This window comes from Phocoena sinus, chromosome 16, assembly GCF_008692025.1.
Source record: "Phocoena sinus isolate mPhoSin1 chromosome 16, mPhoSin1.pri, whole genome shotgun sequence".
Classification (NCBI taxonomy): domain Eukaryota; kingdom Metazoa; phylum Chordata; class Mammalia; order Artiodactyla; family Phocoenidae; genus Phocoena; species Phocoena sinus.
In genome coordinates, this window is record NC_045778.1 from 12,964,860 (window position 1) to 13,109,038 (window position 144,179).

The window sequence follows — 144,179 nt, forward strand, 5'->3', positions numbered from 1 at the left end:
AAGAACAAACGTGTACGGCATATTAGATCTATTCCTTTAGCTCTAAACCCCTGTGCTCTGTGGCCTGTACTCAGTTGTGCTGGCTCTGCACCTCTGGAAAAGAATGTTGCCCACAGCCTGAAATACACAGGAGGACTCTCAAGGCTCTGACCTTCAGAGATGCAAAGTTGCAGAACAGAGAATAACATCTGTCTGGTTGGAGGTGCATAGGGAACACAGTGGCCAGATCTATGTGGACCGCTGTAAGAACAAAGCATCCCGGCGCCACAAAGCCTGCACCAACCAACCTCCATCCCGCCCACCCCCCCCGTCCCTTTTTAGTATAAAAGAAGCCTGAATTCTATCCCTGGTAAGATGGTACTTTGGGACACTAGTCCACCATCTTCTCAGTTGGCTGGCTTTCCAAATAAAGTCGCTGTTCCTTGCTCCAACTCATCTCTCGATGTACCGGCCTGTCACCTGGTGAGCAGTACGAGCTTGGACTCGGTAACACATTCTCATTCTTATCTTGTAGGTGAGGAAACCAAAGCCCAGAAAACTGGACTTAGGTCAGACCTGAACCCACAGGACACTTTCTACTGTACCTGGGTACCTTAAATCTGAGGCTTCGTGCCCAACATTAAAGTAACAAATAGCAGTAGTCAGTCAGTTCCCCAGGTTAATGATTTCCCAATAGCATTTCACCAGGACCCAGACAAAGCTATCCCTGGGGAGATGCGGTGGGAGAAAAGTAGGTTAAGGGGGCTTAAGTTGAATTTCAGCAGTTGCCTTTCAAAGGAACATTTAAAGAACACAGATACGAGTCCACAAAAGACTTTTTTGTTGCTTTACGTATTTCATATACTGTATTTTTTGTCTCCAGAAGTTCAACTGGAGGCTTTTTTACGTTTCATTTTCCTTATGCTCATGTATTCTTCTGCCTTCTAGAATGCACGAAGAATGTTTATAATGGCTGTTTTCACATCCTTGTCTACTAATCCTATCATCTTGCTTCACTTCTGAGTCTGGCTTTTCCCCTTCTTGATTTTAAGATGAAAAAATTCAGGTTAATTACTAAGCTCTCTGGGATAATTAGTAATCTTGAAAGTTGCACTCAATCATGAGTAGGGTATCAGAAAATATGATCTTTAGAAAAAGATCTAAATACATTTAGTTCAAAAGGATTCAATGTAATATGGAAATGGGGGTGATGTGAAGGACAGAAAAAAAAAACTTTAAAGGACAGAAATTCAACGTCTCATGTTGACAGAAACATTTGGCACAAACCATATTTACCATGCACTGGCGTCTTCCTGTTTCTAAAGAGAATGTTTAAAAGTTTGGGCCTGAATTAGACATTAGTGAATACAACTGAATTTCCCCAAGTATTTTTTAACTTAAATAGCCCATACGTTAAAAACAGGACCCAGATTTACCTACAGTTTTACGTAAATACAAAAAAAGTTTCTAAACCAACCGTTTCGATCTTAGAAGCACCACGTGGACACACAGCCTCTGAAAGGTGTTAAAAGAAAAAAAGTGTACATACAGCTTAAACTTTATAACTTACATGTTGTTAAAGCACTTTGTTTTGAATCCCATTTTCTTCAAATTCTACATAAAATACGAATGGCTATCTCCACTATATAGATTAGAAAACTGAAGCCGGCAGATGCAGCCAAGTCCTAAATTCAGAGGTCCTGGGTAATTTCTTGGTCAATGTTTTCGTCAAGTTACAACTGAAACCTCGCTGCCATGAGAACAGAGGCATTTTGAGATTTTGGTCAATTCACCAAATGACAAATCAAATTAAAAACTCTTTTCATTAACGAATAGTTAATATTTGAGATCTTGCTTAAGCCAGAGTGAGTCAAGACTCACTCAAGGTTTATTTAGCTCTTTAATATGGAAAAGGACCTAGGTTTAAACAGTTCGCACTCCTAAGACGATATCACAACTGTGTTCTTGAAGACCGTGCTCCTAGGGCAGGATCCTAAGTCTCTGCTTTTCCCCTACAGAACGTGGACTAACTGCCAGGGGCTTCCTAAAATGCAAGGTGTATAAAACATCACCCCAAATATTCATTCTACCTTTCTACCTCAAGGAATGGACACGGAAAGGACTTGTGTCTTATTGTATATGTGAAGGCCTGTACTAGAGGGCTTCGTCTTGATTTTCTCATCTTCGCAAGGCATATAGTATTGTTATTTTACAGGTAAGAAACTTGAGTTCCAGGGAGGTTAAGTAACTGAGCCAGTGAAGGAACTGGTACTCAAACCTAGAACTCATTCTAAAGCCATGCTTCTTATACGTAGGAAGAGAAAACCATAAAAACAGACTTAAAAATTTAAGAATAAGCTAATATACTGAGTGTAATTTCCAAAGCCTGACGATATATGTGCATGTATATACCTATATCTAATTGTTTATACATAACATTTTGGGAATGAGTGTGCTTTTCCTTTCCTTTTCATAATCCCCTAGGTGTATGGTTTTCAAGTGAAATACAACACAGATACGGGACAGTGCGCAGATCATAAACGCACAGCTCAATGAATTTTCAAAAACTCAATACATCCAGGTAACCAGCATCCTGATTAAGAAACAGAGCAGTACCAATCCCTTTTGTGTCCTCATCTTAAGTTCACTTTCTAAGGCAGCCTTTAGTATTCAGAATCTAAGCTGGATATCTATCAGAAATCAAAAGGGAAACAAGGTTCATTTTCCGACTCAAAGACCAGAAAGAAAGAGATAGGGTATAAAGCTCAAAAGATTCATTTTAAAAAATTATCTTTATTTAGGTTTCCGATTCAGCACATGTATCAAAGACTAATCAACATAAAGAAGTAAATAAGACATTAATTGGAAGTCTTACATCTCTCTAAACTCTGACCAAGAATGTCAAGATTGCCACTATTACCAGAACTCCAACCTAGTCAAGTTGTAGACAAGCTATCATGAACGACGTACAGTGTGCACACATACACAGAGGCCAGAGACATGCTAGCACTTGGCTGTCCTCTCTTCCTTGTTGATGTCTTTCCATGGGACAGTCCACTTTTGCTGTCCATGCCTAGTTCCAAATAAAGTCCAAAGAAGGCTCAGGGTCAACCTGATCCAACACTCTGCTGGAGGAATGCACTCTCAAACTGTTGTACCTGCAACTTTGTTTTTGCCAGGATGAAGTTCAGATCGAGATGTACGATACAATCTAGATGACGGTGCGGACTAAGTGAAGAACTAAAGTTGAGCAGTAACCCGAGTTAAGGCATGAATGCACACACATGTGCACACACACAGCACCCACGCTATCATGAACATAGGATTCCTTCCATTGCCTAGCGAGAGGCAACCAGGGCTCGGCAGTTAACCACAACTGCTGAGCATACTGAAGCATGCCCCCCATAATTTTATGCTAACAGCTGTGTGTGTATGTTTTATCACAAAAAAAAAAAAATAAAAAGAGAAAAAGGAAAAAAGAAACTAATAAACAACAAGAAAAAAAAAACAAACCAACCCCAAACCTAAAAACCCCTTAATCTCTTACAATGGCTCTTGAGCATGGAACTCACGTAGCAGCGTCGATGGCTGGATCTTTAGTAATTTGGAAATAAAAGGTTGTTTTACTATGTATTTCTTTGGTAGTCCTCACTACAAAGTTTTCAGTGTTGGTTACCTATAAGACAAGTACTAGATAGAAGATAAAGTTACGCAGAAATATTTCTTCTATACTGATAAGATAAAAATAGTGAGCTCTCCAAGCACAAGTTACTATGCTTTTTCTTGCCTTATTGGGCTTCCTCTACAAGCAAGGCTTCGTGCAGGAAAAGTTCATGTCTACCTAACAAAGGGCGATACATACTCTATCTTCCTACAATTGAACAGTTAACGAAAATTCACATTATTCGTTATTTCTGGTCAAATCAGCTAGAAGCCGATGACAAAGGGGCAGCAAGCACTTGGTGTCAAAGCCATGTTCTGGTCACACATTCACTCCATGGTTGTGGTCAGTCTCTCAGGAGCTCAGAGTTTAAAACTCCTTTCAATTAACAAAGGAGCAAGTTAAATCAAATCTGAAATACTTCCACCATCTGCCAAATCTCTAGAAGTCTGTCTAGAATGCCAGCATGCTGGATGAAAGAGAGAGCAGTTCAGAGCCCAGAGAGGCCTCAGGTGTTAGGGAAAGTAATTTGGTTTTGTATAAAAGGCATGGTCATCTGGCGAAGAGTACTTATCCTACTAGCAGCACAGTGGTAGCCAAGGGTCTCTGTCAGCAAGACAGGAAAATGAAGCTACTGAACCTGCTGTGGCTCCCACCTGCCTTCCAAGGCCTCTGGGGCCTCTGGGAGTCAGTCCGGAGTTGCCCTGGGTGGGTGGGCAACAGGAATAGCAGGAACCAAGTTCAGCCCCCCCCCCCCCCCCCCGAGAAGTGCCCCAGATAAGTCAGCTTCTCGTGGCCTTGGGGTTGGAATCTTCGGGGTCCCTGGGGGCTAAACCATGGCCAAGGAGCTGCCCTAGCAGGTACTGCCCAAGTGTGACAGGCCCCACACGGGGTCATAAAACACTCGAACAGGACATGAAACAGCATCATTTCAAAAGAGTAGTGTTTGTTCTATCAATCCAGAATGTCCACCGGGAGAGGCAACTAGATTTATGGTGAGAAAGTGCTGTTTGAAGGAGCTGTGTTTTATTTTGCAGTGAAACGACTAGTCTAAGGAAACCGGCGCTACATTTCTGTAGAAGTCTGGAGGTCAAGAACCTGTCTCCAAAAGGCATTTATCAGAACTGTCTGCTCACTCCGAGTGCTTTTTTCAGTCACCACAGGGCAATGTACTGACTTTTGTGCTTTCAGGAGGTCACTAAATTGCTAGCAAGTGGAGGGAAGATGATTACATTTTAGACTTTCTTGTTTGAGTGCAAGACACTACTCAACAGCACTGAAATCTATAGTCTCATAGAAGATTCTTGTAAACATATACCATTTCTCCTATAAGAAAAACCGATAACTGTACGATGCAGGCAACATTTGTTCGCCTGCTCTCAGAGTTCCTCAAAACGGCCAGGTGCCAGGAGGGACGGTGAGCCGTTGGTGAAATCCCCGGGTTGGACAGGACCCCATCTGACTGAATTAAAAACCTCAAGCCTCAATAATTAAATGCCGAACTTCTTCCCCATATTTGAAAACTGTACTATGATTAGGTATATTATACATTATAAATAAAATTTATAGAGACCTACGATTTCTTTCAAATGACTGAGGAGTGACACTCTCAGTTTGGAGGTGGAAACCGAAAGAGTCAAAAAAAAAATCCTATTGTTGCTTTTACTCTCAAGTTCTTAAGATGCTCGTCAAACACTATGAGCCAGTGAGACGAGACCTTTTCTCATTCTGTAACTTGTAAATATGCATTCAAAGGCAAAAATGGAGGTTTCTCTACTGTACAATATTAAATATCTACAATGTCATGGTTCCTTATGGTTAGGAGTGTGTTTAATAAAGAGCTAGCTATTAGAGATGGCTGTCACAAAACATGGACTCTTAAAAATTACGGATAAATTAATGTTCAGTTCTCTGATTATATCCAACAGATACACATTCTCGTCATAAAATATACATTCTCTAGTAAGTTATTTTGTCCACAGCATATATAAATATGCAAACACAGGTGGTAAAAATCACTTTACTACCAAAGTACAAATCAGTAACTGCTGAAAAGCCAAAATAAAGGTGTTGCAAGTGTTAAGAAAAGACTGACTCACGGCGTTCCACTTTAGAGTGAAACCAGACGATGTATTTGTGCCAAATGAATGGAAATGACGCATTCAGGATATACTTCTTTGTACACTGCGCTTGCTTTTACTGGGCGAACTAAGCAGTCCTCAATGCTAATGTGCTACTTTCCTCTACGCCTCTTTCCTGCCAGCAATAAAGTATTTTGGCCATTGTGCCAAGATGTTCCTATAATGTTCATTTCACATAGTATTTTCTCATAGTACTCTGCACCTTTAAAATATCTGTTCGAACTCTATTTTAGGGGAACGCGAGTAAAGAACGTAAAGGGAAATGAGCTGTTTCTGTCACCATCACATTGCCTTCTGCAGCAGAAATCACACAGCACGTTCTAATCAGCCATCGCAACCACTGGCGGGTAGGACAACAGTTATCGACTCACGTGGGAGGGCCAGTTTGGGTAGGGTAACATCAAGGATAAAGAAAGACTCACACCCGGATATACGATAATTATCTATCCCATGTATGTGGAAAAGGTACAGCCATGTGATCCAATACTTCAGGAGATCTGTTTTACAAGAGACATGGATGTTGAGATATACTGAAAATGACCCATACAAAGTGTATCCGTAGAAAGCTCTATTAAAACATTGTCTTGGGCACTGATGCATCCAACTTCCCATTCTATAGTGAGAGCTAGATTTTCAAAGGTCTGAATTGTAGTGCTGAATTACTGGTATGCTTGGTAAACACTATTCTAATGGGGGTTGGGGGAGAGGTGGGTAATAACAGCTCAGTTATTTTCTGCAAATTCATGGGAAAAAAAATATAAAAAAGATACCCCTTTTTATTTTACAAACCTAAAAGCCAGGAAAATGAAGCTCTGGGGCCAAGCAACAAAACCGCACACCGCTGCTGAACTACCAAATAGTCGAATAGCCGACGTCCCAACCAGGGAATGGACGCACATGAAGATTCAAGTAGAACACCGATGGAGAAAGTCGTCTGTTTAGTGTTGTAGACCCACAACACTGGCTGCGTTTCCGACACACGTTTACAACACAATGAATAGTGAAGCCTAGATAACCTCAGTGCAAATAAGTCAGATCCGAATATGCCAGGGAAGGAAGCCTGTGGCGTCTTGAGTCGACGGCTCCACTGCACGAACGAGTCCCAGTGTGAGGTTCGGACTGCGCACATGCATTAAGGCTGGGAGGAGGGGTGCACCGAATGTTGCGAGGGGGCGGGCTGCAAGGTGGCTGCCGAGGGGACCGCGGGCTGCATGGGCGGCGGAGGTGGAGGTGGCGGAGGCTGGACGGGGGTCTGTGTGTTGGGAGACGGAGGCGGCGTGGGCCGTTTGAATTTGTCAGGGCTGTTGCTCCTCCGTGGTGAAGGCCTCTGTAGACAGGACAGGAACAGCAGGTCAGAGCAGGCACAGACGGCTCATCCCTAACCCAGTGTGACTCGGAGCCCAGGATGCCCCAAAGCGGACCCACAGAGACCAAACAGCAGCGAGGTCCTTGTCCATCCCTACTGGCTTCTGAACCCGTCAGGAAAACGTCAACAAGGTAGAGTTTACACCGACATCTATGAAAAAGCTATGCAAAATCACTATGAAACGTGCATCGACCGAACGACTGGACTTTCGCCCTTCGATGAGACGGTCCTAAAATTAAAAAAACAGCTGTCACGTCCTCCCCTTAAATCTTTTCTGTTCATTGTATGTCTCCAGCTCCTTCCATCCCTCAAACAAGTTGTCAGTGTCATGAAAGCTACAGCTCAACCAAAAACGTTCCTGCTTTAATGTAAAGCTCATCAAACCAGCAAAACAGATTCAGAAATATCTTACATGCTTTTTTTAGAGAACGGGGTTCTTCTTTTCAAGATTCCCTCATTGGGAATACCCTCAGTTCTACCCTATTCTCAAACCCCTATTAGCGACATTTCTAACCGGTCTATTAGTCAACTAAATAGTCAGCTCTAATGAAAACACTCCCCTGAGTAGCGTCTGAACCGGATACACTTAAGGTTCCTTCTAATTCCAGGAAAGAAAATTCTGGATGAAACTAGAAACAAGTCTAATTCCAGGAAGAATACTGAGGGTCAGTGAACTGTGAAGGTGCGGACAATAAATATTTTAGACATTGTTAGCAACCAACGATAATTTGCTATGGCAAGGAGCTGGCTAGAGTTCAAACGAGGCATAGGCCGGAGGTCAAATTACGTTTCACAAAGGGCAATATTTCATAGAAAATGAAGGTGAAGTTTTGCCTCCTGGGAAGGATTTTAGTTTCAACACCAGAATGTAGCATCAAACTGTTGGGAGGTCTCTAGAAGTTTAAGGTGAACTGAAGGAAGGAAGGAAGAAGAAGGGTAAATGTCCGAGGACATCAACGTTGGCTCCCACGGAGGACCAGTCGCTACCACCACCAGGAGGAAAGCGCTGCTTCCTGCCCGCCCCATGGATACTTACTGTGATACCGTGGGAGGCTCCCATATGCTGCACATGAAGACCTGGGGAATTGTAATAAGACATTCCGGCTCTAGTCAGTGAAGTCGGTGGCGTGAAACCAACTGTGTGACTCGCATACGAGAGACCTGAAATATAACGACAACTTGTAAGTATTATTACAAACTCAACTATCTGGTGTCTTTAAGCATCTAGGAGGCTTTAAAATGCAGAAGCTCTTAGTCACCCACAAAAATGCAAACAGATGAGAGGAGTGGTGGGCTCACCAAGTGGCCTGCTGGATGGATAACAAGGGATATAAAAGTCAAGCCCTGGTACAGACTAGACAGCCCAGAAATAAGTGCACACGTAAATGGTCAGATCACCTTCAGTGAACGTGCCAGGAATATGCAACGCGGAAAGGGTAGTCTCTTCAACAAACGGTGCTGGGAAAACTGGAGATTCATGGGCAAAAAGAATGAAAGTGGAGCCCTATCTTACACCATACACAAAAATCAACTCAAAAGGAATTAAAGACCTAAACATAAGACCTGAAACCATAAAACTCCTAGAAGGAAACACAGGGGGAAAGCTTTATGACATTGGTCTTAGGAATGATTTCTTAGATAGGACACCAAAAGCACGGGCAGTGAAGCACACATAACCACGTGGGACTACAGCATTCTAAAACGCTTCTGTTCAGCAAAGGAAATCATCAACAGAAAGGTCACCTATGGAATGGGAGAAAATATTTACAAACCATAGATCAGATAAGGGGTTAGTATCCAAAATATATAAGGAACTCCTACAACTCAAAAGCAAACAAATAACCTGATTTAAAAATGGGCAAATGACTTGAATAGACATTTTTCCAAAGACAACATACAAATGGCTAATAGGTACATGAAAAGATTCTCAGCTTCACTAATCATCAGGGAAAAGCAAACCAAAACCATAATAGGATATCATGTTACACCTGTTGGGATGGCTATTATAAAAAATAAAAATAAAAAACATTTTTAAAGTGTTGGCAAGGATGTGGAGAAAAGGGAACTGCTAATGGCAATGTAAATTGGTAGAGCCACTATGGAAAGCAGTATGGAGCTACCTCAAAAAATTAACAATAGAACTACCATATGATCCAGCAATCCCACTTCTGGCTATTATCCAAAAGGATTTAAAACAGGATCTTGAAAAGAAATATGTACTCATGTGTTCATTACAACACTATTCACAGTAGCCAAGATGTGGAAACAACCTAAAAGTTCATCAACAGATGAGTGGATAAAGAAAACATGGTATTACATACAATGGAATATTATTTAGCCCTTAAAAAGAAGAAAATTACTTTAAAAAAGAACATGGATGAACCTGCAGGACATTATGCTAATATAAGCCCATAACAGAAGGACAGATACTGCATGATACTACATACATGAGGGATCTAGGTCAAACTCACAGAAGCAGAGAGCACAACAGTGGCTGCCAGGGGCTGGGGGTAAAGGAAATGGGGGACTGTTGTTCGATGGGCACAAAGTTTCAATTTTAGAAAAAGAATACGTTCTAGAGATCTACTGCACAACACTGTGGTTTGTTTTTTTTTTAATTTATTTTATTTTTGTTTGCATTGGGCTTGTGGGCTTTTTCTAGTTGCGGCGAGCGGGCTCTTCATTGTGGTGCATGGCCTTCTCATTGCGGTGGCTTCTCTTGTCACTGAACACGGGCTTTAGGTGTGCGGGCTTCACTAGCTGTGGCATGTGGGCTCTAGAGGGCAGGCTCAGTAATTGAGGTGCACGGGCTTAGTTGCTCCGCGGCATGTGGGATCTTCCCGGAACAGGGCTCGAACCCATGCCCCCTGCATTGGCAGGTGGATTCTTAACCGCTGCGCCACCAGGGAAGCCCCACTGTGCTTTTTAAACAATACTGTACTGTACAGTTAATAATGTGTTAAGAGGGTAGAGCTCATGGAAAGTGTTCTTATGACAACTGAAAAAAACCAAAGTCCAGCCTTGACAGGAGTCCAACTGAGATGTACAAAAGTAGAAGACATGAGAAGAAACAAGAGTAAAGTGGAAAAAATAGAGCAAAGGGGTAAAAATCAGATGCAAGGAAAGGGTAAGTGTCAAAAGATATACCAATAATGACGAGACAAAACCAATGGGTGTGTATAGCAGCCACAAAGCAAACAAAAAATTCACCACTGAGAACTTGGCAACTTCAGGATAGTCAATGAAGAAAACAAAAAGCCCTACATATGCCAATGTTCCCCCCAAAGAAACTGATATTTAAGGAAGAAACACCCCCAGCCCACTATAACCTTCTGCATAGTCTTCATCTAGGACCCCAGAATCAGCTCCAAAGTTTAATGCCCAGATCTTAGTTCCCTGACCAGGGATCGAACCCGTACCCCTGCAGTGCTCGAGCAGTCTTAACGACTGGACCACCAGGGAAGTCCTTAAAGACGCTCTTCTATAGTGTCTTTTGACTTCCACGGTTGAGACATGCAGCCACCACGCCTATCTTTAGTTGTCCTGTCCCAGAATTTGTCTGTGCCCTCAACACCTATTGTTAAGGATTTTATTTCTTGCTGTGACTATGAACTAGTGTGCTGCTTTCTATTTGACGTATTTCCATTTCCAATTGTGGATTTGGTTCACACGTACAAAATGGAGGTCTGGGGTAAAGCACAAGTCTTTGGGAGCTCAGTGGTCATTTACTGTGACTTGTATTTGTATCACAAGAACTTCGTTCAGCTTGGGGAGGGAAGAAGGGGTTTTCTTTAAACAACTTTGGGAAATACAACCCTAATTCCATTTCTTATGAAAGTGATGAAATTTAAGAGAAAAGCTTTGAATGTAGGTCCTTATCCCCAGATAGAGAAGCTCAGGGGGTTCGATTCATAATACAAAATAAATGAATAAGATCAAGCCCATTGCCCAGTATGACGAGGTTAATAACGATGGATATGTTAAACTGCTAATCACGAATCTTCAAAGACCGCCTATTGCCTGCCCAAATTTAAAAAAAAAGTCCCTTCTCTGGCTATTAAAAAGGCCTGCATTTGGCTCCAAACTATCTCCTGATGTTCTAGGTCAGTGGTTCTCAATACCGAGAATCAAAGCCCTCGTCCGACCCCAAATCAAGTGAATCCGAATCTATGGGGAGCAGGGCCCCAGGGCAGCCGGTGACAAGAACCACAGTGACCTGATCACTCTTTTTTTTTTTTTTTTTTTTTTTTTTTTTTTTTTTTTATGCGTTACGCGGGCCTCTCACTGTTGTGGCCTCTCCCGCCGCGGAGGACAGGCGCCGGACGCGCAGGCTCAGCGGCCATGGCTCACGGGCCCAGCCGCTCCGCGGCATGCGGGATCCTCCCAGACCGGGGCACGAACCCGTGTCCCCCGCATCGGCAGGCGGACTCTCAACCACTGCGCCACCAGGGAAGCCCGACCTGATCACTCTTGATTCTGACCTCCACGTCTCAGTTCCCACCATGGCCTTTGCCTGGGATGTCTTCTCTTTACTGCAGGACTTGGTTTCTCCTTCTCCCCTTGTCAATCAGGACCTCACTCAGCCTTTGGAGGGGCAAAGAGCCCAGACTCCAGAGCCGACTGCCATATTATCTGGGGCTCTAGTTCTGCCACTTGGTGCTGAGCGACACTGGACTTGAGATCCCTCGACTGTGAAATGAGATTATCACAGTGACTGCATAAGGCTGTTGTGAGGATGAAATGAGTGCCTGGCACAAAGGAAGGGCTCAGCATGTTTCAGCTCATTAACCTCTCCTGCAGGGCTCTTCTCAAAAGCTCTCTAAGCTGGTAGCTCTCTCTTCTTTGAAACTCTATTTAGTGCTTTTTTTTTTTTATTATTATACCTTTTAATTTTATCCTAACTTTTTATTTTGAAATAGTTTGTGATTCGTAAGAAGTTGCAAAAATACTACAGGGTCCCTGTCTACCCTTCATCCAGCTCCCCCCAGTGATATCTTACATAACCAGAGCACACTGTCAAAACCAGAAAATTGACACTGGTCCTATACAAGTGACTAAGGTACAGACTTTACTTGGATTTCATCAGTTTTTAATGCGTTCTTCGTGTGTGTGTGGGTACAGGTGTAATTTTTATCACCTGTATAGATCCAAGTAATTATCACCACAATCTGGATAAAGAACTGTTACAAAACCACAAACAAGCTTCCTTGTGTTGTCCCTTTATAGTCACCCCTTCCCTCTAATCCTAACCCCTGGCAACGACTGATCTGTGCTCCACCACTGTAATTTTGTCACTTTGAGAATGTTATAGATATGAAATCATATAGTATATAACCCTTTGAGATTAGTTTTTCATTTATCACAATGCCCCTGTGATCCATACAAGTTATTGTGTGTATCAAGTTAATTCCTTTTTAGTTCTGGGTAGTATGTCATTGAGTGGGTGTACCACAACTTAACTTTTGAGGGGATATAAAATACATAAAATGCGGGCTTCCCTGGTGGCGCAGTGGTTAAGAATCCACCTGCCAATGCAGGGAACGTGGGTTCAAGCCCTGGTCTAGGAAGATCCCGCATGCCACGGAGCAACTAAGCCCATGTGCCACAACTACCGAGTCTGCATTCTAGAACTCATGAGCCACAACTACTGAGCCCGTGTGCCACAACTACTGAGCCTGCGCTCTACAGCCCGTGCTCCGCCAACAAGAGAAGCCACCGCAATGAGAAGCCCGCGCCACCGCAATGAAGAGTAGCACCCACCTGCCGCAACTAGACAAAGCCCACGTGCAGCAATGAAGACCCAACACAGCCAAAAATAAATTAAATAAATTTTTAAAAAAACCTATAAAAAAGGCATTGCTTATTAAAAAACAAGCAAACAAAAAAAATATAAAACTCATTATACTTGGCCTTGTATTATCTTATTTCTTGTGTTTTGCCCCCTACTTCCCTAGGCCCTATAAGCTCTTAGAGGCCAGAGACCATGTCTTAGTAGTTTTTGTTTTCCCTTAATCATCATGCATCTGACCCTCTTGCCCAGGAATACAATAAACAATAAGAATCCCAAAAAACCTAGGTAGAAAATATCTCCTAAACAGAATACTGTGGCTTTATAAAGCTACTCCTGGAATAAACTTCTCTTGCTGTGCTATACAAATGCATTAACTAGAGTAAAAATTTTAAGACTTATTTCATTGTCCACAAGCTCAAGACAACAAATTTTAAAAATGACTCATGAAAAGCAATTCATGACCAAAAACCACTGAGCAAAATGCATCAAGATACCAAAGTGTATAATCCATAGAAAACCAACTACCTAAAGGAAAACTGCAAGAGGTCGGGGGGATAGGGAGAGGAGACACTTGAAAACACTAAAATATTAACACTGCCTTCGGATAAAAGGATTCTGGATGATTTTATTTCTGCTTCTTTATACCCTTCCGACTACCCCCAAATTCCCTCTAATAAATCTTTGCTAAAGGAAGAAAAAAAAATAAGCATCGTCGAACCAAACTAAAGGCAGACACCTTCTGTTCCTTTGAAATTTATCTTAGTTCCACAAGTCAGACATGTCTCTGTTAACGTTCATACGCTAGAGATACGACTTCCTCTTTAACGCTCTCTGATCTGGCTCTGTCCCCATCACCCCATCAAGGCTGCTCTCGCCAAGGCCAGCAGTGTTTCCGTGCTGCCAGGTGCACTGCTACTCTCCACCTCTCATTGCACTTGACCTTGGGGCAACGACAGACAAAGCTGACCCCTCCCTTCCTGCTGAAATGCTTTATCTTAACCTCAGTGACATCGGATCCCAGTTTCCCTTCCCCTTCCCTGGCAGCAACTTCCCAATCTCCTTCACCAGGTTTCCTCCTGTACCTGACCTCTAAATATTACATCCTTCAGGATCAGATGGGAGGGTTTTCCTCTTCTCCCTCCATCTTCCACGACCAGGTGATTTCATCTATGTTAGTAGCTTTCTTTAAAATAAATTTTTTTATTTTAGAATAGTTTTAGGTTTACGGAGAAGTGGCAAAAATAGTACAGAGTTCCTGCATCTCACACACTCAGATTCCCCGTTATTATTATTATTATTATTTTTGGGCCGTGCCCCGAGGCTTGTGGAATTTTAGTTCCCCAACCAGGATCGAACCCAGGCCCTCGGGAGTGAAAGTGCAGAGTCCTAACTACTGGACCACTGGGGAATTCTGAAAGATGCCCTATTATTAACTTCTTAAGCCACTGTGGTACCTTCATCACAACTAATAAACCAATGTTGACACATTATTATTAACTCAGGTCCACACGTTATCTGGATTTCCTGAGGTTTTGCCTAATGTCCTCTTCCTGTTTCAGGAACCCATTTAGGATACCACATGCTATTTGGTTTTCATGTCTCCTTAGGCACCTCTTGGCTGAGACAGTTCCTCAAACTTCCTTGTTTTTGATGACCTTGTCAGTTTTAAGGTGTGGTGATCAGGTATTTTATAGACAGACTGTCCCTCTACTGTCTGATGTTTTCCACGTGGTTAGACTGGGGTGATTCGTTTTGAGGAGGAAGACTACAGAGGTAAAGGGCCCTTCTCATCACATCGTATCAAGGGTACGTACTACTGACATGACTGACCACTGTCGATGCTGACCTTGATCTCCCAGATGAGGCAGTGCCTGTCAAGTTTTTCCTCTGTAAAGGTACTTTCTTTTTTTAAATAGCTAAGAAGTTTTTTTAAATTATTATTTATTTAGTTATTTTATTTATTTTTGGCTGTGTGGGGTCTTAGTTGCGGCACGCGAGATCTTCCTTGTGGTGCGTGGGCTTCTCTCTAGTTGTGGCACACAGGCCCCAGGGAGAACGGGCTCTGTAGCTGTGGTGCACGGGTTCCAGAGGGCGTGGACTCTGTAGTTTGCAGCACGTGGGCTCTAGCTGAGGTGCGCGAGCTCAGTAGTTGTGGCACGCAGGCTTGGCTGGCCCCCGGCGTGTGGGATCTTAGTTCCCTGACCAGGTATTGAACTCGCGCTCCCTTCATTGTAAGGTGGATTTTTTTACCACTGGACCACCAGGGAAGTCCCAAGGTACTCTTTTTTCCCCCCTCCCTTTTACACTGTATTCTTTGCAAGGAATTCCCTACCTTTAGCCCACATTTAAAGAGTAGGGAGCTATTTCCACTTCCGTGAAGATGGAGTCTCTATGTCAATTATTTGCAATTCTTCTGTATAGGTGATTTATCTCTTCTCCCGTGTTTATTTACTCAGTCAGTCATTTGTTTATATCAGTGTGAACCAATGCATATTTGTTTTATGTTTGGGTTATAACCTAGTATTACATTATTTATTTCATTGCTCAAATTGTTCCAGTTTGGGCCTTTGGGAGCACTTTCAGTTTCCTCCTGCGTCTCTTGGGCCTATCCTCATCTTTCAGAGATTATAATCTACTTTGATGATATTACAGAACTTAAAATACGATTTTCAGACCTAACTTTCTGGCATTACCAGACTGTCCACGTTCATCTTGTATGTTCCCTGTCCAAGGCCCTAGAAACATCCATTTCTTCCAGGAGCCCTAGTTCTCTTCACTGGAGAATGGAATTAGAAACCAAGATCTGGGTGGTGGGTGTGCCTGTTGCTAGTGGGATGTAGATCCTTTTTACAACTTCAGTATTCCCCATGGCTGATACAGGCATATGAAAATATGTTAACTGGGAATGTCTTTTTCTCAGGCTATATAAAATAGTGAACAACCTGAAAAAAATTGTTGAAAAAATAATACTGTCCCTCTATATAATCCACATATATAAATCCACACATAAGCAAGAAGAAGATTTTTCAGAAGTACTGGGAAATGTACCTTTCAATCAAATTGTGAGATAGCCCTCAAAATATTCCAAGTCAGTGAAAATGCAAGACTGCCAATGTCAATGTTAACCAGAAATGGTAAGGGAAGAAGAAAAGCCAAAATGCTTCAAATGGAAACGAAAACTATACAAACAGCATAATTCCACTAGAGAAGTGATTAGATATTCTTAATACTGAGAAGCACAAATTCTTCCAATAAAAAATAAAGTGAAAAGAAAACTTGAAAATTCAGATTTTGCTAATGTATTATGTACCCAATGGACTAGATCAGAATAGGAGTAATTCTACCGCCAAATAGGAGATTATAATCTACTTTGATGATATTGTAGAACTTAAAATACGATACAAATGTCCTCACTAAGGCTGGCTGAGAGAAAAAAAAAAATCTAGGTGTTACTTATTATGATGTAGTTTAAGGGAAAACCACCTAGCTTGTCTATACAAGCAAGCCCCGCATTACAGGAACAGGGCCAGCGAAAGCCAAAATTCTGTGCATGGAATAAAATCTTCCTGCAGAGTATTTGTTACCATAGAAGTTAATATTCCCAACCAAGGCCTCACTTTTGTTTTTTTCTTTCTTCAATGACCACAACACTATATTTAATGAACTGGAAGTTACACGCCTGTAGGTTTAAATAAATCAAAGAGAACATGAATTTATATTAGCATGAATCAGCATCACGATCAACTATAAAAGCCTCCCTCCTTGCTTCTTCCTAACTCATGACTTCCTTTTACACCAATAAATCAGAAAGCAAAGACAACCTTTATCATGGTAACGAAATCCAAGTGCTATTTGGGGAAAACTGAGAGGCGGCTAGGGAGAGAAGCTTCTGGAGAGACCTCAAGGCCACTGCAGAGCAGGAGAAACAGATTCAGGAACATCCTCTGGGCAAGAACAGCTGAGGACTGTGCTGTGGATCCACAACAGAAAGTCCTTTTGGTTCACACACAGCCCCTCTTCCCCCCGCCCCGTCACATGCCAGAGAGCGTGCCGGCCCCAAGTGGACAAAAGCTGCCACACTTCGTGTTGGACTTTTTAAAAATCACCCCTCTTACAAAAACAAGAAGTCACAGCGGCACAGTGCTTGGGTTGGATCCTAAACTCACAAAACCAGGCCCCTCCTGCCTGCCGCTATCCACGGCCACCTGCGAGGCTGCAGCATTTCCCCTTGGTCAACCTGAAGGGCGTCCCTGGTGTCTAATGATTACAAACAGACAAAATGAGATGTCACCCTAACCTGAAGCTGTTTTACTGTGTGAAGCCACAAAACCTTTATTGCTGCCACCCTTCTAAGCCGTCACGTCACTGTATTCTGTGTGAAAGTGCTCCGCCACCGCCCTTCCCCCCCCACACACACGTTTTTCCCCAACTCTGTTGAAAATCTGTTTACCAGCGCGCACAAGAACGTCAGCCTGGACACTTCAGTCACAAGACACGATCCCTTGGCCGACTACCTTTGCTTTCCTCCCTCCACCCCACTTGCCCACACACCCCCGCTCCGGCCCCCTGCTTCCTCTTTCTTCCCTGCTGGATCATTTACTTGCCCTCCTGGCCCGAAAGCCCCATGCTGTGTGGGTACCGAGCCAGAGACCCTGGGGAGAGAGTTTTTCAGGGTCAGATGAACACAAGCACGCCTTTGAGGGAAAGGCTTCTGAGGGGCAAAGCCAGAGGCAGAAGCGCAACCAGTTCCTTCCTGCACGGCCTGCCTACTAGGGCCGAGGCCCACTCACCCATCAGTGGAAATAGCAGGACGCAGCTCGTGCTCGAAAGAACACAGGCTTTGTGTGAAGCAAGACACGCCCTGCCTGGCCCCGGCCACTTCCTGGCCACGAGACCAGTAACTACAGACCCACCAAATGACTGCTTCCTCAATTTTAACACGACGCCTGCGTTAATTATTCTGAGGATAAAAAGGAGATGAGGTATGTAGACCATAATGAGAGAACCCATAAAAGATATGCTATGGTGCATCTCCGAAATCTGCCCGAGGTTTTTGTCAAACCACCGGCACTTAAAATCATAGTCAAAGATAGTCTTTTTGAAAAGGTTTTTCAGAGTTAAGTTACTTTTTTGGTTCCAGAAAACCACCAGCTGACACTGTTTTAAAATTGCAAGCTAAGACTCAGTTGTGATAGCACTGATCATTTCTGGTGTTTTTGGACAACACGTGACCACCCTCTGTTTACAAGCTTTTCATATGCTAGAAGGGAATGTATTCAGGGATACGTTAAATACAGCAGAAAGAGAGGTAGCTGAGAACACGTACTCACCAGGTGATATCGGCCGGCTAGAACTGGGAGAAGGTGTGTAAGGAATCGGGCTGGACACAGTGCGAGGTCTTAATCCTTGTGCAGACATCTCGTTAAAATACCTAAGAGGAGTGAAGGAGATGGTTAGAGCCACCTGCGTTGCAGTAGTTCCTAAGAAAGCTCCTATGAGAAAATGTTTGGGGTTCACATCTTGAGGTCAAACTCCTGAATGTTTAGAAATCAATGCTGCAGTGGGGAGACATGTATAATATGGACCCCAGAGCCATGCTGTTCCACTGCTTGGCAAAGCTCTCTCCCCAGGGCCACAGGTGAGGGAATCCGGGGTGTTTTCGCTCAGGATGGAGGCCTGGTGACAGAGCTGCGTCATGCAACAGAGAGGACCAGGCTTTTCTCCATCACACTATAGCTATGCAGACATTCACCACCACTGTCCCAAGAATTAGACAAATCCACGTTCTAGTGGCTACCTGTAAACTGTTACTTGAAAGGCAAAACCAAACAAGCCCTCTGAGACGCATATCATCGAATTGGAGACAATGTGATCCCGTGAAATGGATGTCAATTGTCCACAAGGCAGGGCTTGCTTAACTAACAGTCATGTGTTCAAATGCAGAACGTGGAATATAATAAATGACACATGGGCTGAGCACCTCTGCAGGTCACGCCGTGCCGGGTCTGACTCATTACTGGATTCGGGAGTCACATCAGGCCGTACTTTGTGAACAAGCACAGAGAGCTGAGGAGGAGGAATTTCTGCTTGAGAGACTCCCTAATAAGCGATCCTTCCCAGGCCTTCTGGCCAAAGGAAGGAACGGCCACATGTGCAGGCGTTTCTATCCCAGGAAACAACTCAGCCCTTATACGCAACCAGTTCACGTGAGGAACTTTTAACACAGGTATTCCTATGCTAGTTTATTCAACTCGAAGAAAACCAGACTCCCAAGGTTTGTTTTTTTTTTCTTTGCTGTACGCGGGCCTCTCACTGTTGTGGCCTCTCCCGTTGCGGAGCACAGGCTCTGGACGCGCAGGCTCAGCAGCCACGGCTCACGGGCCCAGCTGCTCCGCGGCATGTGGGATCTTCCCGGACCGGGGCACGAACCCGTGTCCCCTGCATCAGCAGGCGGACTCTCAACCACTGCGCCACCAGGGAAGCTAGACTCCCAAGTTTGGCATGCACCTTTCAACGAGCTACCTACCACCAATTCTTCCTACTCTCTTTAGCACGGCCCACCACAGTGCCACCAGGCTGGACCTCTTGTATTCTACAGCCAGTGGGGTGGCTAAGACCGCCTCTTGGTCTTTAAGGAATTAAACACACTTGTAGACGTCTCAAGTGTCTGACTATTTTCTTCCTCCCAAATCTGACATCATCATTCCCAGTAGAGAGAGCAGATGTCTTTATTCAACAGCTGTACTCTACCTGGGATAATCTGACCTAAAAAGGTAAGGCAAACCTTCTGGAGTGAATACCAATCCTTGGGAAAAAAAAAATTTATCTGGAAAGCCTGAAGAAGCTTCAGTGTTGTCACCACAGTCAAAGAAACTGTCCCTCAGAGTATGTCGTAATCAAAATCAAGCACAGGGTACTGTGTGTGTTAATACATGCTCTGCTCCATGTCTTAAGGTAGTTAAAAAAGTAGTTAATAAGTTATCTACTATTGTAGCTTATGTTTTCAATGAAATGGTTTTCAGAGGATAAGAGTTTCAGAAAGAATGAGACACTGTCAGAAGCAGATCAGTGAAATTCAGAGTTAAGGTTGATAGTTTTATGATAGAAACTTCCGAGAAAGAATCCTCTTTATTCTTTTCAAATGAGGAAGATATTTTTTTAAAAAAAACAGTTCTAAGTCTGTTTTTTATAAAGTTTTTTAAATTATAAAAGTAGATCGGGAATTCCCTGGTGGTCCAAATGGTTAGGACTCTGTGCTCTCACTGCTGAGGGCCTGGGTTCCATCCCTGGTCAGGGAACTAAGACCTTGCAAGCTGTGCAGTGCAGCCCAAAAAAAAGACTAGATCTTCATTATAGAAAAATTTACATTTTTCATGAAACGATAATACCACAGCAAATACTGTCCACAGCAAATTAATCAAAAGCCCCTCCCTGGTGGCGCAGTGGTTGAGAGTCCGCCTGCTGATGCAGGGGACACAGGTTCATGTCCCGGTCCGGGAAGATCCCACATGCCGCGGAGCGTCTGGACCTGTGAGCCATGGCTGCTGAGCCTGCGCGTCCGGAGACTGTGCTCCGCAACGGGAGAGGCCACAGCAGTGAGAGGCCCGCGTACCGCAAAAAAAAAAAAAAAAAGCCTTGTTAGCCCTCTGGATCTATTCAATAAGAGAAACAGAGTGCTGATCTGCTAACACTGCCCACATGTGTTCAAACAACATGCTCTGGCATCGACAGCCTGTACTAGTCCTCACAGCCGTTGGCAGACCCTGGTCTGAGGCACTGGCTGCCCAGCACAGGTGGATGTTGCTTATCTTAACGATCACCTCACTCCCAAGCACACAGGAGGAGGGCAGGTGGGGAAGGAAAGGAAAATCTGGGTGAGCAAGGAGAACTGAGCCGTGTCCTCTAGTTAACCAAAGGATACCTCTCTTATGCCGGCCCATTTCCCAGAGGGCCAGGGAGGGGACTTGACATTGCAACCTGAGCAGATAAACGCACTGCGTGAGTTCTGTTTTTGAAAACCAGCTGCAAAAAGATTGAAGTTACCAAGTGTGGTAAACCAAAGCCTCTGGCTTTCAACAACTTCCACCCACCCCGCCGTGGACTCTTTCGCCCCCTGGGTGTATGTGCTTCCTCAGGCTGCACCGCACACCACCTGCTCACCAGTACCTAGGGATTAAGATATGCGCCCATGCTCCAGGATGGGACAATTCAACGACACCTGCAAACGCTGCCTCCCGACACAAAACCCGCCTCCGTGTCTGTCCCACTGAGTAATTCGGGAAAGGCCATTTTTTGTGTGTCTTTCTGTGTTTAAGGAGGACGGTCAAACTTCTTCATTTATCCCATTCTCAGCATCCGCACCGAGGCCACGGTACTCATCATCACAATAAATAAACGTTCCTGCCATCTGCTGCCTCATCTTACAGGAGGTGAAGAGGGGCCGGAGCCTGGGCTGGCTGCTTTCCCGAGGCTCGTGAGACACGCACGCACCTTTCGTCATCCATCTCTAAGCTGGACTCGCTCTCGGAGAGCTGCCGACAGAGGGCCTCTCTTCTCTCCATCTCCCTCTGCAGCTTCCTCTGCAGCCTCAGATTCTCTTCCCTCATGTGGCGTTCCTCCTCCAGATACTGCGCCATTTTCTCGGAATCTGAAAGGCCAGAGTTCTCAATTAAACCAGTGTACACTCTTCAAAAAGACGGTGGTCCAGCTCCTGTGCCACAGACCAAGAAGTGCTGAAAGACAGCCATTCTCACTCTCCCACACACAGATGAGATCTGGATTTCAAGTTTATCCCAGGTACCAAGGTTGACCCACAATATGCATTTAGAAAAACATATGAAAAGCAGTGCTGTCAGATTAGGCATCTTCCATCCTGCTTCCCTGCCTTCTAAAGTGCTTTATGTAGAGGAAGGAATGCTGGAGCTACGTGTGGCCCGAGCAGCTCCCAGAGCTCCCTCTATACTGCTGGAGCAGAGAGGGAACGGGGTCCAGCTGGGGAAACAGACTCAGCCCACGGGGCTCCCCTCCAGGCACCAGTTCTGCTGTCTGTCAACTCCAGACACAGCGGGGTAGGTCACCTATGGGAGCACACCCATGGGTCACACTTGTTAGCACACCCCCCAGCGCACTGGGAGGTGCGGGGGGGGGGGAGCAGTTTGCACACGGAGAACCAGTGTACTCAACGTGCTAGGTAACAGTTATAAATCTTTTTATAAAACTAGAAACTGACGTAACAAGCAACTTTAGATCAATATTTCAAATCAGTCTAGTTTTTGGTGTTTGTGTTACTATTTCCTGACTTACGCACAGTCTTTCGGAGTCAAACAGCAGGTAAAGACATACATGCAGCCAGGATCTTGGGATGGCACCATGCTTATGACAAATACCCCTTCCTTGGGAGCTGCCCCGTATGCGGAGAGGTCTCTGCTACAGCGCCGGCCAGAGCTAACCAGCCCCAGGGCGAGACACTGGACCCAGGCTAAGCCGGCCAGATCATCCTTCCTGTGAATCTGAAATGTGGAACTGATACCCTCCTGGGGCTCTGGAATCTCGTTCTGCTGAGTTGCCTGGACCCACTATAACCCCTGCCCTTCTGAGTGACCCTGTGCAGGACTCTGTGGCGCCCTCTAGTGTCCTTTCAGGCAAAGGGAAAACATGACCCTCCCCGCTGTCCTGTGTTGTCACTAAGTATCTTGAATACTTATCTTGGTTATCTTGAATATCCTTATTTCATAAATTCAAATGGAAATACCAACATTATTAAACACTATATTCCTGGGCCGTTTTCAATCTAACCAGAAACCCTGCTGTCTAATCCAGATGCAAAAATCACTTTAATGGAAGGCATGCTGGGAAAATATTTACAAAGTACACTTTTAATATAAATGATTTAAGTTATTTCATCCCAAATAGGTCAGCAGATGGAATTTTTCACTTGCTCTACAGGCATCGCTACATTGACCTCTTGGAGTATCTACTGTTTCTAGACGAGAGGGACAGTTGTCGGAGGAGGTTGCCTTTCTTTTCCATAAATAGGAAAGCTTCACAGAACTGAGGATTCATGAGGCTTTGAGAATAATTACTTAAGAGGAAACACTGTCTTTCAAAGAAAATGGCAATCCTGTAGCATCTGGGGAAACCAGCAGGGGGATCCTTCAACAATAAGCTACCGACAAGAACATCAGTCACCAGGGGTGATGGCTGAAAAGACCTCCTGGCAGTCTGGCAATTAACCCAGAAGCCGGAGGCACCGAGAAGGCACCAGGCCCACAGCCTCTGGGAGTGAGAGACCCAGGCACAGATGGCTGACCCCGTGGCATTCCTTGGGTGCCCTCTGCTGGCTACCGCACACCTGACTTCAAAGGACCATAGATTTACTCTCAGGAGTCTTCTTTCTCCCACAAAGAGCTCCCTAGGACTCAGGGTCCAGAGGTTATGTTGCCCCAATCTTCAGCCATCTCATAGCAGTTAGTCCAAGATAGTGTCAACTGAGGGTGACTTACGGACAGTCTCCCAAGAGACGAGTCCTACCTGATCCCAAGGTGGCCTGTACCTTTTAAATTCCCTTTCAGGTTTATGGCTAGAAAATACTAGCCGTATTGGATGGGGTGCCCAGACCCCATCCAAACCACTTAAATCAGAATCCCCGAGGATGAAGCCTCTCCACTGGTCTACCGAAAACTCCCCAGGGGACTCTGTCAGTTGAGAGCTACTGGGAGAGCGGTTCAAGTTCAGACACAGCTGGACTTGGGGGAGAGGGACCAAGTGCCCCAGGAGCTTTCAAAGTGGACAAGGTTATCCAACCTAAGGAGGCAGAGGCAGGTGGATGAGGAAAGCCATTAACTCATACTCTACACCCAACCCAAAGCTACTGTGTACAGCTAAGTGCCACAGCCTTCCCTGTCCTCACAGAATCCAAACAGCACTTTGCAGAAGCCTCTGCTGACATCCGCATTCTCTCCAGAGACCGAACAGTACAGTAGGAAGGAAGCAGAGGAAGTAAGATATTCTTCCCAAATTTCTTCTAAAAATGTTGTCTGGGGAACAACAAGGCAAGTCTATACAAGAAAGAAAAATATAAACTGACAGCAGTGGAAAGAGCTCAGAAAGGGGCTCACAAGACCTGTGTCTGTCCAACACGGCAAAAACTCAAAAAATATCCTAACCTAAAGCAACTAATATTTGAGAACCCTGTGGTTTGTTTTCACGGAATACACATCCATTATGGTTCTCAAGCCAGGGTACATTCAGAATCACCTCTACTTAAAAAAATACAGAGGACCAGGCTCCACCCCTGGAGTAAAAAAGCCCAGAACCCTGGATGGGGTTAGACAGGACAGTGGACTCCCAAAGATGTCTGCATCCTAATCCCTGGAGCCCGTGTCCAGGTTGCCTTCCATGGCAAAAGAGACTTGCAGGTGTGATTAAATTAAGGACGTGGAGATGGGAACTCATCCTGGATTATCTGTCTGGGCCCGATGCAATCAAGAGTCCTTACACAGGGAAGGCAGGAGGGTCAGAGGGAAAAGATGTGACAAGAAGCAGAGGTGGGAGTGGTACCAATGCAAAGGAGTCATGAACCAGAGAATGCAGACAACCTCCAGAAGCTGGAACAAGCAAAGACACGGATTCTCCCTTAGAGCCTTTTACAAGGAACCAGCCCTGCTGACACCTTGATTTTAGCCCAGTGAGACCTGTTTTGAACCCAGGCCTCCAAAAAATGTGATATAATAAATTTGTGTTGTTTTAAATCACTAAGTTTGTGCTCATCTGTTAACAGCGGCAACAGGAAACTGACCACACTGTACTTCCTAAAGGCTCCCAGGAGAACCTTGATGCACCCATCCCAGATGCACTACTGCACTAGAACTTGAAATCAACTTCGGAGAAGAAAACATAAAGGTAAGAAGCGCTGAAATTTTAAATGCACATTTCATCTGACTCAGCAAATCCATGCCGTGGAATTTACCCTGAAGGTGTTCGTGCACAGGTTTCAACTGTTTGTACAGAGATGTTCGCTATGGTTGTAGCATCACCACCCAAAGAGGTCTGTTGGTAAGGGATGAGTTAAATAAGTTACAGTGTATCCATACACTCAAATACTACAGAGCCTTTAACAGGGGGAGCGGACTCCCCTGGCGGTCCAGTGGTTAAGACTCCGTGCTTCCAAAGCGGGTTCAATTCCTGGTCGGGGAACTAGGATCCCACGTGCCGCACGGTGCGGCCAAAAGATTCAAAAAAAAAAGGGGCAGGGGGAGTAAGGCAGCTCTGTATATATTGGCAGGGAAAAAACTGTAATACATAGTGAGTGAAAAGAAAAATGCAAAAGGGTATGTTCATTGTGCTACTATTTGTATAAAAGAAGTCTATACAGGGCTTCCCTGGTGGCGCAGTGGTTGAGAGTCCGCCTGCCGATGTAGGGGACACGGGCTTGTGCCCCAGTCTGGGAAGATCCCACATGCCGCGGAGCGGCTGGGCCCGTGAGCCACGGCCACTGAGCCTGTGTGTCTGGAGCCTGTGCTCCGCAATGGGAGAGGCCACAAGAGTGAGAGGCCCGCGTACCACAAAAAAAAAAAAAAAAAAAAAAAAAAGAAGCCCATACACACACACCCCTGAAGAATATATTAAAAATGTGTTAATTGTGAGAACTGGGCGGCTGGGGATCAGGGGTGAAAGGGAGACATTTTCCCCTGCATACCTTTCACTGTATTATCTATTCAAATAAGTTGAACGGCCTAAAAACCAAAACAGAAGAAACCCAAGTGAATGCAAAGTGACGTAATCAAGTGTCCAGAAATTAGTTCCTTTGATTTCCAAAAATAAAAAGGAGAAATTTCAAAAGCATTTATTCCTCAACCACCACGAGCAATCGTTAGCTGAGGCCAAATTTCGGTAGTAAAGAAGATAAATACTATTCTCTGCCTAATGCCCCCAAAGTACACTGAGGTCTCCTGCATTGCTTCTCTTAGCACCATCCGAGAGGTGAACACCAGGGAGAAGGTTAGAAATAGTACCTCTGATATAAAATAGATAACTAATGGGGACCTACTGTATATAGCACAGGGAACTCTACTCAATATTATTTAACGACCTTATACAGGAAAAGAATCCAAAAAAAAAAGAGTGGATATATGTATATGAATAACTGCTTCACTTTGCTGTACCACAGAAACTAACACAACACTGTACATCAACTATACTCCAATAAAAATTTATTAAAAAAAAAGAAAGAAATAGTACCTCTGATTCTGGACCATCCTGAAATTATGTGATTTTCTAGAAGTATTCTAAACTATTTGCCCTGCCCTACTGTAATTTTTTTTTAAATAATCTATTCCAGGATGACAGACATATAAATATGTACTAGCAATGAAACACAATATGAATTTGATTTATACAAATTCAATAGTAAATATAGGTAAAACTCTATACTTGGTAAGTGGATTAATTCTGTGGACAGATGACCAGTGACACCAAGGCTACGTACGCTGTAACTGGGCAGCTCTCAGTTGCTTCTTCAGCCTCTCCACTTCATTCTTTAAAAACCTGATGTGTCGCATCATGTTTTCTGGAGAGTCGATCTCCATGGAGATGTCTCTAGGCGATGGGGGAGCGGACACCGGCTGGTCTAATTTCTCCTGCAGGATTCTTCATTGAAAAGAAAATTCCAACAATGAAAAACAGTTTGCCTTTAAAACACAAAACGTTGATTTGATGCTCACCATCGTCTATTTAAAAAATACATGAATAAGTTCTCAGCAATTAGAAAAATGAATAAAGACAAAAACAACAAATTCTAGCCGGGAGGTTCATTAACAGCATGCCCATGTGAATCGCCAAAATCCACTGAATTGTTTGACTCCTGTGCCCATTTTCCATCAACTTCTGGTCACCCTTACCTGACAGTCAAGTCAGAGGGCAGAGCTGAAGGAGCCACCTTCCTTTTTCTCCTTTCAAACGGCCACTGGTAATTAAGCCTTAATGAAAAACAAGTCTGTAACCCTGGCTTCTCATTATCATGCCGGAATACACTGGGCAATCAGAATGATCCGCTGACTAAATGGTCCACATGCTTGGGTTGGAGGGAACAGCGACACGGGAGGAATTTCCGTTCAAGGCTTTCAGTTGAAACTTACAGACTATGACTCTCCTTGGAGAGTGACATCATGTAAAGAGACTGACTTCTCAACTCCCCTCCTGAAAAACCAATCCTGAAGGTATGGCAAACTGGACTGAAGGCCCTTTGCTTCAGGCCACAGCAAAGGTAAAAAGGTAAAAAACAAAAACAAAATGTACTGGGTTAATAACTGGTGGTGCCACCTTCTCTACCAATTATCATTATTTTGAAGCACATAAAACATGAATATTCTACAAAGTGACAATTTCATAATGTTCGATGCAATAATTTGGTACTTATATATATAAAACCTCCCACTGCTTTTTAAAAAGGAAGACAGACTGGCAACAGACCTCTCTGCCCCTTTTTATAAGCTGCTGGGAAGTTTCTGGTTTAGTTTGGTTTTCACCTTTTTACCTTTTTTTTTTTTTTTTAAACATGTTGGGGGTAGGAGTTTATTAATTAATTAATTAATTTATTTTGCTGTATTGGGTCTTCGTTTCTGTGCGAGGGCTTTCTCTAGTTGTGGCAAGTGGGGGCTACTCTTCATCGCATTGCGCGGGCCTCTCACTATCGCGGCCTCTCTTTTTGCGGGGCACAGGCTCCAGACGCACAGGCTCAGTAGTTGTGGCTCACGGGCCTAGTTGCTCCACGGCATGTGGGATCTTCCCAGACCAGGGCTCAAACCCGTGTCCCTGCATCAGCAGGCAGGCTCTCAACCACTGCGCCACCAGGGAAGCCCACCTTTTTACCTTTGAGTTTACCCAAGTGCAAACTGTGAATTACCTTCAGGCCTTGTTGAGAAAACTAGTAGGTTAAATATTGTAATGGTCCCTCTATCTATTATATGAAATAATTTTTCAAGCTTCAATTTATTAACACTACTGTAATAAGGCAAAACACAGCTGATTCGACTACTGCTTGCATAATTCCGTATAGATATACCTCAGATTGTCAGTTTTCTTAAGCCTGTGGTATGGCTCTATGTTGCAAATCTTGAGATGAACTCAATTTATGGAAGTCTATCCAAACCAAGTACTTATGGCAAATGTCTCTGGTTAGCAAACAGAAGATCGTGGTGAAGTAGATGAATATTTTCAAGGAGCTCCCTTTCTACACCCAGACACACGTCCCACCCACAGAACCTCCTGCCATTATTCAAGCTCCGCTCCACCCACCCCAAAGCACATGGTACTTAAATCTAAGGGCCCAACCGGATCTTGCACACAGGGGTTCAAGAGATATGTGCGGCTGAGTATTCCATATCCATGTATATACATTTAACACCAAGAACCCTAACCTTAAATATGTACCGGTATTTCTTTACAGCAAGTCTTAAAACACACAGATGATCATTTTTCTATCAAAATCCCAGCCTTCCTCATGAAGTACCTTCTAGAAATGTGTGATAATTCACAGTACCCAGCACATATCCGAAGCACTTCAGAAAATGAATGGGGAAGCCAGTTCAATTAGGTAAAAAGCTGGAACTGCAACCATCCTCTAGAACAACAGAGGTGAACAACGGCTCCTTAATGAATTTCTTCACAGGCTTTAATACCAAATGAAAAGAAATTCTACCGGGTCAGTGAGGGAGAGGTATAAAGAAGTGACCAACAGGACAGGCTATCAACATTTTTTTCCACTTGTCAAATTAAAATGATGTGCGTCAATCAAGGAATTAAAATGTCCCATTGTCAGTCCTCGGTCACACCCAGCAAGCTACCCCACTCCTCCAACACACACATACGTACAGAACACCGAACAGCAAGACTAAACGAACCGCTTTTCAGCTTCAAGTTTATCCATCCTTTTCCAGAGACGATTCACTAGTGCTTCCTGTTCTTGTTCCAAAGTATTTTCAAGGTCAATCTTCTCTCGTCTCAGCTGAAGGAAGGAAAACAGTTTTGCTGAGAATTGCAGACCACTTAAACTTGGTTAATTAGATTCTTTTTGATTGGACCATTAGGACCCCTTTTCATGGAGAAAACTGCAAAGGAATGGCCAATTTTCTGGCACAGATACATTAAGCGCATCTAGTTCTTAAACTTTAATTGAGAACATCGAGACAGGTTCATTCTCTGATGTTAAAGCTTAATTGCTATCTGGTACGTGAATCACAGTGGTTGCTTCAGCATTTATTCAAGGCACATGAAAAGTCTTCCTTAAAGAGGGTTTGAGGAGTTCTGCTTACTAGTTGTCCCAGGACTTAACTGGGTTTGTCCCCCCAGTCCTGCATGTAGTTCAACATTAAACCAGAAAGGTTACAGTACTATTTACATAAATAACTCAAATACCTGAAGACAATTCTACGTAGTGGTTAATTGGTACACATAAATATGTCCTAAGATATAAAAAGCATAGGCAAAGAGGATAAACGCCGAATTCACAATACAGGTTACCTGTGGTGAGGTAGGGAAGAAGGAAAATTTGATTTGGTGGTGGGGGGGTGGGCGGTTGCAGAGGGAACCCCGAACTGCATTCTACTTCATAAAAAGAAGCAATACGTGGAAGCAGTTAATTTAATCCACTAATGTAAAGCAATATGCAAATATAGAGAACAATGTCAGACACTGGTTAATAGGGATGATATAACAGGGAACTAAGGAGTCAGAAATGTCTGCCCTCAGGGGCCTTACATTGTAGTGGGGGCCAAGACAGTAAACGAAACAAATTATAGACTTTGGTAGAGGGTGAGAGAGAGAGGAAGAAAAAAGAGGGCTAGTGAGGGGGGTAGAAAGTGCCACGATGAACAGACTTCACAGAGCCGGGTAGAGGGAAGGTGTGATATCATTCTTTGTATTTGTCTATATGCTTGAGATGTTAAGTAATTTTAACAGGAATCTTTTTTAAAAGGGGGAAAAGGTGGTGTTACTGCCCCATGCTGTCTCTTCAACCAATAGCAATTTACCTTTTCAATCACAGGCTCAACAAATTATTTTTGATTGCACAGCTGTAAAGACGTCGAAGTAGCAGAGTTCGTATCTTTTTAGCAGGTTAGTTCTCTTTGATCAAAGATCCCTATATATACAGTAAAGTGAGACCAGTTCCATGGACAAAAGGTAGTCTTTTAAAGCAACCAAAGCAGACAGACCTTACTGCACAAGCGAATGAGCCAAGATCACACAGAGTCAGCTGGAAACATAGCTTCGGTACACTTTCTTTGCATGGGAAAAGGCAGAGGAGTCACACTGAGTCGGAAGCATTCTGTGGTGAAGCCTGGAGCCGCCTAATGCACAAATGCTCTTCAAGATACTAAACAGTTCCTACCCGCAGTGAAGGGGAGAAACCCAGGAACACCTCGCAGAACTCCTAAGAACCTTGGCGATCCTCTGACCACATTCTGGGCCAAGCTCTGAAGTACAATTCACAGCCATTCACTTAAAGAAACAAAATGCCATGGCATTTACCCTTTAAGGACTCTACTCCCAGGTTTAACTAAGACACGATAGGGGGTACTTGGTAGGTGAGAAAAAAATTCAAGCGAGGCATCGTTTCGTAGTAGAGATGCCTGGTGGAAACTTATGCCCAACGACTTTTAATTTTAGAGTAATCATGCACCCTGCTCATCAGTAACTCTGAAAAGCCAAGTCAAGACAAAGCTCTCTTTGCCCACGTATAACTGACTTGGCGTGTGGCTTTGAGTAGGTACTCACCTGCCCTCATCTACGCTGGCCTTGATGACGGCCGACGTCCCTTCCAGGGCCACCCACTCTATCATTCTCTGTCAATCTCAAGAGGACAGCTGTCTTCAGTCTGAACTAGCTCCGTAAGAGATTTTTAGAGCCAGAAACAGCAAGAGAAATGATCTAAATCCACCCTTTCATTTAAGAGCTGAGGAAACCACTGGCCTGGGAGACGGTGTGACTCAGGAAAAGTGATGGATGCTGCCAGGAGAGGAATGGGTAGCAGTCATCATGGTGACCAAAAGAGTTGGGTCCCACCCAACCAGTGAGTTCAGAGCATCTTGAGGGGCAAGTAGGATTTGGGGTAAATTATCCAATAATACTGGGGAGTAGCCGAGTAGGGGTAGCTTAGTGAGTCCGAGAGTATGCAGAAGCAAAAAAAGAGAGCAGGAAAAACAGGAGCTGAAAACAAACATGAATCTCAGCTTCTTTTTGGTATCTATTGGTAGAGCTACCAGCTATCAATTTGCTGCCCACTTCAGTGAACCAAGGCCTCCTGGGGGTGCAACTTGGGTTTGCTGTACCAGTTTGCTCTACTAATTTGTTTCCATGAAGCAGGCAACACAGGAAGCCCAGCGCAGCAGCTTGGATTTGGGTGTTTCATTACACAGGCTGGCAGTGCTATGGGAGTCCATATTCTCTCTGGCCTTAGAAAGAACAGGGCTTCCAGTCTTGTTTTTTCAGCTAAAAAAATCTTAACTTTTCAGCATTGCTGAGGAGCTCTTACACTAAAGACCAGAGAAGTTAGAGGAAACGGTACTAATTATGATCATGATTAATTCCCCCTGAAGTTCTTTATCAGAGCTGCCCTTCCATCTCCTGTCCACCTAATCCCACAGCCTAAAAAGAGTCCACACCAGTGCTGTCAATTCGGACAGAAGTAGATTTTCAGTGCTTGCATTGCCCTGAGATCAAACAACCCTCAAATCTGACAGTATACGTTAAATTTACAGCGTGCAAAGTCAGAAATTCTTGCTAGAATGGAAACAGCAGCCCAGCGCTGCATTCCTTGCCTGGGCAGATGATCTTTTCTATGCTGGTCTCCATCTGTAATACTCTCCCCCATCTCCTTCCTCATAATAGCTAATGGGCTTTTTAACTCAGTGTTCGCGCAACAGGCACCTACTCTCTTCCATTGCCAGACATCAAATTCTCAGGCTAACCCAAGCCCCTTCTGACTGCATAGTCTGTGAGCACACGGCAGCAGCGGATAGAGACGATTCGTAGAATATTTATTTGAAAGGCTGCTTTGTAATTAAGTCAGGTCAGTGGCCTCCCAGCCAAACTCTTTACTCCTCTTCAGTAGCCCTTCCTCCCGCTGAAAGTTAATTAACGTGGCACCAAGAGTTGTTATTATATTCCCCAAATAAATACACAACTTCTTTAATGGATAAACTTAGAGTGTAAAAAGAGAGCTGGCTGTCTGAATTCACAGCCCACCCTAGCTGTGTCTTTGCAGTCGGCAGACACTCACCATTAAAAAGGCAGAAAAAGGGGGCAGCCAAGAGACGGCTCCCAACACCATAGCACTTCTCTCTCAGCGCAGCATTTTCCCATTTAAAGAGAGCCATGATGCTGGGCTGGGGGGAGAGGTAGCGGAAGGGAGTACTTGGCCAAAAAAAAAGCCTGATGAGAACTTTACCATGACCACTGCGCTCAACGACAGAATTTTGAAAGGTTTTAGTGCACCTTTTCAAGCTACTTGGTTTAGCCTAACTGCCATATTATCATCATTTCTATGGGAAAATATATGTTGAACCCCAAACATCTGACTGAAAAAATGAATTCTGGAAGGCAGCCCATGACAACTAATCCACGTAAGGGCTACCATATACACGGAACAGAGACACAAAGTTTGTTACAACGTACAGCAAAAAGTACTTAGAATGATGGTGATACAAGAGGTGTATACCAGATGTAAGAAATAGCAGAGTACTCTAAGACCTACGTTGACCAAACTCTTATTAGTTGGCTAATTGTTTTTTTAAAGAGATTTGGGTAAATCCTAAGAAAACAAATGGGTGTGGGGATTAACACAATCCCCCCAAACTTTCCAAGTTAGGTAGCATCTGAGAGCCATTAACAGTTCAGCCCGATTTCCCATCAATTTATTACATAATACCATAGATGTTCAAAGTGGGGACCTTGGAGGTATATCAGAATCACCTGGGAAAATAAAAATACAATATTCAAAACATGACTAAATCAAAGTCAGAAAAATGAATGCAGTTTCTGTAATGGACTGAATGTTTGTGTCCAAAATTCACATGGTGAAGCCTAAATCCCCAGTGTGATGGTATTTGGAGGTGAGGCCTTTGGGAGGTGATTGGGTTTAGCTGAGGTCAGGAGGGTGGGACTCCCATGACGGGATTAGTGTCCTTTCTAGTCATGAGCGACCCTGCAGCTTGCTGATCTCTGCTCTCTACCAATCGAGGACACACACAGTCAGCAGTCGGCAGAACTCCATCAAGCTAGCACCCTGATCCTCGACCTCCAGCCTCCAGAACTGTGAGAAATAAATTTCTGTTGTTTATAAGCCAGTCTGTGTTGTTAAAACAGCCCAAATGGGCTAAGACAGTTTTGTTTATACTGCAAGAGTAGAGACAGTAAAAGATATTACCTCATTCCATCCTACTTTGCCAATACATCGGAGTTAATCATAGTTTTACTTATATATAGGAAAGAAGTGACTAATAGGATTCATGAAGGGGCTATTAAAACATACCACGTGCAAATGATGTGAAAAGCACTGACATCATGCACAATGGTCCTTGCTCTGTGGTAAAGGTCCCTCACAAATTAACGCAACAGAGACAAGTAAAGTAAAACTCAAACACTGACTCTGCTGCTGTAGCAATCAGCGGAATTTTACTTAGCCCTGGCAGTTTTCCTAGGCTGCAAGACATCTGACCTTTGCCTTCTGGAAAACATATATATATCTTTTAGAAATCAAGCAGCCAATTTGTGTTATAGATGAGACAGGTGTTCACAGACTACAGAGCTCACAAGGTACCTATTTGATCAATCAAGTGCATATGGTTTCAGAATGAAAAACAAGTTCTAGTTCATCGCCACTGGCTTGTGTAATGTTGAGCCCAGAAAGAGCCAATGGAAGTTCATCAGTAAGGAGCAAGAGAAAAGGAGAGAAAGGATGATCACTTTCAAGTCTAGGTGGTCAGAAATTACAGTTCAAAAGAAATTTATCTATGTGCATCAGAAATATACTGACAGGGGGACTTCCCTGGTGGCACAGCAGATAAGATTCTGAGCTCCCAGTGCAGGGGTCCGGGTTCAAGCCCTGGTCAGGGAACTAGATCCCACATGCATGCCGCAACTAAGAGTTCACATGCCACAATTAAGGAGCCAGCCTGCTGCAACTAAGAAGGCTGTGGGCCACAACTAAGGAGCCTGCCTGCCGCAACTAAGACCCAGCGCAACCAAATAAATAATTTTTTTTTTTTTGCGGTACGTGGGCCTCTCACTGTTGTGGCCTCCCTCTCCCGTCGTGGAGCACAGGCTCTGGACGCACAGGCTCAGCGGCCATGGCTCGTGGGCCCAGCCGCTCCGTGGCCATGTGGGATCTTCCCGGACCGGGGCACGAACCCGTGTCCCCTGCATCGGCAGGTGGACTCTCAACCACTGCGCCACCAGGGAAGCCCATAAATATTTTTTAAAAAGAAAAAGAAATATATACTGATAGAAGGAATTCCCTGGTGGCCCAGTGGTTAGGACTCCACACTTTCACTGCTGAGGGCCCAGGTTCCATCCCTGCTCTGGGAACTAAGATCCCAGATCCCACAGCCACATGGCACGGCCAAAAAATGAAAAAAAAAAAAAAAAATACTGACAGAGAACAGAAAAATATGCAAAAAAAAAAAATCATGAAGAACTATATAGCAAGATAAATAGGGTCGGCCCTTGGGTGAAAGTAATGTTGGTGGTAATTTATCTTCCTACCTTTTCCAGCTCCCACCCAATTTTTTTTTTTTTTTTTTTTTTTTTGCGGTATGCGGGCCTCTCACTGTTGTGGCCTCTCCCATTGCGGTGCACAGGCTCCGGACGTGCAGGCTCAGCGGCCATGGCTCACGGGCCCAGCTGCTCCGTGGCATGTGGGATCCTCCCGGACCAGGGCACGAACCCGTGTCCCCTGCATCGGCAGGCGGACTCTCAACCACTGCGCCACCAGGGAAGCCCTCCCACCCAATTTTTTAATGAACATTTACTATTTTTATAACAAAAAAATTTAAAGACATCTAATCTTAAAAATTAACTATTTCCTAATAGTACATCCATTAATTTAGGATATTAATTCACATATCTAAAATACAGAGTGAACCAATAAACTCTCAGAGGAGAAATGATAGTGAAGGCTTAGCTATCTGGAAGACAGAATTTTCCAGATAGCCAAGAGTTAACTTTCTTTACCATAGCTTATAACTTTTTTCTTCTCAAACACTGTGTTCCCATAAAAATTAGATTTGTTCTTTGAAATGGACAGAACTTCAGGATAATATTAAAACCTCGTTAATATTTAATATGTGAAAACAACACTTTCATAGTTTACCAGCTCAGTAAATTTTGCTTTTGTTCAATGACACTGAAAATGAAGGTCTTTTATGCAATAGATACATATATAATTAGTCAGATTTATATGGTTTCCGAGCTCAAGTTTTTATCACTTTGACATCAGCACAGTATTATACAAATGTGCATAATGGGTTCATAATTCCAGGGGACTCTTTTACCAAATAATTACCATTGGTGGAAAGCAGGTTTCAAAGTCTGGGGTATAAACTCTTTTGCTACATCAAGAGCACAGTGGAGAAATCCTGGGGAAAGAACACATACCATAGTGCATGCTGCAAATACACTATCACATCAAGAAAAAATATCAACAGCCGTTGTTTGGGGAGGATTGTAGTCTAGGTAATTTTTTTTTCATGTTTGTACTTCTGTGTTTACATTTACCACATTTTCTTGAAAGAGCAATGGATTACTTTTACAATGCAAATGCTTGATTGAAAAGGTTTTCAAGGGCTTCCCTGGTGGCGCAGTGGTTGAGAGTCCGCCTGCCGATGCAGGGGACACGGGTTCGTGCCCCGATCCGGGAAGATCACACGTGCTGCGGAGCGGCTGGGCCCGTGAGCCATGGCCGCTGAGCCTGCGCGGCCGGAGCCTGTGCTCTGCAACGGGAGAGGCCACAACAGTGAGAGGCCCGTGTACCGCAAAAAGAAAAAAAAAAAAGACTAGCTTATGTCCTCAAAGACACCGCACATGCAGACTGCCAAAATTCCTACTGTTTTCCTTCCCAGTAACAAAGAAGAGGGATTCCACTGCACATCTTCTGCAGGAACTCTCTTCTGTGTTCTCGGCATCTCTACTTCATGCAACCTGTATCTACATTTTACTGCATTATTTTCTCCCCCATTTCTGTTTCCTCTCACATCCCTGCTTCCCTGCAACAAGGCTCGATTTAGATTTATCCGGCCCATGTGTGTTAATTAACAAACAATTGAACCAAATGCCAAGGAGCTTCAGGTCCTTCTCAGTTGGTTACGCGGGAGGGGGGAATCCTGCTGCAGCAGTAATGCTGTTCCCCTAAGCACAGCTCGGCACAGGGCATCCCTCGTCACTGTCCACAGGTCCACTGGCCTCCCTGGACCAGGCTCCACGAGGCCAGGGACCCGACGTCATCTTTCTTAGCAGAGTTTGTGGCAGACAACAGGCATGTTAATAAAGGTGTGTTGAATTAACGCAGAATGTGTGCCACACAAGTGCAGCATGGACAAAAAAGACAGTCACACAGATCCATGAATTAAAGAGATGGATAACCAGATCAAGGAAGGTGGTGAGACGTTTGAGGCTCAAATAAGATGTATGCTCATTTTCCTGGAAAATGGGGAGGGCAAAGTACCACAGAAATTAGATGAACACTTTGATTACTAAGGGCAGCACATACAATTTTTGGAGTGCTTACTATATGTGAGTCACCAGGGATACAGGGGTGAGGTTAACATCGTACCTTCCCTCCTTCACCTTATGAGGAGCTCACAGAAACGAAATGGTTTAATTGTTAACTGCTGGTTGTGTACCAAGTGGTACAGGAAAAGGACTGAACGTCATGGAAACACTTTGGAGCACAGACCCCAAAGTGACTAGAGGAGCAAACTGGGTAACAGTTAAGTAGGGATGGGGCAGGGGAGGGAGAAAATGGGCCAGGCAGAGGACACAGATCCATGGAAACCTGGGGGCAGGAAAGCACTGGGCACATCAGAGCATGATTTTTAAACTGCAGGTTGTGACCCACTATTGGATTAGGAAATTAGTTCAAGTCAGTTGTCACCTACATTTTGCTAAAAACAAAATAGGATTGAACAGAAAATCAGTGCAAAGCACATAAGCAAGTGTTTCACAGAACTTGTCCCAGTCATAAATACAGTTACAAAAACATCAGTGTACTGGGTCACCACGTAAACTTATTTACTGGTGTGCAATCCACATGGGAACAATTCTGTGCAGGGGAACAAAACTTGCCACCCAAAATAGGTCTATTTGGCACAAGGATTAATTTAGGCTGATTGTGACATAGAGAACAGACTGCGGGGGTTGCCAAGGTGGCGGAGGGGTGGAGAGGGATGGGCTGGGAGTCTGGGATGAGCAGATGCAAACTGGTATATACAGAACGGATAAACAACCAGGTCCTACTGCATAGCACAGGGAACTGTATTCAATATCCTGTGACAAACTATAATGGAAAAGAACATGAAAAAGAGTGTATATATATGTATAACTGAGTCACTTTGCTGCACAGAAGTAATTAATACAACATTGTAAATCAGCTATACTTCAATTTTTAAATAAATAAACAAATAAATGATTTAGGCTGATTCTTTTTAAGGCCCCAAAGAATCAGGAGGAATCTTTGACCTTCCCCCTAACTGCCTAAAAGAATGTAGGTAGAGGACCTGTTCCAGAAAGGGAGCTATCACCATGATAACGGTAGCATGACCTAGGTATGTAGAGTGGGAGGAATCCAGCAAAGCCTGTTTGCTGAAATTCCTCTCTGTGTCCCACTGTCTCTGCCTAGCAAACATTTGTTTGCCCAGTGTTTGCTTTTCCCTCTGCCTGTCAACTGCCTTCCTCTCCTCCTCTGAAGTTCCAAACCTCTGCCCACAACATCCTCTTTTGTCTTTAGTGCTGAAGACAGTGTTAAAGTGAGGGCTTCGACAATTTTGACGAATTTTCTCTCCCACGTATACATGTCATTAAACTTCTGTTGATTTTCTCTGCCAGAAAAACCTAGAAGGGAAGAGGATAATTTCTCCTTCCCCGACAAGACAAATGAAAGAACTTCAATAGGGATGGAGCGCGAGGAGAGGCAGAATGGAAGATTTATTCCCCCAACAAACCTACAAGTTAGAGAGTACGTCTGTTCACAGAAGAGATCAAATCGCTGGCCTGACGTCACACAGCTTATTCAGGTGAAAGGGAGATATGAACCCAAGAGCGTCCCGAAACTACAGCGGCTAAGATACTGTCATTACACGTAGATGCCAATAAATAAAATGACCATTCCAGTCCTAAAGCCAAACTTTAGAAATGGGTGTCTGTGCTTTGGGAAGAAAGGGCATCTCCGATAAGAAAATACACCCCAAATTCTAGAAATAACTGAGAAAACTTTACTGGGCCAACCACAGGAGAAAAGAGTAAGAGGTCTAGTACATGACAGGCATCCCTGTTCGTCATTAAGTGTTAGCTGAATTACATGACTAATTCTCCAACTAATTTATTCCAGATTTTTCTACTGTACTAGCTGATAATAGTTAAGTGTCAAATCCTCCCGTTTATGGCTGTTTTCTTTTTTCCTATAATTTTCTGTGCAAAGTGCACAGAAGGTCCTCACATGTGCTGAGCTGAACTTCCCTTAATAAATAAGCTAATTTGTGTCCTTTCATGCTAGTTATCCTCCGGAGAAGGAAAATCCTTCCTAGTTGACAGAACACATTCTGATGAAGAGTTCTTGACGCTTAGAGAATATTTTAAGTTCGAATGTTCTTATCACCTAAATGTAACAGTGACCACATGTCGGAATAGGCAGTGCCCACCAATGTGTGTTAAAAAGAGCCCTGGGCTTCCCTGGTGGCGCAATGGTTGAGAGTCCACCTGCCGATGCAGGGGACACGGGTTCGTGCCCTGGTCTGGGAAAATCCCACATGCCGCGGAGCAGCTGGGCCTGTGAGCCATGGCCGCTGGGCCTGTGCGTCCGGAGCCTGTGCTCCCGCAATGGCAGAGGCCACAGCAGTGGGAGGCCCACGTACCGCAAAAAAAAAAAAAAGAGCCCTTAAGAGTACTGAAGTCATATTGACTAAAGTAATCCAGTTTATTAGACTAATACTAATTATTAGTGCTGCAAAGACCTACTAATGTTACATTTTTCTGAACATGCTTTTTTACATCTGCTTATAAAGTATCTTTTGGAGTTAAACATTCAGAATGCTAAGTTGTGTGACTTGAAGAAAGCCTCTTGATCTCCCTCTGGGTTTCCTTCTCTGAAAAAGTGCGAGCAGGTATGAGCAGGCTGGGCCACCTACAGGCCAAGCTGGTCCATTTTCCTCGCAAGCCTGCTTCCTAGGCAGCAAGTTCTGGAGGAAGAGGAAGCAGGTGCAGGTAGCTGTGGTTCCAAAGCCTGGGCAGATCTGATGCCCCTGCCCCTGGAGTTCCTTGTGATTTCCCCACTTTCTAACATCCCCACGAGGGGCTGGGGACAAAGTAATGACAGAGTAGCCCTCCCCCGCAATGTGGCCTTCCAGCTCTACAATTCTATGAATTCTCATCCTGCAAAACACCGACAGAACCATTGACAGCCCAGAGCCCTTGATGATCAAGCTGGTAACATTCTCTTCTTAAAGAATGAAAAGATCTCAGATTCTAAGAGAAGAACAAATGCTATCTGACTAATTCGAGGGTCCATGCCGAAGGCCTGACTTTTGGTGAGATTAACTTAAAATTAGGCCTCCAGCACGTGAGTCAATTGGCACCCACCTTGCAAGGAGTCTAAGACTTAGTCCCAAACCCAGATAAGTTCTGCTTTACAGAGAATAGGCAGGTGCCTTCTTTTTCTTTCTTTCTTTTCTTTTTTAATTAATTAATTCATTCATTTATTTTTGGCTGCGTTGGGTCTTCGTTGCTGTGTGCGGGCTTTCTCTAGTTGCAGAGAGCAGGGGCTACTCTTCGTAGCAGTGTGCGGGCTTCTCATTGTGGTGGCTTCTCTTGTCACGGAGCGCGGGCTCTAGGCACGCAGGCTTCAGTAGTTGTGGCACAACGGGCTCAGTAGTTGTGGCTCAGGGGCTTAGTTGCTCCACGGCACGTGGGATCTTCCCAGATCAGGGCTCGAACCCGTGTCCCCTGCATTGGCAGGTGGATTCTTAACCACTGCGCCACCAGGGAAGTCCCCAGGTGCCCTCTTAAAAACCGTTACAACCTAAGCTACACCTTCAAAACAAACATGTATGGCCAACACGAATCCCTGGCAGAGACCTTCCAATACCCCTTCTGCAGGTTCAACCCATTAGGTTCAAAATATAGATGATTTTTTTTTTAGTTTCTTTTTATTTTGAATTGGAGCATAGTTAATTAAAGATGTGTTTGTTTCAAGTGTACAGCAAAGTGATTCAGTTACACACACATATATAGATGCTTATTTAAAAATTAACAGCAGCAGCTACCTTATGTTGAGTGCTTATGTAGCAGGCATTATGCAAATCACCTTACACTCTCATTCACTGTACCTGACACAGGTTTGCTATTATTGCCATTTTACAGATAAGGAAACTGAGGCTCAGAAACAGACTGGTTGAGACAACTAGATGCAAAAGAATGAATTTGGACCCTATTTTACACCACATATAAAAATTAACTCAAAAGGAATCAAAGACCTAAATGTAAGCACCCAAAGAAGACAACAGGGGTAAATCTTCGTGACTTTGCATTCTAAGATATGATACCAAAACGCAGCAACCAAAGAAAAAAATTAATAATTGGACTTCACCAGAATTAAAAAAGCTCTATGCTTCAAAGGACACGCTCAAGACAGTGCACAGAACACCCACAGAAAATGAGAAAATATTTGCAATGATGTATCTCATAAGGGACTTGTATCTTATAAAATACAAGTACTATATGTATAAGACTATATAAGGAACTCTTAGAATTCCATAATAAAAAGACCTTGAATAGACATTTCTCCAAAGAAGATACACAAATGGCCAAGAAGCACCTGAAAATACACTCGACATCATTCGCCTCGGGGAAATACAAAACCACAATGTGATGCTGCTTCACATCCACCGGCATGGCTGCAATGACATGGTGCAGCCACTTTGAAAACTGTCTGGCATTTCCTCGAAAAGATAAACAGAGAGTTGGCATGTGACCCTGCAATTCCATTCTAATTTCCAAGAAAGATTCAAACCCATGTCCACGCAAAAAATCGTACATGCATGTTCACAGCAGCATTACTCATAATAACCAAAAGGCTGAAACAACCTAAATGTCCAGCAAAGGATGAATGGATAAACAAAATGTGGTACATCCATATAATGGATTATTACTTAGCCAGGAAAAGGAATGAAGTACTGATATGTGCTACACCGTGGATAAAAATATCATGCTAAGTGAAAGAAGGCAGTCACACAAGACCACACACTATATGATTCCGTTTATAGGATGTGTCCAGAATAAGCAAATACACAGAGACAGAAAGTAGAGTTAGTGGTTGCTTAAGGGGATTAGGGGATTGAGTGACAAGGTTTCTTTTGAGGTGATGAAAATGTTCTAAAATTGATTTTGGTTATGGTTACACAACACGAAATATACTTTAAATGGATGATTTGTAAATGCTTTAAATGGATGATTTGTAATGGTATGTGAATTATAACTCAATAAAGCTGCTACCAAAAAAATAAACAAATTAAGATATTTAGCAGAGGAAAGAGGTTCACATCTGGTTCCATTCAAGTCCAATACCCAGACCCTGAACCTACCCTACACCGCCTTTCAAAGTACAAGTGACAGCTCTTCAGGCACCTGTCTAAATCCACACTTTATTTAAACTCTTCCAACAAAGCAGCGGCAAGGCACGGGACACATAGGATAATTGCCTTCAAATAGCTTTTAGTTTTAAAAATATGTTTATTGTCAGATAGAAAAGCAAAGGCATGTACCACACACATATATCATTATAATGCATAGTACAGCACGTGCCTTGGCTCTTCTGATAATAATTTCAGTATAGGATATATTATATTATACAGACTACGACATACCGTAAATATTATAATACAGATGATAATCCCAAGTGATGGCCACAAGAGAGGATCAGATCACATCCATGGAAACATGGAAGACATTTATTTCTACAGTAGAAAAAAAAAAACATTCCCCCCTAAACACCGACTAAAACTACTTGTAGTTAAATAAATTCCCCAACATATAATCATCCTAGATATACCCAAAAGAAAGGGGGGAAAGTTTTAGTATGGTGTTACTTTTCTCCATCTTAATTAAAATGAGGACTTGTAATGGTCTATATGGGAAAAGAATCCAAAAAAAGAGTGGACATATGTACATGTGTAACTGATTCACTTCGCTGTACACCTGCAACTAACAACATTGTAAATCAACTATACTCCAATAAAAATTTTTAAAAATTAAAATTAAAAAAATAAAATAAAATAAGGACTTGATATCCCAGATCTGAAGATAATTTCTAGTTTAGGGCTTTGCAATGCACACATTCCATTGTGGAAATCCATTTCTTTGGTGCTGAGGTCTGAAAGAAGCCTTACAGTGGACTAAATCATTAACTTTGGGAGAATGTATGCCTTTGGGCCTCATTTTAAAAGCATTTAGTCACTAAAGTTTCTAAAGAGCCTTAAGACCATGCAGCCATCCATCCTCTCTCCCAGGGACAGTAGGATCAGTCAACCCTTCTCTTTCTGACTCTAGGCCACTACCTCCACCTTGTGGCCACAACTAAACCGTGGGGGTCAGAGCTCAAAGTCTCCTCAAGGAGCCTGTAAACAAATACAAGATAGAAGCTACTTCCGTTATTGACAGCCATCACAGGGAAGGTGTTGACCAAGTGAAGTTCTCACAATACCAACCACTGTGAAAATTTCACCTGGCCACTTGGTTAACTCTTGATTAACGGGTACCAGTAACGAGTTCTTGTTATATCAGGGACTTAAACAAGAATCTTCAAAACTTTAATTGGAAAGAACTGGCTATTGCCTACCCTGGAAATTAAACAGGTGAACTTTGGAACAAAATGCTTTAAGCTGGAGGCAGGGTCGGGGGGAGGGTGGGGGACGTGGGGGAGTTTTCTAATTCTAGAAATTGCATCTAAATTCCAAAGAGGACGGGTAAGAATCGATTACTCTGGATATGTGTAAAACAGCCAACCCTTGGAAATGAAGCTTTTTTGTTCTTTAACCTAGAAGGAATGGAAAAATTTCCAAGGCCATTATTCATAGTCTTAGAAAACCCAGTGACGTTCCACCCTTTGATATAGGTAGATACAAGAATAACACAAAAACCAAAAGTCAGTCCAATTAGTTTAAAACAAACCCTGGCTTCCTCTCAAGCCTGACATTCCCGTCACGGTTTCAGTCTCAAGTACAATGATGAAATGAGAATGGTCCTGAGGGTGATTCAAGAACCAGTCAGCATGGAGTAAGACGCACAGAAAGATCCTAAAAGTGGGATAAATCAGACAACTCTGCATGAAGAGCTTGGCCAAATCATCAAAGTGGTAAGTGGGATCCACATCGCAAAGAACTAGAAAATGTGAATACACTGAATTTGACATGGAAACCAGGTGGCAGTAGACTACGGTCAGCCTCTTCTAACTTTGGGAAAAGAGCGTGGGGAAAAGCGCTAGGAGCTTCTGTCTGACACCCGAACTTGGAAGGACTGATAATGGTGGCCCATGATTCTGTGAGTTGGCAAATAAGGACCAGTCTGGCCTCCTAAGGCAAGACCTGTGCTCAAATACCAACGTCTACCAAGGGCAATGGCCAAAGAAACTGTGCGCTATCACCTTCCGCCTTCTGTACCTTTTTAAGCTTGCCACACCTGACTTTAGTTTGTGCTTCTCTGTTTGCAAATGGAAAACCTAGGCCCAGAGAAGTTAATGAAGTTAATGGAAGGTCACAAAACTCATCAGTGGCTGAACCAGGACGTGCAACTAAGTCTAGGGCTCCATACCCGTATCAACAAATCTAGGTGGGAAAAGACAGGGTTCATATAAGATTGCTAATAATTCAAAGACAGAAAATGCTAATTGTTCTGAAGAACGCTTGAAAGAAAAGTTTTAGTTCCATAGCCACACTGTCTCAGGAAATTTCACAGAAACGATCCTGTGGTTAAAAACATATTCTTCCCCCTTTGGCAAAAGGAACCTAACACTTCCTGCCTATAAATCAGTACATCACAACATATCTCCTGAAACTTTATTAGTTGTGGTTAAGAAAAGCACAAGTGCGTGAAAGAGTGAGCAGGTGCTATGCAGATCTGCCAATGTGTACTTCAGAGAGGAAGCCGCCACTGTGGGAAGAAAAAGTTGAAAAACATTTTTTCACTGATATTCCTCAGGACCTCTTAAAGCTTGAAAGAACAGTGATGATATAAGAAATACATATATATATATAACTATAACGATCCTAAAAAGGGTACAGAGAGAACTATACATTTTTACCTGTTTCTAACGTAAGCTGCTTAGAAATGGTATCATTCTCCAGTTTCTTAATTTTCTTCATCAGCTTGTTGACCTGGAATTCCTGTTCCTGCTCGAGGTGCTGTTCTAGCTCAGCTTTCTCATGCTGCAAACTGGAAAATGAAAAAACACAGATGTGGAAAGCAAGGACACTCAAAAGCCATGGGAAACAACGGCTCCGATAGCTAGTTAAACCGAGTATTATCATAAAAGTACATTAGTCATTTCTGCTCATATGTCCAAGCGTACACCTAGTAACTTGCTCCTGATTCCTCTAACTTATAACCAAAAATTATAGTGCACAGTCAGAGGCACTTGATCTTAGTGAAAAGGCCGAGAAATGATTAGGGCAAATACATCAGAGCATCAAACCATGATTAACACCGATTTCCATTTTTAAGAACATGTAAGTGGTTATCTCTGTAGGGAACAACTGGGGATGAGGAAAGGAAGAAAACTTACTTTCCAGCATATATATAACCCTTTGGTACTCTTAAATTTTTATACCATGAGCATAAAAATTATTAAAAATATAGAAATTTTGCAACTGTCGGTTTTATTGAATGAATTACAGTTACTTGCATTTATACAATGTGTGGAGAGAGGGAAGAGATGCTACAATCACAAAAATACTTAGTAAATTATTCTGAATGCTGTTTCCCAATGTACTAAGTAAGCATGCTTGGCAAAAATAAGTACAAATAATTAACTTTCTGTAATGAGACCAAACATCACACCTCCTACATCTTTCCTAAAAAACCAAAAGGCAAGGCCTCTTATTTATGAAATTAAAAGATATGGTTATGGTGTTGCTGCAAAGAATTAAAAAAAAATGTACTCCAACCTTCAAAACCAAAAGAGAATAAAAGAAATTCAGTGGACACACAACGACTGGGGTTCTCATGAATCACTGTGCATTATTCTAATGTTCTCAGCTGGGAGGGGCTGTTGATTCATGGTAGGGGGTGAAGGGAATGAGAGCCCACAGGGCCTGGTATTTTCAGAACCATGGACAGATTAAGCAAAAACTACTAAAAACAATGAAGCACACCTAGTTGGATTGCGGGGTCTAAGATGACACCACTCCCTAATTCTACCTTCAAAACCATTTCCTCAGGCAGGCAGTGTGTACCAGGCTCATCACATGCGTTAGGCAGGCATGATCACCCCCAATTCATATGTGACGAAACAGGTAACTGGATCAAGGTAATTCATCTGGAAGGCGGCAGAGCTTGGCGCCCAAACCCTGCTCTGAACGCTAAACCAGAGTTCTCCCACCAGATCCTGAGCAAACCTCAGAGGGGCTGGCTTCACACTCCTCCATCCACAAGTTGCCTAGTGCGCCCTTGGCATTCGGAAGGTCAAATGACTAAATGTAGAAAACAGTGAGCCATATACGCTCGCCCAGTGGATGCTATGTTTCTTTGTAAACTCTGCACAGGGTGAGATGGACAACAGAGAGCTCAGTGGGCCTGACGGACCTCAAAAGGCTACACCTAACCATCTCCACATTTGAAACAATTTCCATTGCTCTGAAAGCACCATACTTGGTGTTTAAAAAGAAAACAAAAAAAGTTAAAAATCTGACATCTTCTTCCAACACTGGAAATGTTGACTAAACAGATGCTGTTTTCCCTCCAACTGTTTTTTGATGCACAACTCCAAAAAAACTGGTCAACCTCGCAGGGACCGAGAAAGAAAGCAGATGTGAAGAAGGTGCTTACAGCGATGAGTCTATTTTTAGCTAACCCTTTAAAACTCAGTTTCTGCAAGACCAAGCAGTAATTAAAAGAACTAAGAGGAACGCACAGAGAATGAGAAGAGTTTCCAGCATTTTGGACACAAAGACCTGAGTGGGAAAAGCATCACTTACGAGGAAAAAATAGCAAAACATGTACATCTTCAACTAACACCTGTATCTATAAACATTACCTGTGTGGCATGTCTTCTACCTGAATGTATTATGTTAGAGGCAGCACAATCTATGGTTAAGACATTATCCTTGCCCTAAAATAGTTTATGAACACTAAGCTTAAGTGATACCTACTGGTTTTAGAAAAATGAACTGTAGTCTTAAAATCTTTAAACCATTTGCATAGCTTTTTTAAAATATTAGCTGTGTTTTCCTCTAATATGTTTTCAATTGCTGTCTTTTTTACTTGAAAGAGCCCCCTTCCGCCTTTTTTTTAGCGTTATGCTTCTGCCTTGAAGTAAATTAAAACAATAAAGGATGCAATCTAATGTTGAAAATCTCTTGCCCCCAAGCAGCAGTTGTCACAGAATATCAATCTGAGCAAAGGTAAGGTTTCTCACTGGCTTAGAGGAAAATACTCATATACAGACAGATGGCCTAACACCGTCAATATCTGATTAGGTATTTCCTATAAGAATACAGATTCAACTAGTAATGAAATCTATAAAAAGCTCTCAATTTGAAAAGGCTTTTTCCTCTCAAGAGCCATACCCTAAGAAAAATTGACGGTTAAGCTGTCGTTACCAGGACTCAAACGAGGGTCCCTGGGGTTATGCTAACCCACTGGGAAAATGTCAAGCCATCCCTGAGCTCTAACTCTGCCAAAGACTCACAGTTTTCATCATCCCCCAAAGACAGACCTGGAACAAATGGTTCTGCTGCCTGCTTTGCTCTGCCATCTCTCGGGCGACAGGCAATCTAGGGGCAGGGCATGGAGTTTCTGAACAGAATACCAGAAATAGAAATCTGGTTCTTCCTTGGAACAAAGACACTGCCAATAAGAAAAACACAGAGAAAAATACAGAAACAACCCCCGCCAAAGCAATTATGAGATGAGAATTAACATGGGCAAGGAGAAGCGGGGCAGAGCAGGGAAAGAGAACTTGAGGAACTAACAGCCATAGAGTTTGCCTCATAACAGGTTGCCTGAGAAAAATTCAGAAACCGTTTCTGTATATTCAAGCCATGTGGCCCCAAGAGGACTGGAACCAACACCCTGAATCCCCCTGCCTATTTTATTTTATTATTATTTTATTATTTTCTGCATTTTGCCGCGCCTCTACAGCATGCGGGATCTTAGTTCCCTGACCAGGGATCCAACCGTGCCCCCGTCAGTGGAAGCACGGCGTTCCGAACTACTGGACCGCCAGGGAATTCCCTCCACCTGCCTATTTTAAAGCTGTAGCCCATGACACCATAAACAAAAACCCTAAAAGGAAGCCTGGTTTAGGCTGACCTAGGACCTATCAAAAGAACCAAACTCCGGTTTCATCTCTGAGTAGCATCTTCAACGTGGGCATAAAATTCAAGCCATGATTTTAAATTTCTTACCAAAGGTCTTAACACTTTATGAACGATTTTTAATCTTTCAATTAGGTCAGAGATCCTGAGCTAGAACAAAAGTCATTCAGCCTAAGAAGTAAATAGTCAAGCAAATTCTATTCATGTGTTTGAAAAAAATGCATGTGTTTACCTTCAAAATATCTAAAGCAAAATGCTTAAGTAGATTAAAATTTATTTCCAAAATCAGGATTTTCTGTAAATATACTTCCTATAAAGTCAATCTCAAAGATTATGGAAAACTTTTGGAACTCTTACCTGTGCAATACATTTTTTAACATTAACAACAAAAACCTTACAGAATGGAAATTATGTTATATAACTGATGATCCACTGGCAGCACATTTTCAATGGAATTAGGGTATATAAATAAAGATTTGTTCCTTAGGATTCAGCATGAAAAATATATTAACATAAGTGAAAAAGCTATAAGCAAAATACAACTATAAACCTGTAAAATTCTAAGTACTCAAACACGAGCATTTTTTGACTGTATCCACTCACATATGGAGTCCCAAAGCCAATTTCCAGCCCATTAAAAAGCACAAGTATAGCATTAAGTTGATCTAAAAACAGGCAAGCCTTAAGCATCAGTGAATTACCAATAATTGTTGTCTTTCTCATAATTTACAAAAGCTTTCTGGAGCCACTTCAGTAAACCAGGCTTCTTATATCGGAGATTCAAGAACTCTTCACTGAATGGCTTTTCTTCTGGGCAAAAATTCTCTCCACCAGGTAAAGGCACCACCGCAGGTGCACATGGATGCGTCAGGCCACCCACTCAGCACACAGCAGGTGTGCCAAACCCCAGGCTGGGCGAAGTGTGTTTGCAAGTGTGTCTGGGCTTCTTGTCAATCCAGCCAGTGCCAAATGAGGCATGCCTTCCGGCCACCAGCCCCGGGACCCACCCTTCTCAGTGCAACTTGAGGATAAACCCAAGATGCCCCCACCTCTGTTTTCACTAGTCAACACTAATCATTCTCTCTGTGTACCACCCACAGTTCTGCAACCAACGTGCCTGGTTTATTGACAACCACCAAGGACTAGGGCCACTTGCACTGGACCAAGTAAAGCCCACCATAGGACAGTGACCACATTAAGTCATTGGACTGTCAAAAACAATTACAGTAAATCCCCTACACACGAAACTTCAAGTTGCAAGCTTTCAAAGATGCGAACGTGCGTTCGACACATCCAATCACGTAAGTTAGTTCACGTGTCTGGCGTAGGTTGTCATGTACGCACGTCCTCCGCGAGTGGTTGTGCTTTTGTGTACTTTATTTTAAGTACTGTATAGAGTACAGTGGTACAGTATCTTTATTTCAAGCCCAGGATGTCCGGAAGCAAGTGTAAAAGCAGCAGTGATAGGGCTTCCCTGGTGGCGCAGTGGTTGAGAGTCCGCCTGCCGATGCAGGGGACAAGGGTTCATGACCCGGTCCGGGAAGATCCCACATGCTGCGGAGCGGCTGGGCCCGTGAGCCATGGCCGCTGAGCCTGCGCTTCCGGAGCCTGTGCTCCGCAACGGGAGAGGCCACAACAGTGAGAGGCCCACGTATCGCGAAAAAAAAAAAAAAAGCAGCAGTGATATAGCTAGTACTACTGTAGTTTTCAAGGTACTGAAGTGTAAGATTAAAAATGTTTTCTTTTCTGTGTTTGTTTGTTTTTTATGTATTAACATTATTTGTGTGACAGTACTATATAGATGATTGTGTTAGTGGGGTACCTGGGCTAACTCTGTTGGACTAACGAACAAATTGGACTTACGGACGCGCTCTCGGAACAGAACTCGTTTGCATGTGGAGGACCTACTGTATCATGCAGTTAACATGGCCTTTGAGAAAAAAGTTCAGAAGTCTCTCACAACACTGAGTCTCTTAACCAACTCTAAACCGTTCTGCTGAGCAGAAGAAAGCCTGCCTCCCACCTCAAACTCAGTGCCTCACCACTAAATGCCTCCTGGGCCCACACTTATGCCCACCTCCCTTCCTCCTTCTGTCACTGGTACTATTATTTCTCATTCAACACACACCTCATCAGTTACCAAATGGCATTAAGTCAGCCCCCAGAACGGCTGTCAAATATACCCTGTGCTTTCTGTGCTCTAGTTCAAGTCTTTTATTCCTTTTCACCGGGCCACTGCCAAAGCCTCCTAATGGATGCCCCCAGGTCCAGTGTAGATCATGCTAGACTAAACTAATAGAGTGTTCTATTCATTCAACACCCTGCTCAAAACCTTGCAATGGCTCCCTACCACCTGCAGAGTAAGTCCAAACTCACTGGTATGACGTTCAACTCCTCCCATGATCCACTCCTCATGCAAGTTTCCCATGGTTTCCTCATGCTACTTTCACACTCAACCCAAGTGACAGTCTAAGGTTTATAAACATTAATGCCTTCAGGGTCCAGGCACCTGGCAAACAAAGAATGATGGGTCTCAGCACAGAGAGTGGTAGTAACTGCGGTTAGAGGCACAGCTCGTGTCTTCTTCTAAAGACTCTTTCCCTGAAAAAAACACATATTAAAAAATGAAGCCTATGGGCTTCCCTGGTGGCACAGTGGTTGAGAGTCCGCCTGCCGATGCAGGAGATACGGGTTCATGCCCCGGTCCGGGAAGATCCCACATGCTGCGGAGCAGCTGGGCCCGTGAGCCATGGCCGTTGAGCCTGCGCGTCTGGAGCCTGTGCTCCGCAACAGGAGAGGCCACAACAGTGAGAGGCCCGCGTACCGCAAAAAAAAAAAAAAAAAAAAAAGGCCTATGATCCCAGGCAAACGTTGTCTACAGACCACTCCAGCCCAGGGGCTTCCAGACCACAAGCCCTGCCGGTCACACAGGACTACGCTAACACAAGCTGCTGCACCCCGAGCCCACAGCCCTGGTCACACTGCCCTCTGCCTAGGGTACCTGGACCCCTCCCTCCAACTTTCTGAAACTCCCACAGGTCCTTCCCATACGCCCTCAGCATCATGTATACTCCCCGCTCTTCAGGCTGGGATGTGCGCAGTGTGCTTCCGGTGCATCTCCACATCTTGTTCATGGTGTTTTCATATCCTTTCTATGAGCTACATTCACGGTGCTTTCATATCCTTTCTCTGAGTTACTTCAAAAAGCAGCTAATACTTCAAGGCACTAGTTACTGTGGAGCAAGCACTTTACGCACATCAATGCACTTAACATTCCTAACTCTGTGGTAGACACTACCATCTGCACTTTGCACATTATGAAGCCACAGCTTCGAGAAATGAGGTAAGCTGCCCAGAGTCACACAGCTGGTAACAGGTAGATCCTGGCTTAAATACAGGCTTCTGGCTTCAAAGCCTTTATTCTCATCCCTGACATGTGCTGCCACCATTGAGCACCCTGGGTGCACTCTCAATCACCCCTGACAGCACTGTGAGCTCTATGAACAGCAGTGACCAGGATTTGCTCAACTCTACCCCAGAGCATCTAGAAAAATGTCTTATCTATGCAAATGATGACTGGATGAATGGTAATGACCTCACTTCCTACAGACTCTTTCCCCCTAGATTAAGCCTCCGGATGAGCAAAATAACAGGCAAGTAGAAAGGATACACTGGCTTGTATATATATGGCCCCCAAATCAAGAAATATAACATCGCCAGCACCCCAAAGCCCAGTGCATCCCTTCCAGATCACACCCTCTATCCCCTAGAGGTAACTGCTCTCCTGATTCTTATCGTATTCACTTCTTTGCACCTTTTTTTTTTTTTTGCAGTACGTGGGCCTCTCACTGTTGTGGCCTCCCCCCTTGCGGAGCACAGGCTCTGGACGCGCAGGGCTCAGCGGCCATGGCTCACGGGCCCAGCCGCTCCGCGGCATGTGGGATCTTCCCGGACCGGGGCACAAACCCGTGTCCCCTGCATCGGCAGGCGGACTCTCAACCACTGCGCCACCAGGGAAGCCCTCTTTGCACCTTTTATCTTAAAAGATTTTACTTTATTCCTAAACATTAGTTTTTCCTTGATTTTATATTCTTTTTTGTCTAGCACCTTCTGCTAAATGAAATTGTGATTTCATTCACCCCTGTTATTGAGTATAGCTGAGGTGTGTATTTTTATTGCCTGCTAATATCCCATTGGATGAGTATATCAAAATTTATCCACTCTACAGATGATGGGTATTTAGGTCATTTCTAGTTTTTCACTATTATGAGCAATGTCACAAAGAACATTCTTCTACACATCTGGTGCACACGTTGCGAACATTATAAGATATACCTAGGGTGGAACTGCTGGGTTTAAAGACAATGAATATTTCCAACTTCATTAGGTAATGCCAAATTATTTTTAAAATGGTTGAAACTATTTCCATTCTCTGACAGTATGCATGGGGATTCTCTAGCAATATCTTTCTTTCTGTGGTTTATTTCACCTTTCCTGATTACGAATTGGGTTGTGTACCCTTCCATATGGTTACTGGCCGTTTAGCTACCTGTTTATATGAAGAGCCAGTTCAAGTCTCTAGCCATTTCTCTTTGGGGCTGTCTGTTTTTCTTGCTGATCTGTAGTTTTGTGTTGGTTACATATGTTGAAAATACCTTCCTCCACTCTGTGGCTTGTCCTTGCAGTCTCTCTACGTGATCTCCTGTGTCTTTGGCCTTCTTCTCCAGGCATTAATTAATTAATAAAAACATCCCCAAATTTGTATCTTTAGCCCAGACTTCTCTTGTTGAGAGAACCTGCCTATCTGTTACTTACATTTGGATGTCTAGACATCTCAACTGCACTTCTGACCTTGCCACTCCAGGTCTACTCCGCTTGCCATCTTTTCCACCTTAAATGGTGGGAAAGAACTCTATTCTTCCAGTCATTGAGGCCAAAACCAAAGTCTTCCATGATCCTGTCTTTGACTCACACCCACTTCTAATCTCTCCTAAAGTCCTGTAAGGATAGTCCCTCAAAATGCACCCAAAATTCAATAAAATTTTATATGTAGGTGAAACCTGTGGCCTAGGGTGATGGTACCTTCCTCCAGAAAATTCCATTTTCTTCTGCCAGGCACCAGAGGTCTGGGTCTACCTTAAGCCAAAACCAAAGCTAGCTCTCTAGCTCACCCAGATGATGCAAAACTGGTTCACTCTGGTCCTGAGGGTGTAGCTCTTCATGATTCCAGCTTAAAGCGGGGGTGTCTTTTCTTTGTCCTCACCTGTGGCCAGCCCCGAGCTCTGACTTCTGTAACCCCAGCTCCACACAACTGTCAAAAGCACAATTCAGTTTCTTGGCTGTTGTGTAATGAATAAATAGCAAATGTGCTCAGGACGAAAGGAGCCTTGGGTGCTGGGTCTCCTTCTCAGTTCCTACCCTCCCCAGATCTCCAACAGTTGTTCACGATCTTGTTAGTTCTTTCATTTATCCTCGGTGAGGTTTGCCTGAACTGTCGAACCTGTCATTTTCTAAAGGGAAAGGCGTATATGACTTTTGCAAGGGAAAAAAATAGGTAGGCCCTTCCAGAAAATTAATTACTGTTTAAATGTTGTTTTCTTGTCAGCATCCTCAACACCAAGGACAAGCTCTCACCTCTGAGCGGAGGGCTCCAGTACATGGGGCTTCCCGTCCACTCACAGTACCTAAGGGGCTAAGTCTGAGTTTCCTAGATTCCCAGTAGCATCGTGCTGCTTAAAGCATTAACACCTTTAGGGCTTCCCTGGTGGCGCAGTGGTTGAGAGTCCGCCTGCCGATGCAGGGGACATGGGTTCGTGCCCCGGTCTGGGAAGACCCCACATGCCATGGAGCGGCTGGGCCTGTGAGCCATGACCACTGAGCCTGCGCATCCGGAGCCTGTGCTCCGCAACGGGAGAGGCCACAACAGTGAGAGGCCCACGTACCGCAAAAAAAAAAAAAAAAAAAAAAAAAAAGCATTAACACCTTTAAAGAAATCTGGTTGGGAGGGAGGTTTAAAAAAGATGCTCCACAAATAAGATAAAGAAGTCCTTTAGGCTCTAGAGTTAACCTGCAAAAAAAATCCATTTCGTAAAAACTAGCCTTTTCTTCTTTGAGGAATAGAGAGTATTTAGCCCAAAGAAAGAATTCATTCTAAGCTGAGACCTTACTGTAAATTAAAATAAAAAGCCCCATCTTTCTTATCTAGTTTATGAATAAAGAGGAAAAAGGAAAGTAAAGATAATTAGCAGCAGGATATAACTCTGTATTTTAAGGTAATTACTAACTGGGCTGAGTGTAAACTGTTTTGAAAATGAAAAAAAATTTTACCCAATAAATGCAAAACATTGCAACATTTATAACTGTAGTTTTGAAATCATTTGAAAAGTGTTTCCAGTGATAGCTCAAGTCCATCTACAGTGGAGCCAAGTATCCTTCAAACACCAAGATTCACCTTTTCAATTAGAAAAAACAATGCTTACCCCCTATCCTGGTGAAGAAAGCAACCTCTCACTCCAGCTTCACCTCATTATTTATTTATTTATTTTTAAATTTATTTACTTTTGGCTGCTTTGGGTCTTTGTTGCTGCGCGGGGGCTTTCTCTAGTTGCGGCGAGCGGGGCCTACTCTTTGTTGCGGTGCACGGGCTTCTCACTGCGGTGGGATCTCTCATTGCGGAGCACAGGCTCTAGGCGCACAGGCTTCAGTGGTTGTGGCTCGCAGGCTCTAGAGCACAGGCCCAGTAGTCGTGGCACACGGGCTTAGCTGTTCCACGGCATGTGGGATCTTCCCGGACTAGGGATTGAACCCGTGTCCCCTGCGTTGGCAGGTGGATTCTTAACCACTGTGCCACCAGGGAAGCCCCACCTCATTATTTTTCATTTCCTTTCCTTCTACCTTTATTTCCTACCCGTGCTTTCCCGTATTTCATCAAAGAAGTCAGCCTGGGAGGCTTCTAAGCCCTTGCCCTTGCCCTTGCCCTTACACTTTGGGGAGGCTGGCACATTAACTCTGGCCGTAATGACAACACACATGCACACACTTTGAAAAAAACCTCAGTGATTTCTGAAGACTAAAGCACTGCGTCAAATTTAGTGTATTTTCTAATCACAGTGCAAATTATGTGAGACTGAGAGATTTCTGGCATGCTGCTAACAGGAAAGTTTTGGCTTATAATTTGCCCTCTGGTGGTTGCAGCATTTAAAATGCAATGAAAACATCCCAGAAGCCTTTTGCAGATGCATTGTGAACACAATGTATAAGCCCCTTGCTCCGTGAAAAGAAACAAAGAACACACAAAGCTGAGGTTCAGATGATTTGGAATGAAAAACAACAACAACCAGAAAACCCAACTTTGCCCCAAATGTTCTGTTAGCTATTAGGTGATGGCCAATTTTCCTGCTCAGCATTAATAGCCCTGAAAAACTAAAAGCCAAGAGGGCCACTGGTCGAGCCAGCTTAATGAAGAACATATTTCAAGAGCTCTTCCCCCCTGCCATCAGGGAACAAGTTTTCACCTGAATGGATGCAATGGCAGTGTTAGCCTTGGTGCCTTTAAAATGAACTAAACAGAGTTTCATACATATTTATCACCCTGACATGTGATTTTGCTGTCTGAACAAACAAAATCACTGCACTGCCGTCTTAGTGACTTGGAGAACTTGAAGTAAAAAAAGGGAGCCTCACGGCTGGACCTAGAGTCTGTCATATAGAGTGAAGTAAGTCAGAAAGAGAAAAACAAATACTGTATGCTAACACATATATATGGAATCTTAAGAAACAGTACTGATGAACCTAGTGGCCGGACAGGAATAAAGACACAGACGTAAAGAATGGACTTGAGGACACAGGGGAAGCTGCGACGAAGTGAGAGAGTAGCATTGATGATATATATACAGTACCAAATGTAAAATAGATGGCTAGTGGGAAGCAGCCGCATAGCACGGGGAGATGAGCTCGGTGCTTTGTGACAACACAGAGTAGGGGGACAGGGAGGGTGGGAAGGAGATACAAGAGGGAGGAGATATGGGGATATATGTATACATATAGCTGATTCACTTTGTTATAAAGCAGAAACTAACACACCATTGTAAAGCAATTATACTCCAATAAAGATGTTAAAAAAAAAAAAAGGCAGCTTCAGATTCTGGTGTACAGGCTTGAGAAGGGAACTGGGGGTCTACACTCACTTCTAATGCCTGAGGACACTCCAGCTGCCCAGAGACACAGCCTTGCAGGGGCTAGGGAAGTGCACGCTGCAGAAAAATCCTGCATCCAATCACCTGGTATTGGAAGAAGAAACTACTTCTCCAGACTGAGGGGAGGAGAGGGAGAAGGAAAATGAAGGTGAGCCTTTGCCTAGATGAACAGGCAGATTTGGGGACTTACCGAAATCCTTCCTCTCAGTTTCACTCCAAACTGCTCGGCAATACATCATTTGGTATTGGCAGCTTCAGCAGTGGTTTTTGCCCACAACTTCCTTCCTTCCCTCCATATATCATCTTTCCATAGATGCTAGGAAACTGCAACTGCTTTAATTCCAGGAGGCATTTTCACCTCGGGGAGCAAGTCAATAATGGTAAAAATAAGCCATGCTACTTAACAAGAGATCCAGGAGACCTTTATTCGTAAGTGCTTTCAACCATCAATAAGAATGTGCCTCCCCCATAAGAAAATGAGTACAATAATTTCTAGTATAGCTATAGTGGCATTACTTTCTGAGGACCAGATCCAATTTCAAGTGTGAATCTAAAGAACAAAACTACAAACCTATCTGTTATTTTAAGGTCTAAAGTTTGAATACTGGATTAGAGGGAAAAGATTCAGAGATACATATAATACCTAGCACTCTTATCTCACTCCTGTTCCAGCCTTTTAAAAAAAAGCTTAAAAAAAATATTCATTACCTTTTGGCAGTGGTCTTGGTTGAGAAGAGTGCAGGCCACAAGTGAACAGGGCTTCCCAAGAGCAGGAAGTGAACCTGATGCCTTGGGCTTACAAAAAACTGAGGAGAAAATCCACGAGTGCTAAAACCACCATCAAACTCAGCAACAACAGATCTTGCAGATGGCACTGGTGACGGGTGGTTGGTGGTTAACAGTTAGGCGGCGGAATTAAGGATTTTTTTTATTTTTAAGTTTTAAGACTGAGGGGCCAACGGAATGAATCATATCAAGAGTGACAAGACAGTTAAGCCAATCATTAGAGCATTCTGTTTATGCTAGCTCTTAACGATGTGGGCAGTCCAGAATCTTCCATCACTGCAAAATGAGCCTGACTTTGCAAGGAGCTCCCGTGCATTGCTGTCCATGACAAACAGATGCAACTATGATAGTGAAACCAAGTAGGACCCTTCAGGGCCTTACCAGGGAGAGATCTCCATCCTACCGCCGGTCCCTGCTGCAACCCCTGCCTCTTGGTCTGTAGCAAAGCTTTAGCCTCCTTGGCCTTCTCTGAGTTCCAAAGGGCAAATTTAACCAGAGAAGTGAGAAAACGGTCAAGCAAGACAGAATAATAATAGTTTAGCCATAAAACAAAGTCAAGGACCTTTAGTTCCTCTTCAAGGGCTATAAATAATATCCGAAGCCATATCCTTGAGTTGTTTTGCAGATACTAAAACCCTCACCAGGTAGAAGAAGTCAGCCGCATGCTGGCCACCAGCACACACAGACCCCAGACCGACTGGAACCAGAAAGTTGATGACTGAGATTCCTGAAATATCACCATTACCTCGCACGAGCTGATCATGCACCTTGTAACCCTCTCCCCTCACATTGTCTTTAAAAACTCTTCCCTAAAAGCCATTGGGGAGTTCAGGTCTTTTGAGCACAAGCTGCCTGTTCTCCTTGCTTGGTGCCCTGCAATAAACACTGTACTTTCCTTCACCACAACCCGGTATCAGTGGACTAGCTTTTTTGCGCATCAGGTAAGCAGACTAAAGTTTGCTTCAGTAGCAACTGCAGGACTGTGAGCTGTAAAAGTCAGTGACACAGAAGGAGGTTTCAAAAGGTAAGGACAAAACAGTCATCAGAATTTTTAAATTTCCTTTTTAGGAAGTAAGATATTTTCCGATTACAGAAGTAACGCACATTGCTTTCTACAAAATGAGAAGGAGCATAAGAAAATTCACCTGGTGGGGTGGTGGTGGTGGGATGAACTGGGAGACTGGGATTGACACCTATACACTAATATGTATAAAATAGATAACTAATAAAAACCTGCTGTATAAAAAAAGTTTTATAGATCAAAAAAAAAAAAAAGAAAATTAACATAACCTATAAGCTCAGCACCCAGGTATAATTACAGCTAACGTTTCAGAGAAGAGTCTTTTAGACTTTTTTTCTAACATAAATATTATATATCAAATTCTTCTGGAGAGTTTGCTCATAAAACATTTCTTATAAATTTTAATTACAAATTATGATTAAACTAAAACCTCTCTTCAAGGCATTCCAGGGCTGAATTTAGTTCTAATGTAGGCTTGGCATTAGACTAGAAGGCTCTTTTTCAGACCATTTTCACCAATCAGGTCAATCAATCCCATGGTCTGGGCTCAGAAGGATGTGGATCTTTCAGACAAGAGTGTTCACAAAATCAAGGTAACTATCTTGCAGATATATACAAAAACAAGGGAGGAAAGCTGCATGCTTCTCTCTGTGTGTTTTTGTTTGTTTCAGACGGGCTTAACATATTTGGAGACATTGAACCTATCTTCCAAACCTAACCTTCTAAAAGGGCAAAGGGATTTCCACTCATCTACACTTAAATAAACTTGATTCAGTTTTTAAAGGTATTAGATACCACCTCTATCATAGCAGATGGGAAGGGAGGTATCTCCTCTATAGTAATAATCTCGTTTTGTTCCCAGGACCAAAGAATTCCTTTGAAATGCACATAAAAGCACTGCTCAATCACTATGGGACACAATAGCCATAGAACAAATGACAAAACCAAAATTGTTTCATAAATAGCCTCCAAGCAGCCTTTGGGTGAAAAATGCTAGACACTTCCCTGGTGAACAGGTCAATTTACTTCTTTGTCCATCAGTGTCACCTGCAACACAGGTTCTCTTAGTAGGCTATCATAACAAGGTCTTATCCAGAAGCAAGCGTCCTAGAGAGTCTTAATGAAGTAATTACACAGTTGGAAAAGTCTACTGATACCAATTACTCTAAAAATCTTCCAGATGGAGATTAGTTCTACCATACTGGGTGGCAGAAGATGTGAGCCTTCAACAAAGGACTGGCTGAAATCCTTCAGGAAAGCCTGGGGGGTGCGTACAGTAGGCCTACAGCTCTTCTTCCCTGCATCTATACAAGATCCTTCCAACTGGCCAACGGTAAGAGGGATTCTCGGGTATTTACCACAAAATGGCATGCTGTGATATCTGGTGTCTAAAGTGAGAGATCACCTACCATGCCACAGAACAGACATAGCTCCAGAACTTGCCAGAGACCTCAACCTCCAACTACCTGCCAACTGTGTCCTTTCAAAACGAAGAACCAGGAGTGGGGAATGAGGAGTTATTTTTTAATGGGTTCAGAGCTTCAGTTCGAAAACGTTCTGGGGATGGATGGTGGTGATCGTTGCACAACAATGTGAATGTACAATCCTTAATGCCACTGAATTATACACTCAAAAATGGTTGAGAAGGCAAATTTTGTTTTGTTTATGTTATTTATATTTTACTACAAAAACAAAAAATATATATGGCGTAAGAACCAAGCTGAGATTCATGAGAGATTGTCTCAGAGACATGCTGACCATCCATTTGTCCAGATTCGACAGGTGAGACCACTGACGAGCTACAGACCCACCTAGAGCTCCCGAAACAATAGACTCACACCCTCGTACCGGACGCTTTGTTTTGACTGGGGGCAAACATAAGACCCGGCCATGTGAAGACAAGCGCTCCACATGACAGACTACTCTGGGCAAAAACAGTTTCTTGTGCTGTTCAGTTTGCTTATTATTCAGTACCTTTAGAAAGATCCACGCCCCTCAAAAGAATTTAAGTTTTTGATATATGAAAATTTTTTTCTCTTGACCAAGTAAAACTAGTTCTTTTAATGTAAGAATTGTAAAAAAAATCACTATGTTTTTCCAAGTTATAGCTTCATTTATAGGATGCTCAGAGCTTAAATTTTAAGTTCAAACCTCCTTATGCCAAGTATATTTCTATAACTAACCTCCTTTTCGCTGCACGTGTCTCTTGTGCTTTCACTCTGTTCAGCAGCTTATTTTAAGGGACATCCACGTCCTTGGAAAGTAGGTGGGTCACGATAATAAGTGAATGAGAGATTAGTTATAAACGACACGCTACAGACCACTCACAATGAAAAGAAGTCTTTCCAGAGAAAAGGAGTATAATCTGGCTAGGTTTTGACTGCTTTATAATGTACTTTAATCAGACTCCAAATACCAACGACTATGCAAGTTGAAAACCAAAAAATGTTTCTTGAAGTGTTAAAAATCAGGACACCTGATTACACACTAAATTCAGAAGAGCAAACGATAATCGATCGCATCCTTATATTTCTAGAAGCAACATGCAGAATGATTCGTCTAATGCAGCCAAGGTGAGGTAGAGTCAAAGGTCAAACTAACCTTCTTCCTCGTTTTTTGTCTAAATCAGAATACACAGGAATAAAGAAAAAGTTTCAATGCAGAAATTTCACCATAAATCTCTGCTAGACAATAATGCCTGGGTACCTCTATCCGTCACGTTCCATCAGCTACCATATAAACCAAATTTTGTGCAAGACTGCAATGGTATCTTTATTCAGTAATTAGGTAGGAAAATGAGAAGAAAAGAAAGATGGGGTAAAAGTTGCCTGGACCATTGCATGGTCTTAACACTAAGGTTTCTGGTCTTCTAATATTTTATATGTTAGAAGGTAAGAGAAGAATTTAGGAAGTTTTTTAAAAGCCCCAAATAGCCTTGTGTTGTAATCTCACTAAAATATGTATTTCAATCAAATTAATGAGTGAAATTGTTAGTAATACCAGTGAACAGAAAATACAAGGGAGTGTTCCTACCTTTTACAGCCATCTGACAGAACGGTAATTGTGGTCCTCCTCGGAAAATTTTATACCTCCCCACTATTTTGGACACGCTTTGTTAAATAAGGAAAACTCAGTGTCCTACTCATTCTCAAGTTCATATTAAATACACCGCAAAATATTTGCCCTAAACAAATTCTACTTTTGTACTTTACTAGTAAGCTTCGAGGAAAACCAAACCAAACAGGAAGGGGAGGAGGAGAATCTCTGAACTAGAAACATCAAAACTTCTATATGTTTTGTGTGTTGTCTTCTATACACCATTAGCGATAGATGTTAAGTTTCAACATTTGTTATTTGTTCAGTAACGTATTACTCACCCATGTGAACACGATTGTGTAAAGTTTTAACTATCACAGATACGTATCTTTTTCTCCCCCCCAAACTGACATTTCCCTTTGTGTCCTCATATATTCGTGCAAAAGACCCACTTCTGCTTGCCAAAAATGTTTATGTAGTCATTACAGATTCCACGCTACAGGAAAAGAAATCTCATATTTGGTGTTAATCCTCACAATTCCAAAATACTGCATACAGCATTTACTCCTGCGCTGAGGCCTCAGGCTTATCAGCAGTTTCTTGAAATGCTCAGGGTATAAAGTATCTTACCTTACCTCGGCAGACGAGCTAGGAACCACAGAAGCGCAGTCTTGAGTATTACACTGCTACCATCTTCACGAGGTATTTTTAATCTCTAAAGAATTTTAGCTACAACCTCATCAGCAAACGTTTCAAGCAAAGTGCTGTATCAAAGTCATTTTTTTCCTAGGGAAGAAAACAGGCAGGGAAGAGGAGAGGGGAGAAAAGGTAATTTACCTGCATCAATTTTCTCGAGAGCTCATTCGTGAGGAACTCTTCTTCCTTCTCGTAATTTACAGCAAGGGTTTCTTTCTCCTTCTGCAAAGCCTGAATTTTCTTGAATAAAGTGTTACTGATGAATTCTTCTTCCTGCTCAGCCCGGGCTTGCTGTTAAAATAAAAAAGAGAACAAAAAAATATGTTAAGGAAACAGGAATTTACTAATTGAAATATAGTTCTTATTTCCAGAGAGGGCACCCATTTTAATTAGAGCTCTATTTTTAACTGTGAACCAATATACCCCAAGAAGCACAAAACAGAGGAACTCAGTAGCAGCTATAAAAGTAAATCTGTTACCCCAAAGGGCCTCCCTGTATTATGCATGGCCCCTCTTCTTAAAGAGATATTCCAAAGAAATTAACAAAGATTGTTTTGCAATTTTTAGAAGCCATCCCAATTCAATCACCAGACTACAGAAAGCTTCTTCTCGCATAGGGCAGACGGGTCCAGTATTGGAGTATATGCATCGATTCATGACAACTCTCTACAACTCTCCACATCCCAAAGGTTCAGAGGTAAAATACCTAGGCAACATTTTTACTGAAGCAGAGAAGTACCTCTCGCTTAAAAGTGAAATCGCAAAATCATGTCATCTCTTTAAGATGTTACTGAAAGGGTTTCGGTATGCAATTTAAAAAGCAATACAGATAGACATAGATTAATTTACATGTTCGTTGAATAGTTGCTGGAAGGAAACACAGCAAACGGCTAAAAAGTAGTTAACTGCAAAGCAGCAAGAATCCAGGGAGTGAAGGGTAAGGACGGATGAGAGTGTCATTTTTCACTTATTTATTTCCCTACTGGGAATTTTCTGGAGGTGAGGGCACGGACAGGCATTACTGAGCATTAAAAACAGAAGAAAAGGGGGTCAGGCATAATTCCATGGAGATGAAAATATTTTTCTGCAGATCCCTTCCACCACCTATGTTCTAACAGAATAAACAGAAAAACCAGCCATCCTTGAAGGAAATTAATCTTTTCAGAAAAAGGGTACTTCTTTCAAATGGACTCAACTCTATTCAAAGTACTGTTTAAACTGCAACATTTTGATGTGTTAATCCCCAATAATGCATTCCTGTTTCATCTGCCAAGTCCAGGAAGGGAGAACTGCATCAATTCCAAGCCTCCAGTACCTGTCACTTATAATAATACAAGAGAGCTAGAGGGCAGGAGACAAAAGGGCACCTACATTAAACAGTTACCACCTTTTACTGTAAAAGGTCCGCCAACCACTCCCAACTCAGCTGGTTTGGATTTCTGTACATACGCACTGACTTCCCCGACACCCAGGGCCCCCTAGAGCCCTGATTTCTGGGGAGCCCATCCTCCCTGCTCCCCATGATAGCAGCAGAGAGAAGGATGCCAGGGCCTGGAACTGCCTGCCAAGCAAATCTACCAAAGAAAGCCACGTGTATGTAGTACTTAGACTGAAAAACAGAGCTACGTAGAAAATGGAAACTTCAGGAGGAGGTGTTGCAGTCCAGTTCTTTAAGAGCATTTTGGGATAGGCCGGGAGATGTGAACAGCAAAGAACACATCACTCATCTAATAAGGTTTTATGACCAGCCAAGCACATCCGGGGAGCAGGCCCTAGGTTCCCAGGCCCTTACAGACTCCGTAATTCATTAGCACTTCTCAAGGTCACACTCCTTACTCCATGGTCAAGGGAACACTGCCCAGGACTGGCACTTCCCCGCTTCCCTTTAAATTAACCTCCAACTCGGCTTCAAAACTCTCAGACCTCAAGATCTCATCCTAGTGCAATGGGAAGGAACCCAAAGCATTTCTTTCAGGCATATCTGACACACATATCCAAGCCCGCAATCTGTCTGAGCTACCTGTTTTTCTGGTTTTGACTGACAAAGTTCTATATGATTTGAATTCTGATTATTCTAAAAGCTACAGGACAAAAATGGTAGAGAGGGGAACTGTAATGCCTTTGCAGGTGACTGTGCACTTAGATTTCAAAAGGTTTGCCATAAATTCATTTCGTTATCAAGTCAGACTCAACTTCTTGCCTATTACCAGGCTTTCCCTATGTTCAATGACTGGGAAATTTACCCACAGACAGTAACAGAGAACCAGACTCAGAGGCCGAGCAGACCACCTCCCCCCTGTGCACAAGGACCCAGAAGTGAGAAGCTGAGAATAAGAGGCCAGGCCCTAAGGGTTTATTCATGAAACTTCCACCTCAGCCCCTCACCCTTCCCATATTTCATCCATCATTAAGTTACAGGGTAACAGGTCTCAGTGTAATATAAAACAAAACTCTGTGATAGAAAATAGATTAGTAGTTGCCAGGGGCTGGGAGGGGTGGAGGTGGGATAACGGGGAATGACCGCTTCTGAGTACAGGGATTCTTCTGGGGTGTCGAAAATGGTGTGGAATTAGACAGTGCTAACAGGGTTATGTAACCTGGTGAATATACTAAAAGTCAGCGAACTGTACACTTGAAAATGGTGAATTTTATGGTATGTGAATTATAACTAGATTAAGGGAAACAACTCTAATAATTAACAGGGTCCTGTATTTCACAGAGCATTGGGTTTGCTTTGCAATTCTTCCCAGGGAAAGTAGCAAATTTATTATAAAAAGGATCGGGAGGACTTCCCTGGTGATCCAGTGGTTGAGACTCCACGCGTCCACTGCAGGAAGCGTGGGTTCGATCCCTGGTCAGGGAACTAAGGTCCCACAAACATGCCTTGCAGCCCGGCCAAAAAATAAAATAAATAAAATAAAAAGGATTCAGAGAGGGCGATGTTCGAGCTAGATCTGCTCTGAAAGTGCCTTCCAAAATGAGTGATGGTTGTGAGAGACTCGAGCTTTAGCCAACAAAATTCTTCACCACTTTAGAGTAGCCACTTATTTCTAGGCAAAGCCCATTTATAGAAAACTCCACTCTCAGGACCCACCACCAGTGTGAGGAACTGTTCTGTGGAAGCTAGTTAAAGCCTCTCTAGCTTAACGAGGGGTTAAGCAGGCCGGGCACAGATTTTGTTCAGGGCTTCATTTTGCTAACGTTTAAGCACGGGGACTGTCACTCTGCCTCCCACTGTCATCCCAGAGAAAAACCACACATCTGAAGGGCAAGACTCGAGGCCCCTGAAACATAAAACCCCAGTTCACCCTTTTTCCAACTGGTCACGGGGCACTGTTAGAAATTAACACGTAAATGAGGACAAAAGACAAAGTGCCCTATCCAATACAGCCCCAGAGAAAATTGGTTAAAAGACCAGCTCCAGGGGCTTCCCTGGTGGCGCAGTGGTTAGGGATCCGCCTGCCAATGCAGGGGACACGGGTTTGAGCCCTGGTCTGGGAAGAGCCCACATGCCTTGGAGCAACGAAGCTCATGCACCACAACTACGGAGCCTGCGCTCTAGAGCCCGCGAGCCACAACTACTGAAGCCCCCGCGCCTAGAGCCTGTGCTCTGCAACAAGAGAAGCCACTGCAATGAGAAGCCCGCGCACCACAACGAAGAGTAGCTCCTGCCTGCTGCAACTAGAGAAAGCCCAAGCACAGCAACGAAGACCCAATGCAGCCAAAAATAAATTAAAAAATTAAATCTTTAAAAGACCAGCTCTAGTGTACTAAGAACCAGAGTAGGCACCATGCATCACAGACAAGCAGGAAGCATCCATCTGGAATTCTCCCTGCAGCTTTCTTCCCATTCTTTGTGCATTATCTTCTCAATCTTAATCTTAAATCCTGGCTTTTTCTTCCCCTAAACTCCAAAACAGGCCTTTTTATTCAGGCCATAAAACAAATTACCTTTCCAATTTATTTCCCCCAAGCCAAGAGCTAGGTAGACAACGGCAAAACAGGCCACGTGCCATTTGCAAGGAACTAGGGGTCAGGCAGGTAGACAGAGCAAAGATAAAACAGGCTAACATGGAATCTCATCAGTTTTATCAATCTATTTCCCTTTTATCTGCAATGCTTTAAAATCAGCAAACCTAAACAAATTCAAAAATAAAACTATATTTCCAAAGCTAAAATTTATTTTAAAATTTAAAATCAAGGTTTGCCTATAATTCCATAAACTCTCAAAAGAAAATGTGAAGCAAAAACTTAGGAACTCTTTGTTTTACATACGTTTGTAGAGTTGAAGATTGGGAAAATCTGGGGGGAAATTTTTAAAAACCTGTGATTAGAGATATAGAGAACAAACTAGTGGTTACCAGTGGGGTGAGGGAAAGGGGGAAGGGGCGTTAGAGGAGTAGGGAAGTAACAGGTACAAACAATTAGACATAAAATAAGCTACAAGGATATATTGTACAACATGGGGAATATAGCCAATATTTTCTAATAACTATAAATGGAGTATAACTTTTTAAAATTGTGAGTTACTATACTGTACACCTGCAACTTATATAATATTACACAGTAACTACAGTTCAATTAAAAATATGATTATATTTTCATGTTCAATAAGGTTCTAACTGCTATGTTCAGAAGCAGAGTGAATGTTGGTATAACCTTATTCACTTATCGGTGTCTGCTACTTTGACCCTCACCCAGCAGGGATCACTCAACGTGTGACGTGAGGACTAGAGTACAAAGCAAGTCTCCATCACTCTTCCCCCATCCTCCAAGAGTCCAATTAAAAAAAAAAAAAAAGGAAAGGGAGAGCACGGGAGAGACAGGAGCAATTTACCAAGTCCTCTGGGAAACACACACACACACACACTCTCTCTCTCTCTCTCTCTCTCTCTCTCTCTCTCTCAGAAAAAATTCTTTTCACTTGAGTCACCACATATTGAGGCAACCATACTCTAGGTGGGCACAATTTTCTGATAAGGAAATCATTCTCACCCACTGCTCTCACGACTGGGGCACAAATTTGACAGGAGATTCCCATGTGATTGTTTAGTGCTTCCGTTCTTTATCAGTGGTATTTTGGAGATCAGGGGTTAGTACAGAAAGGAGAATTCAAACTCTCTCAACAATAGCACTGCTGAAAATTCAAGTACCAAGACCAAAATTATGTAAAATGATGCAACTCATCATCTGTCAAGAATAAAAAAAAAAAAAGGACAGTTTCCAAAGCAAAAAAATATAGGCACTATCTATTTCAGAGCAGGCATGGGTAAAGGATATAATCAAGAGAAAGTTCAAGTGCCTACCAAGACAACACATTTGCATTTGTTTTAAAAAATTACTTTTAAGTTGAATGCTGACTTGCTTTAATAACCAAAAATCATAATAAATAATAAGATACCTTGAAGCTCTAATGCTTAAGAATCCAGGCAGGCTCTATTTATTATTTTAATTCCTTAAATTTAGGAACCTATTTAAATGTATTCTTCTAATTATTTAAATTTATTATCCTGTTGCTCAGTCACTTACAGTACAAATTTTAATCATCTTAACACATCAGTTCGAAACAGCATCTGAAACCAAACTGTCAGGATAGCAGAAACCACCAGGGCGACCGAGTAACACTCGGTTCTTTTCTCTGCTGTCATATTTATTAGGTGCATCACTGCCCGTATCAATTGTTCTGGGAGATGCTTGGCGTTCAGTAGAGCTCATGACTGATGGCTGGCACCTCTTATAGGACTCGCTTGAACATCGGTCATACCCATGGGTTTATCAGCACAAACCATTATGGTGCAGTGGTCCTGCACTGGCTAACACTTTAAGTGCCAGTACTGCAGGGGTGGGTGACAAGTGATACATGTGACAAGCCCAAAGTGCACACCTACGTTTCTTCTATTAGAAGAACTAGGGAAATAAAACAGCAAAAATGTGACTTAAAAAAAAGGACTAGGGAGGTGATGTCAATTACACGCCTAAGTATTACAACTCTCTATTTAGTCTATGAAAGCACCAGGTAATTTTGTGCTTCCTTCACACTGCGTACCAGCCCGCAGTAAAAGCAATTAATAGCTGATGGACGAAGGCACTTATATTATTTATTTCCTTCCAGTATTGCCAGCAAATCACTAAGTACCCAGGAGCCAGAAAAGAATCATGATTAGCCCTCACAACTGGGCTGTTCTGCCCCAGACACTACGCCCAGGCCACTGTTCCAGGACTGGAGGGCAAGAGCTCAAACGGCAACAAAGGGTGACTTTCAGGACAAGAGAATCTTGATGTTAAAAAGGACCCTAAAGGTTACCGAGCTTCATCAAGCTACAGTGCCTCTCAAACCAGCTTCAGTGAAAGACCGCGTCCTCACCACCAATCTGCAGGGGACAACGCATCCCTCTGTGCATGTCCTATTAGACATGACGAGAACACAGCTCCACAGACATGCCTCGTCCCATGAATTCAACAACACCCAAACTGGTCCACGCCTGGCTCAGGAAGATAAGTCCACTGGTCACTTGCTTGGATACAGAGCAAGGAGAAATTGCTAGAGAAGCTGCTAAATGTCTGCATGGATTATGGATTAAGAACTTATCTCTCGGTGACAAAGAGTACAGGTCCACAGGCCAAACTCTGAATAATGTCACTGGCGGGGGCATGTGTCTGATGTGCATGTACACCATCAGACTCTGGGGTCAGGCTGCCTGGTTTGCAGGGTGCCTACGGCCACCTCCAGCTGTGTGACCCTCAGGGAAGCCATAGGACCTCTCTGAGCCATTGCTTTCTCCTCTGTAAAGTGAAAATAATGGCACCTCCTTCTGAGTTGGTTATGAAGATAAAGTAACATAATTCACATCAAGAGCTTATGTAGTACCTCGCATGAGTAAGCACTCAAGAGATATTTACAAAAAAGCTTGAGGAGGGGGCATGTACAGGATGATTCATGAGAAATCAGTGAAATCTTACAGAATCTCCACTTAGCTAAAAGGAGAAATGGACAGAATTATGGCACATCCACGGGGCGGGGGGGAACATAGTGGAACCATTTTTTTAAAAAATATGGTTTGTATGTACCGTCATAAAAAGATGTCTAGCAACAAATGGCCAAGTGAAATAGCGAAGGTAAAGGTGGAAGGGCCCCAGGTTGAGTTCCCAAACAAAAACCACACATCAGGGACACAAACCGCTATGCATCAGTTAACAGAAACTATCTGATTACGATTCCACGCACAGACACTAACTACCCTATCCTCACGATAAGCAAAGGCTTCAGACATTCAAATTCTCACAAACTATAAAATAATTTTATCTAAAACATGCACAAGGAAACAAGAGGATCACAAATGTGAAAGACATCAATCGACTCAGCATGGAAAATGAAAAGTTGTAACACACAACTAACTAAAGACTAGGATGAGTAACGGTAGAGAAAGAGGGAGGGAGCATATTTGAAGAGATGGTGGCTTCAACTCCACAAACATATGCAAATCTGAGAATACCCCGTAACTAATCTAATGAAAGACCTGAGGGAATTCCCTGGCGGTCCACTGGTTAGGACTCGGTGCTTTCACTGCCAGGGCCTGAGTTCAGTCACTGGTCGGGGAACTAAGATCCCAAAAGCCTCAGGGCGCAGCCAAAAATAAATAAATAAACGCAACTCCTCATCCTGTGTCTGTTTTTGCCGAATCTGCCAACCCTATCTGGCTTCCGAGTCTCTCGCCGTTACACCAACTTCAGCTTTGGGGGTATAGCACAATGCTCACACCCTTGCCCCTTCTTTAGCAACAGACTGCTTGTTCAAGACAGTTTTCAAACAGGTTCTTTGGTATTTTCTCATTCTTCCTCTCAAAATTCTTTATCCCCTACTGCAACAGTCACCAGATCCATAGTATACTCAAACTGCTGTTAGGTCCCCACTCCAGTATAACTCCCCAACAACCCTTTCCCCAAAATGAATCATGCCCCCAAATCAGCGACCTTCTTTCCATTACAAAACAAAGCTGTGAGCACCCAGCAGCCCTTTCTTTGCTGAAGAAAGCAATCATATTGATTGCTAAATTATACTAAAATGTGAAAGACTTTTTGCCTAACCCTGATTCTTTTTTTTTTTTCTGAGAAGACAGGAGGACATAATAGGATCCCTGCCTGAGTATCTTCATTCAGAACAAGTTCGTTCTATCAGTTACCTACTGCCATGTAACAGGCCATAAGTATTATTTGTCATTATTCTATAGGTTGACGGGTGGGTGACTCCTTGGTTGGTTTCATGGCGCTCACTCCCAAGGCTGCATTCAGCTGGAGGTTCAGCTGAGCTAGATGATCCACGATCAAGGGGTAGGAAATAGATTCAAATAGACTCCATGTCTTAATGGGAGGAACAGTCAAATACTGTGCTGGTGATTTTCAAGTGACCACACTCAACCAGAATACTTCCCTTTTTCAAAGCTTCTTCCCTTCTTTCGAAGGCACAGATTTCCTAAAATCTCTCAAAGTTTTTCGGTAACAGATCCGAACGAGAAAGGAGCAACTCTAGAATTTGGTTCGTGTGTGCAGTCAGATCTAAGTGGGAGGACTACCTGCACTGGTAATGACCACCAAATTCAGTACAGTCAGAAGCTTTTTTCTTGTTAAGCTTACATGATATACTTGTTCTCTAAACTCCATTCCTCTCTTGCTGACAGCACTAGAGAATGTAGTCTCCTGGCGCAGTAACAGCCCATTTTCCCAATTAAAAACACAGGAATGGGTCCTGCAGTACTATCATGGGTAATCTCAGATCTATCAGCAATAAGTAAAAAGAGATCAGACAAAAAATATCGGTGCCTGTCTCAAGCCACACAGATTTGTAAGAACAGGGCTCACAAACTAGACAGATGCAGAGATATATGGATAGAAATGCAAAGGGAGAAAGGACCACATCAGTGTTGTGTGTTTATGATTCACATCACTGATTAACTTAAATACATGATCTTCACGTTGATTAAAAAAAAAAATTAACTGAAGGCTTTCCTTTTTTTTTTTTAACGTCTTTATTGGAGTATAGTTGCTTTGCAGTATTGTGTTAGTTGCTGCTGTATAACAAAGTGAATCAGCTATACGTATATATATCTCCCCATATCTCCTCCCTCTTGCATCTCCCTCCCACCCTCCCTATCCCACCCCGCTAGGTGGTCACAAAGCACTGAGCTGATCTCCCTGTGCTATGCAGCTGCTTCCCACTAGCTATCTACTTTACCTTAGGTAGTGTATACATGTCAATGCTACTCTCTCACTTCGTCTCTGCTTACCCTTCCCCCTCCTCGTGTCCTCAAGTCCATTCTCTACGTCTGCGTTGAAGGCTTTTCTTTTAATACATTTAAAGAGCTCCACGGGGCTTCCGTGGTGGCAAAGTGGTTAAGAATCCGCCTGCCAGTGCAGGGGACATGGGTTCGAGCCCTGATCCGGGAAGATCCCACATGCCGCAGAGCAACTAAGCCTGTGCGTCACAACTACTGAGCCTGCGCTCTAGAGCCCATGAGCCGCAACTACTGAGCCTGCGTGCTGCAACTACTAAAGCCCATGTCCCTAGAGCCTGTGCTCCGCAACAAGTGAAGCCACCGCAATGAGAAGCCCGCACACTGCAACGAAGAGTAGCCCCCGCTCACCGCAACTAGAGAAAGCCAAGCCCATGCGCAGCAACGAAGACCCAACGCAGCCAAAAATAAATACATTAAAAATAATAATAATAAAAAAATAAAGAGCTCCACGGAAACAGGTAACATTCAACAGGTAAATAATCTCCAGGGGTTATTTTGGCTCAAAAGCCATGGGGGAAGTTATGCATTGCTCTTGGAATATGTGTCTTTAAAACAGGTCTTCGGGCTTCCCTGGTGGTCCAGTGGTTAAGAATCCACCTTCCAGTGCATGGGACACGGGTTCGATCCGTGGTCGGGGAACTAACACCCCACATGCCGCAGAGCAGCTAAGCCCGCAGGCCACAACTAGAGAGAGACCAGTGCACCGCAAGAGAGATCCCTCGTGCTGCAACTAAGACCTGACGCAGCCTAATTAATTAATTAATTTTAAAATACAAACAAACTGAGGTCTCTATCATTTTCTTTCACAAGTAAACCACCAATGCCACACTCTCCATACATCTACCTCCACCCAAACACCCTGAGGTTTCTCAACCTGGCGCCGGGGCAGTGACGGAGACCCGGAGAACAGGGATATGAAGTGTCTACAGCTCTTGGGAAATGCGTGTTGCTCCTCTGTTGCCACCTGTGCAGAGTCAGGCAAGCTCTACGCCAAAGAATCAATAGGGGGAGCTGTGGGCAAGTGACCTCTATGGAACAGGAAGGCAGGCCAATTCCGGACAGAAAGACTGAGGGATCCGCCCCTCCTCCACTCTTCCCCTCATACAAGGTACAGTCCCCCAAAATGAGAAATGGTGAAGGAAATGAAAAACGACAAAACAAAACAAAATTCGAGCAAAGAATGAACTCACCGGCAGTCAATTTCACCCTGAAGGTAAAGCTGACTGCGAATGAATGATTCCAGATTGAACACTGGTCACGCACCATTCGTCATATGCCTAACTTGAAGCTTCCCTATATCAGGAAACGTGTCCTTCTAACCACATCCCCACTGTTTCTGACACGGTAGGGGTCAGCCTCATTGCTACTCCCAGAGACATCGCTCCCATATGCTCCCCCTTCCCCCAATAATAAGTTCCCAACCAGAACCGCTGACAAGTAAGAGCAAACTACAGTCGTTAGATTTTTTAAATTTAATTCAACACGCATGACAGAGTATCTCGTACACGGTAACCGCTGTGTGGACATGGCAGTGAATAACAGACATTGTCCCCGCCCTGAAGGGGTATATAATCCTTCTAGCAATTAAAGAAAAGTAACATCTTAATCCATACATTTAGCAACTGGCCTTGGAATGGTCTTGGCTCTATAAAATAGCCTGAAGAACCAAGGGATTTAAAATGAGATTAAAAGGGCTTCCCTGGTGGCGCAGTGGTTGAGAGTCCGCCTGCCGATGCAGGGGACATGGGTTCGTGCCCCGGTCCGGGAGGCTCCCACATGCCGCGGAGCCGCTGGGCCCGTGAGCCATGGCCTCTGAGCCTGCGCATCCGGAGCCTGTGCTCCGCGATGGGAGAGGCCACAACAGTGAGAGGCCCGCGTACCACAAAAAAAAAAAAAATGAGATTAAGATGCACAGAAGAAAAAGCTAAGTATTGTATCCACTACGGTAACAGAAGAAACGGTCTGGCACATAAGCACTCATACACCTGTTGAATAATGAGGAGCGTAATCGTATACAAATATACAAACTTTATATTATGTGTGTGTGTGTATATATTTATTTATAAATGCATATTTAACTCTTTGGACTCTCTTCTTATAATAAATGATAAAGGCAGTCAACGTTAAAGAATTGATTATACTTCTGGCACTGTAGCAGCCTCTTCCATATGGGCCCTCATTTCATCCACACATTGGCTCCACACATTTTAGCCCCATCTCATATACGGGGAAACAGGGGCTGAGCATGGTAAAGCAACTTGCCCAAGCATCCAAGCTACTAAATACCAGGGCTACAATCTTCCACCCTGGACTGGTTCCAGAGTGCCTAGCTCTTCTACGTCCTACCCCACCATCCAGGAACAACGTCTTCCCCTGGGACAAGGGCTGTAGAACCAAGCTCCAGAAGCCAAACCCACTAACTTGCTAGTAAAGCCAACATCATCTGTGCTGTCACACAGTGACTGAGCATGACAAAGCAGTTCATCTTTGCAAGGAGATACCCCGTAATTTCCCTGCCTGAACAAAGTAAGTAAACGTTAGGTGAATGACAGATAATCTTTAAGAACTGCAAAAGAGCCACTTTTTGCTACTGCTACCATTGCTGCTACAAGAAGGAGACCACATATTTCCTGGTGGCACACACATCATATGTGTACGTGTATGTATCATTCCTGTGTGTTGACAGCAAGTTCTTTTCCCCCTCTCCTTCAGACAGTGAATAAAGGTGTAGCTGTCGGGGGGTAAGGAGAGACATGTCAAAGAGCCCAGGGAGGGTTTCCCTGGTGGCGCAGTGGTTGGGAGTCCACCTGCCGATGCAGGGGACATGGGTTCATGCCCCGGTCCGGGAAGATCCCACATGCCGCGGAGCGGCTGCGCCCTTGAGCCACGGCCGCTGAGCCTGCGCGTCCGGAGCCTGTGCTCCGGCAGCGGGAGAGGCCACAACAGTGAGAGGCCCGCGTACCGCGAAAAAAAAAAAAAAAGAGCCCAGGAAAACAGGTCTGCCTTAGGCAGGTCAGTGAGGATATGGATTTAAGTCTACTGCAGAATAAGGAAAGTCACACTCTGCATGTGTAGAAAAGAGTTAATGTAGCAGGTCGAGCTTCTATCCTTTGAAAGCCTGTTTACAAGGCGGCCCTTGGTTGGTGACTCAGCACTTGGATTTGGGAAGGGTTCCCACCACCCTGATAAAAGTGGCTCACTGTGTCAAAACTTTACAAACAAAATGGTTTGTGATGAACACCTGCTTTCCTTTAGGAGTCTAAAATTTTGGTACATGTTAAGCAGAGGGTGCCTACAGGACCAGTCCCCAGTTAAAGAGTCTGGGTCTGTGTCTCTAATGAGCTTCCCTGGTAGACAGCATTTCACATGTGCTGTCAAAACTTGTTGCTGGGGGAATTAAGTACATCCTAGATGACTCTACTGGGAGAGCACTCTTGGAAGCTTGTGCCTGGTTTCTTCCAGAGTGGAGTGGTACAAGCTATAACCCAAAGTCTGGAATTTAAGTGCAACCTAAGATGGACCTGAGACCACTTAGCCAGACAAATCTCCCCAGATCTCTAGACTCTTAATCGACTCCCTACTCACCAGCTCCCACTGGAGATCATAAAGGCACCTCAAACAACCAATCCCCAACACATCTCGAGTGAACCTTGGTTTTTCTCTCCTTCGCTGCCTTGTGCCCATTCAATCCACCAGAAAGTCCCGTTTCTAACTGAAACAGATCCAGAATGTTCCGTTCTCTTCTTCTTTGGTCTAGCCGCCACCACCTCTCTTCAGGTTTCCAACAGCCGCCTAGCTGGCCCTGCTGATTCTTCCACTCTTCCTTTCATACAATCTACGCTCCATCCTACATCCATAGTGTTTTTAGAGGCAGAAAACTGATCACTTCACTGCCCTGCTTCAAGCCCTCCAAAGGCTTCTCGCCATCCTCAGGAATAGCGATTCCCTCCCATAATCCGCCAGCCCTCCCGTGATGCAGCCCCCGCCTGCCTCTCCCAGACAAGCTCACGGTGCTCGGGCCACACCAGCAAATCTGCTCCCACATACGCCATGCTCACAATTCCTGTGGTGGGACTCGGGCACTAGCTAGACCCTCTGCCACACAGGCTGGCTACCTGTCATCTCCCACCTCCCCAAAGGGGTCATCCCTGCACCCAACCTAAAGTCAGCCCCCAGTTGCTTGCCATCACAGGACCTTGCTTTCTTTTCATCAGAGCATCTGCTGCTACTGGAATTTTTTCATCCCCTTTCTTGTTTGCCACCTGCCACACCTCACCAGAATGTGGGCTTAGGGGGCAGAGCTGGGTCTGCTGGGGACTGATGCGGCCTCAGAGCCCAGAACCGCACCTGGCATAGGGCAAGCGCGCAAACGCTGCGCCAAGAGGCGCAGGCTAAGATGAGGGAAAAAACCTTCTCTTAATCTCTGGACCTTTTCTCCCTCCCCTCCTCTGCTGGCTAGCGGATGGTCAAAGCATTAAGTAGGGTTCGCATGACAGAAAACATGACGGAGGCACTATCACTGCTCTTGGAGGAACTCAGAGTCCGGTCATTCCAGACCCTTCAGAACCTTTCACACCCCGACGTCTGCTTTCACAGACACTGTCACTGCCAAATCACAGCCCGGTACTCGGCAGCTCTAACTTGCCTCCTGCCAGCCTGTCACCACTGCTGGCCAATGCTCGAGCTCAGCAGACGGTGAGTGATGGACCCCCAGCATTAACTTACTCCTTCCTCCTTGTGCTAAAAGGACCCTCCCACGTCCTAGATGGACACATGTCCACCCACTGGACTACATCTCCCAGCCTCTCCGCCAGCTAGGTGCTGCCATGAGACTAATTTCTGGTCAGCAGGAGGCGAATGGAAGTGACAGGCAACAACTCAGGAGTCACATCTTTCTTTAAAAAGGAAGCAGGGGGCTTCCCTGGTGGCACAGTGGTTGAGAGTCTGCCCGCCAATGCAGGGGACGCGGGTTCGGGACGCGGGTTCGTGCCCCGGTCCGGGAAGATCCCACATGCCGCGGAGTGGCTGGGCCCATGAGCCATGGCCGCTGAGCCTGCTCGTCCGGAGCCTGTGCTCCGCAGCGGGAGAGGCCACAGCAGTGAGAGGCCCGCGTACCACAAAAAAAAAAAAAAAAAAAAAAAAGGAAGCGGGTGTCATCCAGGCTCATTCCTGCATCCCCACAGGCTGGAAGCAGACCTAGTGGTCAGGAACCAGCTCCCACACCAGGGGCCAGGGCTACCCCCTGGCCAGTGAACAACCTCACCGAACCCCGGGCTGTTAAGTGGGTGCAAAGAAACTCGAAGCCACTGGGTTTTGGTGTCTCCCTTTCAGCAGTTCAGCATCTACTTTAACTAATACAATTCCTGAAATGAAAACTCATCAGTACAAGAGGAGAGGCAGATTGGTGTCTCCCTTTCAGCAGTTCAGCATCTACTTTAACTAATACAATTCCTGAAATGAAAACTCATCAGTACAAGAGGAGAGGCAGATCTAGAAAAGAAAAGCTCCCCCAAGATGTAGCAAATTAAAAAGGCAAAAGCCTAGAGCATGTGTATTATGATCCCACCACAAATGAAGTTTTATTTAACAAGGGTATATAAAACGCATTTATTTAATAATAAATATAAATTATAAAAGTTTACTATATTATATAAATGTATGTAAGTATCAAGCATCTAAACCATCATAAGTATTTAAAAATTAATAGAACTGCACTCCAGAAATGTTAACAATGCCTCCGGAGTTAAGTGACTAATTTGTCATACGACATCCACAAGGCAGACAGCATTGCCTTGTACAGACTAGGCACTCAAGTACTATAAAAATGAATACTCACCTTGCATTTCTATGTGTGTACACACACTCACGTGTACACACACACACACACACACACCCGGGAGGGACTGCCTTGTAGGCAAAGGATTTCCAAGATCCAGTACCAAGACTGCACCTGCAACACCTAATACTCATTTTAAAAAGCGGGGTGGGCAGTCTGTGCTCCCTTCCACCTTCTTGTCTGCACTGTGAAGAAACAACTCCACCCCCTCTCCTACCCGGCCCTGGAAAAACCTGCCTAGAGCAGCCCCAGGAAAAACCTGCCCCCTCAGCCGTGCCCATTCAAAAGCCACAGCTGGTGAGGGGGACAAGCGGAGTGCCCTGGGGGGGGTCCGTGGGAGCAGGGCTGCCTGCTTCCGGGACTCCCCGCAGGCTGAGCTGGGCCTCCACCCCGATTTGCTGGGTGCTGCCCCCCGCCCGGGAGCAGAGGAAGAGACCTGTGGCCGGTGCACTCGTGGAGGTGCAGCCGCTGAAGGCGGCCGAGCTGCCCTTGAGGCTGGAGTTGGGGCCCCACGGGGTGCCAGGGCTGGGGGAAGCACCTGCCTGTGTCCCGGGGAAAGGCCAGGCTGAAAGCAGGCTTGAGGGGCAGGTGGGATGAACACAGCGGCTGCTGGGACCCGACAGGACTCCCACCCCAGCCTTCAGGTGCCCCACCGCCGTCTTCCCTTACCCGCCCTCAGCACCCCTTCCCCGACCCCCGCTCACACAGATGACCAAAGACCTTTCTTATGCCGGAAGCAAAAACCAAAACGTTTTGTTGGCTTTTTCCTTTGTCGCCTCCCGTACCCCCTGCTCAACCAGCTTCCCATCCCGGCCCCAGGCTGGAAGCCCTCCCCAACTTCAGTTATTGTTTTAAACCAAAGTTTACAGTGTCTGCTGGTGGCCTAGACCCTCTCTCTCCACCCTCCCTCCACCACACCCTGAGGACCCTGGGACAGTAGAGGTTGGCGGGCCTGCTCACCTCCCCTCTGCTCTTGCCCGGCCTGGGGGAAGGAAAGCAGGCAGAGGGGAGGAGATGGGCAGCCCTCAGCACCCCGCGGGGTCCTCAGCCCCTTGGGCGGTGGGCACGAGAGCCCTCTTTCCAACCCTGGGCTGCGTACTGGGGACTCTCCAGACCCCTTTCTCCAGGACCAAGTCCCCCATCGCACTGGGAGTGTGGATTCCAGCAAAGGAGCTGGAAAAAAAGTGAGACTCTCCACAGACCCCCTATGCGGGACCCCAACTTAAGGCCAAGGACTGGGTGTGTGTGATGCTTATGACACCCCAGGCCAGGCCCCTTTGCTGAGAAGACTCCTTGGACTATTTCCCAGGAAAGCCCCACATAATCCCCTTCACAAGGCACCCCTCCCCTATGTATTCCCCACCTGCGTTCTGTTTGACCAGCACAGAAATATTGAACGTCCTCTATTCACAGGGAAAAAAAACAAAAACAGGGTGGGAGTGGGAGTTAAACTACTGATGCTCAGCCCCTCTCCCGGCACACTGGGCCAGCTCCGAGGGGTGGGCCCCAGGGGTTCCAACCGGCAGCAGAGGGACGGACACTGCAGCAGCCCTGGGGAGACCTCAGCTCTGGCCCTGGGGGCCCATTTGCTGTTAATGTTTAATGAACCTCAGCAAACTTCCTTCTCCCCTAAGCCTACACTCCCCACTCTGTAAAATGTGAGACAATCCCTTATGACACAGCAGCTGAGAAAAACCAGTCATCTACTCAAGAGGGACTCTAGGGAAAACCTGTTGTCATTGGAGGAACTGAGGCCAAGCAATTGGGCTGGTCAGTAGGGAAGCGAGAAGCAGAGCCAAATATCCCTCTTCCCTCATCACCATCCTGCCCTGGGGGTGCTGGGCATCCTACCCGGCTTGGAACAGTAACCCCTATGGCATCCCCCAAACTCAGCTGATAACTGGCAGCAATGAGGGCAAGTGCTGGGACTTAATATAAGAGAATACAGTTATCTGTTACAAAGTAACAGGCCCCTAGACCAAAGGACTTAGAGGGGAGGAAGGGAGGAAGGGGAAAAAAAAAGGAAAAGAGATTACAGAAAAGTAGAAAACTCCCAAGTACAAAGCAAATAAGTAGTCTATTAGCAAAAACACTGCCAACATTGTTATCCATGCTTTCTAGACCCTATGTTTACATATTTGACAAAACTGGTTCCCATTACAGGTAAACTGTATCCTTTCACCTCACTTACTATATTGTAAGAATTCTCTGTGACTAAATGTTCCTCTAATAATTTTTAATGTCACGAATGTCCTATCCCACTGATGGGCATCTCCCTGACATCCCAGATGCTCCCAATACTTCTGCCATAAGGACTGTTACAATGAACATGCTTCAACAATGTCTAATACTGTTCTGGCTGGATATTCCTTCCAGCAGGTTTCCATATGCAGTCTAGATGTGGGGATGTAAGCAAACCGCTTCCTACTTTGGCAGCTACAAAGCTGAGTCTGTTTCCTGTACAGTTGCAGGTGAGGAGATGGTAGCCAATCGACTTTCCACTCACACTCTGCTTGCTCCAAGGTGTCTAGGGGTTTGGCTTCTATGCTGACTTTCTGTGGACGCCAACCCCTTCGAAGAGGGGAAAGGCACAATGCTTTGGTTAAGCAGAAGACTGGCTTTGTGACTTGGGGGTTGTTGGTGTCTGGAGATGCTCAGGGAGGAGGGAGAGAAGTTTTAACCTGGAGCAAGGGTTTAACTTTCAGAACAAAGTTTCTATTCTGGTTGGACGTGAGGATGTGGGGGTCAAAGTACTTCAGCTCCTTGATACCCAGGGCTGAGGAACTGCCTTAGATAGGGAAAAAGAAGAAGACAGCAACATTAGACAGTATTTGTGCAGCAATTCTCCCGACAGAACTGCCAAGAAAGCTCACTACCTGGCTGTTAGGAATCAAGGTGAAAACCTGGCTCACACAGGTCCTCAATCCTTTAAACACAACTCCAAATCCAAGAGATTCTGAAAACCGAAAGCTGCAGCCATCTGGCGGGAAGCCAACCAGCCTGGCCGGCGTTCAGGTGGTGGCAAAGCCTGATCTGAAAGGACCTGAGGCTGTCTGCAGCTCTAGTACCAGCCTTAGGGTGGCTGCCTGTGCGTCTGATGGGCTGCTGCTCCAACCCAGCGGAGGTGCTGTGTTACACATGCCTGTGCTCGGTACGACCTTCCCACACCCCACCCAGTTATGGGTTCAAATGTGTGTGTCTCCCCCATCAAAAGATATGTTGAAGTCCTAACCCCAACAGTGCCCGTGGATGTGGCCTTATTTGGAAGTAGGGCCTCTGCAGATGGAATCAAATGAAGATGAGGTCATTAAGATGGGCCCTAATCCAATATGACTGGTGTCCTTATAAGAAGGGGAAACAGACACACAGGGACAATGCCATGTGACTGCAGAGGCAGAGGCAGAGACTGAAACGCTGCAGCTGCAAGCCCAGGAACGCCTGGAACTGCCGGAAGCTGGCAGAGGCAAGGAAGGATCCTCCCCTCAAGGCTTCCCGGTGAGCACGGGCCTGCCAACGCCTTGATTTCAGACCTTTAGCCTCCAGAACTGTGAGAGAATAAACTTCTGCTGTTTTACGCCACCAAGCTTGCGGTGCTTTGTTACGGAAGCCCTGGGAGGCGCATACACCCCCATCCCCCGACCCAAAACCCTTAATTCTCAAACATATCTGGCCCCATGGATAAGGGACTGCAGAACAGTCATTTCAAGCGTCATCTGCTTATTCCAAAGTAACTCTCAGTTTCATTCACTCTTTCTGGCAACTGGTATTTATATAAATCTGTGAAGATTTTATAATAAACTTTTTGTATTAAAAAAGAAAAAGGAAGGAAGGAGAAAGACAGAGAACACAGGACACATGCTTAGCCTTTAAAATTAGCAAGACGGGGGTCTTCCCTGGTGGCGCGGTGGTTAGGAATCTGCCTGCCAATGCAGGGGACATGGGTTCAAGCCCTGACCCGGGAATATCCCACATGCCGCGGAGCAACTGAGCCCATGCGCCACAACTACTGAGCCTGCGCTCTAGAGCCCGGGAACCACAACTACTGAGCCTGAGTGCCGCAACTACTGGAGCATGCGCGCCTAGAGCCCCGTGCTCTGCAACAAGAGAGGCCACCCGATGAGAAGCCCACGCATCGCAACGAAAAGCAGCCCCCGCTCGCTGCAACTAGAGGAAGCCCGCACACAGCAACAAAGACCCAATGCAGCCAAAAATAAAATAAATTTATAAACAAAAAAAATTAGCAAGACAGAACAGTTAAAACTATCCAAGTACATCTTAAATGCTCAATGTGAGAATCAATGTCCCCCATTTCAGTGATGTCTAGGCAGTATTACATTTAATCACAAAACAATGTCAACATCCAAAATGCTGCAAAATTAACCATGGCTAGTAAGTCAGATTGATTATCTACTAAGATTTAATACTGGAAAAGAAACAGAGTGAAAGAAGGAGTTTAATGGTGAAGCGTGTATGCGTGCATGTGTGTGTATCTTCCTTACTCGTTCATCCAGCAAACAGATACCAAAGAAACGCATGTTACATACATCAGAAGCCACAGGGAATAAATAACGCTCTAATGAGTAACAACCATACACTCTAACTGGGATGCAACAGAGGGACAAAATGATCTCCTCTGGGTTCTGAAATTTTCTCTTTGGCACTAAACTTGCCTCCTGTTCTCCTACCCAACCAAGACTGGAGTTTCAGTACTTTGATCATTTTTTTCTGTCAAGCATATGAAAATGATCACTTTGAAATATTCCATTTACAGAAAGGTGGTCCATGGACTAACCAGAGATCCAGAGATCAACGTATGAAGGTGTTCACTGAATTGTCAACCACACTAACACAAGCAACCAATTAATTCATCAACCAGGAGATGCGCATGGGCAGAATAATGCCCCTCCCCATCCCGCCCCAAAGATCCTGACATCCTAAATCCGAGAGCCTGTGAGTATATAGCTTACATGGCAAAGGGGAATTAAGGGAGGAGATGGAATTCAGGTTGCTAATCAACTGACCTTAAAATAAGATTATCCTGGAATATCTGGATGAGTTCATGTAATCACAGGGGTCCTTTAAAACGGTAACTAGAGGCAGAGAGGAGGTCAGAGTGAGGCCAAGTGAGAGGGACTCGTTCTGCCATAGCTGGCTTGGAAGATGGAGGAGGGACCACCAGCCAAAGAACAGAGGCAGCCTCTACAAGATGGATGAGGCAAAGAAACGGATTTTCCTCTCGAGCATCCAGAATGTAAGGCGGCCCTGCCACGCCTTGACTTTAGCTCAGGGAGACCTGTGCTGGACTTCTACAAAACTGTAAGATAATAAACTTATGTGGCCCCAAGCCACTACATGTGTGTAATTTGTTGCTGCAGAAGCAGCCACCGATAAATGATAGTTTATTCTAACGATGGAATAATTATGCTGCTGCCATAATTAAGAACAAGCAACGACTGTCACATGCATTCAACAGGAAAAGAACAGGGTGGGATGAACCACACGATCCCAACTGTGCTTGCTGGAAAGATCCACACCAACCCTCGGATGCATGAGAAATGATGGAAGCACACAAACCACAGCAACAGAGGGGCTTCTGAGGGATGGCACTGATGACACCGTCTTTGTACAGTGAGCCTGTTTTTCAAAGTTTCTGCAATAAATAAGTATTTACCTTCCAGAAAAACGTACTTCAAATCTGGCGGAGATCTGCTCATCTAGGATGACTGTGACAGCTTCCTTCATGACTGAGCCAGGGAAGGCCTGGGATGGACTTTATTGGAGTATAATTGCTTTACAGTGGTGTGTTAGTTTCTGCTTTATAACAAAGTGAATCAGCTATATGTATACATATATCCCCATATCTCCTCCCTCTTGCATCTCCCTCCCACCCTCCCTATATCCCACCCCTCTAGGCGGTCACAAAGCACGGAGCTGATCTCCTTGTGCTATGCGGCTGCTTCCCACTAGCTACCTATTTTACGTTTGGCAGTGTATACAGGACAAACTATAAGGGGTGATGAAGAACACGCAAGAGGTTAGTAAACCACAGAAGTTCAAAGATTCCTGTCCAGGTGAACTCCAAGGACAAAGAATTGTTTTATCTTTCCCTCTGAGCACACAGTGGCAACATCAAGCACTGGCAGCTCATTTGAAAGCTGCTGATCTATTGAAAACTACTCCACAAGTCCAAGCTGTATCTCCCAAGTTACCAAAAACCATCTGCCTAGTTCTCCAGTTACAACGCCACGTAGTGAGTGGTCTGCCTCAGTGCTGGTGTTCCCCCAAGCCCTGATATTGGTAGTGTGTGATTTTGCAGAATGCAACATTTTTCAGGAACACATAGATCATGTGAGGGCAGAAACCCCTATACTCAATTTGATACTTTAAGACCTACAGAGGCACGGAACTGGCTGAAACTGACCAAACCAAAAGCGCTGACCACTCCAGACCTGCCAAATGGCATTGTGAATGTGTCTGATAATTATGCAAAGAACACGGACACGTGGATATAATTTGGTACTATTTACTCATACCAAAACACTCAAGTAAGTTCTGCAATCCTGAAAAAATAGTGGTTGCTGAAAAGCCTTGAGGAGCAATTTCACAATGGCAAGCCATGTGTGTGAGCAACATGCATGCACACAGACAGGAATGTGTGGACACACCTGCCATGTTTTAAAAAGCATCATCACTGATGTGTGACATGCCCAGCTGCCTCACTGAATAGGTTACCCGCCCCCACTATTCTCCTACCACGAAAGCTTCTGACATTTCTGAAAGCCTTCCCTATTCGGAAAAGATACCATGCCAGAGGTTTTTTCTTTTTTTTTTACAGTTAAGTTCCACCAAATTTTTAAGATAAAGATAACTGCCATGTTATATAAATATTTAAAAAAATAAATAAATCAAGGAAAGCTACCCAAAAGTGACCATGCTTCCAAACCTGTACAACAAAAAAGCCAAAGGCCACTTCTGCATAATATATGTACAGAAATCTTGACTAAAATATTAGCGGAATGAATATGATTGCAGTAATGTATTAAAAGTAAAAATATTACCTAGTAAGGTTGATCTCAAGAATAAGTGGATAGTTCAACATGAGATGATGTATTATTGTATTTCATTACATTAAGATTTTTAAGATATTAACAGATGCAAAACATTTGCCAAAAACTCTACTCACTCGTGATAGCAAACAAAACAAAGCAAAACCCTACGTCCAGGCTTCTACCAAATGCTTTTGTCAGACAACATATTTATGCATAAAGCTCTAGAAGCATTCCCATTAAAGTTGGGAACAAGAGAAGGACACCTGCTATCATCAATATTATTCAACGCCATAGACAACATCTTAACGCAATCAACAGGAAATATGGTGGGGGGGCTTCTTATGTTTGGGTTAGCTTTCAAGGTTAGCTTGTAAGTGGGAAATGGCATAAAGTCAGTTTTCCTTTGATTATGATATGGCTGGGATGGGGTAGGGCATCCTGTTCTGCTTTAAAACAAAAAAACAAAAACACACGCACCAGTGGAAAGGTACAAGGAAACATCAACAGCCAACCAAGGCAAGGAGAGACGGACCCAGCGCCTACAAATGCTCACGGAATGAGAAAGAGGGGCCAACACTGTTTAAATCAGTACTCTCTTCTGTTTACTACGTATAAACAGCTGAACATGTTAAATTAAATGTATGACCTGATTCTACGCTAAGGGATTAGAAGATGCTAGAAAGGAGGGAACACCAGTCTGTCATTCCAGATGTCATCCACCTAGAAAGTCTAAGGGAACCAACCAATAATTGTTGAGCAACAAAACCAGAAGCCAAGCAACATATTAAAAACACACAAACACAATCATCATGCCTAAATATGAGAAAGTAAACCAGAAAAACTCCTATTCATAATGGCAAGAACAAGATACAAGAAAAAAAGATAGAGAGTCCACAAAACCTACATAAAGGAGAGTAGCTTTAAAAGCCTCACTAGAGGGTTAAAATAAAGAAATATGAACCTCAATCAATGGATAAACAGGAGATTTCTTTAAGATGTTAATTCTCCCCAAACTAAAACCTCCACAGGACTTAAGGGCTGAGACACGGAGGGGGAAGTCATCACAGCCGGGACAATACTGAAAACAATATGTCAGAACTGGCCGCAGGGCAGAGTAAAAACTACTATACAGTTATAATAATCAAAATAGAGTTATTCACACAGGAATACAGTGATTAAAAAATCAGAAAAGAGTGTACCTAACTAAAGCTGTGTATTTATGAATTTAGATGCCATTTCAAGGTATTCCAATGGGATAAGTAGCCATAGATTTAGACAAAAATAAAATTAGAGAGTACATCGAAACATGCACAAAACGTGCTACACAACCCCCAAAATATCTACTTTCTAGCTCCTCTCTTGTTTCTTTCACCTCCTTGCATTGGCTTGAAGCTCTTATTCAATTGCTCCAAACCCTCCTCTCTTCATCCTTTTCCCTTCCTTTCTTAAATATCGTCAGGCTGGATGATGCAAGGTAAAACACCACTCTCGCTGGCCAGTTTCCTATTCTGGTCCACGAAACCGGATGAGAATTCATACACAGCTGCAGCTCACAAATAAGGCTCCGTTTACAAGCATTCAAGCCGCAAAAAGGAGGGGCCAGGAATCAGAAGGTTAAATGCTCTGTCAGACAAGAAAATTAGAAAAGCATGTGATCAAGCCCCATCCCTGGCCCCTGCGAAAAGGGCAGGAGTCTAAGGTGACCCGCATGTGACACACAAGCCCTTAACTCTTCATAAGCGACCAGAATGCAGGGCTCACCAAAGTACTGGGTTGGCCCAAAAGTTCGTTCGGGATTTTCCATAACATCCTACAGAAAAACCCGAACGAACTTCTGGGCCAGCCCAATGAGAGCCTTCTTATCACACCTTACTTTAGAAAGCAATGAGAACACATACAGAGAACAGAATAGTGGTTACTAGTTGGGGGGAGGGCAGAGGGAGGGCCAAGTTAGGGGCAGGGGAGTAAGAGACACAAACTACAATGTATAAAATAAATAAGCTACAAGGATATAGGACACAGCACAGGGAATACAGCCAATATTTTATAATAGCTAAAAACGGAGTTTAAAAAAAATTTTAAAAAACGGAGTATAACCTTTAAAAATTGTGACCCACTATGCTGTACGCCTGAAATACATAATACTGTACAACAAATACACCTCAATTTTTAAAAAGTAAAAGAAAGGGCTTCCCAGATGGCACAGGGGTTGAGAGTCTGCCTGCCGATGCAGGGGACGCGGGTTCGTGTCCCGGTCCGGGAAGATCCCACATGCCGCGGAGCGGCTGGGCCCGTGAGCCATGGCCGCTGAGCCTGCACGTCCGGAGTCTGTGCTCCGCAACGGGAGAGGCCACAGCAGTGAGAGGCCCGTGTATTGCAAAAAAAAAAAAAAAAAAAGACACAAAAAGTAAAAGAAAAATTATGAAAAAGATTTTAACGCAGTCAAGAGGTATTTCAGCACCTCCATGGGGCATCCTTAGATGTAGCTTCCTTAGGTGAAGAACCACTCCCCACCCCCCGCTGCTTTCAGAAACATTTTTTTCTTTGTGGGCAAAGAGTTGTCTCACAACTGTGACTGCTCATTTAGGCCAGGCCATGAGGGAAAGGAAAGAAAAAAAAAGGTAAAAGATGAGGTTGGACTGCTCAAAGGGGAATGCATATCACCTTGTCCACCTCAAATCTCTTTCGGAAGCAAGTACGATATGAATTAGCAGGTTATCATCTCATCCTGAGATCGAACCATTAGATCACAAGAGGCCATTAAAAAATCTGGGTCGGGCGTCCCTGGTGGCACAGTGGTTGAGAGTCCGCCTGCCGATGCAGGGGACGCGGGTTCGTGCCCCGGTCCGGGAAGATCCCACATGCTGCAGGGTGGCTGGGCCCATGAGCCATGGCCGCTGAGCCTGTGCGTCTGGAGCCTGTGCTCCGCAACGGGAGAGGCCACAACAGTGAGAGGCCCGCGTACCGCAAAAAAAAAAAAAAAAAAAAAAAAAATCTGGGGCACTGGTCTTCCCTGGGGGCGCAGTGGTTAAGAATCCGCCTGCCAATGCAGGGGACATGGGTTCAAGCCCTGGTCCGGGAAGATTCCCACACGCCGCGGAGCAGCTGAGCCCATGCGCCACAGCTACTGAGCCTGCGCTCTGGAGCCCGCAGGCCACAACTACTGAAGCCTGAGCGCCTAGAGCCCGTGCTCCGCAACAAGAGAAGCCACCGCAATGAGAAGCTCGCACACTCCAACGAAGAGTAGCCCCCGCTCGCCGCAACTGGAGAAAGCCCATGCGCAGCAATGAAGACCCAACACGGACTAAAATAAATAAATAAATATTTAAAAAATTGGGGTCGCTGTTATAATTACCCTCACTCAACAGGTAAGGAGAGAAGGGTCTGGTGTGAGTGAGCAATTGCCAAAGGCCCATGTGACTTCACAAGGATCACCTAAAACCACTAAAAACCAGTACACACAGGGCAACCCAGTCACTTAAGCCTGGAAACAAGGATCTAAAGGGTCATGTTCTAAATATACTTTCTGTTTGGAATTCTCATTTAGTATCTTAAGGCATAGGTATCTACTAAAGGTCAATCCTATTTTAAGAACACTCATATTATAAAGTGTAGATTTATGGGAAACAAAAGCCTGGAAGTTTTCCTTGAGAAAGAAAGGAAAAACAAAACGAAACAAACAGCAGCAGCCCCTGATACCCAGGAGCTGATCTGAGGCTCACAGCTAAAGCTCAACATTACCAGCCGATGTGACACAGCCAAGCCGTGACGTTCTCCCGTAGGACATAAATGATCTCACAGAACATCCACGTCAAACAAGGTCACTCTGAGACCACGACAAAATGAGACAAAACAAGATCCCTGTGAAACCCACAAAATACCTAACATCCCCTCTCTCGGCTACAATCAGTGACTGCTGCTTCTTTACCAATTAACCAGTTACAGCTTTCATCTGACTCTACTCTGTCCTCGCTCTAGATAAGATTTATTGAGATACCCAATCAGAGCACTGTCCCCGCTTTTTGGAAACACCCCATCTAGAAGGAACCTGTGCTTTTGCAGACCCTCCCAAGATGAGCCAACCCAAGCCCAAACCCTAGAGTAGATATGCCTTCTACGCACGCTTACTCCAGCCAGTGTTTTTCACTGCAGTGAGGAATATACTCAGTTTGTTCAGTGACAGGTGTGTCCCTGGGGGTCTTTTGTAAAAGGGCACAACCATCACTTTGCAGATTTCTAATGTCTTCTCCCATGAAGATCCCACATATGCTTACTGTTTGATAAAAACAAATGTTATTTCATTTACAAACAAACTTTTCAGGATCCTAGCTATTGCATAAAAGTACATGCCCTCTGTAAGAGAAAATGTCTCTGACGGAGACCCTGAATGCATCAAGAGTTTTACTTCGTTCTTTTAAAAATACCAAAAGGCATTTCCCTGAATATACAGGGAATCCTTTACACCAAGGACCCTGAAGATCCAGAAAGCTTTTTCTTCTAAAGTTCAAAGGACAGCAAACTGTGATGACACCTAATTGACTACATTTTCCAAATTAACAAGTTTTGAAAATTCTAACTGTATACTAAGGGAATTTTGTAGCCCTGGGGTATAAATGGTTTTTCTAGATACTCTAAGTCCCAGGACCCAATGTCAAAAAGGAAGAGAGCAACAACGTGGATGAATCTTCACAGACATAATGTTGGGAGAAAGTCAAATACTAAAGAATATATACTATAAGATTCCAGTTAGATAGAGTTCAAACTCAGGCCAGTGGTAACTCTCAGAGTGATAATGACTGAAGGGAGGAAAGCAGAGTCCAGGGTGTTTCTCCCGTATCTTCATCAGGTGCAAGTTATATAAGTGCCTTCAATCTGCGAAAATTCATCCAGCCGTATGTTTAGCATATGTGTAAATTATTGAAGTTATACTTCAAAATAAGTTTAAAAAATAGGCGGGGGGGACTTCCCTGGTGGTCCAGTGGTTAAGACTCCCAATGCAGGGGGCCCGCGTTCATTCCCTGGTCGGGGAACTAGATCCTGCATGCCACAACTAACAGTCCACATGCCGCAACTAAGAAGTCCGCATGTCACAACTGAAAAAGATCCCTCGTGCTGCAACGAAGATCCCACTTGCTGCAACTAAGACCCGGCACAGCCAGATAAATGAATATATTTTTTAAAAGGGGAGGGGGAGGGGATGAAGTAGCAGCATGGCGCAGAGCAGCCTCCAGTTAACTGAGAATCTGGAGGTAACACAGGTCCACATTTAAGGCCAGTTTCTTAAAACTCTCTGAGCCTAACCTTTTCCATTGGTAAATGAGAACTGCTTAAACTTCACAGGGTTCCTCTGTGGGCGACATGAGATAACACTCGTACATAGCCTGGTGCCCAGTGCTCAGAACATGGTGATTCCACCAACTGGATATCCCGACATCCAGTCTCCACGCAGGGTCCCCTCCCTACACCTCGGGGAGGAGTGGTCATCTCCGGCATGATCCGAGGAGACGAGGAGACGGCACAGAGCAGACTGACGTCTGACCCCACCCGCACTCCCTTTATCTCCTCCTCCCCCGACCTGTTCAGCAAGTCTCACCAGGCTCCTCCAGCCACTGGTGCCCTCTGACCACCTCCACGTCCTCTACTAATTCAGGTAATACCCATCCTTTCTCAAAACCCCACAGCACTGTCTGTATCATTCAATCCAGACCCTTCCCACTGTCTTCGCTTTGTTCTCACAGATGTAACCATCAAAAGGGTGCTCACTTCCCACCAGTGTCAGGGGCCGATGGTACCGATGTCACCCAAGGTCTGAGAGGGCAGAGCTCTCCCAGAGAGACCGTGAGGCCTGGGGATTTCTGTGAGAGGCGTGCGTGCGCGGAGTGTGACACGTCCTGTAAGACGTAAGATGAGAAGGCCCTTAAGATGAGCATCGAGGCAGTATACTCAAAAGAAAAAAGGAAGTAGTGGGACTTTAGGTGGGGGAAATTCCACCTGCTTTGTCCTGATGACCCAGAAAGAACATGAGGGGGCTGAATAACGATGACCTGTTCCTCTCTGAAGGGTCAGCTGAGGGCACACTGCAATTTCAGATTCACTTTGAGTTGATTTTGGGGGCGCCTCACTGCGTGGCTTGCAGGATCTTAGTTCCCCAACCAGGGATTGAACCAGCGTCCTCGGCAGTGAAAGCGCTGAGTCATAACCACTGGACCGCCAGGGAATTCCCGAGTTAATTTTTATACATCAATTCATTCTCAAGTTCATGGGGGTTCTCTGCATAAATATATAAGATTTTAAAAGGGAAAGACGTATGAATGGTCACAGGGGGGAAAAAAGGCTAATAACCAAATAAAGCTAAAAGTTACAGAGATGCTAAACAACAGATCCTATGCATTTTGAAAATCTAGTTCTGAGTGTCCTAGCAGCCTAGCAGTTTGTGTTGCCCAAAAGCTGAGGAGCTTTCCTTGGTATTAAGACCTAAGAAAACAATTTCTTCTGTGAGTCCCCATAATGGGGATACCATGTGATAGGGTGGATGGCAGCCTCAAAAATATTCTCACTCTCATGTCCCGCTCCTGGGAGATGCACACTGAGTACTTAGGAATGAAGTGGCCTGATATTTGAAACTGACTTTCAGAGGGTTGGGCAAAAGGAGACAGAGACAGAGAGAGGGAGGGAGAGATGTATGTGATGGAATCGAATGATGTTCAAATTGGTGAGTTCAGGTGTGGAGTACAAGGGTCTTCGCTGTACTGATCGGTTTACATTCTTTTTTTTTTTTTTTTTTTTTGGCCGCACTGCGCCACACAGCTTGCGGGATCTTACCTCCCCGACCAGAGACTGAACCTGGGCCCACAGCAGTGAAAGCACCAAGTCTTAACCACTGGACCACCAGGGAATCAATTCCCTGATCTGTCTACATTTTAAGTGAAAAAAATATTTAACTCAGTAGGAAAAAAAAAAGGGGGATATACTGTTACCCCCAAAGTACAGTGAGTAACAGGGATTCTGAAGGGTCATCTCAAGTTAGTATCAGCTGGGTTCGCTGCCCACGGCGCTCTCTCTCTCCATTTCTCTGTACTGGCGATGCCTTCAGAATCCTTTGAGTTCAAACACCATGTGTCTCTCCAGTTCTGCAAAACACATCAGTTCTGCAAAAGACTAAAGTTTACCAATGAAGGAAACACGACAGTGAAGTTGGAGGACCGGAAACTGGGAAGGGAAATGAACGCACCCTTTTGTGACTTCCAAGTGAGAGGATGGCATCAACACCTTGCAAAGGATGAAAGGTTCAAAAACTAAGACACACTCAGAGGTAGCCAATGACCCAGCTGTCACAAGTGACACCAGAAGCTGTGCTAGTACCTTTCATGGGAGCCACCACCTGGCGCAGCTCTGTATTTAGAAATCCAGGCTGTCCTTTTCCTTCTCTTTGCACTTTCCTATTCTATCAACTGAACCCATGTAATAAGCACGAGTCGATGACAGGAAAACTATCACTAACTAATTAGTAAGTTTTATTGTAACGTTGCTCAAATTATATATCCTGTCCAACTGAACCATAATATTAAAAGCTTGTGTTCCTTTTATCAGTTCAACTTACATAAATTGGAGTGAATTCAATTGATTATGTACTTAACGAGGAAATCCACTTTACTCTTAAACTCCCTAAAATATCTTCGAGAACATGGGGCTAAGATTCCTATCATGTTAGTGAACTGATGGAGATCAGGATAGAATCTGTTTTACGAAACTGAACTCTGTACACAGTGCACGCCAGGTAAAGTTTGATGTGTTGTTGTCAGAGTTCAAAACCCTCAACGGAGAGCCCCAAACTCCAAACAAATTTCTTAACACTTCTTAGCATCTTACAAAGACCATCACCTCCTTCTGTCACCTGAGGGAGTGGGCCATGCTAGTGACAGGTCTTAGTGGTACTCCAAAAAGAGTTTTGAACTCCCAACATCTACCAATTCAGATTCTTAGTAAAAGGAGAGTTTGATCATAAAAGCCATGTATCTTTGCTCTCTCACTGACTTCTAAGTTATCAATATGCAGACAAAAGGAGTTTTCAAAGCTAAGAAAGTTGACTAAGTTCAGGGGCAGGGAGGAGGGTAAACAACATGGCACTTATTTCTAAGGAAAACCAATCCCTCCAAAATTCAATAAAGAATAAAAGATATTTCCACCTAAGGGATAAAGAAAAGGCCAAAACAGACAAGAGAGTAAAAAGAAGAAAGGATTACAAGGTGCAGAGAGAGATGACAAAAAGCAAAACATGACTCAAGGGCTTCCCTGGTGGCGCGGTGGTTGAGTCTGCCTGCCGGTGCAGGGAACACGGGTTCGTGCCCCGGTCCGGGAGGATCCCACATGCCGTGGAGAGGCTGGGCCCGTGAGCCATGGCCGCTAAGCCTGCGCGTCCGGAGCCTGTGCTCCGCAGCGGGAGAGGCCACAACAGTGACAGGCCCGCATACCGCAAAAAAAAAAAACATGACTCAATACTGCCCAAGTGAATATAAACAAGAACATTAAGAACACATATACTTTGAAACCTGTAATTCCACTCTTAGATATTTATCCCATAGATAATACTCACCAACTATCACTAAGATTTATGCTAAAAAAATTTTTTAAAGAATGTTTACTGTGGGGAATTTCCTGGCGGTCCAGTGGTTAAGACTAGGGCTTTCACTGCTGTGGACCCGGGTTTAATCCCTGGTTGGGGAACTAAGATCCCACAAGCTGTGCAGTGTGGCCAAATAAATAAATAAAATGTTGCTGCAGGTGTCAAAAAGAAAAAACGAATGTTTACTTTGGCTTTGTCTGTAAAAAGCAAAAGACTGGAAACAATAGAGAAAGAGTTACAAAAATAGAGAGCTCCCATTTCACGGAATCCCATTTCATGGAATACTTTATGGGGGCCCTTTATACAATGAGACAGTTCTAGGCCCGACAGGAATGAACTCATGACATACGCTGCTAAGTGAAAAAAGCAAGAGCCAGAACAGCATGTACAATGAGCTCCCATGTATGTTTTAAGGGGGACAACAGAGGCCCACACATGCATCTGCGTAAAACATATCCAGAAAAAACCCTTAAGAAACTGCCTAAGAAACTAGTGACAGCAGTTACGGCTATGAGGACAAACCAGGGTCCAGGACAAGAGAGACTTAACTTTCATATTTGTGTGCCTTGAATTCCAAAGGCACCAATTATGTGATTTTTTAAACCTACCTTTCCTGAAAATAGAAAACGATCTGCTTTTTCAGTTTTAACATGGAGCCTATGCATTTTTTATCTGTGAAAGAAGAGTCTCAGATGATGTCCGCAAAGTAAATAGCAGTAGAGGGTTCAGCGCTGGGGACAAAACAGGAACAGTTAATAATATTTAATGATGGAAAGGGGGTTAAGAAAGAACACGGAATACAGAATGGGAAAATGCCAGTAGAACTTTCCTGACTGTCTTCGTCTATAGACTGAAACCCACCGGTAAGCAGAGAGGTGACAACCTTGGGCAGAAAACACAGAAGAGGAGCTCTCTACCTTACCACCTTGCTGAGCGAGCCCTGTTCAGGTTCCTGGTGCTCTCTGCCGACCAGACCACCCCCTAAATAACCTGATTCTTCTCCACTCACCTCCCCAGGCAGCTGATCCAGGCAGGAGGGAACCTTCCTACCTCTGTCCCCTGCCTATCTAAGACCCTAAGATTAACTGTTCCTCCCCACTCACTTCAACCTCCCCTCTGGCCCACCTCATTGGTAATACTACTGAATCCACCTTTTCACCAGGTTTCCTTTCCATCGCTCACATAAGCAGCCAAGATCTGAAATGTGTACCTGAGACATTAGAGAGACAACCACAGCACAGAAATGTACAGGCTCCAATAAGGGAAGGTCTCGAGGCTCTGACTCACTCAGATACAGGTTGCAGGACTCCTCAACACATTAGTAAGATGCCAAGAAATCCCACTGAGCACAGGGAAGAGCCCCCCCCCCCCCACCTAAGGATCTAAGACTCTAACAGATGTAGAGAGGACATACCCTCTACCACTTCCCTTTTTTTCTTCCCTTATACAAAGAAAGCCCAGAGCTGGCTACTCATCTTTCAACTTCAAACGGGCACACAATAAAGTGTGAACCAAGGGCGAGGAAGGGAGAAACCCATTTTTGGACACATTTACTATATATCAACAGTCCTCCCATCTTTATTCCTTCTTCAATCCTCCAGCCAAGTGGAGGTTTGCTTAACAAGCAGTAAATCTTTTTGCCACATATGGGTTTAGAAACAGGAAGGCTATTGGCAAAAACACATCCTAAAGAAAAACTAAAAAGGGATGGATTTAAATGCCACTTTTGCCGGCCAAATTTATTCATCTGAAGAATGTTCTAGATTGGCACAGACACTGGAATAAACACCTATTCCTAATTTAAAAGACATATATGCCAGCATTGTTCCTTGAATTAGATGCTCTAGGTACTAAAGGGTGTACAGAAGCTGTAGGATTAGAGGCACGGAAGTGGTCTCAGCAGATCCCACCTTCTAGAAGGCATTCTCTTCCCTTTTGTATGGTGTGTGTGGGGGGGTTGTTTTGTTTTGTTTTTGTTTTTTTGGCCGCGCCATGCGGCTTGTGGGATCTTATTTCCCTGACCAGGAAGCAAAACCTAGGCCCTCAGCAGTCAAAGTGCTGTGTCCTAACTACTGGACCGCCAGAGAATTCCGTGTGGTGTTTTTAATAAATGTTACTCAACAAAATTCTTAAATGATTTAATTTGTATACCTTCGTACGAGTTCTCATACAAATCAGGGAAAAACTACACATCAAAAGACACTTCCATTTTTAGAACACATATTCTCTGAGGGAAGAGGAAGTGCAGAGTACAAAGAACACTGTCTACAAACCGGGAGACCAAGGTTCAAGTTCTGACACTGGCTAAAAGTGTGGACTCGTGTCATTTGATTTCCCTAGTCTGTACTCTGTAAAAGTGAACATCAGACTAGCAATAAGCAACATTTAAGATATTCTCAGCTCAGAAATTTGAAGACAGCCAGAGACAAGGCTAACGAGTAGGTCTCTTCCCTTCAAATGGACATCTTACAGATTTCACTAAGGGTTCAAGGTTTATGCAAAGGAATACACGGTAGCGTCAGAAGAGAGACTACCACTCCTGTCAAAACTGGCCCCACCTACTTCCAGATCCTTCCTCAGGCCACATCCAGATCGTACTCTGACCACATCTTTCAGTCCCTCAAACTTGCCATGCTTCTGTTGCTTTCAGGATTTTTGCATGGCCTGTTATCTTGGCCCAGAACGTGTTTTACCAATCCTCTGCGTAGCTAACTTTTACTCATCTTTCAGATGATGGCAGCCTACATGGCGTCTCTGGGGAGCATCTCCCGGGCTGCCCCAGACTAGTTCAGTTCCCCCATCATATCCTCTGAGAACCACATGGGTATCTTTCAAAGCATCTATCACAATGTAACTTGAAATCAGTTGTCTGATGTCTATTCCCTCCTACCCTTCCTGTCCCCCCCTTAGAATATAAGCTCCAAGACGCAGGGACTGTCCCCCAAACCCTAGCACAGCAGCTGGCCACACGATATCCTCAGAAATATTTGTGAGATGAACAAAGATGACTGGTTAATTGGTCAATATGGAAGATAATTAAATTTAACGTCCAGAGCTTCAAACCTTTCTTTAAGCAGGGGAAATGGAAAATACTGCAGAGTAAAATAAAACCACCAGATAAACAGTCTGAAACTGACCAGGAGAGAGAAATAATGCCAATTAAATGGAAGGTCATTTAAGAAGGTTCTGCAGAGCGGAAAAGGCTACAGTAATAATATCCAAAATGCACATAATTCAGGAATTGATCAGTTCCTCACAGGAGGGGATTTATCCTAATTCAAGATCTTATATGAAATTATAAAGTGATACTGCAGAGAAATATGAGGGGGAAAGACACCAGGAGATGTGCCTCTATTATTCAGCTATGAATTCAAGAAGTTTAATGCAACTTCAAAGAGTATCTAGCATCTTTACTTCTATGATTTCTTCTGAATCTCTCTTAAATGCATTGTTTACCATTGAAACAAAACTGCAACAGAAGTCTGTCCTACATTTTTTTTCAAAAGTGTAAATACCCAGTTTTATCATAACAGTAATTCCTGCAGATCATAAACGGCATTAAGAAAGCATAAACAGGGCTTCCCTGGTGGCGCAGTGGTTGAGAGTCCGCCTGCCGATGCAGGGGACACGGCTTCGTGCCCCGGTCCGGGAAGATCCCACGTGCCGCGGAGCGGCTGGGCCCGTGAGCCACGGCCGCTGAGCCTGCGCGTCCGGAGCCTGTGCTCCGCAACGGGAGAGGCCACAGCAGTGAGAGGCCCGCGTACCACAAGAAAAAGAAAAGAAAAAAAAAAGCATAAAGAAATTTCACTGTGGCTTTAAAAACAAAAAAACACTAAAGCCAAGTCAAAAGATAAATGACAAGTGGGAAATGTTTTTGCAACTCAAAATTAGAAAAAAGGGCAATTCTCTGTAATATGGAGAGTACTGAGAAAAATGGGTAAGAGAAAGACCAACATCCCGAAAGACAAATGTGAAAGACTATGAACTAGGCATTGACAGAAAAGGAAATCCAAATGCTCTCACACACATATGAAAAGACGCTGACCCATACCCTTGAGAGAAATGCAAAGAGACTACATCAACTTGACATTTTTTATCTTACCAGACTGGCAAAATCCAAGTTTGATAAAAACGTGGTAGGAGGCCACACACACTCTCTCTCACATCCTGCACATGGAAGCGTCAATAAATCAGTACAAGCCCTGTCGAGGGCAATTTGGTAACATCTATTCAGATTACACATGCATAGGGCATCTGACCCCACAATGACATGTCTGGGAATTTACCCAGAAAGGTAGTATATCTCAGGGTGAAGGGACTCCTCTGGCATCAGCCTGCCTAGGTGTAAATTCTGGCTCTGCCACTCTCTGGGGTGTTGACTTTGGGCAAATCACCCAAGCCTCTCTAAGCCTCAGTTTCCTCATCTGTAAAACAGAGGTAATAATACTGGCTACCTCACAGACTAATGTGAGGATTGAGCCAATAGAAGGAAATGGTTTAAAAGGATAGCCAGTACGTAATATGCGCTAGGTAAGCGTTAACAAATGCAATGTATCCCCTTCTATATACTCACCCACAGACAAAATTATCCATGTTCAAGGTTACGGTAACATTGTTGGTGAGACCAGAGACTGAAAACAAATGAGATACCCAACTGTAGCACCCAGCCATACAATGGATTACTACGCAACTGTAAAAAAGAATGAGGAAGCAATCAGCGGACCGCTACCAAAAAATCTCCAAAATATAATTAAGTGGGAGAGGCACAGAACACAGAATCATTTACACCACCTTCTCTGTAAAAGGGAAGGAGAAAGCACGTCATGAGCTGCCTCTGCTATTCAGAAAATGCAATTAAAAAATAAAAGAACATTTTAGGTAATTACATGACTGACGCAGGTAGTTAGCTGATGCTGCAGTAGTTAATCATTTTGCAATGTAAGAGTCTATCAAATCAACACCTCCAACCTACACAATGTTTTATGTCACTTGCATCTCAGTAAAGCTGGGGAAAAATAACTAATGGGAAAAAAAACACAAAAGAACAGTTTAAAGGGGCAGTAGTTTTTCTCTAGCCTCAGGTGAGATTAATAGGTACTCAAAAATGTATTACCTAGGAACCTTTAAAAAAAATAAAAAATAAAAAATAATGCCTGGCTCCTGTCCCCAGAATTTGAAGGACGTGACACCAGGTATCATGACTTCTGAAGTTCTCCAGGGGATTCAGATGGAGAGCAAAGTCTGGGAACCACACAGTGAAAAGTGAAAGGCTATTGCCTACAGAGGTCAAATTATTCCCACAAAGAGCAATGGCTCCAAAAGTAACCAAAGGCCCAAGCACCCAAGCCCCCAAGCCAGCGGCCCATTTTAAACACTAGCTCACACAGGCAAACGAGAGCAAAGTCAAATAATCCGGACCGTCCCTCGGAGGTCATTTCAACAGGTGAACCGCCCACCATTTCTTTTCCTAGACTCACAGAAGTCAAAGGCCTGGCCGTCCTGCCCCAACCCCCGTGAGGCTTCATTACCCACGTGGACTGGCCCCACCTGGCAGAGGTCTGGCAAGTATCTGGATAAATTCCGGTAAAAGGACACTTGCTACCTGTCACCTCACTCTCCTTCATGCGTTACCGTCAAAGCTACAGTCAGTCCCCCTTGTTTCTAAGTGTGGAAGGACCAGATCCCTTTTTTTCCTTTTCTGCTGAAGAGCTAGCCAAGTGGAAAGCATCCTGGCCTGGGAGTCGGGTCATTACCTTGCAAGCCCACTGTCCCATTTACCGGCACTCCTCCCTGAGCGTTTCACCTGAGCCCCAGATCCTTTGTTGCCCAGGTGAGGTTCCCACTACCTCCCCCACAGACTTGCTGTGAGATTTCTAGTGAAATAGGTGAGTTGAAACCATTCTGTGGATGCTGCACAAGCTGCAGATTTCACAGCTGGAGATTCTGCACAAAGATGCTCATTTTCTACCTGTCCAGAAGCCATCCGTCTGCACACACTGCCCATAGCTCCCTGTCTGCTGCTGTCGAGCCCTGCGTGGCTTCACACACAACATTGCACTAGACTTTCTAGATGCCTGCCCACCTCGCTCTGGCATGATTCCTCCAGGGTGCTCAGCAGACACTTCCCGGCTTCCAGGGAAGACTGCAAAGGAGATTTCCTCGCAGCAGAGCTGCAGACGCCACGATTCTTGCCCTACATGCACAAGGTGGTGACCTGAGACTCAGACCGCTGTGTGCCACGGGGGCTGGGAAGCCAGTCCGCATACTTTCCTGAGGACAGACAGATCTAGCATGACTGGGATTCTTCCGGGGCTCGTACCAAGAAACAGGGCAGCAGGTAAAAGGTCCCAGAGCCTTCGGTCAGCACACTGGTGAGGAAGAGATTTCCATCTGTGCCTCAGGGCACAGGGGTAAAGCATTAAAGCAGAGGGGGCACAAGGATAACACACTTAATTCCAGAAAAGCCTTTGCTGTTTACCTTTCAAACACAAATTTACTACAGTAAATACTACTATTTTTTTCAAACGTGATAATGGTATGGTGGTTATAAAATCCTTATCAGAGATGCAAACTGAACCATTTCTGGGTGAAACCACTTCAAGACTGACCATCTGTTGATCACTGGTGAAACTAAGCGGTTTGTACATTTCACTCTACTTTTGTGCATGCCTGAAAATTTCCATCATAAAAAAAGTTTAAACAAAATCCTCCATCATCATAAAAACAGATTTCACAGCAGGGGAAAGTGAGAAATGGATTCTAACAGCATGATCGAGTGCCAGACGTTCGGGGCTAGGAGACAAGCCACGAAGAGTCACTAATGTGAGCAGCTCTGTCTCGTCCCAAGGCATCAGAGCCCTGGGGCGGGAAGGGTCCCAGGCACCATGTGTAACTGGCATTGGCCATAAACTGCTTTCTGGGCTGGCGAGGCACCCCAGCTGTTGTGAGAGGACATGTGCTCTGTGAAGGAGGCAGCAAGGTGCAGAGCTCCCCACTCGGCCTTCCCCGTGGGAAAACTTACTTCAGCCATAAATGAGAACACGGACACGAGAAAGCACTCTGGGAAAGGGGCTTCTGATGCAGAAGAAAGAGGGACAGAACAAGACCGCAGGTACCAATTCAGCCGTTTGGAGCCACCTGCGATGCTGCAAGCGGAGCCTGCTGTTTCCGGCTGCAGTGCTTTGGTCCCTGCAGGTCCTCCTCCCTGGAATGCCCTTCGCCATGAAAACCTACAAGTCCTCCAACATTCTGCCATCTGTGAAGCGTTCAGCGACCACCCAGGCCGACGCCACTCATTCCATTTTCATTTCTGCCCGAGCCAGTCCTGGGCGTGTCTGGCGCAAGAGGCCTGCACTGACTGCCCTTCTCCTGCTCAGCGGGGGAGGGGCAACCTCTGCAGGCTGCATCTCCCTGTTCCCTGGAATCGGAGATCTTCAAGCCGATTCAGCCAATGAAAAGCACAGGCCGGAGGCTGGAAGGGTGGAAGGAGGGAGGGTTGGGGTGTTTCTCCCCTCTCCTCTCCACCTTGGGCAGCATTCCTGTCTCAAGGCCCCCATGGTTCCAGCCCTCTCTCCCTGAGTGACCCCTGCCCTGGGCTCTGATAACACCACCTCTACCCTTTGCCCTCTGGAGGAGGAGGTATAGGAGTGCTGTCCTGCCGCTCCAAACCCCTGGCCTGTCTCACCGCACCTCCCGGTGAGTTGTATTCTCAGCGACTCTATCATTGGGATAACCAACTCCCCGGATTAAATTCTCTCCCTCCTACTCTGCAGGGTCTGTTTTCCTGTGTGAACCCTAAATGGGTTCCATCTTCCTTCAACCATGCTGTGGTCACTGCTTTCTCACCTGTCTCCTAGCAGCCTCTGAGCTCCTTCACAAAGTCTCCTTGAGCTTTGGATGCCCTGCCTTACTCCTAAAAGGACATCTCAAGCATACAGCCGGCACTTAGTAGGTGTCCAAAAACTAAACTGAGTTAAATGAACGCCAAGGACACTTGATCATCTCTAAGCGCTAGAGGCAGGCCGCAGGAAGAGAAAACTTTTGGAAACATCTTTACGGTGGAAGCAGATAGGGTAGGGGGTCCCTGGAGAAAGAGAACCAGGCATGGCTTTCTTGACATAAGGGAAGCCATTTTGGGCCTAAGCCATCCTGTGATCAAAGCCTAGCCACAGTGCTTGCCCTTGAACAGGTTTCAGTAATTAACGATCTTAAAGGAAGTGAGGGAATGCAGAAACAAAGGAAAAGCAGCCCGGAAACAAAAGCTGAGCAATAAAACAGAGTCCTAGTTCCTCCTCAAGGGATATATAATCTGATACCTATCTTTGAGTTCCGCAGGGACAAAGGTCCCCACCCAGGTGGGGGACGGAATGATAATGACCTTTTCTGACCCTCGTGACTTCAATAAACTAAAGCTTGGACTCTGTCAAACTCTGCCCCAATTCTATGCTGAAGTCTCTGCTCAAGCCACTTCACAAATATGCATGTGCCCTTAGCTAACCTTATCCCGAACCCCAATTTTGCTGTTGGGGAGACACTGCTTTGGGGAAAGATCCCCGGTGTCCTCCTTACTTGCCACAAGTAATAAATCTTTCCTTCTCCCCCTCTTTGGCTTGGTTGTATCTTTTGACCTGAAACCCACCAAGAGGCAAACCCAGTTTTCAGGTAACAAAGGGAAAGAAGAAGGATCCTTGAGAGGAAACTGAGTCTAAGGATTCACTACCCAAGAATATAGAGCAACTGCCCAGATGACAGGACAAGGACTTAAGATTATGAATGTAAAAGACAAACTTTGCTCTACTCTGCACTCCTACAAGGAATTTCACGGAACCTCACAGCTGCAAGTGGTCACAGAAATACAACACAGTGGCGAAGAATGGGGGCTGCAGAGCCGGCCTGCCAATCCAATGACTCTGGCAAGGTAACCTCTCTGTACTTCTGCTCTCTCGATCTGTAAATCTGCACCAACTGTGCCCTGTGGTTTTGTTTCAAGAGCTCAATGAAACAGTGCATGCTGGCTTCATCAGCCATTACCTGAAACATAGCTCCGGGGTTTCAAACCTGACTGCCAGGAAGATGCAAAATGAACCAGCCTGTGAAGCTGACAGACAGAGATGATGCCCAAGGCAAACGACAGCATCCGTGCCTTTCCTGCCCTAAGACCTCTCTTTCCAAGGGGCTTTCCAAACTCTGAAGCCAAACCACTCACCTGTGGGCCAAAAGCAGCCTGCCAGTTTTCAATCCCTGAACTCTCAACAAGCCTTCTCAGTGAACCGAGGAGAAAACCGAGGCCCCAAAAATATTTGTTATCTGTGCCTGGCCCTACAGTGAGAGGCCGAAAGGCCCTGTTCTCCCTGTGCCACTGCAGGCTCAGAAGGAAAGGAGAAATGAAAGAAGAGGGCTGGTAACATGTGGCCAAATAAAGGGAGACACCTGAGACAGACAGTCAAAGACAGCTTGCAGGGAGGAAGAAATAAGGAAGCTGGTGGAGGAAGGACAGAAAAAGTGAAAGCGAACTGAGAGCAGCCTGAGGAAGAAGAGGAGGTGATGCCCCGAGAAGACCCCAGAGCGCCACACTAGGGACTTCCCTGGCGGTCCAGTGGTTAAGACTCCGTGCTTCCACTACAGGGGGCATGGGTTCCATCCCTGGTCGGGGAGCTGAGATCCTGCAAGCCACTCGGTGTAGCCAAAAAAAAAAAAAAGGAGCCACACTAAAGGAGAGGACAGTGTGGGCTAGCTTCACAGAGGAGGAGAGGAGGCAAAGGAAGGGCAAGGAAATCCACCATCACCCCATAAACACAGAAAAGGAAGACATGGAATGTGTCCTGAGGGCATCAGTTATCCCCCAAACCTGAGAGCTAAGACGGCATGAGCCCTTTTTAGAGAAGGCACAGTGGCTTAGGGGGTCAGGTAAGATGCCATGTGACCACAGAGGGAGGCAGGAGCAGAACTGAGTTGTTTGTTTGTTTGTTTCTTATTTTAAGTCTTAATGGGTTTTAGGATTGCCAGATAAAATACAGGATGCCCAGTTAAATTCGCATTTCAAATAAACAGCAAATAATTTTTTAGCACACGTGTGTTCCATGCCACAGTGGGGACATACAGACACTAAAAAACTATTCATTGTTTACCTGAAATTTAAGCACAGCTCCTCAACCTGTGTTTGTTTTTGCTGAATCTGGCACCCCTATCTGGTTTCTGAGTCTCTCTCCATTCCACCAAGTTCTCTCCAAGAACCCAGGGGTGGAAAAACAGAAAGGAGTTAATGCATAAAAGGAAAGAAGGGATGATTCACACAGACGACCTCACGGAGCATGCTAATCTAAAACATGTCAAAGCCTAAGAACAAAAAAATGTGAGTGGTGGAACCCACGGGAATTCGAGAACAAGAGAAAGAATGTACTCATGAAAATCAGCACAGCCTACTGGCTTCCGCGTGTGGGCTGGCAGGTGGATTCCAGGTGCCTTTTCACATCACCTATCAGGTACCAAGGACCCAGAGCTGCAAGGCACGGGGTCAAGGAAGAACCAAACAAATCAGGGGTTCAAGTGATCAGTGCTGTTCTCTCCCTCACCTCAAAGGCTTCGATGGGCAGGCACTCCAAGTAGCCCGGGAGCGAGGCAGGGAGAAACCAGAAGACCCTGCCAGCCTTGGCTAGAGCAGACAGATGACAGCGAAGGCGGGAAGGGCATCCCTGGGTCCCAGACGGCCTACTGCAACTCGTTTACTGACAATGCCAGCTGAGTCCCTGAATTACACCGACTGCCCATCTGTCTGTCTGTCTGTCCTCCTTGCCCCCTCTCATCACACCAAAAGCCTTCATAGCAGGAGAGTAAAACCCCAACGGTGTCCTGGTGAAAAGCACGCTCCTTCAACCTTCACGAAGTCCCCAGGCTACCATTTCTACTGCTAGAGAGAGAGCCAGAGGCAACAGAAAGAAAACCAGTCCCTTGAGGAGCCCCCAGCGAGCAAACTGCCGGCCTCCACAGACCCACTCTGGGCTCACAGGCCGGACGTGGGCACGTGGGCACTGCAAGCCTGCGAAGCTGGGCAGTTTCAGAGAGTCCTGTTTTTGCTTTCCGTTCTTCAGACCAGCCGCTAAGCAGGAGAGGCATTCGTGTCTCAGCCGTCAAAGTCCGCCCTCTAGAACCCACACCCCCATGAAACAGGGTCAAAGGTCACACGACACAGAAGCAGGATGACTGCCTGCTGCGCACAGTGCTAGAGGCAGAAAACCGGGCAAAGGCACACGCTGGGTCTCTTTTCATGAAATAACGGAAGGAGCCCGACAACTGGCCTATAAGAAAACATGGATCTTTTAGGAAACGCGTTTGCCTCCTGCTGTCCTGTTACTTTTACACGGCCACACAGGCTGGTTTCATCCTGACTCACCAAACCCTAGGAAATCGGCCGAGTTCCCAGGCATCCCCAAGTGCCAGAAAAACACAGGCCCTGAGAAGCCAGGCTGCAGAGCTCCCCAGCCTGAGGTCTCCGCAGAGCTTGGTTCTTGCTGCCTCAAACCGTCGCCTCTCAGCTTGCCAGACGCTGCTTTGCACCATCATGTTATATACAGGATTAACAAGAACAGTTTTGATCTTGAAACACATTCTGGAGAACAAGAGAAAGTGTGTATGGGGGGCGGTGTTACTAATCATCTTTAATATCATTTTCTACAAGAATAATAATTCACAAATTACCAAAACACTCTGATGTGCACTGTTTCATCTGATCCTCCTAACGACAGTGGGTGGAAGCAAGACAGGTACTAACCCTAAAGACTCTGGTTTAACCAGGTTAAGTCCACCAAGGCTCAAAGGCTCTGAGGGCTGCATAACATAACTAGCAAGGTAGCTAGAACCTCAACTAACTGGGAGACACATTCTGCAGGGCCTGTGTCCCCTCCCAGTGTCCAGTGATCAACACTAGGGAAGGGGGTGGGGCTACCCAGGGGGCAGAGCTAAATTGAAAACAATTCCACAGATACTCTCACACAGTGGGACAGTGCATAGCAGTGGCAAAGAACCACCGCTACAGGTAACACGGAGGCTGACTAATTAGTCAGTGTAGGAACCAGGATAAGAAATCAAAGAATCTACACACATACAAAATACATTCTGTATAAAGTCACTTGTCATATGAAGTTCAGAAAGAAGCAAAATTAACCTACAGTGATAGAAGTCAGAACAAGGTTACTTTTGGAGGGGTGATGAGTGGAACAGAGCACAAGGGAACTTCGGGGGGTGCTGATACCAGCATGCATTTTGATCGGGGTAATGATTTACACTGGGGAATTCATTTGTAAATTCACTAAGCACTTTTCCATAAATTGGTACATTCAAAGCTTGGGTACTTTACTGTATGTTTAACTCCATTAGAGTTTAATAAGAAGTAAACCTGGGCACCCCCCAAAATAAATTCCACCAACGTTACTGAGCAGCTGCTGTGCTAAGGCTATGGAAAAATGCAAATGATGCTTCAAATGGCAGGGTTTTATGCGCCGACCAAGGTACCATCAGACTGCCCAGTTCAAATCCTGGGACACAGAGACAGCAAAACGTTGCTATGAGAATGAAGTGAGTCCCTGAAAGTAAGGTGTTCAGATATGCACCGGGCACAGAGTGAGACCATAATCCGTAGCTATTATTATCATGGAATAGGACAGATCATCTTATAGATGACAAATGACAAAGTACCTGTCTCCCAGCAGTTTAGAAAGGAAACACCAATGTCTGCACTAAGCAGCCAGAGCAGATTATGAAAAGGCAGAAACGCTCCTACTGTCCCCCACCCCCGCCCGCTTCTGCCATTAGCCCCTGGATGGGACCCAGGAAAAGAGCCCACGCCGGCCCTGCTCTGCTCCCCAGTTTCCTTTCTTTCCCCACATTCATGGAATGCTTCCTCCTGCCACTGCCCCTGCCCACACCTACATGAACTTCAATTTCTCCTTCAGGTTTTAGCTTCAGCATCACCTCCTGAGAGAGAGACAGCCCTCCTTGACTGTGGTTCCCACTCCCGGCCTCAGTCAGGGGCCCTCCCCCAGCTCCCCGAGTGCAGTCTCCTCCCAGCTGCGATCCGTGGCACAGCGCCTGGCATACAGCAGGTGATCAATACAGTGCCTGAAAAACAATCCACTCTTACTGTGCTAGTCAGACTATGTTTAAGTAGAGGTTATAACAGAAGTACAACGGGACTTGTTCCAACCTGGGATTGGGTGGGGGGAGAGGAGGTGGGGAGAGGCGCCCAGATGGCTGAGCTATCAGCAGAGGTGGCACCTACTGGGGTACATCAGACAGGGTCAGGGATGGAACAGACCAAGGCCCAATACTGGAGGGTAAGACAGCCAGAAAGGTGCTGACAAACTGCCCCTCTACCCACTGAAGGCACCCTCTTTATCATTGTTTCTTTTCCAAAGCAGAGAGTTTGCTACCCTGGATACACTCCCTGAGGCCTGGGTTGGCATCCTGGGAATTTGCTGTGCTAATGGGGCAGCCCTCACTACTCTAAACGAAGGGATACAACAGTGTGGGAACAACTAAGAGGAAAACGCCCCCAACAGGACAAAAATAAAACTGTTCATAAATTAATTTATGGGTAGCCTTGTGCTTAAACTCTGAGGCCAGACTGGGAGTTCAAATTCCAGCCCCCGCTGATAGCCTTGGGTCTTCAGGCAAGTTACATGACCTCTCTGGGCCTACATTTGCAAATTTGCAGGCTACCCATCAGTGGTGCAGATTAAATGAGAGGATATATGCCAGCCCTCCAGACAGCACCTTTGCCACAGTAAAAGCACTGGGTAAACATTAGCTGTCGTTACAGCAGCACAAAATGACTTGCAAGTAGAGCAATGCTTGGAAGGAAGAATCTCAAGCTTTTTTTTTCTTTTTCAGACTTCCTTAAATTATGGTTTATTCGAAATGCCATCAAGGAAATTAAACATGAGACATTTCATTAAAAAAAAAAAAAAAAAAAAGGGCAACCATCATCTACAAGGTTTCTTTCCTTTCCCAGTCCTTTCTCTTTCCCAGAGGACAAGTTTTCACTGTGGGTTAGTCCCTCCCCAGGTTCTCCACATCTGGGTGCTCACTCTAAAGGCAAATTCAGAGCGATGGTGCTGAGCCCAGAGCTGGGGTGCCACATGTTTGCTGAATGACAGAAAAGAACCAGATGTGGGATGGCCAACAGGCAATAAAAATCGAAGTCGGAGCAAGATATCAACAGCACTTTAATTAAAATGCTTTGGGTCCTAATTCACAACTTCAACACCAAGACAAGAAAAAGCAGCTAGCTGCTTCTGTAGATCAGACTAAATTTTTCCCATAAAAAAGACACAAATTTTAGGGCTTCCCTGGTGGCGCAGTGGTTGAGAGTCCGCCTGCCGATGCAGGGGACACGGGTTCGTGCTCCCGTCTGGGAAGATCCCACGTGCCGCGGAGCGGCTGGGCCCGTGAGCCATGGCCGCTGCGCCTGCGCGTCCAGAGCCTGTGCTCCACAACGGGAGAGACCACAACAGTGAGAGGCCCGCGTACCGCAAAAAAAAAAAAAAGGAAAAAGAAGGTTAAAAGGGTAACTTTTATGTAGTGTATATATTACCACCAAAAAAAAAGAAAAATTACCAAAAAAAAAAAAAAAGTCACTGGCCCTCTTCTCTGGGTACTTAGGGTATTTCTCAATAATAAGCTACACGCACTGAAGGTTTAAAATGATGTGAAATACTTAATATATTTTTCAAAGGACATGGCACCTTACCAGGTAGTGATTTGGACCTAAAGAAGTCCAAATCTCTGCTTTATGGCACATATACTCAAAATTGTATTCTCTGATTAACAAAGACGTTAAAATCATCTAGCCGATTTTTTTCCTCAAATTTTTGTGTTTCTATAATCAGGAGCTACTAAACGAAGCAGAGACACAATGTTTTGACTCTTAGCAAACGTCTGTTTAGATAAATTAAGGCCTGCCTAGTGAAGAACAACAACAAAAACAAACAAAAAACCCCAAACAAAAACAAAAATCTCAATAGAATAAAACTTATTATTTGAGTTGGTATATTGGGATAATTGAAAAAAAAAACCCACTGCTTACATGCAAATAATTTCATGAGTTGAGAAGCTCTTCCTATAATTAAACACCAAAAAATTTTTCTCTCAAGACTATTTTAGCCCTTCTAATTCAGTCTCAAAAACCTTGACGGCACAAGACTGTTCACTAAGGAAAGAAACACGTGAAGGGTTTAATGCAGGTCTTAGATTTCTAAGAACTCTCCTTAGCTCACCCATACTCCATGTTTTCATTCTTTTACTTTCCTCTTTCCTCCTATGGAAAACTTTTTTGAATTATGAGCTACGTCTGTCTAGCTGAATATGCCAACTCTGCTCCTTAGCAGCGAATGGCCTCATTTGATCCCAAGTGCCCTGAGACGCCCTGAAGGGTATTAACCAGCTCATTGGTGACACAAACCTGGCACCCACAGAGGCTGGTTTGATTTGGAACAGATGCGTGGAAGATTATCCCATCAATCAACACCGCTTTTTTAAAAAACTGGAGTTTGAAATTGTCCATAAACTAGTATCTCTAATTAACTTTAAGGTAAACACAGTTTCCCATTAAAGACTTAAGAAATTTGGTCCATCCAACAATTTCCAGGTAAGGAAAGTGGGTGGGCCCCAGAGTGTAACAGGAATAGATGAAAAAAAACACCTACATGATTTTGATCTACAGGCAGATGTAAATTATGAAATTAAAAACATCAATGCCATTTCTTTTCAATCATCAGCACATAAAGGGAAAATTAAAAACAAACAAAAAGCCTTTCGGTGCCACCTGGACAGACAAATTGAGCAACAGTTCTCCCCACCTCTGCCTTACAAAGTAAAAATAAACTCCAAGCTAATTGAACTGTGAGTGAACATGACACATTGTTTTCCTCAGATGTATTCACCGCATTAGATGAACTTCATTTTGGAAGGTGGAAGGTAAGCCAGCCCTCCCTGGAACCAGTCTGCCTGAACTACCTTTCTTGTTTCCACTTGTACGTTGGTTATTTCTGCATTTCACAACTCTCTGGGCTGCAAAGTGCTGGAGAGGGAAGGACCATTCCCTCTGCTCTGAATTCCCTACAGCACCCAGCTGGGGCCAAGCAGAATGCAAGTCAAGTGCAGTCCTGCTGGAGAAGGCCTTACATTCCTTCTGGGTATTTCAGAGTATTTGGCACACAGTAGGCAGTTCCCAAGTCCTTGGAGGTTGAATCCTATTTCAGGCTGTACTTCACACGCCATTCCGTGCCATACCGAAGAAGTGAACATTTCCCAGCATTCAACGAGTGAGCATTAAAATGAACTTTAATCACCAAACTGCACCCCATGCATCGCATCTAGGGACTAATAACAAGTAAGGAGGTGAGTTCATTCTAAATAACCTTCAAACTATTAACCCTTTGTTTAATATTAATACTCTCCCTAAAAGAGAAGGCCTACACAGTGTGACACCTCCAGTTTACTGGTAGGAGTAAATAGGGATAAAATCCACAGCTGTGGGCTTGAGAAGCATCAAAGATAAGAAAATCTGACAGCCTTGGAGAAGTAAAATAGGAAGAGTCTGCAAGTTAACCCCACTCCAAGATCCCGACGATTAGAAATATCTTCCAGAACATTCGTTCCCCTGTCAAGAAAATTTCAACCACCACCAAGAAAGCACACCCTGAACCTGTGAACGTTTACTTCGCTAGCTTTGATGATCAATCTAAAAGCAACTGCACAGTGACTGAAAACAAAATACAACACCTATCCACTGAGGGAACAAGGAAGGTGACTGTTACTCCTTGCTCAACCTGGCTGTATGAGTCTAAAAGCTCATATTAGCATTTCTAGATGTAAATGCTGCAAGGCATAAGTTGAGAAAAAAGAAGAAAAAAAGAAAAATGAATGCAAGTACACACTGGGTGTGACACTCTATCAACACCCCAAACTCCACTCTGCAAGCCACGTGTGGAAATCCACAGAATTCAGCAAGTCTCCCCATCCTGTTTGCAGCAACTTCCTCAGTTTGGAGATTCAGGTGCCTGGTAATTGCCCTGATGCCTCCCCACCCTTGACGGCCATGCTTGTTTCCCAGAGGCCGCTGTGGGGCATTTCAACATTAAATACGGTTATAAGAAACACCTGGAGTGACCTGCCACCATCACCAAAACTGAGGTGGCAAATCTGAACACTTCCAACAAAGCCCTTGGAAAGGTGAACCCAAAGACACTTTGTCCCCTTTTAGAGGTGAAATGTATCATGAACGCCTAGGTATATGCTACAAAGTAGCCTACAACATCATCCATAGTTAGAAAGCAAAGGCTTGGGACACACACTGATTTGTAGTGTTCCACCAAAGTATACAATATATCCACTCATCCGTCCAACGATGGTGAAGATGGCGTTTGCTGTTGTTCCGGACACAGGTAGCAGAGCAGCTCTATGAGCACAAGGTCAGGAGACAGTCTTGGTGCCCTTGCCCAGTAAAAAACAAAACAAAACAAAAACACCTCATCACCCAATGCCTCTGCGGTCAACCCAACATCCCGTTGAGTGTCTACTGCATGCCAAGCACTGAGGAACGGAAGTGAACAAGGCAAATTCTGCCCCTGAAGGAATGAACACATCTCCCATCTCCCAAAGGGGAGACCTATGTGATGGGGGCCTGGAGAAGGGGCGGTCTCATGAATGGGCACGTAACCCAGCGTGTGGCTGGTAAACAGGCAGCGCTAGCGCACGCTGGGGTCGGGGAGGAAGTATAGTCTACTTGCATTTACTAGGTGAAGGGGTAGGAAAGGACATTTAAGGGCAGGAGGTACATCTTAGAGAAGCCAGAGAAGTCTACTGAAATTCCAGGAATCAGCAGTTCAGCAGAGTGGGAGCTTTGAGAACATGAAGGGTGTGTCTGTGAAGCAAGCAGGGGCTGGAGCACACAGTGCCTGGTAAACCACAGGAAGTTTACCTGGATCCAGAGGGCAATGGAAGCCACTGGAAATCTGTGAGCCAGCAATGGCCAACTTGGATTTCTGCTTCAGACCAGTGTCTCTGGTCTTGAACAAGAGTCACCACAAACTAGATACTGGTGATTCTCTGAACTATTCCCCATCCTCAGCAAAATAAATAAAAGCACTAGAAAAGACTGTCACAACTGTCCTCTACGGTTTTGTGGGGATTTTTTTTTTAATCAAATACAAAGAGATTATATGAAACATATAGAAGAAATCTAAGAATAGCCTCTTTAAGAAGACTGGATTTGTGTATGATTAGACCTAACTGTGAGGTCATACTTTTCTCAGAGTTGTGTCTAAAGTTGGGTGTTACCATAAGAATCTAAGAAAAAAAGTTTTAAAGCAGGAAAAAAAAAAAATGACACACACTACACCTTTTTATAAGGGCAATGTTGATCTGATAGCTTCATAGAGTCTGCCAAAACAAAGTCTTAAAAAATGGAAAATAATGTATTAGGCTTCCAGAACAAATAATCCAAAATCCACAATATTAACTATACGGTGGCTTTTACTGGTTAATGAAATCATTACTCTGTTGATGTTTAAAATAGCCAGGTTTTCTAATCATGCCGTACTAACATGTTTTTCTACTATAACTTCAAAATGCCTTTGTATTTCCCTAAACTTCTATAATGAAAGACTAATTTTATAGATAGAAAAAGACAACTAAATTCTAGTGATTTAACATAGGCATTTATTTTCTAACCAAACACATGGCGAAGGCCTGAAGTGGTATAGAAAACACACCTTAGAGAACTAGAGAACTAGCCACTCCAAGTATGAGACCCTGCTTATACCCTGAGAAACTAGTCCAGAACTTACAAGCCATTCAATTACTGCCCACAATTGCATTTCCTCATCTTCTCAGAGACCGCGACCCCTGGACACATCTCACTACACTGAGTCAGATAGTCTCCGATTACACTTTAACTCACAGGACAAGCCAGATAGACTTAGCCTAACATCTAAAAGCTACTCAACAGCGTGACTGAGCATTTGTTGTTTATTTTCTCCACCCCAAAGGAGAAATTATGATCGATAATAAGCAGTCTGGTTCCACTGCTGATTTACTGGGAGAAATCAGATAATCACTCAAAACATTCCATTCCACCTCTAAGCCAAAGAAAACACACCGGGGGCAAGTGGTAACACCAGACACTTATAGACATGGATGAAGGGCCTCGTACAGTTGGTTCTTCCCCACAGATGATGTTTACCTCTATCATACAAATGCAGAGAACACAGACCCATGATACCAGTCCTTTACTAAATGGGTAGCTGGACCAGAGTAAACGTCTACATACCAAAAGAGACAGAAAAGACCACTGGTTAAGAACTTCTACTGGCCTTTGGACTTGGCTTAAAAAAAGAGGGCACAATAATGAGATATTACTACACACCTATTAGAATGGGCAAAATCCAAAACAGACAACATCAAATGCTAGCAAGGATGTGGAGCAACAGGAACTCTCATTCATTGCTGGTGGGAACGCAAAATGCTACAGCCACTTCAAAAAAACTGGCAGTTTCTCAACAAAATAAACACACTCTCACCATACCATCCAGTAATTGTGCTCCTTAGTATTTACCCAAATGAGCTGAAACCTCTGTCCACCCAAAAACGTGTACACAGATGTTTACTGCAGCTTTATTAATAATTGCCAAAACTTGGAAGCAACCAAGTCCTTCAGTAGGTAAATGGATAAGTAAGCTGTGGTACAGCCAAACAATGGAATATTATTCAACACTAAAAAGAAATGAGCTATCAAGCCATGAAAAAACATGGAGGAAACTTAAATGCGTATTACTAAGTGAAAGAAGTCAATGTGAAAAGGCTACAGACTGTATGATTCCAACTATATGACTTTCTGGAAAAGACAAAACTATGGAGACAGTAAAAAGATCAGTGGTGGCCAGGGGTTAGGGACAGATGAAAAATCAGAGCACAGGGGATTTTTAGGGCACTGGATCTGCTCTATATACTATTATGGTGCTACATGTCATTTTACACTTGCCCAGACCCATAGAATGTACGACACCAAGAGTGAACCCTAATGTAAACTACAGACTTGGGGTGGTTAAGATGTTTCAATGTTGGGTCATTGATTGTAACAAATGTACCACTCAGATGGGGGATGCTTATAATGGAGGATGGGAGGAAGGGCAGGGAATATTGGGGAAATCTCTGCACCTTCTGCTTAAATTTTCTGCAAACCTAAAACTACTCTAAAAAAAGTTTTAATAAAAGCACACTGCTCTCTGCCCAGGATGTAGCTGATTAGCAAGGTAACTTCCCGAATACGTTCAAGGAAAATGAAAGACATCCATAATCGCCTCTTGTGTTCAAAACATGAAAGTTAATATCACAATTAGAGGAACTAGTGAGAGCTATGAAGGCAAGTACTAATAGGATTCTGGTACCACCTTCCCTTCAAATAAACTCGATAGTGAAAAATCTAGCAAAGCCTTCACTTAATTGAATATCTAGACCTTGTCAAACACTTCCTGGGCAGCTACCAGCAAGGGCTATATTTCAGTTAGAGTTGTCAGGGGCTGTGCACCTTAACCTTGACACAGACTATGACAGTGTTGTTCAATGGAATCCTTACATCCACAGACCCAGTTCATGTGGTCGCACACATTTCTTTTCGCAAATTACACACCCTAGAGGTCAAACCCACTAAACACAATCTTCGTCCTAGGTCAGTTAACTCTAACAAAACTCTCAAAAGCTGAAAGGAATCTCTCCTCTGCATTTGCCTTAGTAACACCTGCCAAGTACTAGGGAACTCAGGAAACCACAAGCACTTTATTTGTTTCCCTGATTATATTAATCAGAGATTAAAGAAGCATGGAGAAATTTCTGGTACGTATAGGCTGTCATCTAAAACAATTTTAAAATTTGACTCAGTGAGGCCAGAGAACATTTCACAAGGCGTATTTAGTGAAATGTCAGTTTTAGTTGAGGGAAGTGCCAAGGAAGCCACCACCTCGCACACTCTTCTCGCCAAGTATTCAGAGGCCTCTGTTCTTATACACCAGGAACGAATGTGTTTGTCCATGCAAAGCCAACGTGTTGTGTACAATTTACAGACCTACTTTTTAATATGGCCAGGTGTCAAACAGATAACCCTTTCCTAGTCTCTCCACCCCCGCCATCCTCCCTCCCAAACAAAAACAGCCTGAATTGCTCACAGTACGCAAGAAGCCAGAGATTCTGTTTCGTGTAAGTGTTGCTGCTTTTGGTGGTTCACATTCTCCAAGAGACCAATGAACCCTCTCATTTACTAACGCCAACCTTAACTAAATTGCTTCCACCAGCTTCCCCCTCTTCTCAAACCCCCACTCACCGTAGACATCTCTCTCAGCCAAAAAAGCTACTCAAGAGGCTTGGAAGTGGCTGCCTCTGCAAATTCCTCCCCCTTCCTACCAAAAGGGCACTTCAAGAACTTTACAGTCTGCAGACACATGAATATGGCTCCAATGCCATTCACCAGGGCTGGATTAGAGCATGCGGAGCGTCTTTCAACAATCAATTTCTATTCAGGCTGCCCATCACACTGAAACTGGGGTGAAAACCTGCTTTCTAAGCAAATTCAGAATGCCATCCAGTTCCCAAGTGTGAGCTAGCACTGGGAGGGAGCGTACACACACTCCCTCCTCCACTGAAGACTTTTTCCTGGCACAGGGGCATCCTAAACTCGCCCCATTTCCTTTCCAGGGTCGTGATCTTTGATCCGTCCCCAAGTTCATGCCTTTTTCTCCATCTGAAGGTTCAGCTATTCTGCAGCAGCAATAGCAATTTATCCCCTTGGTTTCTTGACACTTTCCTCTCTCCTCCTGGCTGTGAATCTGTTTTGATCTCAACAGGGTTGTCTGTATGGGGATCCTGCAAGTTAATGATGTGGCTAGCTGGCAGGGATGGTAGGTGAGAGCACACAATGTACTTTTTCCAGTTATGTTTCGCCTCACCATAGCTAATAGTGGCCTTTCTAAAGGCCTGCTACACTAAAAGGGAGACCTACACCCCTAAACTTCCCCTCTTCGGGGGCGCCTCTGGAGGCCAGGTGGAAACAGAACAGACAGCCCATTCTCCCGTCAAGTATCTGGACTCCGAGGCAAAATATCCCTAGACACTCCACCACCAATGAAGCAAACACACGTACATCTTGCTCAGCAAGGGAGTCAGTCGATCCCCTTCACCCAGGTTTCGGCCGGTTCAGGCTTCGTAGCCTTCACTCTGTCCAGGCTGGTATAAGATGCTGCATTCTCCCGGCTGTACACCGCCGCCGCCACCCCCCCCCGCCCACCCAAGAAAAGGGCTTCCAACGGAGGTGGGAGCATCAGCTCCGGTACCCGCCCTTCCCTCTCGATCCTGGCCAGAAAAACTCCACTTCCCGGATTCCCGGCCACTCTCTCCCGCCCCCTCCCCGGGCGATCCAGCTATAGCGCCGTCCTGATGCCAGCGAAGTGCCCAGCCCAGCTGCGCACCCCCCGAACCCCAACGCAGGCCCCCGGAACAGGCCCCGGCTTCCTCCCTCTTCCTCTGCCTAGGGCTCCCGGGCTCTGCACGCACCCCTCAAGCAAACTAGGACTGAAAAAAGTCCCACCCCGCCTCCCCAGCCACGCCGCCGGCCTCCAGCTCCGCCCGGGAGGGGCCTCCTCCCCAGAGGCGACAAGGAAACGCGGGTGGTGGTTCCAGCAGCCTCCCCCCGCACCCCGCGAGGGGCCTGGACCCCGGGGAGGGCAGACCCACGCGGCCCCGAAGGGACACCTCCCTCTCCCCCACCCTCTGGGGCCGGCGGGTCTTGGCAGGGAGCGTGCTCTCTGCGGGTCCTCGGGAGCCTCGGGGAGCCCGGGGGCCGCCCGGGTCTGGGCGCAGCGTCTGCCGGGGGCGGGCGGAGGTCGGCGCTGCGGCGCGCCCCTGGGGGACACTCACGATGGTCACGCTGGCTTTGCGCAGGTCGCGGTTCTCCTCCTGCAGCGCTTTGCACTTGAGTTTGTAGGTCTCCAGCTCGATCTTGAGCACCTTATTCTCCTGCTGCAGCGAGGCCAGGCGGTTGGTGAGCTCCTCCAGGCGGAACGGCGAGATGACAATGCCCCCCGACTTCCCACCGCCACCGCCTCCCCCGCCGCCACCGCCGCCGCCGGCGCCCGAAGTCGACGAGCAAGACGACTGCATGGCGGCCGAGCTGCCGCTGCTGCCCCCCGCCCCGTCCGTGTCGCTCTCGCTGGCGCTGTCCGCCATGGCCGCGGCGGGCTGGGGAGACGACGAGGAGGAGGAGCAGGGAGGCGGCGGCGGCGAAGGCTGGGCTGCGAATGAGTGGGCGCCGGGCGAGCACAGGGGAGCGCCGAGCTGGGAGCCTGGCAGCAGGGCGCAGACTCGGAGTGGCTGCGAGAGAAAGAGAGGGAGCTTCCCGCTGCCAAGGGACCTCCTCTGCCAGCGAACAGAGACCCCGCCCGGGCTCGGGCAGTATTGCACTGGGGCTCGCTCTAGCCGGGCCTGGCGCGCTCGCTAGGCCGCCCTGCAAAGCCGGCCGAAAGCTCCGAGACCCGCCCCCCGCCGCCGTCGCAGCCGCCGCCGCCGCCGCCGCCACCGCAGCCGCCCTCCTCCTGGCGTGCGCCGGCAGGCTGGGGAAGCGCGGGCCCGGCCGGGGCGGGAAGGCCAGGCCAGCCTACGCGCCAGCCGCTCGCCGGCCACAAGTGTTCCGAGGGTGGGCCTCCCAGCCCCCTGGCCTAAGCCCGAGGCCGCCCATTCTCTTCTGGGCTCAGGCCAGCTCCTGGGAGAAGGAAACCTAACGCCCCACTAGCCTCGCAGGTGCTGGGGACACGTGGAAAGGTCAGCCCGGCTCTGGCATCCAGCCCCGGCCGAGCCCGTGGCCCCATCTTCCGCCGACAGTGTGTGCTCCTGTCTCCCTCTGTCTGTTTCAGACATACACGCAACCCTTTTAGTTTGATCTCCGTGAGCTTGCCTGGGAAGCTTCGGATAGCGCTCACAGAACAGAAAGTTACCCTGCAAGGAGCCGAGTAGGGCGAGGCGACAGCAGCCGCAGGTTAACCTCGTTAAGAAAAAATTTGCAGAAGAGACACGCCGCCCTCTCTACTCCTCCTCCTAATCTGGTAAACCACACTGCGCGCAATTGTTTAAACAAGGTGCAACTTTTTTCTCTCTCTGCATCTTGCAGACAATGCCAGGACCTGTAGCGCAATAGGATTAAGACAGTAACATTTATCTAATCCCAAAAGAAAAAAAGAGAAAGTGGATTAAAACATCTCTTTTAACTGCCAATTTTCCAAAGTAACTGCAGACAGAGCATTCGGCTATACTAATAGTGGTGACTAAGTGGGAATACAACATAACCATCATTCTTCTTTACGATCATTTAGCCCACTTCTAGGAAAGTTTAGTAGGTCAAAAATAAAACAGAGTAATTATGCTACTGCGGTCTAATTCAGGGTTCTAGTTTTGAAAAGCATAAGAAATTCAAAATCAAAAGTTGTATTTCCCCTCTCCCCTCCCAAACAAAGGCTTACAGGAAATTGGCCCAGCAGGTGAGATGATTCTAAACACTTTACACGGTTGACACAAAACAGCTTTCACTTATGTATAAAAATCAGAAAATGAAACTGACCAGACTAGTTTTATTATCCAAGCTTAGCCAACAGAAGAACACATGGAAACAAAAAATAGGAAAAAATAAAGTGTAAAATTTTTTCTATTGCTTTGAACTCTGGGGAAAGTTTATAAAGTGTTAGGAAGAATAAAGAAGTGGCTTTAATGATTTTTATTCCAACTCCTCCATTATCTTTAAACCTAAACTTGACTTAATGATTACACTGTTATTCAATGGCTAATGAAAATTGGTACCCGGGAGTAAACTGAAACCTCCAAGTGTTCCAAATGACATCGTCTTTTACCAAGATGGCTGCTTCTAGCAGACAGCTCCAAAATGCCAACTGCAATTAAGCCCCAAATTTCTCCTAATTATTTTTTAGTTTAGTACTAGAGGACTTCTGGACTTAGTCACTGTTGCTGTAGCAGGAACAAAAAGAAAACTAGAGAGCTGGCTTTACTCTTCAGAAGCATACAACCAATGTAAATAATTCTGTTAGAAGTGATCCAGTTTAATTTTCACTGAAACTGACTCCTCTCGCTGACTTTTCCTTTTGGGGATCTGCTACATGAGACAAGCAGCTCGTTAAATTGGAAACGGCTTCTGGAAAACTCACTTGCTGGGTGAAATGGAGGAGCAATGCTAGCAGGGAGCAGTGCCACAAGGCGAAACTCAGACTTAACAGCATTCTTTCCACTTTATCCAGCACCGTGATAGAATCTTAAGAGCCAGTCTGGCTTCCATACTTCACAAGTTTCCATTGTTCCCTATCCCACAGTATCTTAAAGCTTCCACTTTTCAAGCTTACTTAGAAACATTCCTTCCAGGCAAAGCAGGGGGCAAGCTGGCTCTCAGCTTTATCACCAACTGCCTCAGAAAGAGGACCTACTGCTACAAGTCAGCAGAGGGGTGGGGTTTAAAGTGCCTGACTTTCTTAAAGGGCCCACGGTTATGGTAACTTAAAATGGATTGGTCTTGAACAGGATCCGGAGGAAAACAGCATCCTGACCTGGTACTCACAGGCAGTAACTGTGTTTAGAAGACTTTAGGGAGAAAGCCATCTTCTAAAGCTTCCCTGCTGATACAGATGGGAATAAACTGGAGAATATTTTTTCACTGTGGTTTTTTATTGTTATTGCAAAGCAGAAGTGTGTCTAATTTTCTACTTATAAAAGTGGTTCCCCTTATAAGCAGACCATTTATCACAACACTGGTTCAGTAATAGCATTACAATGAAAACACTAGTTACAAAACCAATAATATCATTATAAAACTTCTTCCCAGCTTTCCAGGGGAAATGAATCAGAAGACTAAATGGTAGTCTGTGTTGCCTGGAGGAAGAAGAGACAAATGTAGATCGTCACTTCCATTGGAGAAATAACAAAATTTTCTTTTGTCCTAAATTCAAGCTGCAAAAATATGACAACAAAGATAAAGAATACCTAGAGTCTAATTACAAAGCACAACATCGAAATCTGTCTGAGTCCATTTGTGCGGCTGATTTACTCCATGGCCTTGGAACTTTCAATAATAAAGTTAAAATAAGGGCATAAATCATAGGCGATTTTTGTTGTTTAATTTTTAGTGGCTCTAAATAAATTGCTGTACGTATCTAATTACATTAGTGTGAGATACAAGTGATTTCATTCAAACTCTGAAAGGATTTAGTGGTTGCAGAACCCACCATTGCAGTTTTAAAAAGAATTGGAGGAAGCCAAGTATGAGATGGTTATCACAGATTATCAGAATTTGGATAGAATCGTAGAATGTGCCACTGGGGTGCTATCTTTTCTTGAAAGGTAATTGATAGTGTTTATTTAAATATATCTTGATTTAGAGGCTAAGTCTAGTCCCTAAGTCTGGTACAGAATTTCTCACCCTCAGCACTATTAACACTTGGAGCCAGAAAATTCTTTTTTTTTTTTTTTAATTGAAGTATAGTTGATTTACAATGTCATGTTACTTTCAGGTATACAGCACAGTGATTCAGTTTATATATATATATATATATATATATATATTCTTTTTCAGATTCTTTTCCCATATGGGTTATTACAAAATACTGAGTGTAGTTCCCTGTGCTATTGCTCTGCAGCAGGTCCTTGTTTGTTAACTATTTTACATATACTAATGTGTATATGTTAATCCCATCCTCCTAATTTCTCCCTCCCCACCTTCCCCTTGAGTTACCATAAATTTGTTTCCTATGTCTGTGGGTCTATTTCTGTTTTGTAAATAAGTTCATTTGTATCTTTTTTTTTTCAGATTCTACATATAAGTGATATCATATGATATTTGTCTTTTTCCATCTGGCTTACTTCACTTAGTATGATAATCTCTAGGTCCATTGGAAAATTCTTCACTGGGGGCATGGATAGAGGGGCTGTCCCGTGCATTGTAAGACGTATACCAGCATTCCCACCCTCTACCCACTAGACACCAATAGCGTGCCAACCAAGTGTCTCCAGAAGTTGCAAAATTGCCCAAGGTTGAGAACCACTGATCTAGTAGGACAATTACTTTTGCAGGGCAAAAGCAGGCCCACTTTGGAGTGGCTCTTCAGGCAACATATTGATAACATACCAGTGAGCCATTAAGAGAGGCTCCCTCTCATATCAGATTCCCAGTGTCTGGGAATTCCCTGGTGGTCCAGTGGTTAGGACTCCATGCTCTCACTGCCGAGGGCCCAGGTTCAGTTCCTGGTTGGGGAACTAAGATCCCACAAGCTGCATGGCGCTACAGAAAAAAAACAAAACAAAACAAAACACGAACCAATTCCCAGTGTCAACTAGCCAGGAGATCCTGGACCCAAACAGTCACATCCACACTTACACTTCTTACTACTGTTTGTCTTCAATCACCCATTTCTTTTAACATGCCTTTTCAACATTTACACTTATTAACATTTAACTACCCTTGCATATGCAGTATCCAACCCAGGCAAGAGATAAAACCTACAAGATTAATTACATATCTCATCTCTACCCTCACACTTGTGTTTACTCATTATTTGTTTACAGGAATCAAAACCATTTCTACCAACAGCAGTCTAAAGAACTGTCATCAGTAAATCAAGTGAGAATCAAGATTTTAACAAAAAATGAAATATATGACTTACATGTCTGAAAATCTGGCAGTCTGAAAAACCTAAAACATATCTTGACACAGATCATACAGAACTGCTGAGCAGGAAATGCTTTTTAAATCCTACTAAATACACAGCAGAGCTTGAAAGAAAGAAAGGGAAATCCCAGGCTCCAAAAGCAAAGAGGAAAGCTGGAAACAAACCAAATGTCCACCTACAATATAAATCCTGTTATATTCATGCAGTGAAGTAATATACAACAATAAGAATAAACAAACTACAACTCCAAGAAACAATATGAGTGAACCTCAGAAATACAATGATAAGCAAAGGAAGCCAGATTCAAAAAATGTATGCTGCGTGATTGCATTTATATAAAGTTCAAACGTAGGCAAAATTAATCTATGATGCTAGAAGTCAGAATAATGATTCTTCTGGGGAGGAAATAGTGTTTGGAAAGAATATTAGGAGATTTCTAGTAATGTTCTTTTTCTTTATCTGGGTACATGTTACATAGGTATGTTCACTTGTGAAAAGATATTGAGTTATATATTTATAATCTGTGCTTTTCTATATGTATGTTATACTTCAATAAAATGTGTGAATCAAAAAGGGAAGGGGCAGCGCACTAGAAACCAGAGCAGTAACCTGGTGGCTGAAACAGGAACAGTGGACTTGTGAGTCTTCCTAACCATGACATTTGAGTTTAATGCCCACCAGGGACAGGACTTTGAGGCCTTGAGGCCATATAAGGCAGGAAGATGTATCTAAGATACCTACAAAATACCAGACTGTCAAAGAGCTACACCATACTGAAAGGCTGGATTGGAGGGGAATGTCTTCCTACCAGCAAACAGGAAGATAACAAGAAAGATTGTTTTCCTTAAACTGGGTTCAGAGTTTAAAAGAAAATCTCTTTGGAAAAGTTACAATCTAGACCCAACCCTCATGGTGTTAAGGGCTTCACATATATACCTCATACTAGCTACCTCATCCAGAAATCCCCGAAATGATATAATATCTTAAAAGTTGGGCTGGCATGGGAACTCTTTGGGTGATGCGGTGTTCTATATCTTGACTGTGGTGACGGTTCCACAAATGTATACATTTGTCAAGTCTCATCAAACATACTTTAAAAGGGTGTTTATACTCTGTGTAAAATCCAACTAAAAAAATAAACTGACAAAAAATAGTTGGCATAGGGATGGTAATATCCCTAGTGCACCTGGCAGAAACAAATACAAATTTACTCTGGAAGCAGTCTCAAAATGAAGATGGGATTACAACGGAAAATTATAAAACACACAGAGAAAGAATCCACCTTGAACAAAAATTAGCAAACAATAAACAACAGGATGTTATCACTATCCCTAGAACTTTAATTAAGACCAGTGTTGGACAGAGTTGGATTGGATAAAATTAAGTATGTTTAAAATAACTAGAGCCACAAAGGAAGGAATAGAAAGCATAAGACAGAAAAGAACACAATCAGAATTGAAGACAGAACAATCAGAATCACAAAATTATTAAATAGAACATTTAGAACTTAAAAACATAGTATGGTAAAACCCATTAACCAAAGACTAGGAACACACCTGCAGTCAAAAAAAACTAGCTTCATCTAGCTTGCTATAGCAAAGGAGAATGTACACCAGAACAGTTGTTAGAGGGCTTTATTATAGAATTTGTACTTGAACTTGGTGAACTAAGCAGGGTTTAAGAAAGCAGGTGTTGGTTTTAGATCAGATGTTGTTGAGGAGCGGAGGAAATCTGGTGATTGAATATCTTGATAATTTTTATGTAAAAAGCAGGAGTATTAAAGCATGGCTGGAGTTATAATTGTCAAAGAAGCAGTAGTCACTCACATTAGTCAAGGGTACTATGTTTAATTATTCTTATGGCTTCAGAGTGTACTTCTTTCTGTCTTGTTCCAAACACCTAGATGGAGGGGTGTTATCTGGTCATTGTTTTTACTCTATTAGCATTGTCGTTTTTCAGTTATAAACACCTGAACTTCCACCTGATCAGTTTTTTATTTTATTAAGTGATTAACTTTTAAAACCCTCAAGGAGTTAAATTATTTAGCAGATTGACATAGCTGAAGAGAGAATTAGCAAAGTAGAAAATAAATCTGAGGAAATTAGAATGCAGCATAGAGACATACAGAGTTATAAGAGCAGATAGGAGACTTAGAGGATAGAATGACAAGGTCTAGCATACATATTATAGATATTTAGGATGAAGATGCAATATTCAAAGTGATAATAGCTGAGAACTTTCCATAATTGTTAGAAAATACAAATGGTCCTATTCAGGAGGTAAAATGATAATGGCATAGGATAAATAAAAATAAAGCTATATCAAGAGAAATTCACGCATATACTAGTAAAAATTCTGGAGACCAAGTGCAAAAAAAATAAAAACGATCTTATGTAAAACCAGAGAGAAAAAAGAAAACAGGGATTACCTATAAAGGACAACTACCTAAAATTAGAGTGTCAACATATTTCTGGGTTCTTTTCTTTTCTGTTTTTTGGGCTATGCTGCACAGCTTGCAGGATCTTAGTTCCCTGACCAGGGATCAAACCCAGGCCCCCACAGTGAAAGCGCCAAATCCTAACCACTGGACCACCAGGGAATTCCTGTCAACAGATTTCTTAATAGCAACAATAAAAGCCAGAAGACAGTACAATAATAACATCAAAACGCTAAGAGAAAATAACTGTACTACGATTCTATGCACAGCTATACAACTGTTTAACAATAAGACTCAATTAAAGACACTTTAAGACAAATGCAATACCACTAACAAAGTCCAGCTGAAAGGATTTCTAGGTGTTCTACTGGAAGGAACAAGATACAAGAAAGAACCATGAGCAAAGAAACCTGGAAGGAAGTGGATAAATTTAAATAAATACTATCTACATAAATATATAATAATAATAATGTTGAATAATGGGAGTTTAAAAACCAACAATAATAATAATTACTATTTTAGGGAGAACTAAAATACTAGAAAACAACAACAAATTAGTAGAGAGGAATTAGAGTTAAGGCGTTCTAAAAACTTTATGTTTAATAGGAGAGTAGAGATAATGACTCATGTTTTTGTTAAGTTGAATAATGCATGTTAAAAATTTAAAGTAAACCATTAAAGGAATAGAAATGGAATTTTTAACTTCCAAATCAATCAAGGGGAATAAGAGAGAACAGCAAATGCTGATCAATCCACTAGGAGGTTTAAAAAAATAAAAGGAGGGCTTCCCTGGTGGCGCAGTTGTTGGGAGTCTGCCTGCTTATGCAGGGGACACGGGTTCATGCCCTGGTCCAGGAAGATCCCACATGCCGCAGAGCAGCTGGGCCCATGAGCCATGGCCGCTGAGCCTGCGCATCCAGAGCCTGTGCTCCACAACAGGAGAGGCCACAGCAGTGAGAGGTCCACGTACTGCAAAATAAATAAATAAATAAATAAGTAAATAAATAAAAATAAAAGGAGTAAAGAGAACAGAGAAAATCAGAATGAGTAGAAATCACACACATGAACACAAAAATTAGAGAAATTTATGCAAACATATGAGAAAGCATGATAACTGTAGTTGACCCTACCTATAAAAACGTAGCAATAATCAGATTGGGAAAAAAGAAAGAAAAATTCAGCCTTTTTTAAATAAGACATTAAAACTAAGGACTTAAAAAAATTAAAAGAATGAAAAAAGGTATATTATACAAAAACTTACCAAAACTGAAGAAGCCATATTAAAATAAGCCCCTCAAAGAAATCAAAAGCGCTATAAGCAGTATAAACGATAACAGAAAGCAGACACGTAATAACTAAAGAAACAAATAGAAAGGAAAATTTAACGAAGTGTTAATGCACCTAGTAATATAGCTTCATATACGTGTATTAAAAATTAACAGAATTATAAATATAAATTGACAAATCCACAATCATTGTATGTGATCATAGCACATATCTCTGTTGCAAGATTAAGCAAATGAAAAATTAAAAAGAATGTGGAAGATTTGAACACAATTAACAACCTTGATCAAATGTGTGTGTGTGTGTGTGTGTGCGTGTGTGTGTGTATACCTGCACCTGACATTAATAGAACAAACATTCTATTCAGGCACACAATTTACCAAAACTGACAATGAACTAGGTCTCAAAGCAAGTCTCAACACATAATATCTCATATTTATTAGGCACTTACTCTGTGCGAGGCACTGGCTAAATGCTTCAGTGCTTCACACGTATTAACTTGTTTAACCCTCACAATAACCCTACTGGAGTAGGTATTATTATTATCCCCATGTTAAAGATGAGGAAACTCAGTCTAAAAAGAGATAAAGAAAATTGCCTGAACTCATCAACTGATAAATTGGACTGCTGTTCAAACTAATGTAGTCTGCAGATATGCACTTTTTTTTTTTGTTCAGAGAGAAAATTTTAAAAGATAGGTGCAAGTACATGTTCTAATCACCCTGAATTGATAAGTTTTGGCATTTGGTCATATTTCTTCTAGTATTTTCCTTTTTTCAAAAAGACATAGAACCCTTATAGTTAAGTCCCCTTTAACAACCATTAACAGTTCGATTTCCACCCTCTTCTCCATGATATATATGAATCCTCACAGTTTTATGTGTACTTTATATATTTATAACAGCCAATGTGCCACCATTAAAAATGTTTAATATTGGTATTGGTGACCATGTATGTGCAAATGTGCACATATACATGGACATCAGTTTTAACAGTTACATGGAGAAGATACGGCAGAGCATCCTGAGTAGAAAAAAAAAATAGCTTATCCTGTAGGAAATACATCAGAACTGTTGTCTTTTTCTTTCTAAGGAGGAGGTGTTTATCCTAAAGTAAAACAGAGACATCATAATGCTTCACTCCAAATAATTTTCCTACATAACCACAAAACAATTATTATCCCTAATAAAATTAACTGTGATTCCCTTAATATCGTATAATACTGTATCGATATCAAAATTTTCCCAGTTGTCTCCAGCATGTCATTTACTGCTGGCTTATTCAAATTAAGATTTAATCAAAGATCACACATTGCATTGCACTTGGGGCTTTTCTGTCTCTTCAGTCTCTTTTATCTTAATAAAGGCCTCCCATCACTTTTTCGTGTCATTAAAATACTGAAGATAATTGTAGAGTATCCCACTTCTAGGTTTGCCCAATTTTTTCTTTAGATATTGTTTTAACTTTTTTCTCTGCCCTTTGTATATCTTGTAAACCAGAATTTAGGTCTAAAGCTTGTTTAGATTCAGGTTAAATATTTTTAGCGTGAATACTTCATACGTGAGTCTATGTGCTTCACATCACAATACATTAGGAAGCACATAATGTCTGATTGTTGACTAAAAATGGATGGTAAGATTAATAACTGAGTTAAAGAGATGACACTCAGGTTCCACCATTGCAATGCTATGGTTTACCTTTTTTTCCCGGCAAATAGTTGGTGGGGTGGTATTTTGGCAATGGATACGTTGTCATCCTGTCTCCCATCATCACTTGACCTAATGGTTTCAACATTCATGGATGACCTAGGTTCAAAGAGTCATTTCTTTAAGGGTTCCAAAATGGTTATTGTCTAGTTCTGTCCTTTCTTCTACATCTATATTAGCTGTCATTCTTTTTTTTTTTTTAATTCATTTTTGGCTGTGTTGGGTCTTCGTTGCTGCCCAGGCTTTCTCTAGTTGCGGCGAGCAGGGGCTACTCTTCATTGCGGTGCGTGTGCTGGTGGCTTCTCTTGTTGCGGCGCACAGGCTCTAGGTGCGCGGGCTTCAGTGGTTGCGGCGCACAGGCTTAGTTGCTCTGTGGTATGTGAGATCTTCCCGGACCAGGGATCGAACCCGTGTCCCCTGCATTAAGCGGGCGGATTCTTAACCACTGTGCCACCAGGGAAGCCCAAGGGCATATACTCTTAACAGCCACGATCTCTTGCTTCTCCAAAGAATCAGTAGCAAGATTTCTGATCATAATGCAATTAAATGAGAATTATTAATAAAATATGATGAACATAATATGTATATTTAGAAATTTAAAATAGTTTCTAAATAATTGTGGGTCAGAAGTGAATTAAATGTAAAAATTAAGACATTTATAACAATGATAACTTAAAATCTACCCATCAAACATGTGGGATGTTGTTAAAGCCGCAAAATAACAGAGGAACAGATAGTAAGATTCAGCAAGGAAGAAAAGATAAGGGGCAAATACCTATAAGCAATTTTATGGCAAGAAATAAAAAATTTAGACAAAAGGTACATTTTTGTAGGAAAAAAATAGCTTGCCAAGAACAAATAGAAAACCTGAAAGTAAACATTTAACAAATTGAGTCAGAAGTTTAAAATGTTCCCCCCAGAAAACTCTCCCCTCTCGTCTGAAAGGTTTATAAGAAAATGCTACCAATCAAAGAACAAATAAGCCCTGTCTTATACAAAGTGTTCCAGAAAGTAGAAAAACAAGGAAACAACCCACAACTATTTTATGAGGATTATAAACCTGATACTAAAACCAGACGAGGGTAGTACATAAAAAAAAAAGAAAGAAAGAAAGTTAAATGCTATTAGACTGCTAAGTATTCACCAAAATTGTTCATATCTCCCAGCTTCCCTTGCAGTTAGGTGTAGGTATATGACAATGTTCCCGAAGTGGAATATAAGTGAAAGTGATATATGCCACCACCACACATGGAGACTTAAAAATTTCAAGCACAAGCTTTCATGTTTTTTTCCTTTATGACTATCTGTAATGATGACCTCCAGGTCTACCGTAAAGAACCCAAATTCAAGATGGCAGAGCCCCTGTCAGCCTCCATCCCTGAAAGACTACATATAGCAGATAAGATATTTGCATCTCATATGCAAAGGATTAGTATCAGAATATAGAAACAACTCCTATAAGTGGATAAGAAAAAGACAAACAATCCATTAAGGAAAAAAAAGGCAAAAGCTATTGATCGGACAATTCAGCAGAAGTACAAAACCAAATTGTCAATAAACAAAGGACAAAATGCTCAATCTCACTAGTAATAAGTGAAATCCGAAATAATATTACAGTAAGATACCCTTGCATAACCTTCAAATTGGCAACAAAATTTAAATCTAACAATAGCAAGCGTTGGTGAGAACATGAGGCAGTGACAACTGTCTCATTCATTGCTGACAGAAGCATAAAAAGGAGAAAAATTTGGTAATAACCAATCAAGTTGAAAATGCACATTTCTTATAATCCACCAATTCCCTTCCTTAATATACATTCTAGAAAACAATTGCATGCAAACACAAAGAGACATTAACAGAATCTTTGCAAAGAGCAAAGAGCTCTTTGTGAAAGAGCAAAACATAAGAATAAATAAATGTTCATCAGCAGGAAAGAAGATGAACGCATTCTATGCAGCAAGAAAACTAAATTCTCTAGGACAATATGTATCAACAAGGATAATTCTCCCAAACATGTTAAGGGGAAACAAAACAAGTAGCAGAGACATAGTACATATGATACGATTTACATACAATTCAAAAGTAGGCAAAACAATGACCATTTGTGAATACTTACATATGTAGTAAATATAAGTAGTAAATATACAAAAGCTATATATAATGATAAACACCAAACTCAGGATAGTGATTGCCTCTAGGAAGGCAGAGAAAATAACAGAGGGCTTCAACTGTGTCTGTAATATTTTATTTCCTTAAAAAAAAAGTATAGAAAGGATTAGATGTAAATGTAAGAAAATGGTAAGATTTGACAAGGGTAGATCCTGCGTGCCAGGCTGCTCAATATTTTTCTGTACATTTAAAATACAATTGACCATATGCTTATGAATTTGCCTACTCCCTAAAATTTATTTGTAATTCCCAGATCAATACACACATGGGGCTTTTTTGGTCACTGGAAGGCATGCACAGTGTCAAACAACTTGAGTCACTTGATACCCATATTCCCAGCTGAGACAGAAGGCAGCACTGCCTTACAAAGTCCTTTCTGTGGTCTGTTTAGTGCTTCGTGTTTTGCATTTTTGTGGTTTTTGTTGATGGTTTCACTACTTAAAATGGCCCTCAAGTGTATAAGAAAGCTGTGCCGCCTAGTGTGTTAGATTTGGTGCCTGCAGGCATGTTATGTATAGTGGTGTTGGCCATGAGTTCAGTGTTAGTGAATGAACAATTATATATTGTTCATTAAACGAGGTGTCTTTAAAAAGAAGCACACATAGGGCTTCCCTGGTGGCGCAGTGGTTGACAGTCCGCCTGCCGATGCAGGGGACACAGGTTCATGCCCCGGTCCGGGAAGATCCCACATGCTGCGGAGCGGCTGGGCCCGTGAGCCATGGCCGCTGAGCCTGCGCGTCCAGAGCCTGTGCTCTGCAACGGGAGAGGCCACAACAGTGAGAGGTCCGCGTTCCGCAAAAAAAAAAAAAGAAAAAAGAAAAGAAACACAGATAGAGCAAGCTTATGTATTGATAGGTTGATGAAAAATTGTGACCAGAAATTCACAGGAACCTAACCTTGTTCTTGTGAAGCAATGACTCGTAATTCAATGTTTGCTAATTTGCTATGTCGGGGACAGGGAAATTTCCCTCCTACCTCCCTTGAGTTCTTCTGACTGATTTAATAATTCAATTGACACAAGACATATAAACAGGAAAACAAACAAACAAACAAACTGGAGAGCTCATAGAAATGGGAGTCCTGAACTGACCAAAGCAGGCTGTCTATATATCATTTTTAGATAATTATTTGTGAAGATTTAATAAAGGTCCTTGTGCTTAGGGTAGCAGACTAATGAAGAAGTAACAAAGTTTGTTTATACATCTTTCTTAGTCTTGAATTCCATAACTCCGGTAATAAGGATACTTTCTATCCTCCTGTTATAGGAAAGATACTTTCACATGGGAGATTTATTTCTTGCTTTCAGGGAGAAAGAGTGGGGTCAGAATGCTTTTCTATATCAATTTTTTTCCACCAGCTGTTTCTCAAGTAACTTTAAATCAAAATAATCAATATACTATTGGGCCGTATCTTGGGGTGATCTGCTCTGAGCCCCAACAGCTGATTATTCAGCATTTGCAGAGAGAGTATAGACCATAATTACCATGAATAACAAGAATCAACTGTGTTTAATTTAAAATATTACAGCATATATTTCCACGAAAGGTGCAAGCTGTGGTATCTCCTTGCAATTCCACTCCTAGGCGTACACCCAAAAGGACTGAAAATATATGTTCATACAGAAATGTGGATGCAAATGTTCGTAGCAACGTTATTCACAATGGCCAAAAAGTTGAAATAACCCAAATGTCTATGAACTGATAAATGGATAAATTAATGTGATATACTCATACAATGAATATCATTCAGCCATCAGAAGGAATAAGACATGCTACAACATACATGAACCTTGAAAACTTTATGCTGAGTGAAAGAAGCCGGACATAAAAGGCACATTGTATGACTCCATTTTCATGAAATGTCCAGAATAGAGAGATCTATAGAGACAAACAGTAAATTAGTGGCTTCCAAGGACTTGGGGAAGGGAGAAATGAGGGTTGACTGCTAATGGGTATTGTTCAAGGCCACATATACAAAAAGGAAGCCTTCACAGTTCATCAGTTTTTAAAATGCATGTTCTCATATGATGAACCAGTGATCACAAAGCAGGGTCTGCTGAGCCTGAATGACCGTCTCATCCAGGTTTGTTATTCTTTTCTTTCCTTCCTTCCTCTGTCCCTCCCTTCCTTCCTTCCATTTTGAACTTTCCACTGTGGAAGTTTTACCACAGGTTCAAAATAGACTCTATAATGGACTTCCTATTCATTTAGAGAGTATAGTGGAGGGTCAGACAGATCCATCACCTACCTTCAACAATTATTACATGGCCGATTTTTTTTTAATCTACAGCCCCATTTGTTCTGTGTTAGGTTTGGTACTCTGACAAATAACTGTGAAGACGGGATAAAATGACCAAAAGATTTACTGGGGAAAATACTTGAGGGAAAAGGGGAAGAGAGCCAGAGAAGGCTAGGAGAGCTGCCAGACTGCAGCGCAAGCAGTGGCACTGTGGAGAAGAGAAAGGAGGTGGGGTAGGAAAAGTCTTAGATTTCAGTGCAATTTTAAGAAATTTTCAGCAAAGTGAATTTTTGAGCCAAGGTGACATGTCAGATGAGTCCCCATCTCCTAGGAATGGGCCTGCCTTAGATCTCTGCTGCACTCAGTCATTGGCCAGGAATAGTTCATGAGAAGCATGGCCTTAGTGTGAACTGGTAATGTCAGAGTGAGCCTGAGCCTGTGTGTCCGGAGCCTGTTCAGCTGGGTGCAGTTTCCTACATTAACCTAATGTTTTCACAGACAAAATTGCACATACATTCAAAGTTTGCATCATGCTCAATAACTTCTTAATAAATCAATTGCATGGAATATTGCGTGGAAAATTCTCATTTTCAATACAAGTGTTACAGTAAAACTGACAGAATGGCAAAGGGTATTTCCACGTCCCCTTCAAGTAACACTGAAAACATACATTGAAAAAAAAGGGGAGGGCTTCCCTGGTGGCGCAGTGGTCGACTGTCCGCCTGCCGATGCAGGGGACGCCGGTTCGCGCCCCGGTCCGGGAACATCCCACATGGCGCGGAGCGGCTGGGCCCGTGAGCCATGGCCGCTGAGCCTGCGCGTCCGAAGCCTGTGCGCCGCGACGGGAGAGGCCACAGTGAGAGGCCCGCGTACCGCAAAAAAAACAAAAAAAAAGAGAAAAATATGGGGAGCCTGTCAGGTCACCAACTCACTTCCACTCCAGAAAAATTATGGGCTGGAGTTCAATCTTATATCTTTGATGTGCATGTATTTATTTCTACATGTTTGTCAGAAAGAATGAGGTATACTCAAACATGCATTTGAAACTATTTGGAGACATTTATATATCACCTGGAGAATTACCTTTAATCCTTTGATTTTTCAGCTTGTTCACCGTGAACACGTTATTTTTTCTTTTCTTTCTCTTTCCCCCAAAGTTTGTCAATTTTAAAAGAAATTTTTCTTTTAAAGGTTCTCTGAATGGTTCACCACTTAGGAATATATTTCTTTTGTCCAGAAATGTACTAATTAAAAATTTTAAGGGGCTTCCTTGAATTCCCTATTCCCCAGAGGCAAAAAAAAAAAAAAAAAAGAAACATATGATGTTGGCAATATCAGTACAGTAGTAACAAATTTATAAGGAAAGTTTTCTTCATATTTCTGTAATTTGGGAACGAATGGGGCAGTAGAAGAAATGATATCAAATGGATATAGGAGATTCAGTCACATAGGTTTTGTTTTTATTTTACTGTGATATATTCATAATTCCAATCCCCACAACATTCCCTGGAATGACTATTTATTGGAGCCTACTCAAAAATAAATTTTATTTTTAAATTCTCCCAAGTTCTCCCTTTTTCCATGTTAAACAGTTATGGTTCCTCCAGCCATTTCTCATTTGGTACAATTTTAAGTTCTTTCACTACCATCTTTGTATTTCTTTTGGAGAAGCTTCTGTTCCTTAGTGGCCCAGAGCTCCTCAGTCTTGGAACTATTAACATTTTAAATCAGATAATTCTCTGCTGTGGGAGACTGTTCTGTGCTCCACGCGTAGTATAGCAGCATCCCTGGCCTTTAAGAACTAGATGCCAGTCATACAACCCCTCCCTCCCCTAGTTGTGACAAACAACATTGTCTACAAGTGTTCCCTGGGGACAAAATTGCCCTTGGTTGAGAACTACTGGTCTAGCCACTGAAGAAGAACAAAGAAGAAATTCCGAATGTAGCAAAGACTTTACATTTTCTATTTGAAAAACAAAAGGCCCTTGCACTTTGGGAGGAGCAGATCGCTCTCCAGAGTAAGGTAGGATTATTTGTGGTTTAGAAAGGACAGGATGAGGAGAGCAGAGAGAAGAAGCTCACCCCCCAGGAAAGTCTTAATGTTTTCCTGCCTGAAGGCATTTCAGTATAGAAATGTCTCATATGTGATCATAGGATCTGCTACCATGCTTACTCTGTTACAGATCTCCGTAAATTTTACTATATCCTGGAAAGCTTTGGGTCAGATTATATGATTTGTGAACTTAAGAAAGGGACTCAGTTCCTCATCTGGGTTGACCTAGTGCAAAATACAAATACTTTGTGCCTGGAGCCTGGAGACTGTGGAATCTACAGAACTCTCCTTTGACATTCCTTGAGATGTGGACTCCAATCTTATCAGGTTCTTAAGAACCTGTTCAATTCCAGCTGACATCTGTGTATTATGTGCATCTTAACCATCAGAGCAGAAGAGGTCTGTAACCTCTCTTGTTTTGGACACCTATTAATACGAAACTGAAACAGGAGGGAAGGGGGCAGGGCATCACCTTTAAAAGAATGACTCAGCTGTTGAGGACACGACATAAACTGGTTAGAATCAACTAGGTCCAAGATGGTGGGAGATTCAACTTCCAGTGGACCTTGAGCCTCATTATACGCTCATTGTAATACAATAGCTAAATGACTCACCCACAGGTGCCACGACACTTCTGAGGCCAACCATAAAAGGCCAAGAAGTAGACGTGGGCAGTGGTCCAATTCCTGGAAATTCCCTCACTTTTCCTGAAATAGTTGGAATAATTCTCCCACTCATTAGCCTGTGAAATTACCCAGCCCATAAAAGCTAACCACCCTGTATTTCAGGGCCTCTTGCCTTCTGAGATGGCCCACACTCTGCCTGTAGAGTGTGTTTCTCCCATGCCACTCTCACCTTCCAAGATGACCCCATGCCCTGGGGCCACTCTCGCCTTTTGAGACGGACCACATTCTGTCTGTGGAATCTGTCTCTCTCTAAATAAATCCGGTTCTTATCTCTCGCTTTGTCTCTCACCGAATTCCTTCTGTGCTGAGACATAAAGAACCTGAACTTCAGTAGGTCTTGAGACCAGGTGTGTGATTATAATTAAAAGACAGTGGGTTCAAATCCCAGTCTGGGTTTTAGCTGGGTTCGGGTCCCAGCCTGTGGGTTCAAGTCCCGTCTTAGTTGTGCGGTTTCAAAACCAAGTGCTTCTGCCAAGTTCACGATTAACCTCTCTATCCAAAACGCTGCTCCCTTTCTGGTCCCACACCTGTTCCCCTCAGGACTGAGGAGTATCAAAGAAAGGGGGGGATTGAAACTGAGCAGCACCCTGTGCGGGCCTCCTGGCCACAAAAGCTTTACCATGTCCCCCATTTCTTTTTTTTTAAGTTAATTAATTAATTAATTTTTGGCTGCGTGGGGTCTTCGTTGCCGCACCCGGGCTTTCTCTAGCTGTGGCGAGCGGGGACTTCTCTTGCTGCGGAGCACGGGCTCTAGGCACGCGGGCCTCTGTAGCTGTGGCACGTGGGCTCAGGAGTGGCTCGTGGGCTCTAGGGCACAGGCTCAGTAGTTGTGGCACACGGGCTTACTTGCTCTGCCGCATGTGGGATCGTCCCAGACCAGGGATTGAACCTGTGTCCCCTGCATTTGGCAGGCGGATTCTTAACCACTGCACCACCAAGGAAGTTCCTCCCCCCCCCCCCCCGCCCCCATTTCTTGTTTGTAGGAAAAAGGTTTCAGCCTCCTAGACTTTCACTGAGTTCCTAAGGGCAGATTCAAATAGTTACTAATTAGCAGAGTGAGGGAATGCAGAAACAGAGGAAAGGCAGTCAAGAAACAATAGTGCAGCAATGGGGCAGCATCCTGGTTCCTCAAGGGATACACATAACAATCTGATACATCTCTGAGCTCTTCTCCAGGAACTAAGGCCCCCAGACAGGTTGGAACCAGAAGACTAATGACTGAGATTCCTGGAGCACCACCTTGTTACCTCCTCACCAAGCAATCAGAGGAAGGTCACACGCCCTGCAGACCTCTCCCCACATTTTACCTATAAAAACTCTTCCCCTAAACCTATTGAGGAGTCAGGGGTTTTTTGTTTGTTTGTTTGTTTGTTTTTTGCGGTACGCGGGCCTCTCACTGTTGTGGCCTCTCCCGTTGCGGAGTGCAGGCTCCAGACGCGCAGGCTCAGCGGCCACGGCTCACGGGCGCAGCCGCTCCGCGGCATGTGGGATCCTCCCGGCCCCGGGCACGAACCCGCGTCCCCTGCATCGGCAGGCGGACTCCCACCCACTGCGCCACCAGGGAAGCCCTATCTGCAATTTTCTTCACCACAACCCCGTGTCAGTAGATTGGCTTTATTGTGCACAGGTGTGTGGACCTAGTTTGGTTTGGTGACAAATATACTCTAGTATTTTTCTCCCAGACACATTGCAGTGATGATTGCTTTATGTGTGTGTGTGTGTGTGTGTGTGTGTGTGTGTGTGTGACAAGTATTATTTAGAAGCTAAGAGCATTGACTCTAGAGTTGGACTCCTTGAATTCAAATCATGGCATTGTCACTTTACCTCTACCACTATGCTATGCTGTCTTTAAACTTCAATGTCCTCGCACTCCAAATAATAATATTATTTGTCTCATGGGGCTACTTGAGAGGATTAAATGAGCTTGTGTGCATAGCACGTAGCAGAATCTGAAAAGGTGTTAGCCTTTGACAAATGTTGGCTAGAATTATTTAGTCCTAACTCACCTTTATATACGTTTTCTTTCACAGGTGCTAACGCTCATAATTCTCCCATCATGGGCTTATGCTTTTGTTGTTGTTTGGCTCTAAGTGCAGGAATTTACATTCATCTCTCATTAATCTCATCTTGATGAGAGCATGGCACTCAGAATCAGATAACTTTGGTTTCGATTTCAACTCTACTTACATCTTACCAGAATTATGAAAATTAAATCAAAACAGTATGTGGCGGGCTTCCCTGGTGGCGCAGTGGTTGAGAGTCCGCCTGCCGATGCAGGGGACACGGGTTCGTGCCCCGGTCCGGGAAGATCCCACATGCTGCGGGGTGGCTGGGCGCGTGAGCCATGGCCGTGGACCCTGCGCGTCCGGAGCCTGTGCTCCGCAATGGGAGAGGCCACAGCAGTGAGAGGCCCGCGTACCGCAAAAAAAAAAAAAAAGAAAGAAAACAATATGTGGTAAAAGACTAAATCAGTGGTTCTTAACCAGGGGTGATTTTTGCCTCCCAGGTGGCACTTGGTGTTGCCGAAATTTGGCCTCTGTACACCTGTGCCGGATTAAATCTCGGAGACAGAGTTTTGGGTGAAGTAGGAAGAAACAGCTTTATTGCTTTGCCAGGCAAAGGGGGCCACAGGAGGCTAATGCTCTCCAAACTGTGTGTCCCACCCTGGAGGGGGCAGTGAGGAGTCTTATAGTGTTCAGGGAGAAGGGCGTGATCAGCTCGTGGACATTCTTCTGATTGGTTGGTGGTGAGGTAATTGGGAGTCAGCATCACCAACTTTCTGGTTCCAGCTGGTCTGGGGTCCACGTGCTTGTGGGCAGCAGACTGTTAACTTCTTCCAGCTGGTGGGGTTTTTAGTATCTGCAAAACAGCTCAAAAAACATAGCTCAGAATATTATCTACAGCCCTTGAGGAAAAACTAAAGGTCTTTGACTTTGTTTAATGGCTCAAGTTTTATTATTTTGTCTTGCTTGACTGTTTTCCTTTCTTTCTGCATTTTCTCACTTCTCTGATTAAATTTATTCTTTGACTAAAGTTTTTCTACAGACAAAAGGCAGTCGGAGGACATGGGTTGGGGTACTCTGGGAAGGTCTCATAGGGTCCTGCTCAGTTACATTGGCAGTGTTTGGAGACATTTTTGGTTGTCACAACTGGAGGCTCTCACTAGCATGTAGTGGGTAGAGGCCAGGGATGCTGCTACATCACTGCTACACATCTTATAGTGCGCAGGACAGATCCTCACAACAAACAATTATCCAGTTCCAAATGTTAACAGCACTGAGGTTGAAAAGCCCTGCATTAAACTGAAAATGTCAGCTGTTATCTCTTCTAGCACCAACAAAATCTGTTGAAATAACTTCGAACCCCGACGACCTTTCTAAAACTTTAGCTCCTCCTCGCTGCTTTAGATTATGCTTAAATTTGATCAGTACACCATCTATACCTTTATCCAAAAAAATATTTTCCTTTTTGGCTGCACTGCACAGCTTGTGGAATCTTAGTTCCCTAACCAGGGATTGAATCCCAGCTTTCAGCAGTGAGAGCTTGGAGTCCTAACAATTGGACCGCCAGGGAATTCCTGTATCCAAATTATTAATAAAAATTGATAGTGTATAAGGATGGAGTGCTCCAGTTGCGTAAATGTTGAGGCAGCATGCATGGGAGTTAAGTGCACTGATAGGAATTTGTTAGTGTTCAATTCCCATCTCTATTGGTTACTAGCGGTGTGACTGTGGAAGTTATTTAACTCATGTGTGCCTCAGCTTCCTAATTTGTAAAACAGAGAAAGAATAATAATAAACCCACAGGGTCTCAGGGAGGATTAAATGGGATTAAAGCAGGTAAAGCATCAGGTGAGGAGCCCATAGGAAGTATTCAGTGTTAACCAATCCCCATCTGCTAACTGAGTATCCTTCAGGTGCACTTGTTCAAGGAGTTATATATTCCGTGCTCTGTACCCCAGTCCACACCACATTTCATCATTTTGTCAAAATAAAATTATGATAATATTTATACGATTTGTTGACTCCTCTCATCATACACATTTTATAAAGATATTAGCTCCAATGAACGTCCTTCCTTCTTTCCTTCACTCCCTCCCTCTCCATCTCTCTCTTTTTTCTAAGACCACTGTTAGTATTGCAGAAACCTGAGCTCTGATTACCATAAATTCTCCCTTTGAAATCAGTTAAAGATTTATTTATTTGGTTGCTTTGGATCTTCGTTACTGCGCCTGGGCTTTTCTCTAGCTGTGGCGATCAGGGGCCACTCTTCCTCGCAGTGCGCGCGGTCTTCTCATTGTGGTGGTTTCTCTTGTTGCAGTGCACAGGCTCTAGGTGCGCAGGCTTCAGTAGTTGTGGCACGCGGGCTCGGTAGTTGTGGCTCTTGGGCTCTAAAGCGCAGGCTCAGTAGTTGTGGTGCACGGGCTTAGTTGCTCCGCGGCATGCGGGATCTGCCCGGAGTCCGGCTCGAACCCGTGTCCCCTGCATCGGCAGGCGGATTCTTAACCACTGCGCCACCAGGGAAGTCCCGGTGTAGATGCTTTCTAATTTGTTAGTTAAAAGTCTGTTACAAATTTAATGAGACAATGCATGTAAATCACTTATCGCCATGCTTGCCACATCCAAAGCTCTAAAAAATGTTAAGAGTCCTTTATGAAAGCAGCCAGGGAATCCAAGGCGAGGCTAAGGTGATGTAGGGGAAGGGCCCTTATCAAGGAATGGGGTTTGGATGATGTAGAAAGATGGGGCTGGCCTCGGTGCCCTGGGGCCTAAATTAGGAGGCCTAGGCAATATAAGAAAAGAGACAGAGGCCCACGCCAGAGCAAGATTACAAGAGGCGCCCTCTGGATCCCGCCGGAGGCATAGTGGTACCAGTGAGGCAGGGCAGAGAGCCGCGCAGGCGCAGAGCAAAGCGGGACGACCTCTCCCAGAAGGCACCGCAACCGAGAGGACGCCGGGAAGGAAGGCTTTGCTCGTGCAGGCTCCAGTGTCCCACAGGCGACCTGCTGCTGCTTTCTCCTGGCTACTGGGTCAGAAATGGTGAGTCAATACATGAATGAATGTGTGTACAAGTAAATAAACACTCAGGGCTTATACTCAAAGTCCAGGCACATCCCCTGAGGCCGTGCAGAGAGGGACGTGGCTGGCCTCAGGCCACTGACTCTGCCCACCTGGATGTCTGAGGTGCAGGTGGGATTTGGGGCCGGGGCAGTGGAAGCCTCCGGGCCCCGTGAAGTTTACATGCATATATATATATATATATATATATATATATATATATTTTTTTTTTTTTTTTTTTTTTTTTTTTCGGTATGCGGGCCTCTCACTGTTGCGGCCTCTCCCGTTGCGGAGCACAGGCTCCGGACGCGCAGGCTCAGCAGCCATGGCTCACGGGCCCAGCCGCTCCGCGACATGTGGGATCTTCCCGGACCGGGGCACGAACCCGCGTCCCCTGCATTGGCAGGCGGACTCTCAACCACTGCGCCAGCAGGGAAGCCCTATATATATATATATATATATATATTTTTTCAATTTGTATTTTATTTTTTTATTGTGGGAGAATACACATGACATAAAACTTACCTTTCTAACCACTTTAAAGCGTACATTTCAGTGTCATTAAGTATATTTACCACCAATTTTCATTTGTGAAAATCAACTTTAATAACAAAGAGCATTTCTTGAACTCTTACCGCGTTGTGGTGCAGCACTAAGAATAAAATTCAGAGTTCTTATTGTGGCCGACAGGTGAGTTGCTTTGACCTTCAGGAAGGATTGGATGCAGTCGTTCTTTAAGTAATTATATACGTTGATCACCAGTTGGTCTAAGTGCGACAGGGAGCATATCGGTCAGCCCAGGGGAAGGATGAGAGTGCCTTTTTACAAAGGACAGTTGCATCTCATCAGGTAGAAGTCGCTAGATGGAAGTTCCCATCCACATAGTTATACATGGATGAGTAGCTGAGGGGCGAACAGCGCGGACCTTTAAAACTATGACTCAGCAGCCAGTTTGTAGAAAACTCAAAGGGCTGATTATTTCATTCTTGCCATATGTTGGTAATCAGCGAAACCAGGCTGTAGGAAACTCTATAAAGACCTGAGGGAGACAGGGAACATGCTTGCCAGGGGGAATATCCTGGGGGATGGGGGTGGGGGGAGCGTGCCTTCCAGGCAGAGGAAACAAATGCAGAGGCTCCAAGACAGGAACATCCTGATGTGTTTGAGAGATAGCTAGGAGATAATGTGACAGGAGAGGGTAGAGAGGTGAGGGAGACTGAGAACCATTGAATGCCACCGAGAGGAGTTTGGATTTTATTTTGAATAAGATAGGATGGCACTGGAGGGGTTGAATGAGCGTTCCAGTGTGGGGGAGAGAAAATGGATGGTGATAAAGATGGAACAAGAATGGCCGCGCAGGGCTTCCCTGGTGGCGCAGTGATTGAGAGTCTGCCTGCCAATGCAGGGGTCGCGGGTTCGTGTCCCGGTCCGGGAAAATCCCACATGCTATGGAGCGGCTGGGCCCGTGAGCCATGGTCGCTGAGCCTGCGTGTCCGGAGCCTGTGCTCCGCAATGGGAGAGGCCACAGCAGTGAGAGGCCCACGTACCGCAAAAAAAAAAAAAAAAAAATGGTCGTGCATTAAAAACTGTTGAAGCTGAGTGATGAGTAGGTTCGGGGTTACATTATGCTGTTCTCCCTTCTTTTGCATTTGTTGAAAACTTTCCATAATGAAAAATAAAACAAACAAGAACCCTTCAGCTGCTGTTTAATAAGTAGTTGGAAGGGGGCAAATGTGGAAGCAAAGGGGATCAGTTAGAAGGCTCCTATACTTGCCGAGGAGAGAACCGATGGTGGCTTTGGATGGTTACCGTGAAGGTAATGAGAAGTGGTGGGTTCTGGATATGTTATTAAGGGAGATTAGAAAGGATTGGTTAATGGATTTGGATGTGGAGTGAGAGAGAAACAAGAATCAAGGATGACTGAACAAGTGGAAAAAAGTTATCAACTGAGATGGAAAAGGATGAGGGATGCGAGGAAGATCAAAAGTTCAGTTTTAGTCTTGTAAAGTTTTAGATGCATTATTAAAGTGTAGATAAAGAGTTGGATATAAGAATCTGAGGTTCAGGGAGAGCTCAGGGCTAGAGATATGACTTTGGAACTAGCAATGTATAGACAGCATTTAAAGCCATGAGGCTGGATGAGATCACCAAATCTAATTCTCTAATATTCTGGGATTCTTCTGGAAAACAGACCTTTCTCCTACAAAGCTCACACACTCGCAGGTTGGTTCTCTGAATGTAGAAACAAATAGACTATCTGAAAAATGACTGTACTCAGAACTCTGAGTGCACATATATTAATCACTTTTGTGAGGGCTTCCAAGTGTCATTTAATAAATTGTATGGTCCTCGGCCACACTAAATGGAGTCCACTTGTTCTGGCAGCATGAAAAGAAATAATTTTACATCTTGAAGGGTACAATGGAAGATAAATTAAGTCATCCTCTTTTTCAATGTCAGTAATCTCAGTGGTTTTATTGAATATAAATTGTTTAGTTTATTAATATGCTAGTCACCCTTCTAATAATCTGTCAGTGAAAATGCCAATAATTATTTAAGCCAGAAACCATGTGTGAGGGGTAAAGGAGTAAGATTGTGGTTTCTCAGGGAACACTCTTGCACTGCTGGTGGGAATGTGAATTGGTACAGCCACTATGGAGAACAGTATGGAGGTTCCTTAAAAAACTACAAATAGAACTACCATATGACCCAGTAATCCCACTACTGGGCATATACCCTGAGAAAACCATAATTCAAAAAGAGTCATGTACCAAAATGTTCATTGCAGCTCTATTTACAATAGCCAGGAGATGGAAACAACCTAAGTGTCCATCATCGGATGAATGGATAAAGAAGATGTGGCACATATATACAATGGAATATTACTCAGCCATAAAAAGAAATGAAATTGAGCTATTTGTAATGAGGTGGATGGACCTAGAGTCTGTCATACAGAGTGAAGTAAGTCAGAAAGAGAAGGACAAATACTGTATGCTAACACATATATATGGAATTTAAGAAAAAAAAGATGTCATGAAGAACCTAGGGTTAAGACAGGAATAAAGACACAGACCTACTAGAGAATGGACTTGAGGATATGGGGAGGGGGAAGGGTAAGCTGTGACAAAGCAAAAGAGTGGCATGGACATATATACACTACCAAACGTAAAATAGATAGCTAGTGGGGAGCAGCCGCATAGCACAGGGAGATAGCTCAGTGCTTTGTGACCACCTAGAGGGGCAGGATAGGGAGGGTGGGAGAGAGGGAGACGCAAGAGGGAAGAGATATGGGAACATATGTATATGTATAACTGATTCACTTTGTTATAAAGCAGAAACTAACACACCATTGTAAAAAAATAAAAATAATTAATTAATTAAAAAAAAAAAAGATTGTGGTTTCTCAGTCCAGGCCTGCTAAGCATCGTGTTCCATGGGTATTCTAGATTATTCCCCACAAATATTTATAGTGTTTTCCAAACTGGCTGATCATTATAATCACTGGAGGTGATTTTTGGGCCCAGACCTTAGGTAGTCTGAGTCAATATGTCTGGGGTGGAGCTCAGGAATTTGTATATTTAACTAGTGCCCACGTTTGGGAAATACAGTACTTCTAAGCAAACAGTTACAAGAAGCATTTGATTTCTTCTTACTCTACAAATGTGCTTCCCATGCCCCATTTTCCTGCCTTAATATAATGTATTTTTAATATCTGCTTCCCTTTTGCAGTTGGCCGCAGGGAACCAGCCTCTGGGGTGTGTTGCAGTAGACTGTGGATGTGCTGGGTTCAAGTTGTGGGGACTCTTCTTACCCTGACCCCAAAGTCACTCTCAATCTGGTCACTTTACCTAAGGCGGGGTTTGTCTTTGAATCTGAGCCTTTTAAGTTAGTAGGCCTCCAGCAGGGTTTAGATTTAAACACTATCTTAAGGGGAAAACAAGCAAAGGAAGAACCTGCCTATGAGGTTGGGAATCCTGCCACTATGGCACTCCGAAACCAGAGAGGATATTTCAAAAAGAGGAATTGGAGGATAGACAAAATAGAGCCGTTTTGAGATTTTTACTTCTTGAAGTGGCTGGGCCAGGTGGTTTTCTCCCATTCAAGGTAACGAACCCCCTGAATTGTATTTGTGGACTTCTTGGGAGTGTGTCTGGACCTCTTCACCTCTTATTGGGAATCTTTGCTCTTAGTATTCTCCACGGTGAAGCCAGATTGAAAATTGAGAACATACACATCAAACCTGTTAAAACCCTTCAGCATCTTCCTGCTCTTTAAGGCCAAGTTCTTTTGACATCCTTCTCCCCCAAAGCCCTCCACGATGTGTCCCAGGCTCATGGCTTCAACGGCATCTCCGAACTCTCCCTCTCACCATGCTATAAGAGCCACGCTGGCCTTCTTTCTGTATTCGTTTAAGGGTTTGTTTGGTTTTTTTTCCCTACTCTTCTCTGTACTTGCAGTATCTTCCTTCAGTCTTCACTGGGCTGATTTTATCTTCACAGTTTAACCTCAGGTATAATATTGCCATCTTTTTTTCTGTATAACGTTTATTACTAGCTAGTGTTTTTCTATTTATCGGTTTGTTTACTGTTTTATTGTGGGTCTTCTTTCACTACAGTGTAACCCATGGAACCAGAGATCTTATCAGATTTGAATACCAGTGAAACAGCTATGTTTAGAATAGTGCTTGGCCCAAGATGCCCACTCAGTAGATATTTGCTGAATCAGTAAATGAATAAGCAAGAGAGAAATTGGCAGGGCCGATGAGGACCAAATCCATAAAGGTGGTTGTCTCAGGGAAGGGGTTGTTGAGATTGGAGGCAGGGAGGAAAAGGCTTGCGTGTTTTACTTTATACTCTTTCCCACCGTAAAAGGAGAAAAATGACTATGGGTAATTTTAAGTTTCCCTTTTGTGTTTTTATGTTTTTTTCAAATTTTCTAAAATAAACATGTTTTACTTAGAAATCAGAAAAGTGACATAAACCATAAATAGTGATTATAGTTACTTGCCAAGATTTGCACTTTCAGGGAACCCTGGCCTCCACATTCTTGCATAAACACCATTGCTTTTGTTTTCTACAGAGGACCTAGTCATCTATTGGTGTAAAGCCATATATTTGAATATTTTCTGAAAAGGTATTCTGTCTGGGTTTTCTTGGACATCACTAAGGAAAAGCATGATTTAGATGCTCTCCATGGTAACTAATTCAGAACCAAGGCTGATCCTTGAGGATAACAACAATGGATGTCCTAGCACTAGAAAGTTTTTTAGATGTCCCCCAGGTTGGGTAGCACCTTGTGTTTTTAGTTATCTGAGTACCAGTCTCAGGAACCTTCTTTAGCCAACACTTTACAAATGTGATCTGAACACAAACTGGGAAAGAGCCTTCTGGGTTGAAGCTGCTTCCTCTGTCTGTAAGATCCTGCCCCCACTATACAGGTCTCCTCCTGTCACAATCTTACTCATCCCTTACTGCTCAGGTAAAAAGTTATCTCCTGGATGAAGTGAAACTTGAATCCTGTATGCCCATCATTAGCCCTATTTTATTCTGCTTTATAAATAAGATCTTTACATGTCTATTCTTCTGAAATATTGATGGCAAAGACCAACACAGACAGGCAAACATTAATTAATATGATAGTTAACTTTATGTGTCAACTTGATTGGGCCACCGGGTGCCCAGGTATTTGTTTAAACATTATTTGGGTGTTTCTGTGAGGGTGTTTTTGCATGACTTTAACAGTTGAATGATAGACTGAGTAAAGCAGATCACTGTCTCTAATGTGGGTGGACCTCATTCTATCAGTTGAAGGCCCAAATAGAACTGAGTGAGAGGGAGCTCCTCCTCCCTGAGGGCTATCAAGGTAGTATATCCATTCTTTCCTGTCTTTAGACTTAAATTGAAACATCGGCTCTTCCTGGGTTTTAAGCCTGTTGGCATTTGGTTTAGAGCTATGTATGTCTTGGTCCTTCTTAGGCTTCTGGACTCCACCATCAGCTTTCCTGTCTCCAGCTATATAGGTGTGTGTGTGAGTGTGGGTGTATGTATGCATGTATATAGATATAGCTATAGATACAGATATAAATAGATATAGCTATATTCCTATTGGTTCTGCTGCGATGGAGAATCCTGACTAATATAAATAAGATCCTATTATGTGTCAGGTCCTGGGCTAGGAGTTGGGTTCCCCAGCTCTCCAGCTTAAAAGAGATGATAGACTAACTTCAATATAAGTGATCTAGTTGAGTTACATACCTACAAAATGCTGTAAGACCAGAAAAGGAGCACCTAATGGCATAAGGAGTTAAGAGGGATTCACTTAAGAGTTGACATGATCAGGGTTGTGAAAAATGACACCAGATTAGAAGACTGAAGAAATCGAACTACTGGTGTATCCAACAACATAGATGAATCTCACAGTCATAATTTTTAGTGGAATAAAAATCAGACAACAAAAGAGGGCATATGAATAAAGGTTCTGTGGACATCCTTAAAAAACAAGCTCTTTGACAATGCATTTGGGAGGAAAATA

At 44.0% G+C, this 144,179-nt stretch overlaps 1 protein-coding gene across 1 annotated transcript; it reads right to left on the reverse strand.

Moving 5' to 3' along the window:
* Positions 1 to 2,752: 2,752 nt before the first annotated feature.
* Positions 2,753 to 115,657, reverse strand: CCDC6 (coiled-coil domain containing 6). Its single transcript, XM_032608769.1, has 9 exons — positions 115,220 to 115,657; positions 61,604 to 61,753; positions 44,501 to 44,626; positions 28,838 to 28,944; positions 26,425 to 26,585; positions 21,429 to 21,585; positions 18,269 to 18,369; positions 8,184 to 8,308; positions 2,753 to 7,108 (listed from the first exon to the last, which is right to left on the reverse strand). The coding sequence occupies exons 1-9, from the start codon at positions 115,526 to 115,528 to the stop codon at positions 6,914 to 6,916; spliced, it is 1,431 nt and encodes a 476-aa protein (XP_032464660.1). The 5' UTR covers positions 115,529 to 115,657; the 3' UTR covers positions 2,753 to 6,913.
* Positions 115,658 to 144,179: the final 28,522 nt, after the last annotated feature.

Bases quoted from the DNA above. Each gene is read 5' to 3' on its own strand.
- CCDC6 (XM_032608769.1), bottom strand. From the start codon at position 115,528: ATGGCGGACAGCGCCAGCGAGAGCGACACGGACGGGGCGGGGGGCAGC. The intron at 61,754-115,219 runs GTGAGTGTCCCC...TTATTTTAACAG, and splicing joins GCAAAGCCAGCGTGACCATC to CAAGCCCGGGCTGAGCAGGA. The intron at 28,945-44,500 runs ACAGGTAAAAAT...TTTTCCTTCCTT, and splicing joins CTAAGCAGCTTACGTTAGAA to CAGCTGAGACGAGAGAAGAT.